The 121896-nt window shown below is 37.9% G+C and overlaps 1 protein-coding gene across 1 annotated transcript; it reads left to right on the top strand.

Annotated features, from left to right (window-relative positions):
- The first annotated feature begins 16270 nt into the window (after nucleotides 1-16270).
- Nucleotides 16271-114193, top strand: LOC150080759 (N-acetylglucosamine-6-sulfatase-like). Its single transcript, XM_090380811.1, has 12 exons — nucleotides 16271-16405; nucleotides 25456-25515; nucleotides 27159-27362; nucleotides 44378-44443; nucleotides 48609-48704; nucleotides 56109-56282; nucleotides 66315-66397; nucleotides 83019-83137; nucleotides 89910-90013; nucleotides 90404-90619; nucleotides 102669-102779; nucleotides 114044-114193. Exons 1-12 carry the CDS (start codon nucleotides 16271-16273, stop codon nucleotides 114191-114193), a joined length of 1518 nt encoding a protein of 505 aa, XP_090236937.1.
- Nucleotides 114194-121896: the final 7703 nt, after the last annotated feature.

The following is a 121896-nucleotide window of genomic DNA, read 5'->3' as shown; positions in this document are numbered from 1 at the left end:
CAGGCTACACAATAAACACATGCTCTCTGGCCTTTACAGATTTTGTATTGCGTCACGATGATTTTGTTTTTTTTTCTGGGGAGGACTCTCAGGTTCTTTCTTTCTTTCTTTTTTTTTTTACCTGGGTAGAGCTCTGTTTTTTCTCTCTCTCTCCTGGGGAAGTCTCCCAGATTTTTTGGTAGGGAAGGCTCCAAGTTTTTTTCTTTTTTTTTACCCCTCTGGAGCGGACCCCCAGAGAATCTGCTTCACGTTTTGGCAGCATTAGATGGGACGGAGTCTCGAATTGAGACCGTACGTGCTCTACTGGGACTGGCCCACCTTTCCGTGGTGTGTAAGGGTACCTGGAATCAACTCTCCAGGTGACTGATGCTTCTGGGTACCCAAGCAGACAGAACACGCATTCATTACACACACACACACACAAACCTACACTAATCACATATCTGGCCCATTTGCAGTGCTACTGTTCTTCACAGAGATACGAGGCGAATTTAAATTGGCATTCGCGGAGCAGCCCTTTGCAAAAACACGTCAACATGAATCATAATGTTTACAAACGCAGAGTTGGGGAAGACCCCCCCCCCAGAGCCGCTTGACAAGAAACACCATACATTATGTCCTGTCCGCCTATGGCAGCAGTGAAATGAATTGTGATTTATTTATTATTATTTTTTTTAATCCTTCGCAGCAAAAGTCTGGCTACCTAGCATTAAAACAATGCCAATAATTTAATTAATTAAAACAATATTAAATTGTAGCACTATTATAATATGAATTTTAATATTTTATAAAATCATTATCTGGTAATTAAATTAATTCATTTATTAAATAATTTAATAAAGTTAATGTAAATCAAAAGGGTATTTCTGATATTTAGTCAGAGGAGCCAAAATGCCTAGTTACGCCCCTGCATATTACCATAAAAGAAAAATACAGTATACGATTTTTTGCAATAAATTTTCCGAAGGCATTAGAACTCTATTAGATTTACTCATGTAGTGCAAGGAAGCTCAGACTTTTAATCCACCAGCCAAAAAATGATAAAGAATAATAATAAATAAAATAAATACATCAATAAGATAAAAAATAAAATAAAATACCAATGTATTTCTCTCCTCACGTAGGCACCTACCAGCTGAGCTTTGAATTTCCCCAAGCTGTTAGCCTGAACTACCCATGCAGATAACTTATTCTAGTAATTAACAACTTGTTGGCTAAAAGAAAACTCCCGCGCTCCAGGCTAACTCTCTTCTCCAGTAATTTCAATTTAACGCTCCATTTTCTAATAAACAACCCTCTATAATTTTAATATTGATAATTTCATACTGCTCAGCTCACACAGGCGCAATATGGCCTAAGGAACCCTTGCACCAGAAACTCCCACAACAATAACAACTCACACTGCTCAGCCTTTTCTCACCACGAAGGGTCTTTCGTTTGTAACGATCGATGCGGAGTACTTGTTCAAGTCATTAGCAACATCAGCTGGATTATCTAAGTATTTTCCACACCAATTACGCAAAGGTCCAATTTATTTTTTTTAATTCACATATATATATGAAAAACTCCTTGCTCTCGTAATTTGCTCTCTTAGTCAGTGATTTCTCCGACTGATCCTTTTACAGCCTAATCTTTTCTGTGGTACTAAAAGCTAAACTGCAGCCATTATCAACCCACTGCAGGATGGAAGTCTCCTCAACAATTTATGTTGAGGGAAATGGATCAAAATGGACCATAATCTGCCGCGCTGGTCCAGTGCGGGTTGACAGATCGACCGTATTTAGCAGTCAAGGAGACTGAACCCCGGTCTACTCAAAGAGTGTGTACTACTGCACTCCTGCTAATGACCACTCGGCTAGAGAGACCCTTTCTGGTACTAATGTACATCAACTTGCAGTTGTTATAGATTTCAGTCCTTTTCATCGCTTTATCACTTTAATCTGCTGCCTTTTTCTGCTCTATTAAAAGTACAGTATTGCAATATTTCAAGTCAGACACATATGGTGTAACATTTGAGGTATCGTCTATTTTAATTAGCAAAATACAATAAGAGGAGTAATAATAATCCTCTTAAAAATAAAGTGAAGGCGTTCCAATATGGTATTATTTTTAATGTTATTGAAATACATATATAAATAATTTCATTGCAAATGAAAACCTAGCAGAAATGTTGTGAGATCAGTTGAAGCAAAAGTACTGATTTGACCACACCTCTCTCACATTTTAAAAATTTAAGATGGATTAAAAATGAAATATACTACGTTAATGTTTGGCAGCTGTAATGTTCGGAAGAATTTTATTCCACACCTATATATGAAAGCCTCCTCAACACCTATTCCCCACCATAGAAATTTAATTGGAATTAAGAAAATTATCTGCGAGTTTGCGGCAGATTCGTGCACAATAGAAATTTTTATTTTCCCTTTACATAGTAATTGCTGTAAGGATATTCAAAATGATTTTCCACACGCACGCATAAACACGCGCGCGCGCACATATACACACATAGAGTGACAAAGGGGGTGAAAACAGTGCTTCGAAAGGTTTTTCTAGAGCTATAAAGTTCGATACGCCCTCCATTTGAGGCTCTACAGACATCATCAAGACGGTATTCAATTTCTTCTCTCGCATTTCGCATTCTCCACAGTTGGTGGCGGTGCTGGAACATAAACCTCCTTTTCTCATATCTACAAAATCAAGGAGAATGAAGTGAGAAGAGAGTTGAGTGAACGACCTGGACAAGGAATGGGCAGATACAGAGATCCGGGAATGTTGTAACCGCGTTTTGAAAATGTAGTAGCGCACATCTGGATGAAATAAACCACCTCCGACAGCTGGAGAATCAGCCACAGCCCTCGTAAAAGTAATTGATACTGGTAACTGTCCATTCAGAAAAGAAGAAATGGCTAGTACACGTTATTAGCTTAGCACTGATAGTACAAAAAAAAAAAGTTTAATTTTAGGGTGATCACATATGTATATGAATGATATACGAAAATTTCGCTTTTCAATATTCGAACATTTAAGTTTATTAATCTTTCCAGAAGATTATATGCTATTACATCACTGAAACATATTTTAGGTAGGTGTCATCTAGCGAGTCTGTTATCCATCACAAAATTGTTAATATTGTATTTTGTCGTCGGTTATGATGTTATTTTATTATTATTATTAGCCATGTGGTGCAAGGAAGCTTGAGGCTTATGCTGTACCAGCCAAAAAAAAAAATTCCCGAGTTACCCTGAGAGAGAGAGAGAGAGAGAGAGAGAGAGAGAGATTAGAATGGAATCATCAAGAAAGAGAAGAATGATGATATCCGCTCAGGACCCTGGGTGTGCCAAACCCATGCTCACCAGATGTGAGGCCCTGGGGTTAATGTATTAGAATGGTCGCAATTTCTAAGGAAGGAGGGCAATAAAGCGGCGTATCATCCTGTGATGTAAGTGGTGCGGCTGCATCAGGGTCCTGAGCTCATTCATTTAAGGAGACGTTACATTTTGAAGGCACCAACTGGGCTTTGGCCCATATGCGCGTTTATCTTATTATTAAAATGCAACATATATTATAAAGATATAAGATACAATATATAACACAAGACCGTTATGTGCCAAAACTGCAAACAAAATAAAAATCTATAACGATCGTGAACTATCATAGCTTGTATGGCGGTACAGACAACAGTGCGGGGGCCTCTTGGAAGGGCGGGGGGTGAAATCGCCTGGATGGACAGAGCAAAGACCTGTCTAATTCAAGGAGGGATGCCTTGCTTACGAATTTGCGACATTAAAAGTCAAGAAATTTTCTGAATGGGTATTTTTTTATATATGGTCTTATTTTATTATTATTAATTTTTTGTAGAGTGTTACGAAATAAAATACACGGTATGTAAAAATATAAACAATATTATTGTTATTTGGCCCATTACAAATCATTATTTTTATAATAAAATTTGGAGGCGGTATTTTTTGGCTTTCCTCGTACAAATATTTCTTGCTATGGCAATGACCTTGCATTACAATCTTCTATTATTTGTATTGCAGATTTATCATTATCTTTAAGAACTTGAGATACATTATACCAATTTAGAAAAGACTGAATCGTTTTAGACTATTTCGTCGACTGGGGGAAAAAAGTTTAACAAATTATTATTTAACAAGTTTCGTAACATATATATTTCTCCATTACTCGTAATAACATGCCATAGAAAACAGTACAGTTTAAAACATTTCTATAAATATACTGCCTGTTTTTAAACGTGATTTTATTCATACTGTATAAAATTTAATAAAAAGAACAAGTATTCTAAGATATCATTAAACTGTATAATCTCAATATCGAGGACAATAGCTCAAATTTGTGTAATTGCATCCTAAGAAGTCGAGATCAGCGAGTAGATAAAGCCGCTATGAACACTTGTGGTTTCTGTGATTTTCCCCACTTCCACTAATAACATTTCATAAGTTTTACTTTTTCAAAAGTAAAGCATATGCAAAACATTACTTTGCTTCTGCTGGAATAAATAAAAATTATAAACATTTGAAAACGCTTACTAAATTCCTATAACCAGGAAGTTGACCACAGAAAGAAAATTGATTACAGAGAACCAGGAAGTTTATTACAAAAACAGACTCACGTACTTTATTCGCCAGAAACTATGATGTTAGCCTTTTAATCTCATACAACACAATTGTTAGCGAACTGCCTCTGCAGCTTTCCCTCATTCATTTCTGAGCTCATTTGCAGTTTGGCTCGGTTTTAAGAGAAAAGGATATATGAATAACGATTCCAGTTCAAGAGGAAACCACCCCCACCACAGCAAACTTCCGTTATGATATTTATAAACACAGTATTTGAGGATCTTGTCCTGTGTCGTGTGAACTAAACGAATAAATGAATGTGGATATGTAGTCCATTTGTTATGCGTCTATGTTTGTCTTTGATACACGAAGCCGTATGCATGTAACCAAGACCCTGTCAAGACGTTTTAAGCGCGTAGATGCACACATGAAACTGTTCTCCCTCTTCTCCAAAAATTTAAAGACATTAGTGTTCATTTTTATTGCCCCTCACTCCCAAACGTCAGATCTGTGCTTCATTTTTCGACACCTGAGAGCTTGGATAAACCTGAATACGGCCGCTTCCAGATTTTCCATGGTAACACAGACTTTCATGCAACCAAGGAGAATGGGAAGCTAATACTGACCGTTCTCCTTGGGCAGATGGGCTCAGAAATGGTAACTGAAGTTTATCATTGGCAAATGCAAGACTGCAATGAATAGTTGTTGTTGTTGTTGTTGTTGCTTTGGGTTTTAGGAGCATCGGCAACTAAGGCTATGTTGCTCTTTGTCTGTGAATGCAACGGGTAGTAGTAATCTTAGATTAACGTACGAACTGTATGGTAGTACACTCAGTGGTGGTGGAAAATGAAAAGACTTGGAGGCATTTGTGCAGTCAGTTATGAAGTTCTCTGAATAGTACAGACATGTTGTCAGAACAGCTCGTGGGATTTTGTCAATAATATACAGCAATTTTGCTAAGGATAATGAGATGATTATCCCATTGTAAAAGGCAACAGTTAGGCCGCATCTTGAGTACTGCATACAGGTCTGGAGGCCTCATTTTAGGAAGGATATAGATCTACTGGAACGGGTGCAGAGAGGAGCAACATGATTGAGGGTAACAAAAAAGGTGCTCGTACCAAGAAAGGCTTGAGTTGTGCAAATTGCAACATCTGGAGACTAGGCATCTGCGAGGTGATCTGATTAAAGTGTTTAAGACTTTGAATCGATGAGTAAGCCCAATGTTGACGGCATTCTTCCTCTTGCTCAGGCTATACACATAAGAGGGCATAAATTCAAATTGAAGTTTGCTTTCAGCCAGGTGGTGGTTGATCGTTGGAGAAACTTCCAGCTGTTATTGTGAGTGTCGGTAGTTTGAAAAATTCAAGGAAGAACTAAACAAACTGTTGGAGGGAATGGACAGGTGATGTGGGAGGTATTTCGTTTTTTGCTGATACTGTATTTGTTGTTGTTGTTATTTGGTTCTTTAGGAGCATTAGCAACTAAGGCCATATTGCTCCAGGGATATGCGGTGGTCATTCCCTGACCTTTCCGCATCCTCCGTATTTGGTGGTTCACGGGCTCGAACCCCGGTCTAATCAAGAAGCGTGTGCTATGCACTGCTGCTCCTGCCCACCTGGCTACGGAGGCACCTTGATGCTGTATAAGTTTGCTTTCTTGCATTGTCTCGCTACTAATACTAATAATAATACTACTGTACTTAGTTTTATTATTATATTATACTGTATTAATGTGTTGGGAGAATGAAATTATTCAGGATGCTTAACACGAATAAATGATGAAGAAAATTTTACACTTCGTGGATTTAATAAAGTTTAGTTTATTGAAAGTAAGAGTAGTAGTAATTTGTAAAGTTAACATAATAATAATAATAATTATTATTATTATTATTGACTGCAATTACAAACCAGTTGGCTTAAAATCGCAATCTACAAATTGAAATCAATTTTGAAGGGATTTCATCTGTCTCCTAACCTAGCCACGGTACTAAAGTACTGTCGATACCTTACTATGGCTAGATTAAGTATAGTTCCAAAGTTCCAAATTCCCTCTCGTATTTGGAATTATCGACATAAATAAAAACAAAACTATGCAACTTTTAGTCTACATGGAACTATAATCAGTACTAAAGTTATCCGTAAACAGCAAAAAATTAATTCCTCGAAAAACTGAGAAGTTCGGATAATAGGTTAATGGTCGGTTTAAAACATTGCAATAATTGAAATTAAAAATGCAAGCTATGGCAAACATTTTATTAGTGTTGTCGTTTAAAAAAAAGAGGTGTAAACAAGATATTAAACAGTTGAATAAAGGTACCAAGGGTAAAATATTATGCGTGGGTAAGAAATGCTTAGAAATCTTTTATTTAATATGCCACTTACTTTAATTGAATTTCATACGGTGTTTGATGTATGAATTCCAATCATTTACTGCATAAGAAAAGGTACACGTTACTTCTTTTTTTTAAATGTACGTCAGTATGTAATGTATTTTACTGTAAGAAATTCAATTATTGCTGCACTAAGAACAGATAAACGTTACTTTTTTTAAAAAATGTATTCTTAAAAAAAAAAGATTTATAATGATTTTCTACCCTTACACATTATTTTTCTCAGGTATTTTTCTGGGTACAGGGAATTCTCGTTATCCGAGGATAATTGGTTCCAGAATATTCCACTTAAAGCGAATCCACTTAAAACGGGGACCAATTTTCGTAATGTTTATTATTTAAATAAAACTAAATGTAACTAGGCATAATAGTTTAAGATTCTATATCTATATAATACCGGTGTAGTTGGTTTTTCTATCGGTTTTTCTTTGAGACAGCTCTTAAAGAAAAACTATGATAGTAGTGTGAAAAGCATCATTTCATCTGTATCTCAAAAAAAAAAAAAAAAAAAAATTTCCCGAGTTACCCTGAGAAGAGAGAGAGAGAGAGAGAGAGAGAGAGAGAGAGAGAGAGAGAGAGAGAGGATTCACCAAGAAAGAGAAGATCAGGACCCTGGGTGTGCCAAGCCCATACTCACCAGATGTGAGCCCCTGGGGTTGTTTCCCATGTATTGCACTACCTCGAATGAGTAACGCTTCACTAATAGAGAAGACTATTGTTGCTTATTCTCGGTGGGCGCCAGACCCAGACAGCACCGTTTCACAGCTAGTTGGCTTTTCATCGGTGGGTGGGCAGGTACCCCGGTATCGCAAGTAAAGTGTTTCTTATTCGAGGTAGTGCAATACATGGGCAGCTCGTTGTGAAGGATAAGTAGATATGGTGTATCTACACCGATATTACAGTATATAGTAATGGTTATTAGGTACTTATACATAGTAAAAAATGGATGAAGGAACTGAAAAATGGGAAAATTATTTTATTAGGCATTTTTTATTATGAAAGAAGATCGTTCTCACAAAAAATATGGCGCCTCCGTAGCCAGGTGGGAAGGAGCAGCAGTACGTAGCACACGCTTCTTGATTAGACCGGGGTTCGAGCCCATCACCACCAAATACGGAGGATGAGGAAAGGTCAGGGAATGACCACCGCATATCCAGGAGCAATATGGCCTTAGTTGCTAATGCTCCTAAAAACCAAATAACAAACAAACAAAAAATATTCAAGTGCTTGGTCAATTTTCTCAAGGGAAAAAGCGCTAATTCTTTAATTTTCAAATCCTCGTAACTGCGGGGACTCGGATAATGAATACTCGGATACCGGGGATCTCCTGTATATACCTGTTGTTACTACACCACTATATAAAGCATTTGCCTTGCCTTGTACTTCTAATTACAATTATCGTAATTTTTGAAGTCATCTATTAACCTATTAACATCAGTTTCCATTATCCGAACTTCAGTTCCTTCGGAGAACCGATGCTTTGCTTCAGCACTAGTTTCGTTTTGAATAAAAGTTGCCACTGTTTTTTTATTTTTATTTATATGGATAATTCCAGTACGAAAGGACAATATAAACCTAACAGTACCTTTTACTAACAATACCCTTTGAAATTATCGTGTAACATTTTGAACTACAATGCTAAAACAAAACTGTTCATTCGGATAGTGCTACCTTCATTACAGCATAGTAGGAAACTGCCAATTTAAAAAAAAATGCCATTCTAAAAGTTACTTGGCAAAATGAAAATTGAAAACTCACCTGCTGTCAGTTACTTTATCGTTGTCAGCACAACAGCAATATTTAGCATCCAGATCTCGTTTTGTTTACTATTACGCCATGCCTTCATTATTTAAAAAGGGGGACAGCCGTTCAGCGTAACCTGGACAGCTGACAAAAAAAGAAAAAAAAAAAAAAATTAACTGAACCCAGGTCCTTCCTCAAGGAAAGACGTGAACTGGAAGAAAGGCAGCGAAAATGAGAGACGACAACTCGACACTGTTGAATAGAAACAGCGATAGTAACTAACGACTTCGTGAGATAACCGATAATAATGTGATGTATTTTGTTAACTATTGATAACGTTCGAACGAAGGTTGACTTGCGATTGATAACTGTCGATGAATCTCAAAAACATTTCTTGGAATAATGAAAATTCAGCTCTGACTCTTCAATAAGTAGAGTGAAACTGCAGTAGTTCAATGAGCTGCAACTCGTTACTGACCCTTACGAAATGGTTGCTTAATTGGCATCAAAATTGCAAGATATTATGTTTCGCACAACCTAGATATTATTTCTATTTTAAGTAGATATCGGTTTTATGCAGTAGAGAACTCAGTGTCCGAGATACCGTAGAATAAAATCAACAACTTCAACTAGGGAGAATTATGGAACTCATATTTCGTGACATTACTTTTACATTTTTAAAATCTAATTACATAATTGATTAACCTCCCTGGCCCTTAGTGTCCTAATACAAGTGTCGGTTTAATTTATAAATTTAAATCTGAATTATTAACGCTCTCCCTATTATTATTGTTTGTCCGTCGAGGGTTGCTACGTCTGTAGCTCTGAAATGAATGTTCGCATTCTACTATGAATATATAAAGATTTCTGATATGAGGTCATATTACATGTTTGCAGAGTTTGGCGTTGGTGACGCAATTCACATCCGAAGAATGTGGCTGCCATCTCCCGAGACATCGTCAACAAAATACTGTATTAACGTTACACACTTATTTAAAACATAAATAAATTAATTAAAAAAAAAATTTCCGCTAAAGGAAGTTCATCGAAATTCTTCTTCGAGTTGATTGAAATTCAAACATTGAGCATACATGAACCCCATAGAGCTGTTTGTTTGTTTGTTTGTTATTTGGTTTTTAGGACCATTAGCAACTAAGGCCATATTGCTCCGAGATATACGGTGGTCATTCCCTGACCTTTCCGCATCCTCCGTATTTGGTGGTGACGGGCTCGAACCCCTGTCTAATTAAGAAGCACCTGGCTACGGATTTTTTTTTTTTGTTAGTTGTTGGCGCATCAGCTTCTATGGCCATATTGCACCTCCCAAAGTTTTTGCATTTTACTGTGATCCAAGCCCGAGGCGAGAATCGAACCCGCGACCTTTGAATTGCCAGACAGGCACTTTACCTACCTGGCTAGCCCGGTCGGCCCTGGCTACGGAGGCGCCTCCCATAGAGCTTCTCCTTCTGAAAAAAAAAAAAAAAAAAAAGAAAAAGCATGTAATGATTTTGTATTTAAAAATAAGTACAGGCCCACTGATACCCTATCCTCTGAATATTATTCTGACACACCAGTACTCTTGAAGAAATTATATCGGTTTTAGATTTATTTTTTTATTTGTTTATAAAGCTTGAGGCATGGAGCCTCACCTCCAGCCAACAAAATGTGCTGGTGGAGTTATCATACAGCAACATCTACTTTAGTTTGAGCTAAAGGTAGACCAGACGTCCTGTTTTTGGGTGAGGTGCAACAAAGGACAAAATGGTACACTAGAGAGTCTTTTTTTTTTTTTTTTTTTTAAACAAATTTTCTAATAGATACGCATTTCGTAAGTGGTACTTTTTAAAAAAAAATTTTTAGTCAATTTTACTGCGCAACAGCATATAATGTTTGGGACTGAAACACTTATAATCTAGCCGAGTGGGTAAAGTACCTGCCCGGCAACACAAAAGGTCGCGGGTTCGATTCCCGCCTCGGGCTTGGATCAAAGTACTGCAAAAACCTTGGGAGGTGCAATATGGCCACAGAAGCCGATGCGCCAACAACTACCAAATCAAAAAAAAAAAACTTATAATCTCCTATATCTGTCAAAATTCGGTTTTATAAGTAAGATGTACCGGTATATCAGGTTAGAAGTATTCGTAGAAAACAATCACAATAAAATAATGTTAAGTGATTTCACATCTGTTCTCAAATGGACATGAGTTGGTAACGTACAACGCCAACATTAATCAAACCATCTGAGATAGACACCGCGGTACGTTTCTAAATTAAGTTACGTGTAGGCCATGCGCATTACGTATCTCACGTGAGGCGCTTTCGGTTCGGCAGGTGCAACCGATTTTTTAAATTAAATTTATTTATTTATTGGAATCTGTTCCCCTATGGTAAGGCAACAATATATTGTCTGTAAACTGCACGTATTTTACTGTCAGTTTGTCTGTTTTGCGGGATGAAAAATTTGAGGTTACGGAATTTATTCCAAATGGGAGGGGAAAACATGCTACAGCTGGGTAACTTAAACGGTGGCTTACTCAGATCCCAGTTTGCGCATGGATTTGGTAGATAGCACATTTTTAAGGGTATCAGCAACAAGCTCACCAAAGGAGATAAACAAATTTCACTAGATTAATGCGGTATTTTTTACTGTCTGCGGTTTAGCTTAATACTGAAACATCTAAAACTAAACTACTGACCAAATCCAAGCGCCGATTGGTATCTGCAAAAGGCATCATTTAAGCTATTGAGCTGTATTCTTGGTCGAGACTGGCTAACTTAGCCGCTGCCCATTGCTACATTCTGACGTCATTGCAAACTGATTCATCTCTTTCGCTCAACAGAAGAACTTTTAGCATTAGCATAGTAGAGGCATATGATGCAAGAAAGCAAGTTTATACACCATCAGCCAAAAAAACCCTTCCCATTTCACCCATCCATTCGTCCAAATGTTAGTTTAGTTCTGCCTTGAATTTATTTAAGTTATCAACTTCCACAACAACAGATGGAAGTTTGTTCCAGCAATCAACTACCCGCTGTCTAAAGGCAAATTTTCGCACATCTATTCGACAACTGTCTTTCTTCAATTTCAGTTTATGCCCCCTCAGGTTTGTAATCTGAGCAAGAGGAAGAATCCCATCAGTATTGAGCCTGCTCAATCCATTGAAGGCCTTGTACACCTCAATCAGATCGTCTCGTAGGTGCCTAGTCTCTAGACGCTGCAATTTGCAGAACTTAAGCCTTTATTTGTAAGGGCACCCCTTTGTTCTCCTCACCAGTCTCGTTGCCCTTATCTCTACTCGTTCTAGCAACTCTACATCCTTCCTAAAATGAGGCTTCCAGACCTGTACGCAGTACTCAAGGTGTGGCCTGACCATTACCTTATACAAGGGGATAATCACTTCCTTATCCCTGCTAGCAAAATTCTTGTATATCCCTGCTAGCAAAATTCTTGTATATCATTGACAAGACTCCATGACCTACTCTCGCAGCTTGTCTGCCTTGCTCAGAAAACTTCATATCTGAAGCATGTGAGTTGCTACACAACTACGTATACCAAATGTCCTGAGCTCCCTGCATGCTATGCTGGTGGAAATATATTCCTACTATGGTGTTGAAATGTTTAATAATTGCCTGTTGTGTTGTTTCCGATTTCTGAGTAAGTTGCAATCAACACATCTGTAGTCCTATTCGTGGAGTACTTTCATCGAGACAGATTTGTTCTTATTGTTATTCCTTTTGTCTCACAGTAACCACTGAAGAATAGGTGCTGTATGTGTTGATGCTTCGGTGAACTCTGCCACTGCTAGTAACAATGGTCCAGCTGCTTGAGTACAAAAGTGGACTGTCCAGGAGCACTGGACATTGAGGCGTCTAGGTGTGCATCAAAATTTTGGCTTAAAATGAACGAAAACATTGAATTTTTCAGCCAAAGGCCACAGCAGAATGACTTAATTCCAAAAAAATTATTTATTAAGTAATAACTTAAAACACCTTAAAAGTGGAAATTGTAAAAATCCGTATAGTTGATTTTATTACCTTAATCGTACTGGATAAAAAAAAAAAAAAAAACTTGCGAGCTTAATTAAAAATTGGTAATAAATTAACAACCAGTTCATTGGCTACATCATTTTCAATCGACAGAATAGCCATGCTGTTAACCTATTCTTGAGCATCGTTGACTACATGTAAGTTTTTATAGTTTTAGTAATTCTCCTCAACTTTCTCTTACTAGTTTTTGCTCATTTAGCGATTAAATTTCCGTCTGGCAAGTTGCATATGAAATGCTTTTTGTCGACCGGTGCGTAGGAAACACGACAACCGCCTCGTTCGCCTTGCCCTAAGCCTTTTTTTTTGCTGCAATCAGAGTTGCTGATGCGGGACTATATATTGAGGTTTGTGGAGTTTGGGGATTCGGCTTTTGTGCGTGTGTTTCCGCACTCCTTTCTTGAGGGTTTTTTTTTTTTTTTTTTTTTTGCTGCTGGCATCAGAGTTAGCTGATGCGAGATTAGTCCCTTTTTGTGAGGAGTGCGGGAATTTTTATTTTTATTTTATTTTCTATTTATTATTATTATTCTTTATTTAAAAATTTTTTTTTTTCTTCCTGGCGTGGGCAGCCAGGTGTTGGTGGTGGCTCCCAATGGTATCGTACTCCATCCATTGGGAGCGGAGTTGGTGCTTAATGCACAGTTAGTAAATTAGACAGACCCAGGTCCGGCTCCAATAACGTAGGGACGGAGAACCAGGTGGTAACCTCCCCCTGTGGATGTTTTCCCCCTGGTGGCAGAGTGGCCTGTTTTTTTTTAAACACATTATTTAATACTCACGCATACACATACATTACATTACAGGCCCATTTTGCAGACATTCCATTTAATACAGAATATATGGTGGAGATGGACTAGTCTAGGTGCCACCATAGACACTAAGGCAGTGGTTCCCAAAATACTGAGATCTGCGGACCCTTTCAAAAGGTTCATTACGTTGACCATTCCAGGGGTTCCGCGGAACGATGGTCGACGGAATGAATCAACTATACTGGAACCCCTGGAAGGGGTTCCGCGGAACGGTGGTCGACTATTTGTACACCAGTGTATATACAGGGTGTCTCAAAAATATTGGTACAAACGTTTAGGGGAGGTGGGTAACATCTAAAGGAATGTGAATCGCATAGGAACCCATAACCGGAAACGTCACGGGAAAGTAGTAGCAGAGGCACAAGAAGCAGAAATGACAAGACAGTAATTATTGGCAAACATTTATTTGACATAATATTAACAATGGAGTACGAGATGGATGAATTTCATGATGTTACAACAGTTGCTCCAAGGTTCCACCATGAGACGCGATGCATGCGTGACACTGACGCAGCATGGATTGGCGGACACGGTCGAACACACCTGGAGTTTCTTTGACAGTACCAGCAGTGCAGACGAGTCTCGCCACGAGATCCATTTCCGTCTCCACAGGCGATTCATACACGATAGATTTGAGGGCCCCCCCCCACAGAAAGAAATCAAGGCTCGATAAATCGGGTGAGCGTGGGCAACGGGTCCACCACGACCAATCCATAGACGCCCAAAACGCCTGTTAAAATGGTCAAGAACACACCTTCCATAATGGGCAGGCACCCCGTCATGTTGAAACCAAATGTTGCATCTCACATTTGCTGGAACATCGTCAAGTAACCCTGGTAGAACTTGTTCAAGAAAGATCCGATATTTAGCGGAGTTCATACGGGATGGCAACAGGTATGGGCCGACTAAGCAGTCACGATGTTGTGTCGCATGGGGGCGCACACCGTGTGGGCTCTCTGCTAATCCATACACTAGGTGCATGTCTGCCAGCTCACAGTTCATATATCGATGCATGCTCTTCGTGCTTCGACTACTGCTTGAATGAGTAAACCAGAAAATTTCCCTCTCGCGAACTGATGAACAGCGCCGTGTGCCAACTTACGGTGACGTTTCCGGTTATGGGTTCCTATGCGATTCACATTCCTTTAGATGTTACCTACCTTCCCTAAACGTTTGTACCAATATTTTTGAAACACCCTGTATAGTTATAGTCACATAATTACGGTAAACATGCAAGAAAAAGTACAGTATTTGAAATTTATAACTACATACTAAAATAAATACTGCAATTCGCTGCAGCACGCTGTTTTTTATGTGTGACGTTGTTATTGATTTCCTTCTCAAGGTACTACTTGTGCCCTCGTGGGTTGTAGCACAGTTGGTATAATTACGATGTTCCCCACACTATTTTGATAAGACTTGAGTTCGAATCCTCTCAATGAAGATAGGAATTCTTGTGGGTCTTTTTCACAACGTAGTTGAGTTAGGGGATCTCAAGCAAGGGTAGCATGGTATTTTCTCATGGAAACTCGGCTTTTTCGTCCAGCAAACACAAAATCGACCAGAGAACACACTCAATTTACCGACATATTGTATAAGACGCAATATGACCTAAGTTGCTGATGCGCATAAAACCCTGCGACAACAACGTACTACTGTTATATTCTTCTTCTGATTAGCAAGATCAAACAACATTTCAATCGCATAATTCTACCTCAATTAACTTAAATATTTAAAACTGTTCGCGATTCAGCCAAAATTGGGAAGTATCTAATGAAAAATATCAGGGAAAGTACCGATAAATTCTATTCGGGCGCAGTGAGGAGATGAGGGGGGGGATAATAATAATACTGATAATGGCAAATGATGCAAGAAAGTAAGCTTATATAGCATAAGCAAAAAACAAAAAAACCCTACACAATTAATTCAAGGAAGGACTAGACAAATTCCTGGAGGGTACATCCGAGCCTTCCAAGAATTAGTCTAGTCTTTCCTTGAATTTATTCAACTCATCCACTTCCACAACAGATGGAAGCCTGTTCCAACATCAACCACCTACTGGCTGAAGGCAAACTTCCGTACATCTATCCTTCCTCAACTTGAATTTATACCCTCTCATGTGTGTAGTATCAGCAAGTTGAAGAATGCCATTAACATCAAGCTTACTCAAACCATCAATGAGTAACATTAAAGATGTGTTTTTCTATATTAGGAGAAATGCTTTACATTCTCACCTGTATACTTAAAAAAAATAATAATAATAATAACCTCTGTACCATAGAGGTTACGGTGATGTATCCTGCTCCAAATGTTGTGGGTCAGAATTTACCTTTGCTTTGTGCAACCGACATAGCCGAGAGGTCAAGTAAAAGAGTGAAGTCACAGACTCGTAATACACTGTGAGTGAAGTAATGCATATGCGTTTGAATGGACCATGGTTCAAGATCGCGTAGCATGACTACTAAAATCGTTACGAGTTGACGATTGTATTTATTGTTGAGCGTAAACTCCTCTTAGTACAGTATATCCCTAGTGCCCCCTCCGAGCATAAGAAAGAATTTTTTTTTAAAATGAATTCTGTGGAGTTAAACATTATTGGTTTAAAAAAAAAGGGAGGTTATGGATTCGACTTATAATGACGTCACGTCAGCGTTACTTCAATCGCAATTCGACAAAAAAAACTTAAGTTTACTTTAGTGACCAGCATGGCATCAATATTTTGTAGTTCTTTTATATCTGCATTTATAATCTTTTTATGGATATACGGAGGATCAGGAAGATCCTCTCCAAATTTTGTTTTTATATTAACCGATGATCAAGATATTATGCTTCATGGAATGGTATTGCATTTGTACTATTTTATTTTACAAACGGCACTCATATGCACGAAACCGCGATGCTACGTGTGGTAGTGATTTCGGGTCAAGAGGCGAGCCTTGCCCCCCCCCCCCCCACTTCATCTTTTTATGAAAAATGCTTCTCCATTTTGGATATATCATTTCCCCGTGTATCGCCGCGATTCTCATTATTCACACAGTTGTGATTAATTAAAATATTTCGCAAAAGAAGTCTTTGTTATTGTACACATTACGTATTTTTTGCTTATTTGGTTTAACTTTGATAGTAAAATTTTAACATGAAACAAGTTGAAATTACATATTGGCACACAATATGTACATAATAATTACCACTAATGATTGCTGAACCTTTCAGCCGTCATCGTTAGTGGTAATTATTAGTAAAACATGGTGTTGTTCTTCCCCCCTCTCTAATGGGGTAGAGCAAAATCTTGATCATTCTCTTGCTTGTCGCCAACTACCATCTCTCATCTCCACCCTTTTTGGAAGTGTTATTAGTGGTAATTATTAGTAAAACATAATTTTGTCTTCTCCCTCCATAATTGGGGAACACAACCTACAAAGTAAATACAATTTCCATAATTCTCACTGGTACAGGTTGCATCATTCTGAACACAAAGCAGTACCAGCTTGCTTTATTATAAACTTATTAGAATCTTCAAATGCTTTAACCAATTTCTCTAATTCATCCTTGCATTTTTGATTTTGGTTTGGATAATTAGTATCTCTTCAGGATTTTTCTCTTGTCATTTCTATTCTTGCTTTAATTTTTCAGTGGATATTAAATCCATAATAAATTTGAAATAAATGCAATGAAAAATATAATAAACAATAATAATTTTTTAATTCCAAAAAATTATGCTATAATCTTTATTACAAGTGTTTTCCATAATGGATATAGGATTTCTATAATGTTTTTTATATGATGTCAATATTACAAATGTTTTGAAAATCTAGTTTTAAGTTTATAATCAGGTTGCAATTCTATTAATTAAGGCTGTAAAAATGAAATAAATTTTAAGTTGTAGGGAGTGTAGTATGATCTGTTTGCTCCAAGTCCACTTCTGCTAAGGGTGCAAAAATGAAAACCTCTTAAAAATCTGCCACTTTGCAATATGGAATTCTTTAAAATCTGGCCATTTTGCAAAAAAACTGAACATTTTAAAACTAGACCTATGAAACCAATCCAGCACTCGTATCAACTATCATACTTGCCTTTAAATTATTCTAGCTGAATGCTCTCAATTGTATTCCGTTGTTAATTATTTGTTTCCATTCTTTAATCATTTTATTGATATAAATATTAAATAAAATTTGGTGATATTCCACATCCTTGTTTGACTCTTTTATTGGTGTTAATTGGGTTAGATAGTTGGCCATTTGAATATTTTATGCAAACTTTTGGGTTTTTATATCGGCTTTCTATCACTTTACAGAGTTGGGTTGGGATATTTTCTTCACTTCATGTAAAATCTGCAAAAAAGTTTTCCTGGTTTACATTGTCATATGCTTTTTCATAATCAATAAATAGAAGGAATGTTGGTAGTTTAAATTCTCCTATTTTCTACAAAATTTGTTGTAATGAGAAAATGGCATATTTTTTATTTTATGAAAACCCCAAACACGAAAGGTATTAGAACCTATAGTACTTCGTACCATGCTTGGGTTTAAGGTTGAGAAGATGAAAGAAGATATTTGTTGACATTAATGAATAAATGAGGAAGATGAAAAGTTGAGTTCGGACTGTTTTGAAATAGAGAGCGTGAATTATAGAAGCCAATTCAGAAGAACAGTGCCCATGGAAGTATCTGAAAAAAGGCATGCAGCAGAAACAGTACGTTTATGAGACAGCGAGTGGAGAGACTCTGTTAGACAGAAGTCATTTGGGAGCACCGCCCCAGATATGGGAACAATATTCCATGGTTGAGCAGATTTGCGATATGTACAAAGTAAACAGCTGCTTGGAAGAAAAGTAACACCAAGAGCAAAAGAGAAAACCAAGTTTTTTAGATGCAGAGGAAGCAATATTTGTAATGTGCTTGTGCCAAGAGAGATTAGAAGTCAGGGTAATCCCTAAAAGAAATATATCATCTTGCCTAGAAATCAGAGTGTCACCAAAGATAAGCAAAGCATAGGAGCAAGAGAATCCTTTTTGCGCAATATAAGACAAGACTGAGTTTGCCACACTGGAGAATTACCTGGAGATCAGCATTTAAGGAATTGGTAGCGGATATTCGAGAAGTTGAAGCTGATTGAGCAGGGCAAGGTTTCTCAAACTGAAAAGTGGAATGCAATGTGCTGTCATCGGCAAAACTATGGATAGGGTTTCCAGTCAATGGGAGAAGGTCATTAATATACAAGAGGAAAAGAGTGGGGGAAAGTACTGAACCTTGGGGGACACCAGCATTAGTGGAGAAGTTAGAAGACAGTGAGCCATCTACTATCACCCTCAGTGAGCAATCAGAGAGACAATTGAATAACCAATTGCAAAAAACAGTTGGCAAACCATAAGATGGAAGCTTGTTTAGAAGGCCTTTATGCCAAACATGATCGAAAGCCTTTGAGGTGTCAAGAACAACTGCTTTTGTTTCACCGATCTTTTCCATTGAATTTGACCATAAATGGGTAACATAAGCCAGAATATGACCTGTCGATTGACACTGAAGGAATCCATACTGGTGATTGTTGATCAGATGGAAGGTTTCTAGGTAGTTTAAAAGTTGGTGGTTAATTGATTTCTCCATTAATTTAGAAGAGTAGAAGTAATTGCGATGGGACAATAATTGGATGGGAGGGATTTGTCACCCTTTTTAGGAACTGGCAGGATATGAGCAAATTTTCAAGCAGGAAAAAGAAAAACCACTTTGTAATAAGAGATTGAAAAAAGGCAGCAAAGAACAGGAGTAAGTTCAGGAGCACAGGGTTTGAGAACAAGTGGAGAAATACCATCAGGACCTGGAGCTTCCTGAGCATCAAGTTTCGTCAAAATTCTGACATCCTTTTGATGGAAGACTGGAGGAGGCATTGAATGGAACGTGTTGGGAATGATGGAAGGTGTTTTACCAAGATCATTAATACACGAGTTGGAAGAAAAATGGGATGTTAGCATGTCAGCTTTATCCTTGGCTGAAGTGACAACAGAACCATCTGGTTTTTACAGAGATGGGCAAAAGTTGCAGCCAATAGCTTTGGCAAGAGACCAGAATGCTCGGCTACCAATAGGGCAAGAAGCAAGTTTTCTACTCAGCCTGTTCAAAATCTAGTTTGGACTGATTAATAACTGCTTTACAATTGTTGCGAGCTTTGGTGTTGGCAGAAAATGAAACTGAAGAATTGGAAACAAGCCATTTATGACAGGCAACATTCTTCTCTTGAACAGTCTTAGCACATTTATTGGAAAACCAAGGTTTAGATGAAGAACGAGACTTTAAAGTGGAGTATGGAATTAAGGATTCCATTCCTACAAGAATAATTTCACTGACACGATCTGAGCAAACATTGACATCAGAAGTTTTGAAACAGTAATCCGACCAAGGAAAATAAGAAAAGAAATCTTACAGGTCATCCCATTTTGCATTCTTGTAATGCCAAATAATACGAGGTTGGGAATAGCCATGAGATAAATGCTCCATTGGAGAAGAGACAATCACCAAGTTGTGATCTGAGGTGCCTAAAGGACCACTCATTTTAACCGTGTACTTAGAAGGGTTGTTTATGAGAAAAGATCAAGCGTGTTCGCTGTATGGTTAGGATTGTCCGGTATTCTGGTAGGTAAATGAACAATCTGTGCAAGATCATTAGTAATTGCAAAAGCCTCAGCATCTTGACCAGCTGGGTTAGTGTGACTAGAAAACGGAAACCAGCTGGGTTAGTGTGACTAGAAAATGGAAACCAGCTGGAGTTGTGAACATTAAAATCACCAAGGAAAATTACCTCATGTTTAGCAAAGTTGGACTGGAGAAAGTCAAGTTGCAAAGAGAGGAAGTCAAAGAGCTCCAAGTGATTAGTGGAGTTGGGAGAATGGTAGAGACAACAGATGAATTTGACACAATGAGGTAGAGAGATTTTAAGCCAGAGAAGATCGAAGAGAGGAGATTCCAAATTACCAAACCTCTGACAGGGAATATCGGAATGGACATATGCACAAGTACCACTTTTGAGGCAAAAGGAATTATACAGCGAATAATTTGGGCAACTGAGATGAGTAGTAGTTGAATCAACCGATAACTAAGATTCTGTAAGAAAAAGTACATGGGGTTTGGCTGACTGCAAGTGGAAATGGACATCATTGAGATTAAAACTGAGACCATGTATATTTGTGAAATGAACTAGGAAGTGTTTGGAAGGCTTAGTTCTTTTCGCAGATAAGCTTACTCTATCAGTTTGACAATTCATGGTGTATTCAATAGTAAGAAAAAGTGAATGGGTGTGTGCCATATCCAAATGAAATTTTTGGATATGGCATACACATGGTAAGAATATACCCAGATCCTTGACATAACGTGTCCTCGACAATGTCCCCCGCATACACACTACTCAGACTCTCTCTCCAGTCACTATCAGGCAGAGTAGAGGTAGCAAGATTGTACACTAGCTGATCCGGAAGCTTCCTAAAGAGTTACCAATAGGTTTAGTCTGGTGTACTAACTAGTGGCCGGTCTGCGAACACCGTTTTAGAGCTGTACCCTCGAAATGTAAGGAAGATTGGATCTCGCCATGATGTCTATCATAATCTCTCAGAAGTCATCAGTCATACTGCATGGGGAAGTGTTGACAGGAACTTAGCTCTGGAGACTAAACATGGGTTCCACCCCTTTAAGCCTCCAATAAGCAAAGTGGTGGTATTGCACCGGTTGATGAGAGTCATCTACCATCTAGTATTGCCTGGTAACACAGAGGAGCGGCATTCCTCCGTGTGATGTGTGGGTGCCACTCCTCAACCCCTGCTTACGTTGGTTCACATCTGGGTGGACACCCCACAGTGTGCTTGCGCATGGGGGTTATACCCAGGATTACCAACAGTCCCACCATTGTGAAGGTGGAAGCAGAGGATTTTCCTGTTACAGACCATCCGGACTTCGTTGAAATTGGGTCCACTTGAATTGAGTGTCACCCGAATATCAGTTCCATCATTTTAGACTCCCAGGAAGCAAGTACAGCTTGTCTGGCATATCTGAGAGAATGTCTGCGACAACCTCAAGGACCGGATTGTACTCCTTTTATTGTACTCCTATTTAATATACCATATATTGTACTCCGAACCCACATTGTTCTTCTTCTAAAAATTATTCGCTATATTTATTGAGTTTATTCTTTAGTATATTAGAATATAGCTTTGAAGCAGTTGATAGCAGTGTTATCCCTTTGTAGTTAGGGTTATTTCTGGAGCTTTTTGTGTGTAAATTGATTACTGTTTCTCGATCTTTAGGTATCTGTTGCTTATGCCATATTAAATAATTTTAACAGTGCATATTTTAGTAAGGTGCCACCATATTTAAATAGTTCTACATTAAAATTGTCTATACCTGGGGTTTTTTGATTTTTGTAATATTAAATCTAGTTCTTCCATTGTTATATTTTCTTCATCTTTGGTTACCATAGATTCATCTTCTCTCTTCCCTAGTTCCAGGCTGTGCCATAGTTTCTTCCACTCTGCTTTGCTTGAGAAATGGAATTGGTTTTTATTCGAGCATTTGTGTCTAGTTGTAATTCTTAAAAATGTTGAAACTTCTTCTTTGTGGGCCCATTATGTCATGTTCTAAGGATTTAACAAATTTATCTCAGTCATCTCATCAGATTCTTCTGGTTAGTTTTCTAACTTCTGCTCCAAGTTTTTTATATTTTATGTATAAATGTAAGCCTTTAGTTTACAGGCCCTTTTTTTCTCTCATCAGTTATTTGTTTCAATTCTTTATTCCAAGTTCTTAACCAGTTTTTATTTTAGATTTATATCCAAGACTTTCTTCAGAAGCTCTCAGAATTGATTTTTTTATGTTTGACCCTTTAAAGTTTAATAAAGTTTTAAAATTTTAAAGTTTAATAAAACATGATGGAGACTTAATATGTTGTGGCATATGAAGTCTTCATCATGATTGTATTGGAACAGCTCAATTTTTCAGAGAAATGAAAGATGTGCTGAGTCTCTGGTATAGCAGGGACTTAGAAACATGTGTGTGAGAGAGAGAGCTTGGCATTAATTTTGTAATCTGTAAACATTTGTTTTTTCAGGTGTAATTAGATAGGTTCACTTATATAGCTTTATGTATGACTTGAATGGTTCTAATACCATGGTCTTCAGCATTTTACCTAAGCAGACCGAAAAAGCAAAATAAAATTGTGAAGTGAGATGAGATAAAAATGTGCAGCAATTGTGGTGAATATTTTGTCCAGCAAAATAAAACAGCGTTATGAAAACTGTTTACTGCTTTCTGTGGTGTCACATTCATATCATTCTTAGTTATTATTATTTCCTGAGTCAACAGATGTACTGATACAAAATGATTATTGCTGATTGCTGTTATTGTGACTGCATGTGTTTGTATTGGTGGAAATGATGTGTTTTTTTGGCACCAGTTGGTAGATTACTCTTTGGAAGCTGCTACTGCCGCAGTATACTTTAAGAATTATTATGATATTTGTATTAATATGATATAATATAGTATATAATATTATAGAAGTTAGTATGGCATTTTTTTTTTGGCACTAGTTTTAACCCATCAGCTCATGTGAGAAGGATTGTTCTTCCTCTAATCAAATGGGGTCACTTAGACCCCATATGCCAACGTTTGAAAAATAAGCAAAAAAATAATTCAAAATTGTTCACTTTTTTGATGCTGCCTTTATTTTCAATCTTTTTTGAACACAACTGTGAAAATTCCATTTTTTTATATTAAAAGAATATATTTTTAATTAATTTTTTAAATTAAACTCCCTTTAGACTTGGTGAGCAAAATGCATAATTTAAAAACCATGCATTTCAACAAACACCTGTGATTGTAAGCTAGCTTGTCAGCAGTAGGGGCACTCACTGCATGAAACACGACATCCAGGCATCAACAGTTTGATTCTATTTTCTAGTTTGACGCTCTCTGGCATTGATGATGCATCAATGCCAGAGAGCGTCAGTTGGAGGAAAGCACATGGCAATAAAGCGAGCATGCTATCTTGCTATAAGTGACAGATGCTATGATACCTGTGTATATTTAGGTTTAGCTTAATTCACATAATTTTCCTAATTGTGTAATAACAGAGATTTCAGGAATTTTCAATGGAGAAATCAAAGAAAACATTTTCAAAAACAGAAGTTTCAGTTGTGTGGACAGAGTAGATGAAGAGCATGAATTGCTGAAATATTAAATATTTTCTGAAGTCTGATCAACTCCAAACATCTGATTGGGGTTAAGGTTAGTACTCTTAGGTAATGTGTTTAATGGAAGGGGATGACCATAAAAAAATAAATTACCATGGCCTACGTTGCCATGCTCCATAAAAATTCAAATTGAACCAAGAACCATAAAATATTTTGTAAGTAGGAAATATGAAATTTAATAAAAAATGCTATGCATCTGCATACAGGAAAGCTCTTTCTGATATGTATCTACCAGCCTTGAATCAAATTATATTAATAAAGAACTGTATATGAGGAGGGATCAAAATGTTAGGGACTGAACTAATATTTGGAAAATAATGAAGCTTACTGGCTTTTTTAAGATATCCTTTGATGTAGTCTCCTTGACATATACACTGATTACAACACTTTTACAATTTCTGGAAGCATTTGTGATAGGCATTTTTTGGAATTGCTAATAATTCTTGTGCCATTTTCTCAATAATTTTCTCATTTATTGCAAATCTCTGACCTTTCAAGAAGGCTTTAAGCTTTGGAAACACAAATCACAATGAGCTAAATCCATTAAGTATGGCAGATAGGGGACTACAGTGATGATGTGCTTTTCAAGAAATCCTCAAATCAATCCTCACATTGAGTGTGCAGGGACATTGTCATAATGCAAGTGTCAAGCTCACGAAATCCATTTTTTTGGCTATTTTCTCCGAACGTTATCATGCAATTGCTACCAAACAGTTTTGTCTATTCTTGGTTCCCTAATAATTCATGAACCATGCTCTGATAGTCAAAAAATATGGTAAACATGATCTTCATATAGATCAAGATTGTTTTGGTTTTGTTGGGCCCTGGAGAACATGGAATCCTCCATGAGAGGACTGGACCTTTGTTTCTAGGTTATAGCCAAACACCCACAATTTGTCACCAGTAATGGAAGAAACAAAGTCTGAGTCAGCAGTAGTAGCAGCAGATTGACATTGATCCTTACAAGAAATTGCCATTCTCTGTGACCATTAGTGAGGATGCAGGCACAATTTGGCTGAAATGTGTCACATTCCCAAACCTTGTGTTAAAATTAATTGAGGTTGTTCCATAAGAAATATCAGTTTCACTAGCAGCATTGCAAATAGTGAAATGTTGTTCACTCCATGAATATAAGTAATAGAATCGTTGGTTTTGAAGTTATAGAGCAGCCAGAGCAAAGATGACTTTTAATGAGAAGAGACATTCTTTGAACTTTGTGAACCACTGAAAGTCTTCAAATAACCTACAGTATCTTCTTTAAAAACTGTTTTTAACATTTCATGGGTTTCTGTTACTTTTCTCTAATTTAAAGCAAAATTTGATGCAAATTTGCTGCTTAGTAAAGTCACCCATTTAAAATGCGATGAAATATAAAATTTCTGTTGAACACATAATAATACTGACTAAACTGCAGACAGGTGGTTCATGTGTAATTTTGTCAAGATGCCACCAGACATGTTGCAACAATTTGATTCTGGCTATCGAACTGTAGTTTCAAGATACAAGGTCAGTTCCCAAACATTTTGATCACACCATGTGTACCAGTATTGTTTTGATTTTCACATTTAAACTTATTTTGTAATTTGAGATAATGCAGTAAAGTTTTTAGATAACACCTCCATGGAAACAATCCTATTATATTTAACATATTTTCTCATTTCAGAAACCTATGCAAGGGACAAAAGGATGGGTTGAACAAAGAGGAGCAGAGTTCAAGAACATGGCAAGTATTGTTTTATTGAAACTATTTAAGGACAGTTTGAAAAATATTTATGTAATATACAGGGCAGTTATAATTAAATTGTAAAGCTTAGAAGTTTGTGATCCCAAAACAGTTAACCATTTGTTGGTTGTATGGAGATTTTGACTCCATGTTTTTTATTATTTTTTTTTTAATGTTCACTCAGGAGAGACTTACAGTACTCTCCAAGAGAATTTTTTCTACATTTACTTTATTAAAACTTTAAACTGTCTTTACTGATTTCTTAACAAGCTTTGAACATAGTGTTGAAATCCATAAATTTAATTTTTCATTAATTTACTTGAAAAATTAAATTCCATTAATTAATTATTATCAATTGAAAAATAAAATTTTAATATGTTTGGTTATCATTTATTTATGTTATTGGCTTTACCAGAGCAGTGCAAATGGGGGTGGATTGGATGTGCCAGGCCAGGGCCCAGATCTAGGGAGGCCCCAATAAGGGAGCCATCAAAGTCTCAACATAAATAAATGAGGCCCCTTAACCCCCTTTTGCATCTGGGTCCCCAAGTACCTTTGCATGGCCCTGGGCTTTACTGGTAAGAAAAGCTTAATTAAAGTTAACCTTCAAAGTTTTTTCTTTTTTTTAAATCTGTGCATAAAATTCTGATATATATACGCATGAGCTAAAACATTATAACCTATCTAATAGCACGTTGGGCTGCCTTTCACCATTATAACCACTTGCACCTGGCATTGCATAGATTCTACACGACTGCAGAAGGTGTCCTCAGATATTCTGGACCAGCTGGAGAGAAGGACATACTGGAGTTCGACAATAGAGTGAGGCACGAGCATGGACTGACGATTGCTGTATTCCACTGCATCCCACAAATGTTTGATATGATTAATATTGGGGGAAATTGGCAGCCAGGGGAGCACACAAAATGCTTGGACACGATCCTTAAACATGATCCTGCACAATCTTGTGACATGGGGCATTGTCTTGTTGAAAGAGTCCAGTACCATCTGGATGCAGGATCACCATGTAGGGCAGACTGTGGTCTGAAACAATGCTGAGGTAAAATTTGGTGGTGAGGGTGTGTTTAATGGGGATGAGTGATGTTTATAAAAACATCCCCCAAACTGCGATACCACTGCTTGTTTTTGTCCAACCATACAGTCTGGTTGTAGCTGTTCTGCTCACTATTGAATACATACCCATCCATTGGCATAGTGTGCCCTGGTTGTAGACTGCCATTAAATCAGGGATCATGAGCCATCTGTTGTCTTGGACAGCATGTGCCAACTGCTGGTGGTCTCCCCAACCTAACACATTGGATGGTTGTGTATCCCTGTTCAAACCAGTCCTGCTACACCTTCACTATGGCAGCCCTCGAACAGCCAACAATGCCTACTGTTGCCAAGATGCTGGTCCACAGCTTCCTATTGCCTCCATCAGGTTCTTTCCTTTCATCATTATATGGTCTTTGTACTGACAAACTGACAGGCACTACATATGCCACATGAGTCAGTGATGGTACTCCCAGGTGGTGTGGGATGCATCCACTCATGAATACAGGGATTGTCATAATGTTTTGGCTCATGAGTGTTTGTGTGTGCACGTGGCATGTATATATATATATATTTTTTTTATTCATAAGTTTGTGACTACTCCATTATGCTGTCCTAGTCGTGCAAGTATTCTGACAGGATGCTATGCCTTCAACCATGGAGTCATCAATAATTCTGTTTCGGGTAACTGCAATTCGAAACACTGGCAACAAACAGCAGAGAAGAATACTTTCATTACTCTTCTGAAACAGAAAAACTATACCACATTTTATGCAGGAAAGTATCTAAACCAAGTAAGTAATTTAAAAATAAACTAATTTTTATCAAAATAAAAAAAAAAAATTAAAAAAAGTGTCTATGAATAGACAAAGTATAATATGGCTTCAATATATGCAAACGCAATTTGTTTCAACTTATGTGGTTTTGTAAGCAAGCAATGATAAAATTAGCTGCTGGCAGATTATTTACACTTGCGTATACAACAACCAGTGAAATTATTCTTGCAGGAATGGAATCCTTTATCCCACACTCCACTTTAAAATCTCGCCCTTTATCTAAACCTTGGTTTTCTAATAAATGTGCTAAGGCTGTTCAAGAGAAGAATGTTGCATATCATAATTGGCTTGTTTCTAATTCTTCAGTTTCATTATCTGCCTATACCAAAGCTCGCAACAATTGTAAAGCAGTTATTAACCAGTCCAAACTAGAGTTTGAACAGGCTAACAGTAGAAAACTTGCTTCTTGCCCTAATGATAGCTGAGCATTCTGGTCTCTTGCCAAAGCTATTGGCCTCAACTTTTGCCCCTCTCTGCTCCCACCTCTGTCCAAACCAGATGGGGCCGACCGGGCTAGCCAGGTGGGTAAAGCACCTGCCTGGCAACCCAAAGGTCGCAGGTTCGAATCCTGCCTCGGGCTTGGATCAAAGTACTGCAAAAAACCTTGGGAGGTGCATTATGGCCACAGAAGCCGATGGGCCAACAACTACCAAAAAAAAAAAAAAAACCAGATGGTTCTGTTGTCACTTCAGCCAAGGATAAAGCTGACCTGCTAGCATCCCATTTTTCTTCCAACTCATGTATTAATGATCTTGTTAAAACACCTCCCACCATTCCCAACATGCTCCATTCAATGCCTCCTGTGGTCTTCCGTCAAAAGATGTCAGAAGGATTTTGATGAATCTTGATGCTAAGAAAGCTCCAGGTCCCGATGGTATTTCTCCACTTGTTCTCAAAACCTGTGCTCTTGAACTTACTCCTATTCTTTACCCCCCTTTTTTCACTTTCTTATTCCAAAGGTGTTTTTCCTTCTGCTTGGAAATTTGCTCATATCCATCCAGTTCCTAAAAAGGGTGACAAATCCCTCCCATCCAATTATCGTCCCATTGCAATTACTTCTACTCTTTCTAAAGTAATGGAGAAATCAATTAACCGCCAACTCTTAAACTACCTAGAAACCTTCCGTCTGATCAATGATTGCTAGTATGGATTCCGTCAGTGTCGATCCACTGGTGATATTCTGGCTTATGTTACCCATTTATGGACTAATTCAATGGAAAGGTTCGGTGAAACACAAGTAGTTGCTCTTGACACCTCAAAGGCTTTGGATCGTGTTTAGCATAAAGGTCTTCTAAACAAGCTTCCATCTTATGGTTTGCCAACTGTTTTTTGTAATTGGTTATCCAGTTTTCTCTCTGATCACTCACTGAGGGCGATGGTAGATGGCTGTCTGTCTTCTAACTTCTCCACCAATGCCTGTGCCCCCCAAGATTCAGTTCTTTCCCCCTACTCTTTTTCTCTTGTATATTAATGATCTTCTTCCATTGACTGGAAATCGTATCTATAGTTTTGCCGATGATAGCGCATTGCATTCCACTTTCCATTTTGAGAAACCTTGCCCTGCTTCAACGTCTCGAAAATCTGCTACTAATTCTTTAAATGCCGATCTTCAGGTAATTCTCCAGTGGGGCAAAGACAACTTAGTTGATTTCAACCCTTCTAAGACTCACTCTTGTCTTATATCTCGCAAAAAGGATTCTTCTGCTTCTATGCTTATCTTTGGTGACACTCCGATTTCTAGGCAAAATGATATATCTCTTTTGGGGATTACCCTGACTTCTAATCTCTCTTGGCACAAGCACATTACAAATATTGCTTCCTCTGCATCTAAAAAACTTGGTTTTCTCTTTCGCTTTCGGCGTTACTTTTCTTCCAAACAGCTGCTCACTCTGTATAAATCGCAAATCCTCCCTACCATGGAATATTGTTCCCACATCTTTAGTGGTGCCCCGAAAACCTCCCTCAGGCTTCTCGATTCCATTTAGAAGAGGGAAGTTAGGTTAATTATTGATTCATCTCTAACAGAATCTCTCCACTCGCTGTCTCATAGACATACTGTTTCTGCTGCATGCCTTTTCTACAGTTATTTCCATGGGCACTGTTCTTCTGAATTGGTTTCTATTATTCCCGCTCTCTCTTTCAAAACAGTCCGAACACGTGCAGCCACCAGCCAACATCCATTTACTGCCCAACTTCAAACTCATAGAACCAACTTTTCATCTTCCTCGTTTATTCATTCAACTGCCGTTTTCTGGAACAACTCTCCTTCATACGTAATTTCCTGAAAATTACAATCTACAGAAGTTCAAGTTCAATGTCAACAAATATTTTCTTTTGTCTTCTCAACCTTGAACCCAAGCACGGTACTAAGTACTATAGGTTCTAATACTTCTCGTGTTTGGGGTCTACATTAAAAAAAAAAAAAAAAAAAACATCCCAACAGAGCATAACATATTACTTTGCCATGTAACACATCACTTTGTTTTGACGCACCAATTTCTTTTTGCCTCCATATTATGCATTATTTGAACTTTTTTTAATGATTTCAAAGTTTCTAATCCATCTCAATTAGAGTGAGGAAAATATTGAGTAAATGTTGTGCATGCCTCTGAATGAAAACCGGAAAAGTGTTAATTTAGAGCAGCAGTTCCCAACCTTTTTTGACTTGCGGAACCCCTTACAATGTAATATTTTTTATTGCGAACCCCTTTCAAAATAACATTTTTAATGCGAACCACTAAGGCTATATATTCTCTGAAATCATATAATCTATTCTACTTTGTAAAGCAGTTATTAATCAGTCCAAATTAGATTTTGAACAGGATAAGAGTAAAAAACTTTACTTTAGTCCAAATGGTAGCTGAGCATTCTAGTCTCTTGCCAAAGCTATTGGCCACAATTTTTTCCCATCTCTGTTCCCACCTCTGACAAAACCAGATGGTTCTGTTGCCACATCAGTCAAAGATAAAGCTGACCTGCTAGCATTCTATTTTTTTTCCAACTCATGTATTGATGATCCTGGTAAATCACCTCAAACCATTCCCAGCACACTCCATTCAATGCCTCCTGTGGACTTCTGTCAAAGGGATGTCAGATGGATTTTGATGAATCTGATGCTAAGAAAACTCCAAGTCCTGATGGTATTTCTCCACTTGTTCTCTAAACCTGCACTCCTGAGCTTACTCCTGTTTTTTGTCGTCTTTTTTCACTTTCTTATTCCAAAGGTGTTTTTTCTTCTGCTTGGAAATTTGCTCATATCCAGCCAGTTCCTAAAAAGGGTCACAAATCACTTCCATCCAATTATCGTCCCATTGCGATTACTTCTACTCTTAGCATTAGCAAAGGCACATGATGCAAGAAAGCAAGCTGATATAGCATCAGCCACTCGCTCCATATGTTTGTCTAGTTCTGCCGTGAATCTATATAAGCAATCAATTTCTACAACGACAGATGGAAGTTTGTTCCATCAATCAACCACCCGCTGGCTAAAGGCAAACTTCTGCACATCTATCCTACAACTGTCTTTCCTCTATTTAAATGTATGCCCTCTCAGGCGATTATTCCATCCAATTATCTACATTTACACATGAGGAGTTATGCAATGAGGGGAGTTCCAGAAGTTTATCAAACGCTAACAGGGAGCTAAGTGATTTTGTAATAACTGAGTGCAAAGTGGAGGAGAAATTGTTGAAGTTAAACATAAGGAAGGCACCTGGGGTGGACGGGATCTATCCAGTTATATTAAAGGAGGCAGCAAAGGAAATAGGCAAACCCTTAGCCATAATTATGAGAGCTTCCTTGGACCCGGGGTAGATCCCCATGGACTGGAGGTGTGTAAATATATCACCAATTCACAAAGGAGGTTCAAAAGGTGACACAAGTAACTACAGACCTGTTAGTTTAACTTGTGTTCCGGGGAAAATAATGGAATCACTGGTTAAAGATGCATTGCAGGATCATCTAGACAAGACTGCAGTAATAGATAAGACACAGCACGGGTTTGTCAAAGGGAGGTATTGTCTGACCAATTTGATTGCTTACTATGATGTGGTCACTAAAGAACTGAATGCCAAAAATAATTTTGATATCATATACAGTCTGTCCTCGTATAGCACGATAGTTGTGTTCCTAGAAACCCTCGTGCAATGCAAAATCGTGCAATATAAACAACAGGCCCTATGGGAAAAGTGGGGTTAGGTGCCGACCACCCATGATTGAACACACATTTGGAACCAAAACATTACCAAACACGATAAATAATCGGGTAATTTTAATCGTTATAAAATACTTACGTATTTTATAACGATTAAAATATGTAATAAAAAATATAATATATAATAAAAAATAAATATTTTTATTATTTATTATATTATAATAAAGTATTTTTAATACTAAAAATATTTTTTACAAATAAAATACGTATTTTATTCGTAAAAAATTTATTATATTAAATAAAATAGTGGTAATAAAATACGTAAGTATTTTATTACCACTATTAGTCGTAATAAAATACTTACGTATTTTATTATGACTATTACGTAATAAAATATTGCTAATGCTTTTGCTTCTATTGTAAGCAAACTTGTTTTTTGTTTGATTTTCTATCCAAACAGATGACAGCCGTTCCATCTCTTCCAATTCTTGTGTCTTAATCTAATGGATTTTAATTACACTTTGAGTTGTTCCCGCTATGAAAGTTGTTTTTATTTTCTCCGCATTCTTTGTAATTCTCGGCGTTGCCTCATTTAGGTCTGTAGCACGTGCAATATCACATGGTCTTTCATTTCGCTCAAAGCGTTTCACAATTTCATATTTTTTTCTCTATCGACAGAGGTGGACTGGCCATAAGCCTTACCCGGGAAATCCCGCTGGGCCTGAGGCCAGTGTGATTTTGGCCACTATAAATTTTCCCGGGTAAGAATTTTTGACCCAGTCCGCCTCTGTTTATCGATATTGCTTTTTTTTTCTCTCTCTCTGAATCTGCAGTGTCTTCGCCAGGACGCTTCCTTTTCACACCTTTTAAGTATTTTACTAATTTTTAGGGAATAAAGCGCAATTACAAAATTGTAGCAACTGAATAAACAATACCGTAAAGCCGAGATACACTATTAACAACCCACATTTTACTAAAGCACATTTCTGGGGGTTACTACCATAAAACAATAAAAACAATTTCCAGTTTCACAGATATTTATTTAAAGTATACCCAGTAAAATAAAATAAAATAAAATATTTCCAGAAGCTTTCGGAACTCGTGTCCCTTTCTCAACTGACAGAATTTTTAAATACATTACAAGCAAACTGTGGCACGTTACTCATTCGTCATTGTTGTAGCACGGACGTGTGCTGCCTTGCGCCAGTGATCATCCATCAATAAAACGGTTGTCTCCAGGATTGGATGTATACGCATGCCTTTCTGGCGATTTAATGCCTTAGGGTTGTTCATTATGTTTAGTGACTCTAGCCATAGGCGGTGGCGAAAGTGTCGCGCGTGGTCCACTATCTCAAAGTCGCGCTTGGGGTCAAGATCGTGGTTGGTAGCCCAAAAATGTTCTGCAAGCGCGGACTGGTCAGTTTCGGCAAGCCGGATTGCTCTGTCGTGTTCCGTGAGGCGATCCTGGAGACGTCTCGATGTCTCACCTACGTAGCAACTGTTACAGGCCCTACAGGTGATACGGTACACTACATTGCTGCGTAAGACAGGTGTGACAGGGGTCTTCACACTGGAGACAAGTGAACGTAGGTTCCTACCTGGTAATTGTACACATTTTATGTTGTAACTTCTCAGGATCTTCGAGATACGTCCTGACACTCCTGGATAGTACGGAATGTAGGCGGATGATATGCCGACTTGCTTCGGAGGTCTTGGGTTGGAAGTAAGCTCTTGTGCCTGTAACAAGCATCTGTTTAGTACATGGGATGGATAACCGCATCTGGTTAAGTCCGCCTTCACACGGGAGATCTCGTTACGTCTAATTGTGTCGGTGCTGGAATGGCTCCAGGCCCTGGAGAACAGGGTGCGGGCAGTGCTATTGAGATGGCTTGGAGCGTGGCCGGACCCGTAGTTGGTGAATTGACCGCACCACATGGGTTTGCGGTATACTGAGGTCTCTAGATGTGGGCCTACGCGATGCACTAGCACGTCCAGAAACGGGAGCGAACCGTCCACCTCTGATTCTACGGTAAACTTGATGAAATTGGATAGAGAGTTGAGGTATTCTAGTAGTACCGTTTCAGAACCACGTGGTATTATGGTAAAAATATCGTCGACATATCTACACCACGTTGTAATAGGTGTAGGTGGGTTCTGGTGTATCTGCTTCTCCAGATCTTCCATGGCGATGTTAGCTACTACGGAACTGACAGGGGCACCCATAGCAGTGCCATGTACTTGTTTGTAGAGTGAGTCTTCAAAGGTGAAGATGCTGCTAGAGAGGCATAGGTTGAGGGCGGTACAGATGTCATCAGTGGATAGTGACGTCCTGGATTGGAGGCTTAAGTCGCTCTCAAGGAGCCTTCTGGCGCAGTGCACGGCCTGTTGGACGGGAATCGAGGTGAATAAAGAAACCACGTCAAATGATGCCATGACAGAGTTATCAGGGATTGAAATGTCCTTAATGGTGTTAATGAATTCACTGCTGTTTTTAACGGTGTGAGATGTATTACCTATAAGAGGCGAGAGGAGGCTCGCGATGTGTTTGGACAGTTCATACGTTGGGGCACTGCAGCAAGACACTATAGGTCTGAGAGGAATACCCGGTTTATGGATCTTTGGTAATCCGTAGAATTGTGGTAGTTGACAGCCAGTACCACGCAGAAGATGGTGAGTCGCGGTCGGGATCTTCTTATCTTTAAGCCATGCGTGGACAAGTTTATTAACATTTGCTTCCAGACGTTTCAAGACTTTAACGGGAGGATCAGGTAGAGGTTCATATACGTTAGGATCGAGTAATAGGGCCAAGGCTTTCTCTCGGTAGGCTGATCGGTCCAGCACAACAGTCCGGCGCCCTTTATCCGCAGGAAGTACAACGATGGAGTTGTCTTTTCTTATAGATGACAGGGCGGCACGTTGGCGGTGGTTGAGGTTTGAGCACGTTTTTCGAGTGTTGCGGAGGACTGCGGCAGTCTTGAATCGGATCTCGTTGGCAGTTTCTTCGGGAAGGTTGGTAATACTGGCTTCTATGCCCATAGCGAGCTGTGTGATGGGAGGTTTCGATGGTATAACGGCGAATTTCATACCGTTTGATAAAACACTCAGCTGCTCGTTGGACAGTTGTTTGTTACTTAGATTCAAGACGAAAGAAGTCGTGTCGTCTGAACGAGTGTTCGTCTTTAAGGAGTTAGTTTCTATGCTCAAGTTTATGAACTTGCGCTGTTGGCGTAAACGGTAGGTATCCGAGGTCTGACTAGCCCGATGGCAGATGGTATGTATAAGGTTTGTAAATACAATAGGCGAGACCTTACCTTGTATATGTTGTAACAGTCTGGACTTGTTGTAGTCAGCGTTCCTGATTTCATGGTGGAGATGGGATATCCATAAATTTAACGTGCGCAGGCTGAAGTTAAAGCAGGCACGATCCATATGAGAGTTGTGGAACGGGGCTTTGTATCGGAACCCTTTAGGTATAATTCGATTGCTTTTGCATCTGTGGGCGAAGCGTAAATGTTGCCTGTAGCGAGCTATTGAGAGGAAGCATTTTTGCAACTGTGCACAATCGTTGTAGGTATTATGGCCATAAAGTGATCGAATAGTGACAAATGGGCCTGGAGTACTGGGGTCCATAGTTTAACAGATATTTATTTAAAGTATACCCAGTAAAATAAAATAAAATAAAATATTTCCAGAAGCTTTCGGAACTCGTGTCCCTTTCTCAACTGACAGAATTTTTAAATACATTACAAGCAAACTGTGGCACGTTACTCATTCGTCATTGTTGTAGCACGGACGTGTGCTGCCTTGCGCCAGTGATCATCCATCAATAAAACGGTTGTCTCCAGGATTGGATGTATACGCATGCCTTTCTGGCGATTTAATGCCTTAGGGTTGTTCATTATGTTTAGTGACTCTAGCCATAGGCGGTGGCGAAAGTGTCGCGCGTGGTCCACTATCTCAAAGTCGCGCTTGGGGTCAAGATCGTGGTTGGTAGCCCAAAAATGTTCTGCAAGCGCGGACTGGTCAGTTTCGGCAAGCCGGATTGCTCTGTCGTGTTCCGTGAGGCGATCCTGGAGACGTCTCGATGTCTCACCTACGTAGCAACTGTTACAGGCCCTACAGGTGATACGGTACACTACATTGCTGCGTAAGACAGGTGTGACAGGGGTCTTCACACTGGAGACAAGTGAACGTAGGTTCCTACCTGGTAATTGTACACATTTTATGTTGTAACTTCTCAGGATCTTCGAGATACGTCCTGACACTCCTGGATAGTACGGAATGTAGGCGGATGATATGCCGACTTGCTTCGGAGGTCTTGGGTTGGAAGTAAGCTCTTGTGCCTGTAACAAGCATCTGTTTAGTACATGGGATGGATAACCGCATCTGGTTAAGTCCGCCTTCACACGGGAGATCTCGTTACGTCTAATTGTGTCGGTGCTGGAATGGCTCCAGGCCCTGGAGAACAGGGTGCGGGCAGTGCTATTGAGATGGCTTGGAGCGTGGCCGGACCCGTAGTTGGTGAATTGACCGCACCACATGGGTTTGCGGTATACTGAGGTCTCTAGATGTGGGCCTACGCGATGCACTAGCACGTCCAGAAACGGGAGCGAACCGTCCACCTCTGATTCTACGGTAAACTTGATGAAATTGGATAGAGAGTTGAGGTATTCTAGTAGTACCGTTTCAGAACCACGTGGTATTATGGTAAAAATATCGTCGACATATCTACACCACGTTGTAATAGGTGTAGGTGGGTTCTGGTGTATCTGCTTCTCCAGATCTTCCATGGCGATGTTAGCTACTACGGAACTGACAGGGGCACCCATAGCAGTGCCATGTACTTGTTTGTAGAGTGAGTCTTCAAAGGTGAAGATGCTGCTAGAGAGGCATAGGTTGAGGGCGGTACAGATGTCATCAGTGGATAGTGACGTCCTGGATTGGAGGCTTAAGTCGCTCTCAAGGAGCCTTCTGGCGCAGTGCACGGCCTGTTGGACGGGAATCGAGGTGAATAAAGAAACCACGTCAAATGATGCCATGACAGAGTTATCAGGGATTGAAATGTCCTTAATGGTGTTAATGAATTCACTGCTGTTTTTAACGGTGTGAGATGTATTACCTATAAGAGGCGAGAGGAGGCTCGCGATGTGTTTGGACAGTTCATACGTTGGGGCACTGCAGCAAGACACTATAGGTCTGAGAGGAATACCCGGTTTATGGATCTTTGGTAATCCGTAGAATTGTGGTAGTTGACAGCCAGTACCACGCAGAAGATGGTGAGTCGCGGTCGGGATCTTCTTATCTTTAAGCCATGCGTGGACAAGTTTATTAACATTTGCTTCCAGACGTTTCAAGACTTTAACGGGAGGATCAGGTAGAGGTTCATATACGTTAGGATCGAGTAATAGGGCCAAGGCTTTCTCTCGGTAGGCTGATCGGTCCAGCACAACAGTCCGGCGCCCTTTATCCGCAGGAAGTACAACGATGGAGTTGTCTTTTCTTATAGATGACAGGGCGGCACGTTGGCGGTGGTTGAGGTTTGAGCACGTTTTTCGAGTGTTGCGGAGGACTGCGGCAGTCTTGAATCGGATCTCGTTGGCAGTTTCTTCGGGAAGGTTGGTAATACTGGCTTCTATGCCCATAGCGAGCTGCGTGATGGGAGGTTTCGATGGTATAACGGCGAATTTCATACCGTTTGATAAAACACTCAGCTGCTCGTTGGACAGTTGTTTGTTACTTAGATTCAAGACGAAAGAAGTCGTGTCGTCTGAACGAGTGTTCGTCTTTAAGGAGTTAGTTTCTATGCTCAAGTTTATGAACTTGCGCTGTTGGCGCAAGTTCATAAACTTCTTGACCCCAAGCGCGACTTTGAGATAGTGGACCACGCGCGACACTTTCGCCACCGCCTATGGCTAGAGTCACTAAACATAATGAACAACCCTAAGGCATTAAATCGCCAGAAAGGCATGCGTATACATCCAATCCTGGAGACAACCGTTTTATTGATGGATGATCACTGGCGCAAGGCAGCACACGTCCGTGCTACAACAATGACGAATGAGTAACGTGCCACAGTTTGCTTGTAATGTATTTAAAAATTCTGTCAGTTGAGAAAGGGACACGAGTTCCGAAAGCTTCTGGAAATATTTTATTTTATTTTATTTTACTGGGTATACTTTAAATAAATATCTGTTAAACTATGGACCCCAGTACTCCAGGCCCATTTGTCACTATTCGATCACTTTATGGCCATAATACCTACAACGATTGTGCACAGTTGCAAAAATGCTTCCTCTCAATAGCTCGCTACAGGCAACATTTACGCTTCGCCCACAGATGCAAAAGCAATCGAATTATACCTAAAGGGTTCCGATACAAAGCCCCGTTCCACAACTCTCATATGGATCGTGCCTGCTTTAACTTCAGCCTGCGCACGTTAAATTTATGGATATCCCATCTCCACCATGAAATCAGGAACGCTGACTACAACAAGTCCAGACTGTTACAACATATACAAGGTAAGGTCTCGCCTATTGTATTTACAAACCTTATACATACCATCTGCCATCGGGCTAGTCAGACCTCGGATACCTACCGTTTACGCCAACAGCGCAAGTTCATAAACTTGAGCATAGAAACTAACTCCTTAAAGACGAACACTCGTTCAGACGACACGACTTCTTTCGTCTTGAATCTAAGTAACAAACAACTGTCCAACGAGCAGCTGAGTGTTTTATCAAACGGTATGAAATTCGCCGTTATACCATCGAAACCTCCCATCACACAGCTCGCTATGGGCATAGAAGCCAGTATTACCAACCTTCCCGAAGAAACTGCCAACGAGATCCGATTCAAGACTGCCGCAGTCCTCCGCAACACTCGAAAAACGTGCTCAAACCTCAACCACCGCCAACGTGCCGCCCTGTCATCTATAAGAAAAGACAACTCCATCGTTGTACTTCCTGCGGATAAAGGGCGCCGGACTGTTGTGCTGGACCGATCAGCCTACCGAGAGAAAGCCTTGGCCCTATTACTCGATCCTAACGTATATGAACCTCTACCTGATCCTCCCGTTAAAGTCTTGAAACGTCTGGAAGCAAATGTTAATAAACTTGTCCACGCATGGCTTAAAGATAAGAAGATCCCGACCGCGACTCACCATCTTCTGCGTGGTACTGGCTGTCAACTACCACAATTCTACGGATTACCAAAGATCCATAAACCGGGTATTCCTCTCAGACCTATAGTGTCTTGCTGCAGTGCCCCAACGTATGAACTGTCCAAACACATCGCGAGCCTCCTCTCGCCTCTTATAGGTAATACATCTCACACCGTTAAAAACAGCAGTGAATTCATTAACACCATTAAGGACATTTCAATCCCTGATAACTCTGTCATGGCATCATTTGACGTGGTTTCTTTATTCACCTCGATTCCCGTCCAACAGGCCGTGCACTGCGCCAGAAGGCTCCTTGAGAGCGACTTAAGCCTCCAATCCAGGACGTCACTATCCACTGATGACATCTGTACCGCCCTCAACCTATGCCTCTCTAGCAGCATCTTCACCTTTGAAGACTCACTCTACAAACAAGTACATGGCACTGCTATGGGTGCCCCTGTCAGTTCCGTAGTAGCTAACATCGCCATGGAAGATCTGGAGAAGCAGATACACCAGAACCCACCTACACCTATTACAACGTGGTGTAGATATGTCGACGATATTTTTACCATAATACCACGTGGTTCTGAAACGGTACTACTAGAATACCTCAACTCTCTATCCAATTTCATCAAGTTTACCGTAGAATCAGAGGTGGACGGTTCGCTCCCGTTTCTGGACGTGCTAGTGCATCGCGTAGGCCCACATCTAGAGACCTCAGTATACCGCAAACCCATGTGGTGCGGTCAATTCACCAACTACGGGTCCGGCCACGCTCCAAGCCATCTCAATAGCACTGCCCGCACCCTGTTCTCCAGGGCCTGGAGCCATTCCAGCACCGACACAATTAGACGTAACGAGATCTCCCGTGTGAAGGCGGACTTAACCAGATGCGGTTATCCATCCCATGTACTAAACAGATGCTTGTTACAGGCACAAGAGCTTACTTCCAACCCAAGACCTCCGAAGCAAGTCGGCATATCATCCGCCTACATTCCGTACTATCCAGGAGTGTCAGGACGTATCTCGAAGATCCTGAGAAGTTACAACATAAAATGTGTACAATTACCAGGTAGGAACCTACGTTCACTTGTCTCCAGTGTGAAGACCCCTGTCACACCTGTCTTACGCAGCAATGTAGTGTACCGTATCACCTGTAGGGCCTGTAACAGTTGCTACGTAGGTGAGACATCGAGACGTCTCCAGGATCGCCTCACGGAACACGACAGAGCAATCCGGCTTGCCGAAACTGACCAGTCCGCGCTTGCAGAACATTTTTGGGCTACCAACCACGATCTTGACCCCAAGCGCGACTTTGAGATAGTGGACCACGCGCGACACTTTCGCCACCGCCTATGGCTAGAGTCACTAAACATAATGAACAACCCTAAGGCATTAAATCGCCAGAAAGGCATGCGTATACATCCAATCCTGGAGACAACCGTTTTATTGATGGATGATCACTGGCGCAAGGCAGCACACGTCCGTGCTACAACAATGACGAATGAGTAACGTGCCACAGTTTGCTTGTAATGTATTTAAAAATTCTGTCAGTTGAGAAAGGGACACGAGTTCCGAAAGCTTCTGGAAATATTTTATTTTATTTTATTTTACTGGGTATACTTTAAATAAATATCTGTTAAACTATGGACCCCAGTACTCCAGGCCCATTTGTCACAATTTCCAGTTTCGTTTCTGCTAGTGGAATCTGTTATAAACTGGTAGTAAACTCCATCTAATTGCATTTGCAATTATATCGATAGCTGGAATTGTGTTGGTTTTTACGTTATTATGGTGAAATGTGTTTCCCCTTCACTGATATAGAACACATAAGTACATTTTCAGAATCTTCTTCATTCCTATCGTGTTTCGTTCGGTTGGGGTGATTCTGCGTTCGACTGCCATTTCTTGTAAACACAAAGGCGAATCGTGCATAAGCGAATTCGGTTCGTGTTATATAAGATATCGTTCCCCTATTTATAAATCGTGTATGATTGAATTCGTGTAATGTAAACACGTGTTATACGAGGACCGACTGTACTTGGATTTCAGGAAAGCTTTTGATACTGTTGCACATGGAAGACTGCTGTACAAATTGGAGAGGTATGGCATCAAGGGTAAGCTGCTACAATGGATAAAGGGATGGTTGAGTGGGAGACAACAGAGAGTGGTAATCAATGGACACTGCTCTTCGTGGACAAATGTTATTAGTGGAGTTTCCCAGGGTTCAGTGTTGGGCCCATTATTTTTTTGTATATTTATCAATGATATTGATGAAGGTATATCAGGTTTAATGTCCAAATTTGCAGATGATACAAAGGTTGGCAGGGTTGTTAACGACAGTAAGCTACTCCAACTGGATCTAGATAAGTTGGGAAAATGGGCTGAGAAGTGGCAACTGGAGTTTAACATTGACAAATGCAAAGTACTGCATATGGGTAGCAATAACCGAAGAGAAACATACCAACTGGATGTTACTACACTCAGGGAAGTGGAAAGTGAAAAAGCCTGGTGGTAATTGTGCAGCCAAATATGAAGTTTGCTGAGCAGTGCAGGTCATAAAGCCTTATCAATGATATATAGGAATTTTATTAGCAGGGACAGGGGGGGTGATAATTGTACTGTTGCACATGGAACATTAAACGTGGAATATTATACAAGGCAATGGTCAGGTCTCACTTAGAGTACTGTGTACAGGTCTGGAGGCCTCATTTTAGGAAGGATGTAGAGTTGCTAGAACGAGTACAAAGAAGGGCAACAAGATTGGTGAGGGGAACAAAGGGGTGCTCTTATCAAGAAAGGCTTGAGTTCTGTAAATTGCAGCACCTGGAGAGGAGGCACTTGCAAGTTGATTCTGATTGAGGTGTATAAGGCCTTGAATGGGTTGAGTAGGCTGAATGCTGATAGGATTCTTCATCTTGCTCAGACTAAGAACCTGAGGGGGCACAGTTTCAAATTGAGGAAAGATAGTTGTAGAATAGATGTGCGGAAATTTTCCTTTAGCCAGTGGGTAGTTGATTGGTGGAACAGACTTCCATCTTTTGTTGTGGAAGTTGATAGCCTAAATAAATTTAAGGCTGAGCTGGACAGGCATTTGGAATGAATGGAGGGATGAAATGGGAGGATTTTTTTTTGGCTGGTGCTGCATAAGCTTGCTTTCTTGGATCGTATGCCTCTACTAATGCTAATGCTATTCTGAGCAAGAGGAAGAATCCCATCAGCATTGAGCATGCTCAAACCATTCAAAGCTTTATACATCAAGTTTGTATATACATTAAGTAACTTGTTTAAATTAGCATGTTTAATGTTGTTATTTGGTTTTTAGGAACATTAGCAACTAAGGCCATATTGCTCTGGGGATATGCGGTGGTCATTCCCCCACCTCTCCGCATCGTTTGTTTGTTTGTTATTTGGTGTTTAGGAGCATTAGCAACTAAGGCCATATTGCTCTGGGAATATGCAGTGGTCATTCCCTGACCTTTCCACATCCTTCATATTTGGTCGTCACTAGCTCGAATCCCAGTCTAATCAAGGAGCGTGTGCTACGCACTGCTGCTCCTGCCCACGTGGCTATGGAGGTGCCTAGGCATGTTTAAACTAACTTGTTCAAGGCATGGGTGTTCAATACATGGCTCATGGCTGTGCAAACAGTTAAAAGTGTTACGCCTCCTAAGAAAAAAATAGAAAAAAAATTTGAAAGTAGTGTGTTGCAAATTATAGTTTCACTCTGATTTTTATGTTGCTTTTTTATTATGTTTTACCTATCTTCGATGTTTAACGATATTATTATAACTACATAAGAATTTTATTAGTGTCATGTAATAATTGATAAATTCTTGTATTTAATTATCGAATGTAAAAAAAAAATTAAATGTAAATATAAACATTGTTAATAAAAATTAAATTCTATTTTGAAAAATGCATAATTAAGGATAAGGAACTGTGCTGGTTCTCCACAAGAACCCATAACAGTATTTTATCTTTTTGGCTCCCAGCCAAAAAAAGGTTTTAGGCCTCTGGGCCAAGGCATACAGCCACTCCCCAACTTATGTAAGAGTTGCGTCCGCAGAACTCTACGTAAGTCGAATTTTATGTAATTGGGAATTTTCCTAAAGGCTTATGCAGCACTCACAACTAGGCACACTGAATTTGATTGAAGCAAAAAACAAATGTTCAATGGACATGTAAATAGAATTATTTATTCAATTTTTTTATCTCATGGACAGGAAAAATTTCAAAGGTGTAAAAAATTACAAAAGTGTGCAATTACAAAAATTTTACTTTAATGTTGTGGAAACCAGCACGATGCTTCAACCTATTAAACAACCTGTTGCTTGCCACGAACTTGGCTTGGGGTTAGCCATACTTATCCTTAATATCTTCCTAAATACTTCTCGCTTGTGCTTAAATGGCTGTTAGACTCAGGGGCACTCGCTTCTGAATCTGATTTTCCGTCCATGTTATTAATAGTTTTTCCATCTTCGACATAGCACCTGAACGCTGTTTTGTGATCACTGTTGATCTTAAATGCGTTGATCCTTTAATGTGTTGTTTTATACTTGCACTATCCTTTAAAATAGTATTTACTGTTGAAGCAGCAAGACCTAATTCCCATGTAGTAGATGACAAACTTTGTCCTGCTTCTTACTTCTTAATCATATTCATCTTCATTTCTAAATCAGTTTTGTTTCATTTTCTAGCACTGCCACGACTTGCACTTTCCATTGGTTGCCTTCCCTTCATCATTTTAATGAGTAAATTTCAAATAGGAATGAAAAGAAGATTCTGAAAGTTTATTTATGTTTTTCATGTGATTGAAGATTTCAGTGAAGGGGAAACACATTTCACCATAATAACATAAAAACCCACACAATTCCAGCTATTGTTATTATCGCAAATGCAATAAGATTGAGTTTACTACCTGTTTATAATAAAATTCACTAACAGAAAAGCCCAATAAACTGGAAAGTGCAAATTGTTTTTATTGTTTTATGGTCGTGACCTCCAGAAATGTGCTTTAGAAAAATATCACAAAGGTGTTCAAAATTGATTCTTATAACGGAACATTATGATAATGATGAAAATGTAGTGCATTTCGGCCAGACCGCATAGCCCTTCCTCTCAACCAATAGTAACATTTGTAAATGTGTTGGCTCCATGTTTTGTTTTTGCATCCTTTAGTTAAAATTGATTTTTGTGTTTTTCTTATTTTGACATAAATTTATATAAAACTGATACAGTTTCCCTTATAAAAATGACCTTTTAGAGAGTTAAATAGCTTTAGCTTTATAGCGAAATTTTCAACTTCTGAGGTCGTGTAACGAATTACCAAAAAAAAAACCAAAAAAAAAAAAAAAAAAACCCAATGTGTTATTGGGTTCACATTACGATATTTTCACAATACCTCCATTTATTCCTATAGGATGCATAATATATTTCCATATTTTTTCAGTTTGCACTGGCTGGCAAAACTTACGTAAAATTGAATTTACGTAAGTCGAGGATTATTCGGGGAGCACCCGTATTTTATATGGCTTATCAAAATTTATTATATGGGGAAATATCCATGTTGTCTTTACTACTTAGTAATCTTAAATATTTATACCTATTTCAATAGTTACTTTTATTTAGTGTTTTAGTTATCACTTTGCTATATTTCAGTATGGGTTTGCTGATGTAGGAGGTACAAAACATATTCCACCTGGATGGGATCATTGGAATGCTTTGGTATGTAATGATATATCATTTGTTTTGTTATAAGAAATTTTATTTTTATCTCTAATAAAAATATTATTAGGAAGGTACCTTCTTTTGAAATTTTCATTGTGTTGCTGCAGCATTAGGCTTTGTAATACAGGTCTTGAGTTAAGATTTAAAAACTGAATTATTGTTATATATTTTGTATATACAATACCATCCAGAAAGTATCTGGATATATTTTGGTTTCACATTGATGTCACTGTCACTCACTTCAAGAGCATGCCAGTTTTCCTTTGGCCACTATGACATGATGTCCTCCTGGGTATGCTTTCCAGCAGTGAATAGTTGACTGCAATGGATATACTCTTCTCTTCTTCCTGCAGAATAATGACTAGTTGAGCTAACAATATGGGATGTGTTGGTCCTCATCCGTTGTTCCAGTTCATCTCATAAGTGTTCCATAGTATTCAATTTGCAACTCTGTGCTGACCATTCAAACTTTTGTACACATTTGTGTTTATGAACCATTTCCAAACAGTACCAATGGTTTAGCATGGGGCACTATCCTGTTGAAACAAATATGGGTCTCTACTAAAGAACTGTCACATCATAGGGAGCACAGAATTGACCAAAATATTAAGGTTCCCATTGTTCTCATTCATGGTTCTCCACACAACCAATCTGATTGGAATAGGATATAGCAAGTTTCATCACTCCATAAAACCACTTTCCATTGCTTTATGGACCAATTATGGCATTTGTTGCACCATGCAAGGTGAGACTGCTGATTGCAGTTAGTGATTTTCTGATCTGAAATGATTATGTGCCAATGCACACCCATGAAAACTGAGACTGTGGAAGTCCATATGTAATGTGCTCATGCAGACATCAATTCCTGTTGATGCCTTAAACTGCTGGTTGATATTTGGTAGTGATGTCCAATGAGATTGTTGTACTATCCTTCCAAGTACCCTCTGGTCATATGAAGGGAGCTCTGCAGTATTGCTGTGGGTTGCTGGGTGTTGGTGGTATTATCATGCTTCTATTTCATGATAATAACATCACAAGCTGTTGATTTTGGCTGGTATAGGATCTTAGTAATTGAATGCATTGACAAGGCAGCAATTTGATATCCAACAATAATACCCCTCTCAAAATCAGTCAGCTCTGCTGTCATTCTCACTAGGGTATGGCTCATTATGCCTTCCTTGTATACTAGTCTGAGGCATTTGTTTATCTGGGAAGGTTCAGTATACTATGAAAACAGTGGTATCAGGATTTGTTTTGGAGGGTATTGAATTATCTATCATAATCCAAAATTAATGAGATTATGTATGTGAAAGTATTATTCATCATCAACATGGGATGATGATGATGAAATACAAGACTTTTTTTTAAGGAGCTATCATAGTTATAGTGAGGTGCTATTTTATCATTTTTTAATTTTTTCTTTAATTTTGTGCATTTTATGTTAACCAAGAATGGCCAAATTGGGGCTTAAATCACATGTAGTTCATTGATATGGTATGTGGCTTGCACTGAAGTGACTGCTTGAACAGTTTATTCCTCAAATTAATTTCAATTGGAAATTAAGAAATGGAAAATAGATATTGTTGCTGCTCATGAGTAGCAACTGAATGTCTAATCCTTCAATACTGTATTGAAATCTTTTCAACATACAAGTGTGTGCATGCATGCGTGCATGTGTGTGTGTGTTGTTTGTATCCTTTGCTTATATAGAATACAAGCTTATACCTTACCTTACCTTCTTAGAACAACATGGATATTTTATAGATATTTTACAAACTGAATTTCTCAGTTTTACACCTCTTTTTAATTGTTTAAAAACCAACTGTTTTTAATTGTTTACAAATGAGAAACTGAGAATGAAAACTGTTTAAAAATGACCTGAGAGTAAACAGTTATTGTTTGTGTGATATTGTGCCAGATAGGCATGGTATAATATCATACAAACTCTCCATTGCTAAAACAATTTAAATATGGTCATTTGGAATTCTGATGGGTTAATTTGTGTAGATGTTTTGAGGCACGATGTCACAAGAAATGCACAGTATTCTCCTGATACTTAATATCACATGATAATGAAATTGAAGGCAGCATTGTGAGAAAAGCATCTTATAAAAGTTCATGAAGGTAATCATCCTTCTTCAAGACAATGCTCAACTAATAAGACCATCACAACATAACACACTGTGTTGGGAGATCTTGGACCATACCCCTGCAGTTCAAACATCTTCAGATTTTACTTCTTTGGACTGTTAAAAGACCTTTTTTTTTGTAGTACAGAGTTGGATTGCAATGCAGTAGTGCAGGAATGTGGTTTTCAGTTTCTGCAGACCTATCCTAAAGAATTCTGTGATGCAGAGATACTACTACTCTCCTGTAAATAGAACAAATATGTGAGGGGGGGGTTGTCAGAATTACTGTGTAACATGAAACAGGTAAGGTGATTTATCGATAAAAATTCTAGTCAAATTTAACTCCCCCTTCATATTGTTCCTTAAAAATTTTTTGAAGAACCAAAGTGCATTGGAGCACGACCAGGCCAAAATTTGCAAGTTGCTGAATTTTATTAAAAATAGAAATAACAAAACATCTTTAGAATGTTTTATTATCTTGCAAATAAAAATCTTCTCATAAAAAAATTGTCTGTAACATTGTTGTTTTAGAAATGAGAATACCCTTCAGAAGTTCTTGTTTGTGATTTGGTTTGATTTGCATTTGTTTAAGCATTTCATATAGCAGTTTTACCAGTGTAAAGTACAAAAACTATAAAAGACTAACATGATGACTCTGGTTTATATTAACTTCTCTCAGCATAGAGTGAGAGGTGTAAAACTATAGTTAAACTATAGTCTGTTTTATGTCACATTACACTTCCTGCCAACTGGGCTAGCCGGGTGGGTAAAGTACCTGCCTGGCAACCCAAAGGTCGTGGGTTCGAATCCCGCCTCGGGCTTGGATCAAAGTACTGCAAAAACCTTGGGAGGTGCATTATGGCCACAGATGCCGATGCACCAACAACTAACAAAAAAAAAAAAAAAAAAAAATTACACTTCCTGTTAACAAATACTTGTGTGAACTTTTGGCTGTGATGACAATTATTCATTATTTATGAACTTAATCTTGAAACTTGATTCTTATACCATATATCGAGGGTGTAGTGTTAAATACAAAATTGCATTTTCTTTTTGTTTACTTTTTACTTTAGTTTTACTTTATACAAATAACAATACATATCGCGTCATAGAACTGTATCTTTCTAGTACATTGGTTTTCAACCGGGGTGCCACAACACCATTATAGGGGTGCCACGTCATTTGGGTTTAAGTTACTTAAATTTATTATTATTTTTTTTATTTATTTATTTTTTTTAAATTTATAGCGCCTCCGTAGCCAGGTGGGAAGGAGCAACAGTGCGTAGCACACGCTTCTTGATTAGACCGGGGTTCGAGCCCGTCACCACCAAATACGGAGAATGCGGAAAGGTCAGGGAATGACCACCGCACATCCCCGGAGCAATATGGCCTTAGTTGCTAATGCTCCTAAAAAAAAAAAAAAAAAAAAAAAAAAAACCCAAATAACAATAAATAAATAAAATTTTAAATTTATATATTTATTTCATTATATAAAGGTGTACGGTATCTTTTTAATTTTGTGGTGATCTATAATTGATGTTTATTTAGTACCTTTATACAGCATAAAGAATAAAATTATTATATATATAATTTGTATTATGAATTGTAATTTTGTTTATAGTTATATTATTGTAATAACTAGCATATAACATTTTTTAAAATTATTTGACAGAGAGAGAGAGAGAGAGAGAGAGAGAATCAGATCTAACAGGCAGAAAATTGAGTAGGGGTGCCGCAAAATAAAATAAATTACTTAGGGGTGCCGTTGTTAAAAAAAGGTCAAAAACCACTGCTCTAGTACTTTACAAGTTAGCTTAGGTTGTAAGTACATTTCTGGTAAACCAAGTAAATGTCAAATGACTTTTTTTTGGTTAATTACAGAAACATCAACTACAAAGTGATTTTGTAGTTAGCGTTGTTGGACACTAAACCCTCAATATATATATTGTGTACTCTTAAATATATGCGCCATGTTTTTAGTGTATTAGTGTGTATTTGTAATTAAGTGCTTATGGAAAAACTTTTATATTCAGGTTGGCAATTCGAAATATTACAATTACACACTCTCTGTAAATGGAAGTGCGGAACATCATGGTGATGATAGAGAGGATTATTTGACCGATGTTATTGTAAGAAAATTAATTTTTATTTTTTAAATATGTTTTTAATATTAGTTATGTAATTTTTATTTTAGCCTATTCATTTTATCTTTGTGTGGATAAATTCATAGAGAATTCCTTCTGCCTGGTATGCAGGTAGTCCTCATTTTGCGCTGGTCTGATTTGTGTTGATTCGCAATAGTGCCGATCACTGACCACAACGGCATTTTTATTTATTTACTTTTGCAATTTCTTTATAAATTGAAAGTTTAAAATTATCAGACAAAATTTATTGGCATCATACTGTTCTATGTATCATGCACTGTTCATGTGATTTAGGACAATCTGAGCTAATCAGCAATTAGCTCATCCATATCAGAGACGAGAAAGATTCCCGCCCTCAAAGTAGCCACTCATGGATGCGGGTGGTAAAGGTCAATGCGGTGAAGCATTCAGTTGGTTGTTGTTTACGCTATTTACATGTGTTGAAAATTTATTATGCTGAAATTTTTTTATAATTGTGCTATTAATAAATTAAATAATAATAGTGATAGTCGTGTGCAGTTTTTGCCATCGTGTTATAAAGTTTTTAATTTAATAGAATAAAGAGATGTCATGTCTGGTAAAAGTACAGTAGTTCATTAAATCTTAGTGCAATATTCGGAGGATGGAATCTGGTGAAAGCCTCCCTAATGTGTGTATGGCTATGAATATGCCTCCATTGACTATTACTACAACTATGAAGAATGCTAATAAAATAAAACAATCGATGCAAAGTGGTAGGTCCATTTGCGCCAATTCCATTTGTGCCACTCCCCCTAGGAACCTAACCCCGATGTAAATTGAGGGCTACTTGTATTTTTATATACCAAGCAGAAGGCATAACTCTTGCTAGTAGAGCTTTTTAATTTTTTTGTGTATGAATTATTAGAATTTTTGTGTAGATTATGTAGAAAATTTTCAATATAATTTTAAAACCACCAAAAAAAATTAAAAAGTGTATGGTATTTGTATTATTTTCTATACTCTAATTGCTCACATGCTATATATTGTAGTCACGGTGAATAATATATTAAATTGAATATTTGATGAAAATGAGTTATATGAACATTATAATACTTTTTGATTATGGTGAATAACTTTTCAAGTTAAATTACACAAGTGACCTTCGTATTGTAAAGTGAGTATCTTGGAGAACTCTGAGGCACAAGTAAATTTTTACTTCAAACCTCTATTCAGAACAGCAGTTTTTTTTTTTATCTTTGACTTAATCAGTTTCATGACGGCTCTCTATGCAGGGTATATATAATTAGTATATCACTTTGGCCACTTACTACAAATGAACAGGAAGTACATCACAGCCAGGCCAACTGTTGCTTGGAGCATTTCATGGGGAATCTTGCATTCACCTAATCCTGCATAAAAATAGTTATCCAAATGTCCCCCCCCCCTCTCTCTCTCTCTCTCGAATTCCTACAATGTCAGAGAGGATCAGAATAACATTTTCCTGTAATAGTACACATTCTAGTACCATACACTTGAATCCCCTTGAAGAAAAATGGTAGAATTATGAATTTGTCACGAATCTATGCCTCTTTGGTGTAGATTTATGATTATTTTTTATTTCATAAAAAAAAAAAAAAAGTCTTAACTTATTCTAAAAACTGTATTCCTCTGTGACCAATAGTTCTGTAATCAATTTATAATTTTTTGTCACACTTATGGAAATCCAATATAGCTCAGAATAAGCATACATCCACTAGAAGAATATAACCTGCTGTTAGAATGTTTCCTAGTAACAAATTGAATTCTGAGAAATCGGAGTTTTTTACCCTGTCAAGTCAGAATCTGTATTTCGTTAGGAATAATTATAGTTACTGCTCAGAAAACAGCAACTTGTACATATTGGAATAAAATTTTTTGTTCCTAACATTGTTTCCCAACAAGAAATTGCTATTGTGCATCATGCCACTAAAGGAACAACTTAGTCCGAAGTTATTTTAATTCTTTGATCCTTCTGCAGGTGTGTGTATGGGGGGATAAAAATTAGCCCAGTATTTTTTTCAAATCTTTCACATACAGAAACTGCCTTAGCCCACTGAGACTCAGAAATATTTCAGAAACATTCTGAAGTTTTCATTAGCAGTAAGAAAATATTTGTGCAGTAATGATGCTTAGAATTAGAGATGAAGGTCATGTAGCTTCTATTGATAGTTTCTTATGTCAGAGATTCATAATTCACTTTATCAGAGGACCAATCATGTAGAAATTGGAGAAGCATTCACTTGTTTACCCATATGCACATACTATCCTCAGTTATTCAATATGGTGTAATTTTCTATTATGCATCAGATGATGAAACATTGAATAAATGCTCACTTTCCAATAGGAATAATGTTATAAATTAAGGTTAGATTCTTGTCTAACCCAAAATATTTTTCCCTAAATTGTATTAAATATAGGCTCGATTTAAATCCCATTATATCTTAAACATAGTACTCTGTGTTTTTGGAATAGTACTCTTAAACATAGTACTCTATGTTGTATGTTTTGAAACTTATCAGTTCCAAACAAACAACTTAAATTCAAGTTGATTATGTATTTATAGTTATTATCCATAATAAACATCAATAATAACAGGTATCATTAGTCCAGTGGATTTAAAATCACATCAAATTAAACTAGTGTAGAGTCCAGTAAAAAATTAATTCAGAAATGCTGTACAATAATAGTACAGTAAAGTATTGTACCTCCATATGGTGCAAATAAAAATCAAAAATGATTATTAATTTTCCTATACCTTGCATTTATTTTTTTCTTTGTATTTTAAATAGACCTAAAATTATTGAGGTCAGGCAAAACGTGAATACACTTTAGGATGTAAGTGTGGGACTTCTATTAGTGATTCTTCTTTGGACAGCTTGAAGAAGCTACCCGAAGTATTTGGAAATTTTAGTTCTTCTTCCTGTAGATTTTTCTATAACAGATAATGAGGTTTTATGACTGAAGATCTATATTCAAAGTTAGATTCATGCTGCTGCAAAGTACTATTTCAGCTTCTAAATGTTGAAAAGCACCAATTCAGCTGACATCTTCATTACTTCAAGTTGAGATCCTTACCCATCTCAACAGGAACTGCAGTCACCTTTTTGCATGTCTTAGGAAAGCCTTGGGAATGAGCATGGAATACATAATGATGACATATATAATATAATGATGCCAAAATTCTTCTAATGGCTTAGGCAAAAGTTTCCCTGCGATAATATGCTTTAAATGATGCAATCATTTTTCTGCTCCATTAGATGAAGTATTTCAGCAGTATTCGTAGCATCCAATAACACAAGATACTCTGGAGCATTGTTCAGAATTAACAATGCCTTAAATGTCACATATTTCCTTTAGCAATATTTTTTCATACTAGCACAAAGTGATCCTTCTCAAATATTGTGCCTGCAACCCAAGCTTCTGAATCAGACTTCAATATTACTGGGCAGTTCTTGCAACTCCCTGGAATTTTGAGAATGATAATACATTTTTACCAGTCACATTAGCACCTAACAAAACAAAGGTGCTTTGAAGCCTAGGTGCCTCTGTAATCAGGTGGGCAGGACCAGCAGTGCGTACACACGCTTCTTGATTAGACCGAGGTTCAAGCCTGTGACCACCAAATACGGAGGATGTGGAAAGTATTAGTATTAGAATTAGTATTAGTAACGGCCGCATGGTGCAAGAAAGCCTATGGCTTATGCTGCACCAGCCAAAAAAAAAAAATCCGAACAAAACAATGATAAAAACAAAAAATAAATAAATAACTAAATAATAATAATTAATAAATAAAAAAAAATAAAATAAAAAATAAATAAAAAGGAAATTAAACCTATCATCCTATGCGCTTCCCTTACCCGAAAGTACTATCCAGATGACCTTTGAATTTCCCCAAACTGTCGGCCTCTACCACCCATGAAGGCAACTTATTCCAGTAATTTATAACTCGCTGGCTAAAATAGAACTTCCTGCAGTCCAATCTAAACATTTCCCCCCGTAACTTGAATTTATGTCCCCTAGTTCTAGCATCATTTATAATCTTGAAAATTTCGTCCTCATTCATTTTACTGATGCCTCTCAGAGCCTTAAACACCTCAATCAAATCTCCTCTAAGGTGTCTAGTTTCCAAACTCTGCAACCCACATATTCGAAGTCTTTCTTCATAAGGACGCCCTTTTGCCGATCTCACCAGGCGAGTTACCCTTCTTTGCACCCTTTCAAGAAGCTCGATGTCTTTCTTTAGGTGCGGTCTCCATACTTGAACACAGTATTCCAAGTGTGGTCTAACATAAGCCTTATATAATGGGATTATCACGTCCCTATCTCTACTTGCAAAAGTTCGATAGATCATCGATAGGACACCATGGGCCTTCCTTGCAACCTGTTTACAATGCTCAGAGAATTTCATGTCTGACCGTATCGTAACACCCAAGTCCCTTTCCTCCAGTACTGGGTTTAGTTGAACTCCACCAAGTAAATAAGCTTTTTTGGGATTACTGTTTCCCAGGTGTAATACCTTACACTTTGTTGGATTAAAGCACAGCTGCCATTTTTCTGACCATTCCTGAAGTCTATCTAGGTCTCTCTGAAGAAGCTCAGCTTGACAGTGATCATTAACTACTCTCCCAATTTTAACATCATCTGCAAATTTAGACATCACGCCCTCTATCCCTTCATCAATGTCGTTTATGAAAATTAAAAACAACAGTGGTCCTAATACTGATCCTTGGGGAACCCCACTTCTTACATCAACCCAATCTGAGGAATAGCCATTTAGGTCAGGGAATGACCACCGCATATTACCAGAGCAATATGGCCTTAGTTACTAATGCTTCTAAAAACCAAATAACAAACAAACAAACAGCTTCGAAACCAGTAATTTCTTTTGCCTGTCACTTTAATATTGTGCAGACACAATATTAAAGTGACAGGCAAAAGAAATTACTGGCTTCAAAGCACCTTTGTTTTGTTAGGTGCTATTGTCACTGATTATTATCATTCTCAAAATTCCAGGGAGTTGCAAGAACTGCCCAGTAATATAGAAGTCTGATTCAGAAGCTTGGGTTGCAGGCACAATATTTGAGAAGGATCACTTTGTGCTAGTATGAAAAAATATTGCTAAAGGAAATATGTGGCATTTAAAGCATTGTTAATTCTGAACAATGCTCCAGAGTATCTTGTGTTTCTGGATGCTATGAATACTGCTGAAATATTTCATCTAATGGAGCAGAAAATTTGTGCTTGCTTTAAAAGACAAATTAGTCTTTTCTAGCGCTTACTAGTTCATCCATAAAGCTCTGATGATGTTGTTTCTTAAGGTCCTCACAAAGACAGAGCTGATAAACTCATGTTGCTGGTACTGGTCTGCTCTCCAAATTATGAGAAGATTTTCTACCTCTGCATCACAGAATCTAACCGTTATTATTTGCATGACAGTTGAACTTTTAACCTTCTCCAAAATTTGAGCTTTATCTTTTAGAACTATCACCACCACTACTGTACAAGGTATATGTAATGCTCAGCCAATGGGTGCGTCCATAGCCAGGTGGGCAGGAGCAGCAGTGCGTAGCACACGCTTCTTGATTAGACCAGGGTTCGAGCCCGTGACCACCAAATACGGAGGATGCGGAAAGGTCAGGAAATGACCACCGCATATCCCTGGAACAATATGACCTTAGTTGCTAATGCTCCTAAAAACCAAATAACAACAACAGCTCAGCCAATGTCAGAGTTAAATATAATTTAATTTAATTTAACTAACTTAAATATTTAATTTAGTTTAAGAGCAGGATGTTTCTTTCTGTTTCTTACCACAGTCACTGCACTTTTTTTTCTCAGACACAGTTTGGGATGACACAGTTGGAAACACAAATATCCAAAAAAGTGGGATCACAGATGCCACACTTTATTGGTATTTAACTACATACTGGGAATGATTGACAAGCTAGATTAAGTTTCCTGAAGAAAATGTATGATCTTCCTCCACTTTTTATCAACTCTTTAACCGAGAAGAACTCTCAGTTACATCTGTACAAAGTTCATTTTCCATGAAAATGAACTTTGCAATCCATTCTATAAGCTGCAATGATACACATTCAGAACATCAAATAAACTGTTTCTTCTTCCCATGCTATAAATCACTATGTATACTTAAATACAGGTAGAATTGCAATTTATATTAATAATAAAATTTAATATATAACTGTTGTTTCTATACATGTGGCATGATCATATACATTAGAGGGAATTACAACTAATCATTTTATGAGAATATTATCATTCATCTTTTATGGTGATGTGGGTTCAAATCATAGTCAACTCAAACATGCTTATTGCTTTGTACTTTGCCTTTACTACTCAGCTACGCACTAACATACTGTTATCATATTAAATTGAAGACCACAAAAAAAAGAAAAAAGAAAAAAGTACAGTAAAATTTGTTGAACGTTGGCCAAATATATCCGAATTTTATTGTATTCTACAGTAGTTCACTGGTGTGGTGTGGTGTCATGTTGAAAAATCATCAGATAACTATTTGATTTCTTGATTCATTTCTTCTTGTTTTGCTCCATACCTGTATATGTTGGTGGTAACTCCTTTTCTGTGATGTGAACAATAATCAAAAGCAAAGTTTATTGGTGTGTCTGTGTAATTGCTATGAAGCAGCATTTGCCAAACCACATCATAATGTTCAACAACCAGTGTGACCATTCATAACACCATTGCAATTGAATATCTATGTTCAGACACAAGTGGCTCATAGAGTACAATAGACCTTTGTGGACTCACTGTCTTAGGCTCCCAGCTTATAACAGTGATTGACATGGGCATCTCTCAACTGGCATTGGGGTCCTCAATTTTATACAGTGGTCTGCTTTTTAATTATTTCTTTTCTGTGTAGTGAACAATAATTAATCCTAGTCATGGAAGATCTTATCCCAGTCTTTGTGTTTATAGCATGGAATTTTCCCATCACTAGCCATTGTTTACAAACCCTTGATCCAGTCTGCACAGGTACATATGTATTAATGTAGATTGTGTCATCACCTCTATCAACCCTTGGCTGCCCCTATTACATGGACACTACTAACAGTTATGCTCTTGTAAACTTGCTGATAGTGTACTGTCCTCCCTGCCCAACACTAGAATAGGATTGTAGCATATTCTGATAGCTTTTTCCTGCCATTCTAGCCTTAACATGATGTACACGCTAAGGGCTAGAATGCTGAATTCTCTGTGTCTGTGTAAATATCCCGAAATGCTAAAACTAAATGACATTGTATGAAATTTTCATATCCATATTTATATATTCTTTTTAACATAACTATGTTTTTTTTAAGGTTACATCAGTAAAAGTCTCTTATTTTTTATTTTTTTAAATATCTGTAGGCAAGGAAATCTTTGCAGTTTATTAGTTCCCAAAGTCAGATGCAAAATCCATTTTTTATTATGTTGGCCCCTCCTGCTCCACATGCACCATTTACTCCAGCACCACCATATATTCATAATTTTGCCAATGCTTCAGCTCCAAGAACTCCAAACTTTAACATTGCAGGTGGAAAGGTAAAGAAATAGTGGGAATATATATATTTCTGTGTGTGTGTGTGTGTGTGTGTGTGTGTGTGTGTGTGTGTGTGTGTGTGTGTGTGTGTGTGTGTGCTTGAATGCATGTTGATGCTTTGATATATAAACTACATAGGTGTATGCTCATATTTTTAAATTACTGCTTATTTTTGTTCTTTATATTTTTATTACTGAGAAAACATGTCCTTTGATAACCTCTTAGTATCTTTATAGTTATTTGACTTTTTTTTTTTTCTTAGTGGTTTTTTGAAATGCCCTTTAGTGAAATAAGTTTTTTTGTTTTTTTTATGCTTTTTGATTATGCACTTTGGTATGTTATGGGTACTGTACAGGTTTACCTCAGGAGACCCTGTACATTACTCATAATATACCAATTGCTTAGTGAGTATGAGTCTAGTAAACCTAGTGTGCCTAGCTGAGGCTCCTCCGTAGCCAGGTGGGCAGGAGCACCAGGGCATAGCACACGCTTCTTGATTAGACCGGGGTTCGAGCCCGTGTCCACCAAATACGGAGGATGTGGAAAGGTCAGGGAATGACCACCGCATATCCCCCAAGCAATATGGCCTTAGTTGCTAATGCTCCTAAAAAAAAAAAAAAAAACCAAACAAACAACAGCCTAGCTGAACTCTTTCTTCTCTTTTTAGATTGATTCCTTTGTCATTCTTTTTTGGTTTTAATTTGGTAGTGGCAGTATGCCTTCTCTTCCAGAGCATAGTAAGTAATGGAAAGTTACTACAGCAGACTCTCGATTTACCAGGATCGGATTAACCGGGACAATTCAAGATTCCAAATTTAAAAAAAAAAAAAAAAAATCAACCAGAAACCATAAAATTCAAGTAATAACTAGAATAGGTATAAACTGATGTTTTGCAAGTCGTAAATAAGTGACAAGAAGCGGTGTTATAAGTTGTCATTGGGAGATAATGTACCTATTATCTTGCAACCCCCACTGACTTCACACCCACCACTCAAAAAAAAAAAAAAAGAAAAATTGTTTAGTTTGTTTGAGTGTGTCTCATTGATTCTTATGTTCCGTTGCACTGCAAAAAGACAAATTTTGTTTCGTTATTTATGTCAGGGATGTCAAAATTTTTTTTAGTAAATATTTTTTTTGTCTAGAAATTGTGAAAATGATGGGTAAAAGCAAAGAGTTGCGCTTTCAGTTAAACAAAAACTTGAAATTATTCAAAAGTTTGAAAACAGTGCATCTGTTAAATCTTTGATGAACCATTATAATATTGGTGACCAAACCATATGCAACATTGTAAAAAATAAAGAGAAGCTATTCGATTTAAAATGGACATTGTAAAAAATAAAGGGAAGCATTGTATTGGACACACAAGTAGTACATGGTAAGTTTTTTAGTTTTTTATCTATCGCCATACTTTTTATGTAGGTTGCTGAACATTTTTCGATAGAGTAAGTCCCCGACTTACGCAACTTCAGACTTATGTAAATTTTTTTCGCCCAATTTTTTTTTTTTTTTTTAGTATTGTAAAATTTAAAACAAACAAAAAAAAATAATAATAAGCAATCAATAACGATGATCACAGCATGCACAATTTGCACAAGTGAGATACAAGTAACAACCAAAAATATAGGAAAGAAGAGAAGATTCTTAAAATTTATTTATGTTTTTTTTATATGACTGAAGATTTCAGTGAAGGGGACACACATTTCACCATAATAATGTAAAAACACACAGAATTCCAGCTATTGGTATTATCACAAATGCAATAAGATTGAGTTTACTACCTGTTTATAATTAGATTCACCAACAGAAATGCCCAATAACACGGAAAGTGCAACTTGCTTTATTGTTTTATGGTAGTGACCTCCAGAAATGTGCTTTAGTAAAATGTGAGCTTGCGTGGGGTGATAATAGTAAGTTTTCACATTAACCCTGTGAAGTTCTTTACAGAAAATTTCATTTTGACCGTTATCATGGTGTCGACTAAGAGAATAAGTGACAGCGGTACTAGTAAATCTACCAACAAAAGGAAAGCAATCGATTTGGATCAGAAAATTGAAATAATAAGGATGTATGAAAATGGTCAAACATTAACAAGTATCGTGCTGAATTCAGATTTGTCAATAATAATATAGTAGCAATATGTTATTAGTCATTCACGAGTTACACAAAACTCGACTTACGTAAGAAGTCCTGGAACGTATCTCTTACATATGTCGGGGATTTCTGTATTTTTGAATTAACCGGGAAATCGATTATCCGGGATTTTTTTTTTACCATGTATTACGGAAAATCGAGAGTCTACTGTATGACCTGTTTATAATTCCCTTGTATATGATAGCAGAGAACTTTCAAGTTAGTTTGCACAGAACTTGCAAAATGGCAGTAGTCATGTCTAGCAGATTATCAGTGGCTTCTTAGAACTTTTCTAAGAAGAGGAAGAGAGAGAGTAGGAAGTAGACTAAGGATAGCCAAATGGAATGGGAGGATGGTTGTGTAAGACTAGTTGGAAAGGGAGTGGGGGACCTTTAGAAATCAAGATTTAATACATTTATATTCAGTGGAGAAGAGAGAATAGTGTTGAATAAAGAAGGAAAAGACTAAAGAAGGACAGTTGAGTGCATTACTGATAGGATAATGTTGATAAAGAATCAGAACCCAGTGATTATGAACGTAAGAGTAAAGTTTGAGAGAATGAAGAAAGATAAAAAAATCGGATGTAAAAAGGTTAAGGGATATGGATAAATAATTTTTTTTTCAGAAGATTAAATCAAAATTAGAGGTAAGGTTAAAAGTGAAAATATGGAAAAGAACTGGATTATCCAGAAATAGGGTTATTGAGGCTAGTGAGAAAGTAATTGGATACAGGAAAGGAACTAAAGATAAAAAAACTATAGGTAATGATGGATATTATGAGGACAATGGATGGAATAATGGCAACAGTAGTAGTAGTAGTAGTGGCATGTGATGCAAGAAAGCAAATGTATGAGCTTATGGATGGAAGTTTGTTCCAGCAATTAACCACCCACTGGCTAAAGGAAAATTTCCGCACATCTATTCGACATCTGTCTTTTCTTAATTTGAATTTATGCCCCCTTAGATTTGTAATCTGAACAAGTGGAAGGATCCCATCAGAATTCAGCGTGCTCAACCCATTCAAGGCCTTATATACCTCAATCAGATCACCGCACAGGTGCCTAGTCTCCAGCCACTGCAATTTGCAGAACTTAAGCCTCTCTTGGTAAGAGGATCCCTTCATTCCCCTCACCAATCTTGTTGCCCTTCTCTGTACACGCTCAAGTAAATTTACATCCTTCCTAAAATGAGGCCTCCAGACCTGTACGCAGTACTCAAGCCATGGCCTGACCATTGTCTTATACAGAGGGATAATCACCTCCTTTTCCCTGCTAGCAAAATTCCTATATATCATTGACAAAACCCCATGACCTGCCCTGGCAGCCTATCTGCATTTCTCAGAAAACTTCATATCTGCCTGCACAATTACTCCCAGGTCTTTTTCATTTTCTACCACCTTAAGTGTAGTACCACACAGTTGGTACGTTTCTCTGGGGTTACTTCTACCCATATGTAGTACTTTGCATTTGTCAAGGTTAAACTTCAGTTGCCACTTCTTAGCCCATCTGCCCAAATTATCTAGATCCTGTTGCAGTAGCACACTGCCATTACTGTCATTAACAACCCTGCCAACCTTTGTATCATCTGCAAACTTTGACATTAAGCCTGGTATACCTTCATCAATATCATTGATAAATATACAAAACAACAGTGGACCTAACACCGAACCCTGTGGGACTCCACTAATAACATTAGTCCAAGAAGAGCAGCACCCATTGATTACCACCCTCTGTCTTCTAGCACTTAACCATCCTTTTATCCATTGTAGCAACTTACCCTTAATAGTCTTCCATGCGCAACAGTGTCAAAAGCTTTCCTGAAATCCAAATATATGATATCAAAATTATTTTTCGCATCCAGTTCCTTTGTAACCACATCATAATGTCCTATCAAATTTGTCAGACAAGACTTTCCCTTAACAAACCCATGCTGTGTCTGAATTATTGCTGCAGTCTTGTCTAGATGATCCTGCAATGCATCTTTAACCAGTGACTCCATTATTTTACCCGGAACAGAAGTTAAACTAACTGGTCTGTAATTACTCGTGTCACCCTTTGATCCCCCCTTTGTGAATTGGGGATACATTTGCACATCTCCAGTCCGTGGGAACCTCCCCTGAGTCCAAGGATGCTCTCATAATTATGGCTAAGGGTTTGCTTAGTTGCTTTGCCTCCTCCTTTAATATAACTGGATAGATCACATCCACCCCAGGTGCTTTTCTTACGTTTAACTTCAACAATTTCTCTTCCACTTTGCTCTCAGTTATTACAAAATCATTAAGTATCCTGCTACAATTCCTCACGTGTGAATGTAGATGCAAAATACTCATTCAGTTTGTTTGCTATCTGAGTAGGATCATCAACAGTCGAACCATCGATGTCAAGTGGACCAATCAGATTCATCCCCTTCCTTTTAGAGTTTATATAAGTAAAGAAATCCTTGCTGTTTTTCTTAGCATCTTTTGCCAAGGATTTCTCGTAATCTGCCTTCGCCTGCCAAACCTCCTTTGTGACCTGATTACAGATTAATTTATATCTGCCATAGGCTTCTGAGTCGCTTGATAATTCATATGCATCCCATGCATTTTTCTTCTCTGTTACGAGTCTCATTAGTTCGTTTGACAACCATTTAGGCCTAAACCGTGAACAATATTTCTTAATAGGTATGAACCTTTTAGTAGCTTCCACAATTAATTCCTTGAATGCTTCCCACTTAGAATTTACTGTTGGTAACATCGTCAGTTGATCCCACTGTACAGAATTTAAAAACTGTCGGAGACCACTGTACTCGCCTTTACGGAAGCAAAAACCCTTTCCTTTACCCCTGATGGTAATTAAATCTTTAAGTAAATCCCACGTCAGTACACTGTGATCACTGCCACCTAGTGGTTCTTTTATCTGCAAATTCCTAATACATGAATGATCACTACTGATAACCAGATCAAGAGTATTACTTTCTCTGGTTGCCTCTCATTACTTTCTCTGGTTGCCTCTCGAACATGCTGCTGCAGAAAACAATCATCCAATAAATCCACAAAAGTCTGACTAGTGTGTGAGTGCCCAACCCACAAGTTCCAGTCAATATCTGGGAAGTTAAAATCCCCCATTATAAGACATTCCGATATACCAGCCCACTCTATTTCTCTGTACAATTGTTCATTGTACTCATTCAAGTCATTAGGCCTATAACACACACCTACTCTTACAGTAGAGGTAAAAAAGAAATATAGGGAGTATAATAATAGGTTGAGAAGGAGAAAAAGACTAGATGAAGTGAGACACAAGGGATGGCTGAAGAAGCAACCATGGAAACTAGAAAATATGGAAAAGAAAGGAAGATATGATTCAATATTTGAAAGGATAAAGTTTTTAAATATGGCAAAATCTCAGTAATTTGGACTAATAGGGATAGTTGGAATTTGCAAAAACTGTAAACTATATAATATAATTATAGCTAAACATTTAAGTCAGATTTCATAAAACAAGTTAATTTATTCACAGCCCAGTAACATATGTTAATTTATATGTTATAAGGACACAAATATGATGAAAATGAAATGAAAATTTTATGAATCTTTATAACCAAAACAAAAAAGAATACAGAAAGAGCAAATCAAATAGAACATGAATAGTATGTCTTTTTTAAATAATAAACTTTAATTAGTGTGATAAATGTTAATAACTATGAATTTAATAAAAAAAAAAGAAATTCCTCCCCAGAATATGGTCTTTTTTGAAGAAATCAGAAATTTTTTCCCGATTAAGGGGCTTGTGTGTAGCCATTTCATAACATAATTCTTAATTTCTCTTAGAGCTTTGAAACAGTTTTGAATTCTTTATCAGAATTCTAAATATATAAAAGTGGCAGCTTCAGCCTTTATGTAATTCAACTTTTTCTTCTTTACTTTGTTCTTATTTTTCTTCCTGGTCTTTCCAAACTGATTTTTCCCTTGGAATGTTGCTGTTTTTTTGTCATATGATAACCAGCCTCATCTTCTAGCCACATTCTTAGATTAATATCCTTTTTGCCAGTAACAATGTTATTTAATACCATTTTCCATGAACTTACTATTTTACTCTTCTTTACTTCATTCCAAATTGCAGCCCAATTGTAAATAGCACTTTTTATGTGAAGGCGCCTCCGTAGCCAGGTGGGAAGGAGCAGTAGTGTGTATCACATGCTTCTTGATTAGACCGGGGTTCGAGCCCGTCACCACCAAATACGGAGGATGCGGAAAGGTCAGGAATGACCACTGCATATCCCGGAGCAATATGGCCTTAGTTGCTAATGCTCCTAAAAACCAAAACAACAACAACAACAACTTTTTATGTTATAATTTGTTTTTAATTTTAGCTCTTTTAACTTACCCTTTTGTGTTCTGTTCATTTTTAAAATGATCAAAGTCAAGTACTCTTTGTTTTCTTTGATAGAGATGTTTATAGCTGAGTATTCTTATAGTATTTAGTGTTCGTGTTTTTTATAGTATTTATCCCTGATCCTAGGTTGTATTAGGGGACTCCGGTATTGGCAGGTAAGAAAAGGCAACTTGATATTGCCATTGTTGCTTGATAAAATTTCGCTAGGAGGGTGTGAAGTTGCACTATGTAGCAACAATGACAATAAATTTTGATAAGATTAAAGTCATGATGATGAAAGGGATGAAAAGGAAATAACTAATAAAATGGATGATAAGATGATACTTGAATAAATACAGGTATCTTAACATTCTGCTAACAAGTGATGCAAAGAAGAGGTCAGAAATAAACTAAAATTGCAAGGACTAAGGCAGCATTTGAGAAGAGAAAGCAGTTATTTAAAAGAAGAATGAGAATGTATATTGAGTTAAGGAAGAGGTTACCTAAATGTTTTTTATTGAGTATTATGTTTTATGTACTAAGAGAATTAGAAGAATTCTCTAAAAGAAGAAAAATTTACAAATTAGAAGAATTGAAGCTTTTGAGATGAGGGTTTGGAGAATTGTTAAAGAGGTTGGAGAAATAGAAGTAATAAAGGCTATAATGAAAAGAATTTTATTGTATATGTATTGATGGGGAAATTTGTTAATGGAAAAGAAATGACAGGAAGGTGATCAGCAAGAGGGTGAAAGGAAACAGGAGAACTGGACTGTTGGATGATTTGATTAGTGTTATGGATGTTATGGGCTGAAGGAGAAGGAGTTATGGACAAGGATTGAGATTTGTTTCAGTTCTACCTGTTGTGGATATGCTGTGTTGCAGAGAACATATGATGATGAATCAAAAGGTGAATAAAAAGTCATTGTCCACTGTGGAGAATGACTTTTGATAAGTAAGACAGATGTAGGATAGACGTGAGGAAATTTGCCTTTAGCCAGCGGGTGGTTGGTTGGTGGAACAGACTTCCATCCCTTGTGGTGGAGGTTGATAGCCTAAATAAGTTTAAGGCTCAGCTAGACAGGTATTTGGAACGAACAGAGAGGTGAAGTGGAAGTGGGTTTTTTTTTTTTTTTTTTTTGGCTGATGCTGCATAAGCTTGCTTTCTTGCATCAAATGCCTCTACTAATGCTAATGCTAAAGTAACTAAGATTTTTATTGCAGCAAAGTTGTCAAAAATGGAGAGTATAGTATGTTATTCAAGCATAGGAGATAACATTAGATAACAATCGTAGTGTATTGATGTGGGATTTATTTAAATATATAACTACTATAAAAGGTAAAGAGAAGGGATTTGCTTTTCAAAAGGTGACTACAGTGGTCTTGAACAATTTTAAATTCTTTTCAGTGGGACCAACTGATATTGTTAACAAGTGCAAATTCTAAATTGGAACTATTAGTAATAGTAGTGGCAAATGATGCAAGGAAACAAGCTTATATAGTATCTGCCAAAAAAAAAAAAAAAAAAAAAAACTTCCTACATCACCTGGCCATCTACTGTAATAATTTATCTAATTCTTCCTTGAGTTTGTTCAAAGTAGCCTTCTACAACACCGAATGGAAGTTTGTTCCAACGATCAATATCTCTCAGGATGAAAGAAAATTTCTGCACTTTTATTCTGCAGCTGATGAGACTTGTGACAGATAATAAAAATGCATGGGAGGATTATAAATTATCAATGGATGCAGAAACTTACTGTATATATATAAATTAGTTTCCAATCAAGTTAAAGGGAGGGGGTAGGCAAGCTAAGGTAGATTATGAGAAGTCTTTGGTTAAGAATATGAAGCAAAGTAGCAAAGAATTCTTTGCTCACTTTAGAACAAAGTAGTGAACCCCACTGGATATGAATGGAATAACTATATACTATTGATGATCTTGTTCAGGTTTCTAACAAATTAAATAAACATTTTGTATCTACATTCATGCATGAAGATTTTAGGGATGGGAATACTGGAAGTATTCTAACTTATAACTGGGAGCTAAACAATTTTGTGATAGCTGAGAGGAAAGTGGAAGAGAAATTGTTTAAGCTAAAAATAAATAAGGCACTTGTGGCTGATGGGATCTATCCAATTATATTAAAAGAACAACAAAAAATATGAGCAAACCTTTGGCCATAATTATGCAGGCAACCTTGAATTCATAGGAAGTGCCTATTTATTTGGAGATGTGCAAATGTCTTTCCTATTCAAAAAGGGTAATCAAAGGGCAAATTTAGTAATTATAGACCTGGAAGCTTATCTTCTGTTCCAGGGAAATAATGGAGTCACTGCTTAAAAAAATCATGCAGATCCATTTATACAAGAATACATTTATAGGGCAGTCACAGCATAGATTTGTTAAGGGGTGATCTTGTCTGGCCAATCTGACTAAATACAGTGATGCAGTAACAAAGGAACTGGACACAAAAAATAATTTTAACATCATATACTTAGATTTCAGAAAAGCTTTTTATACCATTTCATATGAAAAAACAAAAAACTGTTGTACAAATTGGAGCAGTGTGGCATTAGAGGGCAAGTTTCTGCTATGGTTAAAGGGATGGATGAGTTGTGGGAGGCAGATAGTTATTATTAATGTCCACCACTCTTCATCGACTAATGTTATGAGTGGATTTCCTTAGGGTTCTGCATTTGGCTCTCCTTTACTGTTTTTAATATTTATTAATGATATTAATGAAGGTATATCAATTTAAGTTTGCTGATGATACACAGGTTAATGATAGGGATCAGTGTATCCTGACTTAGGGAAAATTGGCAGAATGGCTGAAAAGTGACAACTGAGGTTTAATATTGATAAATGTAAGGATATCACACTTGGGTATCAGCAATCTCAGAATAACATACCAACTGGGTAGTAATACACTTTGAGGTAGTGAAAAATTAGAAAGTTTTAGGGGTAATTTTACAGTCTGCCCTCCTTGGGCACTGTATACAGGTCTGGAAGCTTCATTTTAGGTAATATATGGATCTGTTATCGGAGGTGTAGAGAAGGACAACATGGTTAGTCAGGAGAATAAAAGGGTGCTGTAACCAAGAAAGACATGAGATGTAAATTGTAGCATCTGGAAATTAGGCACTTGCGAAGAGATCTGATTGAAGTGTTTAAGGCTGTAAATGGATTTAGCAAACTAAATACTGATGGCAGCCTTACTCTTTCTTGGATGACACACACACTCAAAGGGACATAAACTTAAATTGAAAAAAGAATGGCTGAAAGATAGATGTGCATAAATTTCTTTTGGTCATAGAGTAATTGATTGTTGGAACAAATTACCATCTGGTTTTGTGGAAGTGGGTAGTTAATAAATTTAAGGAAGGATTAGCCAAATTTTTAGAGGGGATTGACATGTAATATGTATAATTTTTGGCATTTGCTATATAAGCTTGCTTTCTTGCATTATTTGCTACTGCTAAGTTAGTCACTTGATATGAACAAAATTGTGTGTGCAAGTTAATGTTTTTTCCTTGGTTTGTTTTTATATTTAGAAAAAACATTGGCTTTTGAGACAACCACCAAGTCCTCTTCCTGAATCTGTGATTAGCGATATAGACTCAATATTTAGAAACAGGTTAGTAATGATCATATTTAAAATAAAGATACTTATAATTTAGAACTTCGATATATCTTTGTTTGGTTTTAACAAGTTAAAGAGAAAACTGCTTATTACCACCACCTTATACTTAGTGTGTGTGTGTATAGGTTACTGTGATATATTACTGTGTACGGGTTGTGTTATATGTTAATATGATATATGAATTTGTTCTTTTGAACTATCAACCTTCCATTCACTATTTTCTTGTATGTGCTCCAATTTTCTGTTATATCTTTAGCTGTAGCCAGAGTAAGCCCTTCTAATGCTTTCTTAACATCATTGACCTACCTTCTTCTGTGCCTGTTATCATACATTTTTGTTTTAGATATCTCTTTAGTTAATCTCACCTCTTTCATTCTTTCTACATGTCCATACCATCTTAAGTTTGTTTCACTTATCTTAAATTGGATATTGGTTACCCCAAGATTTTTTCTTATTTTCTCATTTTTAATATGGTCTTGCCATTGTTTCTATCTATTAGTTCCCTTTATTTTTCTTAAAAACCTAATTTCTGAAGATTTTAAATTTGGTCAGTTTTTCTTACCCAACTGTTAGCTCCACAGGTAGGGCTGCCACAAGTAAGTAGGTGAGGCAGGCATCACCTACAGGTGACAGTTTAGGAGGGCACACCAGAATTTTTTTTGACATTGTTTTCTTATTGTTTAACATTTATCAGTATTCAACATTTAAGGTGGCAAATTTTATTTTGTCTACTAGCAACACAGGGTTGCAGCACTACTGTCTACAGGTTAAAATAAGCTTAAAAAGTGTCACAAGAGTTAATTTTGTCTTTTGATTAATTTCTCTTTTGCTCCAAATTAATTTGTTTAATTTGAGTAAACTTCTTAAGTTTACTTTTACTCTGTTGTTTATTTCCATGTTCAATCATCCATCTTCATTAAAAACTGTTTACTAGATACAAAATTACTAACTTGTTCCTATTTTTGATTCAGTCTACACTCTAAACTTTGTTTTTCTTTCCCAATTTTCATAATTCTATTTTTATGTAACTAATTTGCATGACAAATTTTCTACAAGTATTATCTAATTCATTCAGAGATTCTTGAAAACCTTTTCACAGTTATTATTTAACAGAACAGTATCATTATTTTTACATTCACTGTCCATGCTAAACCCTTTTTTTCACCATATTTTAGCAGTCACACAGAATTTGAACTAGTTAGAAAAATGTTTCAAAATACAATAAACAAGTTAGGTAATGTAAGCAGTGCATTACATTTCAGGCATGTTTGATTTTTTTCTTAAATGAATCTTTCATTTTTTGTGATTAATACAATTGAAAAGTAAATATAGTTATCTCTTTATCAATTAATTACTAAGATTAATTAAAAAATATGTAAATATAATATAACATATGTTTACATATTTCATATGTAAATATATATTATACATGTATTATATTATATTATATATACAAGGTGCATCTGAAAGGTTTTAGGACTGCTTTTTTTTAAACGATACTACTAGCACCATACATTGGCCACTGTCAAAACTATTCACCATGAAGTCTGAACTGGTTCTACTGGAAAGTTGTTCTACTGAACTGATTCCATTCTACTGGAAAGTTGTGTTTAAGTTGGCACAGTAAAATCGCATCATCATCATGAATACAAGGATTGAGCAAAGAGAGGTGATAAAATTTTGTTTTAAAGCCAGAAAAAGTGTAACTGAAACAGTTATAATGGTGAGTGCAGCTTATGAACATGATTTTTTTTTTTTTTTGCTGGTGCAGCAAAAGCCTCAGGCTTCTTTGCATCATATTGATAATAATAATAATAAGCACCATCATGATCCAACATTTTTTGCTGGTATGAGCAGTTCTGTGAAGGGTGTAAAGTGGTCGCCCATTCCAGTCTCGTACAGACTTGACCATCAAAAAAGTTAAGCAGTTAATGGAAGATCATCACCTGCCCCTCCAAACGATAGCAGACCAGCTTCACATCAGCAAGGACTGTGCATTCAATTGTTATTGAAGATTGGATAAAAAGGAAAGTATGCTTGCACTTTGTACCACATGCATTGACAGTGGAACAGAATGAGGAATGAGTTACTGTGTGTTGAGATTTGATGGAGATGGCAGACAGTGATCCAGACTTTTTTAAAAAAATCAACTGGTGATGAGTCCTGGTGCATTGTGTATGAACCCAAAACAAAAAGACAATCAGCTGCATGGGTTGGAGAAAATTCACCAAGGCTGAAGAAACTCTCATTCCAAAAATCTCAGACCAAAATGATGTTGGTGATTTTTTTTTTTTTTATTGGCAGGGAGTTGTGCACAAAGAATTTGTACCAGAAGGGCAGACAGTCAACTCTGAATTTTACAGAGGAGTGATGGACTGACTCTTGAAATGAATTAGGTGTGTTGGTGTGTTTGGCTGATGCTATATAAGCTTGCTTTCTTGCATCATGTGCCCTTACTAATGCTAATGTGACCGAGTCAGGTGAGTAGTTCTTGCTTCAACACAATGCATCTTTCACAGAATGTAACCATCGTCAAGCAGTTGCTTGAACAGAAAGACATTACAGGGCTTCGTCATCACCCATTTTTTTGGATTTGGTACCTTCTGATTATTTTCTGTTTCCCAAAGTGAAATCCCTCCTGAAGGGGCACCATATTGACAGCATTCCAGAGATTCAAACCAACATGACAAGGGAGTTAAGCAAAGTTCCACAGAGCCATCCAGAAGCTGTATGACGGTGAAAAGACATGTATTGAGTTAAGATGGATGTACTTTGAAGATTAAATGGTAAACTTTTTCCATTGAGATTTTGAGTTTTTATGAATGTAGTCCTATAATGTTTCAGACACACCTTGTATGTCATATGTTATGTATGATATATGATATGTCACATGTACGATAATGCATATGTCGTATGTATATCATTGTTGTTATGTATTTTTGACAAAAAAGATCATTCATTTTGCAAGACAGTCAATACTAGTTCACAGTGTAGTATTTAATAGTACAGTAGTATGTGTTTAGTTTTTAACATTTCTTCTGTCTGAATGCAAAATTGCATCAAAATGTACTGCAGTTTTTGTGCCTTAATATACACATGCATCCATCCAATTGCAGTTGATAAATGAGCACTGCAAAAGGTAAGGCACATGAAATGAAGAACTGAATGATATTGGCACACTGATTGAACCATTGGCTATTGCATTATGGCTGGGGTTTTACTTAGTGTCAGTTGCACTGTAGAGAGCACTAGAAAAGCTGTATACTTTGTTCACAGTTTCATATGCTCTTTGCTCACGTTGAAGTTATTTTATCTAGTTTATTATTTTCCACAAGAAAAAAAAGGTAAAATGTTTTGAAGAATGTGCTTGCAGAATTTTAATTCTTTAGTTTGTGAAAAACAGAACATCATCCATAGTGTGCATGTCTACTAATAAAATTTTATTCTAAAGGGTTGTTATAATGGATTCACAGCCTGGGACATCGGGACTGAAAAGGAACAGGAATTGAACAGTACATTGAAACCGATGACATTGAATCAGCTCTTTATAATATGTCGTCTAATAGAATGAAATAAAATTCTATTTAAGTGATGTACATTCTGAATCTTATTCAAATGCATCTGTTAATGCTAGGATACTACAAACAACAGATGCCGGTATTACTTGGAATGACGATTCGTCACACATGAAATCCATTTACTAAAAAGCAGTGCCTACTTGTTCCAGTGCCCCAAGAGCACACATAAAGGATTCTAGCAAATATAAAAGGCAGTGAATGTGTTAAGGCAATTTTATTACTGAAATCATATTGCACTATTTATATCTTATATTTAAAAAAATTGGAAATTCACAATACCTGTACTAGAGGCAGCATTCCATCCTGTAACCTTTATTCCTTAAGCACTTAAGCAAGTACATTAATCACCGAACTAATCCAGCAGCGTGAGTTAATATTTTAGCTTAATGTTGGTGACTATCATTCTATGGAGATTATAGGGATCAGAGCTCTTGTATTATATGATTACTCCTCTGAATACTTATGCTACTGCATAACCTTTAAAAGAACCAGAATTTTCAAAATCCAGAATACTAATAAAGTCCCTGAGGATGCTCGATTTATGGCGCCTCCGTAGCCAGGTGGGAAGAAGCAGCAGGGCGTAGCACACGCTTCTTGATTAGACCGGGGTTCGAGCCCGTGACCACCAAATACGGAGGATGTGGAAAGGTCAGGGAATGACCACCACATATCCCGGAGCAATATGGCCTTAGTTGCTAATGCTCCTAAAAAAAAAAAAAAAAGATGCTCGATTTATGAGGTTCTACTGTGCTAATATGTTTTGTTTCTCTCCTCAGACCAGTTGAACTTTATGCTTTGTATTTCCATTCTTCCCAGAGATAGAATGGAAGAGATTTTTAATTCCACAGATTCACTTTTTCCCCACCACCAGCACTGCCACCACCTTTCCAGAGATTAAGTCTATAAACAGCTATACCTACTTGCAACTTCAGCTGAAGTGGTGAATGAATAATACATTGAGCCTTCCAATCTAAGTAATCTACAAGAAAAATAATGTTTCTTTTCAAATAAATTACAGATCACCACACTTTCAATTTACTCAGACTGGTAATACTCACTGTTGTGCACTATCACAAGAGGAGAATAAATAATGTTGAGGCTTCAAATCCAAAACAACACTTCACAAACAGTGGCTAATTTATGTATAAGCTACAGCTTATACAGTGGATTGGGAAATACCCAATCATTGGCCTATTGCTCGAGTACTCGTACTCGGATTGCCTTCTGCAAGACGTAGGACATTCTCCTCATTGTCTGGCGTCCTCGTCGTTCGCTCTCGATTCATGGTACCTCTTGTGAAACAACCAGTCTCACGTAACCTTCTGTACACACGTGCGAATTTGTATGATGAGGAGCACGCCTGTGCGGGAAACGTTCCTGGTACAAGTGCAGAGCAGTGTGCCCGTTACAGCCCCATACGCGAGGTGTATGTCGGCCAGTTCAACGTTTGAATACTCGTCCATCCTACTGCCTCGGGAACCAGTTTGCAAATGCTGACTTCCAGCGGGATCGCTGTTCACGCGCCCTCCCGTTCAACGTCCTGTGCCACGTGACGAAGGCATTTCGGACCCTGCAATGCTATGTGATTCCAATTCGTCTTTGTGCCCCCTACACCTCCTGCAAGTTTGTTGCACTGGTAGTGAATCACCCTGTATATACATATATATATATATACATACAGAGAGAGAGAATCGGATCTAACAAGCAGAAAATTGAGTAGGGGTGCGTATATAAAATAAATTACTTAGGGGTGCTGTTATTAAAAAAAGGTTGAAAACCACTGCTCTAAATACTAAAAATTTTTTCAAATACTTATATTTGGGGGGCAAAGTACATCCAAAGGGTATACCCATGTCAAAAATAGAATAAAGCTAATCATGGTTTAACTTTATAGTAACAAAAGTTGAATGCACTTTAAAAGCATCCTATAAGTCACCAAAAAAGGAAACTTCATATCCCTTCAAGTGAGCCTCAGGGTGCTAAAGTCCCCAAAGAACTTTTTTATATTATATAATTGTATACTGTTATTGCAGTGACACTTGAAAAGCTACTGACGTGGAATGTACAAGCTTCTGCCCAACAGAATTTCTGAGTGCATTGCACTGTGTCCTTAATCACCATCTTACCATGAAAAGATGTGATATTCTCGATCAGCATCAGTACAGAAATAGGCACATCTTTCCTCTCATCTCAGAGTGAATCAATTAAACAAAACTTTGTCCAGTTCAGCTAGTTTAGGTTTTTGGAGTGTATATAATTATTTTAATAGCCTTGTTTGTTTCAGATGAAACCAAAAATTCTTGTAACTTTGCCTTTTGAGTGTTCATGTGATAGATTGTCAATGATCAGATGCCAAGATCTTTATCAAGTTATGCTTCCTTTCTTCCTTCTTCAGTTACTTTATCATTTTCAACTTTTGCATAATCATAAGCATAACTGTGTTGTGTTTACACTGATGAGCCAAAACATATGACCAGTGAGTCGTTATGCAAATCGAAGCAACTGCAGGTGAAGTATGGCGCATGCACGGGTCAGGACACGGTATAAAAAACACCTGATACTGAACAGAATGAGCTCCGTTAATCGATGTTACTCTTGTTCTTCAGATGGGAAAGGCGGCGGACTTAAGCGAGTTTGACAAAGGCCAAATTGTAATGGCCAGACGACTAGGTCAGAGCATATCCAAAATGGCACGGCTGATAGGGTGCTCACGGTCAGCCGTGATTAGTACCTATTGAAAGTGTTCCGAGGAGGGAAAACCCACGAACTACCAGCGAGGTGTTGGACGACCATGGCTCATCGATGCTTGAGGTGAGTGAAGGCTCTCCCGGATGGTATGTGGCAACAGAAGGGCGACTGTGGCGTAACCCACCAGTAATTGGAATGCTGGCGACGGGAGTAATGTGGCACAAAACACAATACATTGAACTTTGCTTAAAATGGGGCTGCATAGCCGCAGGCTGCTCTGAGTACCCATGCTAACCACAGTTCACTGGTGACAATGCCTACAATGGGCACACGAGCATTGAAACTGGACCTTGAGTGATTGGAAGAAGGTCATCTGGTCCAATGAATCATGTTTCCTGTTGCACCATGTGCATGGCCGGGTACGTGTGTGTCATTTACCTGGGGAAGTGATAGCATCTGGATGCACTGTGGGATGAAAACAACCCATTGGCGTCGGTGTCATGCCTTGGGTGATGTTCAGCTGGGATACCCTGGGTCCAGTCATTCATGTGCTGGGCACTCCGGTGTCTACCAACCACCTACCTAAACATCACCCCTTCCAGACACTGACTAGGAACATTTACAGAGGCTGCCCGCAGGGCTCAGTCCTGGATCCCCTATTGCGGAACATTGTACTGGACGGCTTCCTTACCCAGAATCATGGCGAGGTCAAAACTCAGGCTTTCACTAATGACCTCATCATTACCGTTAACAAGCTCACAAGCAGAACTGGAAAGCATGGCCAACACCTCCCTGGATAAACTGCAGCAATGGGCTTGACACAATCAGCTGTACATCTCCACAGCAAAGACCAACTCAACATTGATCAAAGGCACCTTACAAATCAGACGGCCACCACAAATAAAGATAAACAATACAACCATTAAATTCTCTGCACAGATCAAATATTTGGGTGTGATCCTAGACACCAAACTAACCTTCACGGAGCATATAAAATACATCCGCAAAAAAAATCAGATCCTACTCAGCCGTGATCGCAAGAGTCACCCGAAAGGATTGGGGCCTTACTTGGCGCACGCTCCATCTTTTCTACAAGGCTGTGTACATCCCCATCATAATGTATGCTGCAGGAGTGTGGTTCCAAAAGGCCACACTTGCTTCCAACAAGTAACTAATAGACTCCACCCAAAGAACCATACTACTGCCCATCACCTGTGTGTGCAGTACTGTCAGTACCACGCTCTCCAAGTCATTGCAGGAGTAATCCCACTGGACCTGGAAATAGTCAGACAAAGACTTCTATACCACCATACCAAGGGCATCTCAAAAACCTGCCTGGACTTCACAACAGACCTGGACGCTAATCAGAAAACAGAGAAGAAGAGACTTAACGTGCACTTAATACAGGTGTGGCAGGAGAGATGGCAAAACTCTAGTACTGGGGACATCACAAGAAAATTCACACCTAATGTGACTTGGGTATACCCCATGTCACCCAACTAGTTCTCCCCTGGCTTACAATCAACCTATCTATTCACAGGCCATGGGGCCATTAATGCAAAGTTATCACTCCTTGGGATCCAAGACGACCCCACCTGTGTTTACGGAGGATTAGGGAGCTGGCAGCACCTCGCGTATGACTGCCAGCTCTATGATGACCTACGCAGCACCCTAATCACCAAGATCAGATACCTACCAAGAGGACTTGAACAACACCTTCTGGACACCAAAGATGAGTACCTAGCATTCACTGATTTTGCCCAGAAACTGTTTGCAAGACAAAGAGCCAACTATGCCATCACCCACAACTGACAACAATCCCAGGATAAATTCACTCCTGACTAAAGCAACTGGATCAGGATAAATCTAAGCCCCAAGGCACTGTTTAAAAATATATGGACAGTAACCAACGAGAAAAGCCTGGAACTAATCAGGTGAAATGAAAAGGAAACCCCAGTGTCCTATCACAGACGAGACCTTGACCGAGAACAAATGTCAATTCACAAAGCAGGCGAACAGCCTACTACTATAAATACAACAAAAGAACAGATAAACACTTGAGGATTGCGCACAGGGACGAGACCCCCGACTAAAAACAAACCGGACTGGACCATAGGTACATCGACTGTGACAATGAAGAAGGAAGAACAAGAAGTGAACTTAATAATGAACACCCACGAGGTGCTCGACTAGTCGCCTACAACCACAAGCAGAATCTGAGGACAACCACTTAGCTGGAACAAAGAGATCCTTGCTCTTGTTCCAAGACAAATACTGGACCGACAACTCGGATGGAGTTGACATATGTGACATGCAGCCCAACTGCTGACCCCACATGGCAATCTGAGCCGGGCAACCTAGCCTGACTCTCTTTAAATCCTGGAGTGGGAGGGCCCCCACCCCTCCTTTCCTTCTGGTAAGGCATGTGCATGCCTCACTGATCTACTGGGGTCGCCTACTCTATTGTCCCCATACGTCTGCCTTACTCCCCCCCCAGTCTACAGTCTCCTCCCCCTCTATCTTTACGCAAGCGTATACCCCCCACACCAAAACTTTAAACAACTCCAAATTAACTATGCCCGCTTTCGGCCTTCTTACATCTAAATGATATTTTCCCATGCAATTGAAGACATGCACATGTGTACATATTACACATAAACATATTTTTTATATGTGCGTGTGTATATGTATACAGGGAGTCTGAAAAATACACGGCAAAACTTCAGGAATGAGTTCCTCATACGTAGACAATAAAAATATTTTATATCAACATAGTTCCCGAGTTATTAACTGGAATGTCTTATCTCCCCTCAGGTGATTTCCTTCATCACCAGGTACTGATGAAGGAAATACAGGTGTGGTGGTTTTCCATTCCGACCATGTACTCAAATCAGGAGCAAGCGGATATGCACTTTATGTATGCAGGGTAATCTGCTGGTGACAGGGCCTGTACCCATTGCAGATGGTAAGGATACAGTTGGTGTTCTCACAACACTCTCCAAATAGTCGAACGTTGAATAGCCAGTTGCATTGATATTCTGCATGTGCTGATTCCAGGAGTGGCATGCACAACATCCAAAATCTCCTCCTCTACTTCAGGAGTCGTAGATCGTGGTCATCCTCTGTCGGCAGCACGAGGTGTAAAGGTCCCATGTTCACAAAGGCGGTGATGGATACCTTCAAACGTTTTCCTGTCTGGACATCTTCGTTCTGGGAACCTTTCGTGGTACAAATGACAAGCCTCCAGAGCATTGCTCCGCAAAACCGTACATAAAGTGATTTGAGTACATGGTTGGAATGGAAAACCACCAGATTCTGTCAGTACCTTGTGATGAAGGAAATCACCTGCGGGAGATAAGACATTCCGGTTAATAACTCGGGAACCAAGCATTTCCGGAACTATGTTGATATAAAATATTTTTATTGTCTACATACGAGGAACTCATTCCTGAAGTTATGCCATATATTTTTGAGACACCCTGTATATCCTTATATATAGTGTTTATTTAATATTTAAAGTTTATAATGATAGAATTGTATGGTGTGGTTTTTGTCATGTGTGCAGTGTTAGTGCTATTGCAAATAGGGCAATTAGACATTATACGTGCATGATTTAATATTGGTCGATTAATTCAATGAAGTGGTATTTTTATACGTGCATAATTTAATATTGGTTGAATAATTCAATTAAGTGGTATTTTTATACGTGCATAATTTAGACATTATAGGTATTAGTGTGTATATGAATCAGTTAATCAAGCTAGCATATATAGGCTATCTTAATTCTGGTTGGCCTATAAACGTTATTTTAATGTAAACATATTAATTACTATGAAGCAAAATATGAAAATATAACTAAATGATAATGAAAATGAAAAAATATCAATACTAAATGATAATGGGTGATGCAATTTTTGAAAATCATTCCCTCACATGAGCAGATCGATAGCCAATCTAAAGGAATGTCTCATACCTACCCATTTCGGAGCAGTGCAGACGAGCTGCAAGAGTAGCTCATGGTGTCTTGTCAATGATATACAGGAATTTTTCTAGCAGGGATAAGGAGGTGATTATTCCCTTGTATAAGGCAATGGTTAGGCCACATCTTGAGTACTGTATACAGGTCTGGAGGCCTCATTTCAAGAAGGATGTAGAGCTGCTGGAACGGGTACAGAGAAGGGCAACAAGATTAGTAAATGGAACAAAGGGTTGCTCTTACGAAGAAAGGCTTAAATTTTGCAAATTACAGAGTCTGGAGACTAGGCACCGGCGAGGTGATCTGATAGAGGTGTATAAGGCTTTGAATGGTTTGAGCATGCTCAATGCCAATGGGATTCTTCATCTTTCTCAGAATAATCACCTCAGAGGGCATAAATTCAAATTGAGGAAGGACGGATGTCGGATAGATGTGCGGAAATTTGCCTTTGGCCAGCGGGTGGTTGGTTGGTGGAACTGACTTCCATCACTTGTTGTTGAAGTTGATAGCCTAAACAAATTTAAAGCTCAACTGGACAGGTATTTCGAACGAACGGAGGGGTGAAATGGGAGAGGGGTTTTTTTTTTTTTTTTTTTGGCTGATGCTGAATAAGCTTGCTTTCTTGCATCATATGCCTCTACTAATGCTAATGCTAATTTCTGTTGTCTCCATACCAGTTTTGCCATTTATTACTTCACTAATATATATATGTGATATTTTTGGTTTTAGTAGGGTTTCTAATTTATAGGAATGGATTAATTATTTACTTAATTTTTTAAATTTAATTTTCTTTACATTTAGTATTTTAATTTTGGATTTAGATACGTTTTATAATTTTTAGCTTTGAATTTAAATTTTGTAAGCATCCGGTGCAGCAAACTGGGATAGGTGACACAAACCCCAATGGGTATGTATCTGAATAAATGAGAAGGTTCTTACTTACTGCTACTGTCCTGTGGTGGTCGATGGTCAGAAAGGGGTCAGTTCCTGCCTTCTTTTTGTTTTATATGTTGTTAAATTTATTCTGCGCAGCGCACTTATTGTGTATACTGGTGTGATAGTGAAATGGCTGCAGGGCCCGATATCCTATGCCACTGCATGTGGGGGGAGGATATATATATAATTTTTTTTTTTTTTTTTTAGGTCCTAGCCACTGAAATCTCAGGAAATTAGGTGGCAGGACCTGCCAGAGTAAAAATAGTCTACTAGGTTCCTGATCTGCCTCCATGGGGCGTAAGTGGGGCAACATTGGGCCTCAGCAGGGGTCTAGTGGCTAAACGACCAGATGAATAATGGTACACGACATAATACAAATTCAATACCCACACTCTTTTAAATCTCTGGCTTTCCCAGCGAACTGGCACACCCACAATGTAAGCAATGTGGAGATGGGGGAAACCACTGGTGCCGCTAGACATCAACACACTTTACACTTTACCTAATTATCATTGGTGTATCATTGTACACTTCTGGTTTATTGATCTGCATTTGGTGTTTTGTGCATTGGCTTACTTCATCCACCGTGGCATTCCCTGTTCTTTTCTGAATATAGAGGTGGACATCTTGGCAGATCCCAGGAAGGAAAGTGGATGCTTTGTTAAAAGTCTGGCAAGAGCTTTGGAGTGTTTGTGATAAAGGGCAGATTATACAAAAAATTTTCCCAGATTTAAGAAATGCAGCCTTGATAAAATTCAAATGGTGTGCACCAAACTTACAAGCTATGTTCTTATTGACTGGTCATGCTTCAATTAATGCAAAGTTGCATGATTTAGAAATTACTGAAAGATCATTTCTGTTTTCGGCAGTTCCTTGTGCTGGAATTTCTGGTCTCGGCAGCTCCTGGCACTGCTGGCTTTCCAACAGATGTAGCTCTTTCAAATGAAGTTTGGACTTTGTGCGAAATTATACAAAAAATTTTCCCAGATTTAAGAAATGCAGCCTTGATAAAATTCAAATGGTGTGCACCAAACTTACAAGCTATGTTCTTATTGACTGGTCATGCTTCAATTAATGCAAAGTTGCATGATTTAGAAATTACTGAAAGATCATTTCTGTTTTCAGCAGTTCCTTGTGCTGGAATTTCTGGTCTCGGCAGCCCCTGGCACTGCTGGCTTTCCAACAGATGTAGCTCTTTCAAATGAAGTTTGGACTTTGTGCGAAATTATACAAAAAATTTTCCCAGATTTAAGAAATGCAGCCTTGATAAAATTCAAATGGTGTGCACCAAACTTACAAGCTATGTTCTTATTGACTGGTCATGCTTCAATTAATGCAAAGTTGCATGATTTAGAAATTACTGAAAGATCATTTCTGTTTTCAGCAGTTCCTTGTGCTGGAATTTCTGGTCTCGGCAGCTCCTGGCACTGCTGGCTTTCCAACAGATGTAGCTCTTTCAAATGAAGTTTGGACTTTGTGCGAAATTTAATTGTATGTTTATTTATTTTTTATGTAGTTTGATTATTTTCAGTTTGTTCATATCAATCTTTTTTGGTCATGGCAGATATTTTCTCTCCCTGTACTTGGGCAAACAGGAGAGGGAGTATATAAGAGTACAGTCAGTCCTCGTATAACACGTGTTTATACTACACAAATTCGATTATACACGATTTATAAATAGGGGAACGATATCTCATATAGCACGAACCAAATTTGCTTATGCACGATTCACCTTTGTGTTTACAAGAAATGGCAGTCGAACGCGGAATCACCCCAATTGAACGCAACACGATAGGAATGAAGAGAAGATTCTAAAAATGTATTTATGTGTTTTATATCAGTGAAGGGGAAACACATTTCACCATAATAACGTAAAAACCAGTTAGTTTAACTTCTGTTCCGGGTAAAATAATGGAGTCGCTGGTTAAAGATGCATTGCAGGATCATCTAGACAAGACTGCAGCAATAATTCAAACACAGCATGTGTTTGTTAAGGGAAAGTCTTGTCTGACAAATTTGATTGGTTATTTATGATGTGGTCACAAAGGAACTGGATGCAAAAAATAATTTTGATATCATATACTTGGATTTCAGGAAAGCTTTTGACACTGTTGCGCATGGAAGACTACTGTACAAATTGGAGCAGAATGGTATTAAGGGTAAGTTGCTACAATGGATAAAAGGATGGTTAAGTGGGAGAAGACAGAGGGTGGTAATCAATGGGTGCTGCTCTTCGTGGACTAATGTTATTAGTGGAGTCCCACAGGGTTCGGTGTTGGGTCCACTGTTGTTTTGTGTATTTATCAATGATATTGATGAAGGTATATCAGGCTTAATGTCGAAGTTTGCAGATGACACAAAGGTTGGCAGGGTTGTTAATGACAGTAATGGCAGTGTGCTACTGCAACAGGATCTAGATAATTTGGGCAGATGGGCTAAGAAGTGGCAACTGAAGTTCAACCTTGACAAATGCAAAGTACTGCATATGGGTAGAAGTAACCCCAGAGAAACGTACCAACTGTGTGGTACTACACTTAAGGTGGTAGAAAATGAAAAAGACCTGGGAGTAATTGTGCAGTCAGATATGAAGTTTTCTGAGCAGTGCAGACAGGCTGCTAGGGCGGGTCATGGGGTTTTGTCAATGATATATAGGAATTTTGCTAGCAGGGAAAAGGAGGTGATTGTCCCTCTGTATAAGGCAATGGTCAGGCCACGCCTTGAGTACTGCGTACAGGTCTGGAGGCCTCATTTTAGGAAGGATGTAGATTTGCTTGAGCGTGTACAGAGAAGAGCAACACGATTGGTGAGGGGAATGAAGGGATCCTCTTACCAAGAGAGGCTTAAGTTCTGCAAATTGCAGTGGCTGGAGACTAGGCACCTGCGCGGTGATCTGATTGAGGTCTATAAGGCCTTGAATGGGTTGAGCATGCTGAATTCTGATGGGATCCTTCCACTTGTTCAGATTACCAACCTACGGGGACATAAGTTCAAATTAAGAAAGGACAGATGTAGAATTGATGTGCGGAAATTTTCCTTTAGCCAGCGGGTGGTTAATTGGTGGAACAAACTTCCATCTGTTGTTGTGGAAGTTGATAGGTTAAATAAATTTAAGGAGGAACTGGACAGGCATTTGGAGGGAATGGTGTGATTTTTTTTTTTTTTTTTTTTTTGGCTGATGCTGCATAAGCTCCTACACTTGCTTTCTTGCATCATGTGCCACCACCACTACTACTACTACTACTACTATTCCAGCTATCGGTATAATCGCAAATGCAATTAGATCGAGTTTACTACCAGTTTATAACAGATTCCACTAGCAGAAACGCAACTGGAAATTGTTTTTATTGTTTTATAGTAGTAACCCCTAGAAATGTGAGGTGTTAATAGTGTATCTCTGCCTTTACGGCGTTATTTATTCAGTTGCTACACTCACGCAGCTTTGTTTATGTGTATCAAGCATGCCTCTTCGTTTTGTAATTGTGCTTTATTCCCTAAAAATGAGTAAAATACTTAAAGGGTGTGAAAAGGAAGCGTCCTGGTGAAGACACTGCAGATTCAGAGAGAAAAAGAGAAGCAATATCGATAAACAGAGGTGGACTGGGTCAAAAATTCTTACCCGGAAAAATTTGTAGTGGCCTCATACTATGGTTTATGGCCCAAATCACGCCGGCCTCCGGCCCACCGGGGTTTCCCGGTAAGGCCAGTCTGCCTCTGTTGATAGAGAAAAAATATGAAATTGTGAAACGTTTTGAGCGAAATGCAAGATCATGTGATATTGCACGTGCCACAGACATAAATGAGGCAATGCCGAGAATTACAAAGAATGCAGAGAAAATAAAAACAACTTTCATAGCAGGAACAACTCAAAGTGTAATTAAAATCCGTTAGATTAAGACACAAAGAATTGGAAGAGATGGAACGGCTGTCATCTGTTTGGATAGAAAATCAAACAAAAAACAAGTTTGCTTACGATAGAAGCAAAAGCATTAGCAATATTTTATTACGTAATAGTCGTAATAAAATACGTAAGTATTTTATTACGATTATTTATTGTGTTTGGTAATGTTTTGGTTACAAATGTGTGTTTAATCTTGGTTGGTTGGCACCTAACCCTATTTTTCCCATAGGGCCTGTTGTTTATATTGCACAAGGGTTTCTAGGAACACAACTATCGTGCTATATGAGGACTGACTGTACTGCTAAATTATGTATAACTGACAGCGAGGTTGCCATTGGTTGGCTGGGACCGCTTTAACTAATAAATATCAATATCAAAATACCTAAACATCCTTGCTGACCAGGTACACCCCTTCATAGCAACGGTCTTCCCCTCTGGCAGTGCTGTCTTTCAGCAGGATAATGCGCCATGCAACACTGCCTGGATTGTTTGAGACTGGTTCACGAAACTTGAGGAAGACTTCCAGGTATTGCCCTGGCCTCCAAATTCTGCAAACATCAATCCCATCGAGCATCTGTGGTTTGTGTTCAAGCAGCAACTCTGATCTGCGGCGTCTGAACCACGGACCTTACAGGAGTTAAAGGATCTGCTGGTTATGTGTTGGTGCCAGATACCACAAGACACATTTAGAAATTTTGTAGTGTCCGTGCCTCACCGGGTACAAGCTGTTTTGGCTGCACATGGAGGACCAACATCATATTAGGTAGGTGGTCATAATGTTTTGGGCCGACCGGGCTAGCCGAGTGGGTAAAGTACCTGCCCGGCAACCCAAAGGTCGCGAGTTCGAGTCCCGCCTCGGGCTTGGATCAAAGTACTGCAAAAACCTTGGGAGGTGCAATATGGCTACAGAAGTCGATGCGCCAACAACTGCCAAATCAAAAAAAAAAAATAAATAAATAAATAATGTTTTGGCCCATCGGTATATGATTATGGAAAAGTTGGACTGTCCACCTCCTCCTGATACAACCATTATGAGGGCAGGGGGGAGATGATATAGATATTTTGAAATAAAATTTGTATAATATTTACTATATTGAAATTATGGCAGGTGATTATTAAGGAACTGGAGGCAAAAAATAATTTTGTGTGTGCACTCTGCCAGACGCATCCAAAAGTGCTGAAAGACAGCAGTGATAGTGGATGCCTACTCAAAACCTACAGAACATTGAATTTTGAAGAAAAATTCAATTTTCTGTATACTGGCTTTTTTTCCAAAAACCAGTATACAGAAAAATCTCCATTATAATTCTGCAAGTTATGTGTAGGCATTCAATATCACAAAAGGTGAGGATGATATTAACACTCCCATCATATGATGAAGGTTTATGAGTAGTTGATTTCTTTTAATTCTGTGTACATAAGGTAATGTAATCATTAAACCTTATCTTCATTATTATAGATTTATATTACTCATTGTTTGAATACTTATATGTAGTCATGTTCTGATTGATAATTAATTACTCCTTTATAATTACATAGGTGGCGAACCTTGATTTCAGTGGACAAAATGATAGTAAAAATATGTACCCTACTCAGAAAGATGAATATTCTTCAAAATACTTACATAATAATTTCTTCTGATAATGGTTTCCATTTGGGTAATTATTTATATATATATTTTTTAAATATGTAAATTTTGGCATTTTTCGTTCCTTATGCATTTTTATAATAATATTCCCTTTTGAAATGTAACAATTGGGTTACGTAATCTTACTCATCAATAAGTTGTAGCAAACTTATTGTTTTTTTTTTTTTTTATGTATACACCCTTAAAGTATGCTTGCTATACGTTTACTGACAACTTAGGTCATAAGGCATCAGTATGTTGATCTGTGTTCTTAGGAAGAGAAATTCAAAAGTAATACTGCACTCGAAAATTTCCTTTTTTTAGTGATTTATAAGTATTATTAGTTTTTATAGGAAAAACACAGGCAGAATTTTTTTTGTAAAAAAACAGATTTACAAAGAGTTTCAATAATCCAAAAAATTACTATAATTCATATATATAAGTATACATATTAGTATATACATATATGTATATAACACACATACATATATATATATATATATAAGTATATAAAATAAATTAAAATAATTAATTCAATGCCAGTAGCTGTTGTTGTTGTTGTTTTGGTTTTTAGGAGCATTAGCAACTAAGGCCATATTGCTCCAGGATATGCGGTGGTCATTCCCTGACCTTTCCGCATCCTCCGTATTTGGTGGCTCACGGGCTCGGACGCCGGTCTAATCAAGAAGCATGTGCTACGCACTGTTGCTCCTGCCCACCTGGCTACGGAGGCGCCAATGCCAGTAGCGTGGCGAAGTATAATATAAGTATATATATATATATATATATATGTATATGTGTGTGTGTGTGTGTGTGTGTGTGTTTATATACACTGAGTGATCACTGAATTATGACCACCCCTATGAAAACTGAATGCGACCCATTGACCACGTGAGGTACGAGAGTGCACAGTTAGTCGACCTACGTAGCATAGATAAGGTGTCAGTAGTTCAGTATGTAGTAAAATTCTGAGTGTGATGGGTAAAAGGAAGGATTTATTGGACTTTGGTAAAGGACATTGTGGGAGCTCGACGAGCTAGTTCCTCGTTTTCCCAAACGGATGAACTGGTAGGGTGTTCTAGTCGCCATTGTTAAAGTGTACCAAGACTGGTGTCAAAATGGTCAAACAATGACCAGATGGCAAAACTGCAAACATCATCGAAAGGTTGATATTAGAGGTGAGCGCTGGGTCCGACGACTTGTACAGGCAAACAGGAGCAGCACTGTTGAAGAGTTGACTACCCGATACAACATGGGCCAACCTGGAATAATATCTGACATGACCATGCATCGCACACTCACACGTATGGGCTATACCAGCAGACGACCCCTATGGCATCCTGTCCTAACCAAGGTTCATTGGCATAAAAGACTCACCTGATGCAAAGAGTATGCAAGTTGGATGTCAGAAGACTGGAAGAAGGTGTGCTGGTCGGATGAGTCACATTATTTACTTCACACCATGGATGGTCGTGTACAGATTTGGCGTCAACAACATGAGGCTCTTCATCCATCTTGCATGGTATCAAAAGTGCAGGCCAGTGGAGGTGGTTGTATGGTGTGGGGCATGTTTCACTGGCAGGAACTTGGACCCCTGGTGCATGTGAAACAACATATCATTGGTCTCCACTATTATGAACTGCTTGCTGACTGTGTACACCCCGCCATGTTACACTTTTTCCCGAATGGTGATGGTGGCTTCCAAGATGACAATGCGTTGAACCATCAGGCACTTGATGTGCAGGAATGGTTTGAGAAATACAGTTTTGACTTCCAGCATATCAATTGGCCTCCGAGTTCGGATGCAAAAAATATGGAAAGGCATATCAGGCACCTGGATACACCAATCACCTCCATACCTGCACTGCTAACTGCATTACGCGCAGCTTGGTTGGCCATACCTCCCGAACGCTTCCGATATCTTGTTGAATCAATGCCATGTTGGATAGCTGCTGTACTGAGGGCAAAAGGAGGACCTACGAAGTATTAGGTAGGTGGTCATAATTCAGTGATCACTCAGCGTATATATAAGTTTCCCAATAATATATTTATAAAATAAACATTATCTAAAGCAGGGCTCTGACAAATAAGGTTGCGACTAAAGAAAAAATGGCCTGACAGCTAGCATTTTGCAGATCTTCATTTTGCAGTTCTTCATTTTCTGATTGCTGTGGTCTATATGACTTTCAGCTGAGGTGTAATATGATGAAAGTATGAAAGCTAAGTTATCAGCAGTATTCTATAACAGAATGAATCATATTGGTTGAAGGAATGTGATGAAAAATAATAGCCTAGCCAATCATATGCTAGTTTGATTAGGATAGCATGAAAACTAAAGTTACTTATAGAGCATTTTGTAATTAGTTTTTTTCTGTGGAAACTTTATTTTTCTGATATTTTCTTATTAAATTGGTTTAAATTTGTAAAAACAAATTTTCAAACTAGAATACTTACACTATGAATGAATCATGCAATAGATGGCTGAAACACTTGCTGATCATTTAGAATGCTAAGGGCTGCTATAAATACAGCCGTTACGTCAGATGAGTTTAAGAAGAGGAGGAAATTGTGAGGAAGGGGAAATAAGTTGTTTATACTCTGTGACAGCCACCCAGAAAAATTGCAAGAGTTTAAAAGGGTAAGTGGTACCTAAAGCGGGGAGAGAGGGATGCAAGCTATTTAGATGAAGTTATATGGGGAAAAAATGGTGTTAGCATGTATAAATTATCATCATTTCTTCAGTGGAAGTTCACTCATGGTATAGTTGCCATCTGTTTTTTTTTTTTTTTTTTAATGAAAATCCTAAACATGAGAGGTGTTAGACACATATAGTACTTAGTACCATGCATCATGAGACATGAATTTCTATAGATTTTAATTTTCAGGACATGTATATGAAAAAAGGTTGTTCCAGAGAGAGAGAGAGAGAGAGAGAGAGAGAGAGAGAGAGAGATTAGAAGCCAGGGTAAACCCTAACAGAGATGTGTGATCTTGTTTAGAAACTCAAATCTCATTGAAGATGAGCATAGTAGCAGTACACTCCGTATAAGCAAAAAGGCCTATGTGCTCTGGATTCATATTCAATAAAGTATTGTGCCACAGAGCTAAATGGAAAGAAAAGAAAATAACAGGTTGCAATTAAAAATACGTTTAATGTTTACTATTAGCAAAAACCCGGGTAAAAATAATACAGGAAAGTAATACATAGCTTTTGGACAGGGGGACGTCCTTCATAAGTTGTGACCGTTAATACAAAAAATATAGAACAGCATGTGTGTGTGCTATGGCAGTCATGTATGGTGAACTGTGTGCTTACAGGTGCAGGTAATAATTAGCTGTTAGAAGGAAATGCTTGCAGTTGTAGCTGTAATGCCTGGGAACATTGTAAATGCCATTGTTTGTCAGCCAAGAGGATGGTCATCTCAGTAATGGGATGTACGCGACATAATCTATTTCAATTAAAGGAACCGCTAGAGCACGAGATGTGCAGTGATTCCAACCAGATGCGGCGATGGTAATGGCGGGACTGATTAATAATCATGACATCGCAGCATGGATCAATGTTGTGCTTGGTTGACCAGAAGTGCTCAGCAATGGCTGAGTGCTCCATGTCTGCTAAATGGATAGCTTTCTTATGTTCAGAGACATGACTACTGAGTCTCCTATCGGTTTCCCCAACGTAGTAGCCAGTGCAGTCACGGCAGGAAATAGGGTAGACTAATTCATTCTGCAGCAAGGAGGAACTGATGTCTTAACCCTTGAGATGAGGGATCACAACTTCCTGCATGGGAGTTGTAAGCACTTTATCCCATGATCCTTAGGACCTGAGAAATTTGTTGCGATAGGTTCAAGTAGAATGGGATAAAGGTGGTCGAGGCAGAGTCATTACTGCACGTGGTCCTGTGGGCTGCTACGTGGTCACGGGCCTGTAGGTCACACCTATCTAAGGCACTGGTGGGATACCTGCATGTCGCCAGATCTGTCTTAACCCTAGTAATCTCAGTGTGCCTCTCATCCGCAGAACTACAGTGGGTTCAGGCACAGGTTAGCAAGGCTTGCACTGTGCCGAGAAGATGGCTGCATGCGTGTTCTGATCGGTAGTTGGTCAACTGGCTAGCACACATCGGCTTGCGATAGACTGATGTCTTCAAACATGTGCCCTTGTGCTGGACAAGAGTATCCAAGAAAGGAAGAGTATTATCTGACTCCAGTTCGATGGTGAATTGAATGAATGGCAACAGAGAGTTAAGGTGGTGCAAAAGAAATGGAGGAACTTGAGAGTTTCGCATTTGTGGGTTTGCCAGATCTCATTGCCTTTTGGTGTTGCTATGTGGATAATGTGTTTGTGGTCATTCCTCGGAGGGTCAGGCAACCAACTTTTGCACCTCCTTAACTCTCTGTCACATTCATTCAATTCACCATCGAACTGGAGTCACATAATACTCTTCTTTTCTGGGATACCCTTGTCTGGCGCGAGGGCACGCATTTAAAGACATCAGTCTATTGCAAGCCAATGTGTGCTGACCAGTTCACCAACTACCGATCAGCACGACGCAAGCCCTGCTAACCCGTGCCTGGACCCACTCCAGTTCTACGGATGAGAGGTGCACTGAGATTACTAGGGTTAAGACAGATCTGGCAACATGCAGGTATCCCACCAGTGCCTTAGATAGGTGTGACCTACAGGCCCATGACCATGTAGCAGCCCACAGGACCATGTGCAGTAATGATTCTGCCTCGACTGCCTTTATCCCGTTCTACCTGAACCTATCACAACAAATTTCTCAGGTCTTAAGGATCATGGGATAAAGTGCTTACAACTCCCATGCAGGAAGTTGTGATCCCTTATCTCAAGGGTTAAGACATCAGTTCCTCCTTGCTGCAGAGTGGATTAGTCTACCTTATTTCCTGCCGTGACTGCACTGGCTGCTACGTTGGTGAAACCGGCAGGAGACTCAGTAGTCATGTCTCTGAACACAAGAAAGCTATCCGTTTAGCAGACGTGGAGCACTCAGCCATTGCTGAGCACTTCTGGTCAACCCAGCACAACATTGATCCATGCTGTGACATCATGATTATTAATCAGTCCCGCCATTACCGTCACCGCATCTGGTTGGAATCACTGCACATCTCGTGCTCTAGTGGTTCCTTTAACTGGAACAGAGGATGTCATGCCCATCCCATTACTGAGACGACCATCCTCTTGGCTGACAAACATTGGCATTTGCAGTGTTCCCAGGCATTGCAGCTACAACTGCAAGCATTTCCTTCTAACAGCTAATTGTTACCTGCACCTGTAAGCACACAGTTCACCATACATGACTGCCATGGCACACACATGCTGTTCTGTATTTTTTGCATTAACGGTCACAACTGATGAAGGAAGTCCCCTGTCTGAAAGCTATGTATTACTTTCCTGTATTATTTTTACCTGCAACCTGTTATTTTCTTTTCTTTCTGTTTTGCTCTGTGGCACAAAGTCTTCAAATTACTTTATTGAACAGGAGACTCCTTTTTTGTGAGATATAAGATAGGACTGAGTTTTAGGAGGACTGAAATTAAGTAAGTTATCTTTGCCCCACTGAAGAATTACCTGGAGAATGACATTTAAGTAATTAGTGGTAGATATTTAAGAAGTTGAAGCTGTTTGTGACGAGCAAGGTTTCTCAAACTAGAAGATGGAATGTAGGTTGCTGTCTCAGAAAAAGAATGGATAACATTTCCAGTCACTGGAAGAAGGTCATTTACAAGAGGAAAGACTGGAAGAAAGAGCCAAACCTTTGGGAGTACTTAGTTGAAACTTCCAACTTCAAGAAGCTAGACAACAGAGAACCATTAACCTTTACCCATAGTGAACAATCAGAGAGAAAACTGGATATTCAATTGCAGAAAAAAAAATTTGGCAGTCCATCAAATGGGAATTGATTAATTACTGTGTGAGCAGGGAAAAAAATGAAGCTACAGATTTGGAACCCTGCTGAGATTGAAAATGCAGGTACTATTGGTAGTTCAAGAGTTCAGTTATCAAGACCACTGAACTATCAATTGAGATTCATCTATGAGTATGCCTCATCCAGTTTTTGAAAATGCTGTATTTCAACTCTACCGTTTATGCTAGAGTGAAAATGAAAGAAATAGAGGTGGAGGAACACATTGCTTGCATAAACTGAGGTGGCATGTGACAGAGAAGAGAGGAGAGGTAAACTTGCCTTTAACTGCATGCCAAGAGGCATATTGTTTATTGCCATTGAAAAAAAAAGCCCACACAGGAAGTTTTTAATAGTGTTTTAAAGTCTTTGTTTATTGTTTTACTGCACTTATCATATTTTTATTTTGTATTAGTTTTGCTATACCTTCATTTTTATTTTATTTTAAATTTGTATAGTGAGTTTCATAAAGATTTTAGAAATTTATTTTTATTCTTATTATTTTTAAATAACTACAGACTAAGTTAGAAGTTAATCTGTAATTCAGAGATGAGTGCAAATTATCAACCTAATTCCACAAGTTAATAATCTGCAGTCACCTATTTAATTATATTAGAAGTTAATCTGTTTAAAGAGCACCAGATAATGGGAAATAAAATGAAAGGTTTACATTTGCTGAAATAATTTGTATTCTAAGACTAAGTTGTAACCTTAAGACATCATGCATATAGTTTTGCTGTTATTAACAGGTTGGTTTGTATCCAAGTTTCCAGTCTTATTTGAGTACATACATTCACATCTAGAGATTAATGCAAAATCAAAATGCTAAACTAGTTTAGCATTTTGATTTTGCATTAAAAAAAATTTCTTTTATAGGCCAGTTCTCTCTTCCTATGGACAAGCGACAACTATATGAATTCGACATAAAAGTCCCTCTTCTTATTAGTGGTCCTGGAATAAGACCAGGCCTTAAAGTTAAGGTAAATAATCAAAATGCTTAATTTCCTTGTCTGTTTTTTATTATGTTGCAAATTAATTTTCTTTTATACATGTCATTATTTTTTTTCTGAATTTAATTTAAATTCCATGTTCAGAAAGAAAGTTTAGTATCTTTGATAGCTGATGTATGCCTTTAATCTCTTTAATCAAAATATCTATATCTTTAATCAAAATTGAATTATGGCATTTTATCTCTGTAGTTTCAATTCCCCCCCCTCTTTGCTACGTTAATAATGATCTAATGGCTAATTGTGTTACGTACAATTTCCTGATATGAATCTCTTAATGTTGATACAGTTAAAAGATGGTATTTTTTCATAAATCATATTCTAATAATACTTAGAGATGTTTTATATGGTTTTATTCTTTAGCAACCTGTGCTTAATATAGACCTTGCTCCGACTATCCTTGAACTGGCAGGAATTCATCCTCCTGATACAATGGACGGTGTGTCACTCATACCATTATTTCATCAGCACCAAGATTTTATTCCTTTCTGGAGAGAGGAGTTCTTTATTGAACATCAAGGAGAAAAAACTAATGGTCCAATAGCAGAATGTCCTCAGTATGTTGATGGGGGTGTTTATGTAAGTTTATTAAGATATATACTCCTAATTTATTCTTCAACCACAGTTTAAAATTTTTCTTTTGTAATGTAACCTTTTTTAATAGATAGAATTGCAAAATTTATTAAAAACAATATCGTATCACTATACTGACTGCCAACTGTCAGTATAGTGATACCTTTTCTAATAAATAATGGATTTAGATAAAGGCTGTTTAATAAAAAGTGCTTCACTGCATTATATTTTTCAGTCTTACTGTCTGGGGAAGTTGTCTTTCTCCATTGACAGTGACAAGCTTGGGCTTTTCTTTGCTATATAAATTACACCATTATCCACAAATCAACCAAAAATTACTAATATAATTTTTAATCAAATAACATCACCAAGAAAGCAAATCTGTTATTTATTAAAAACTTGAGGCACTGCTATTAAGCTGTTTCGGGTCTTCCTTGACTGTCATGAGATATTGGTGGCCTTATTAGAAGCTTTGTGCAAAAATGGTGAATAAATGTTTTGAGAATCTAAATGAGCAACCAAGCAGTATGCTAAAGAAAAGCTTTTGATTGAAAACAAAAGTTACCTGAATATTAAATGCCTAATGAGCTGCATGGGACCATTGCACTAATTAAGTAAAACAATGGGATTACACATCAATTTAGCTGTTGAAATAGTTTAATAAAAAAAAGTTTTTTGAATATTTAATGAATAACAGATTCACCTTCTTGGTGATGCTATTCAATTGAAAATTATATTACTAGGGTGTCTCAAAAGTTCTTTCCCACAAATGTAAGGTTTATTTTTTGATAATATTGCTATACTAAAGTTGATTTTTTATACATTTTGATATCATTGTGAAGCATGTTTCCAGGCACTTACGATCAGCTGTGTTATTTATTATTTTGTTTTCATTTAGGCTAACTGCAGTAAGGAGAATTTGTGGTGACAAAATTGCAATTTGAGTACTTCTGCATTTCTTCTGGGAAAAAAAGGCATGAGTGTAAAGACAGCTGCTGAACAAATCTGTGAAGTTGAAGGCAAAGGTGTGGTTAATAGATGAATAGCATCCAAGTAGTTTGAGCACTTCAGTGATGGAGATACAAGCCTCGTGTATCTCCATCTTGCTAGGACAACCATCTGTGGTGGACAGTGAGGCTCTATGCGCCATGCTGGAGGAGCAGCTACATTCCAGTACCTGTGAATTGCACATGGCCCTTCCAAAGGCATGATCATTTGCTGCTTACACAAACTTGGCTTTGTCAGCCTCTATAAAATCTGCATGAATTGACTGAGAACAGGCCCCACGACAACTTGACATCTGCAAACTATTGGACAATAATACCCTCGATGGAAACGGATCATAACCTGTGATGAGAAATGGGTGTTTCTGCATAATCCTGGCAAGAGAGGGTAGTGGGTACCTTGCGATAAAGAGCCTCAGCTGGTGGTTCAACAAGATCACCTGGAGCACAAGGTGATTTTGCATGTGTAGTGGAACTTCAAGAGTATTCTACACTTTGAATTTCTTCCAGGTGGTCATGCTGTGGTGAGCAGAAATTCAATTCTGTCATTTTCGTTAATTGTAATTTTACTCACTGCATTAATAACTCCATTTTCAGTAAATAGAACGTGGCTTTTCCAGATTCACCGTCTTGGTAATCCTATTAAATTAAAAACTATTTTACCAGAATGGCTCAAAAGTTTTTCCCCACAAATGTAAGGTTAATTTGTTGATAACAGTTTGCGAGTTACAGTTAAATTTGAAGGTGTCTGCAATTCTGCCCAGACTTGATAGAAGGGAGTATATAATAAGAGACTTGTCAATCAATTCGTCCCTGGAGAGATTGTGCAAGGCTTATAGGGCAGAATTTTTCTCATTGTGGTCTGTGCTTGTTAACAGGAGAGACTGCTTCTACGGGGATGGGATACACTTGAATAGAAAGGATGCAAGAATATATGCTGATGCCATCGAGGCAGTGTTATGCGGGTTAGAAAACTGCTGGCATGGGGGGGAGGGAATACACAGACTGATAGATTAACAGTAGCTGCAGGCAGAGGTGAAAGTGATTCTTTCATTCCATGCAAGACTCACTTCTACTGAATGTGCTTCTGTTGGAATGTACAGCAGCCTGGAAAGCAAGATTCCAGGGATTTCAAGGCCTGCTGTGAGTCATCTTAGAATAAGTAAATACATGGGCTGTATTAGAGTAACTAAGAGTAAGACCAGGTGCATATATACCAATGCTATGAACATAGTAAATAAATTTGATGAATTTGGAGGCCTGGTCAAAGGAATATCAGAGACATAGTGTCACTCAGATAGGGAAATGGAATGTGGCGAGTACAATGTGTACAGAAATGATGGAAAGGATAGGAGGAGGAGGGGTTATGCTCTTAGTTAAGAATCACATAAAATCTAAGGCAGTTCATCCAGTTGACATGGGTGGCCAGTGCAATGTTGAGTCAGTTTGGTGTGACATAAGCACCGGGAAAGCAAAAACGAGAGTAGGAGTGTGTTATAGATCTGGATGAGAACAACAAGCAGCTGTATAGAGAGATAGTGTGCCAGTAAATGAGAATGTCTTATAATGGGGGATTTTAACTTTCCAGATATTGACTGGAACTTGTGGCTTGATCAGTCACAGACTAGCAAAACCTGGGAATTTACTGGATGACTGTTTTCTACAGCAGCGTGTTAGAGAGGCAACAAGACAGAGCAATACTCTGATCTGATTATCAGCAGTGATTCTTCATGTATTAAGAATCTGCAGATAAATGAACTACTGGATGGCAGTGATCACAGTGTATTGATGTGGGATTTGCTTAAAGAAATAACTACTACAAATTTTCTGTTTATACTCCAGCACGACAACCAAGTCAGTAGAGTTTACAATAAATCGTCAATACAAATATTTATCGTATTTAGTAGTCATGAGCTTGAACCTCGGTCCACTCAAGGAATGCGTGCTATGCACTCTCGCTCCTGACCACTGGGCTACGTCAGGCCTAAGAGTAAAGGGAAGGATTTTGCTTTTGTAAAAGGGATTACGGTGGTCTCAGATAGTGTTTAAATTCTGTACAGTGGGACCAGCTAATGATGTTACCAGCAACAACTTTTAAATGGGAAGCATTCGGAGAAATAATTATAGAAGCTACTAGGCTTTTGATATCAACTAAGAAATATATTCAAGGTTTAATGGATGTCAGATGAACTAATGAGACCTGTGGCAGAGAAGAAAAATGCATGGAATACATATAAATTATCAGGTGATAGAGAAGCCTATGGTAGATATATGTAAACGCTAGAATGTTCTAGTGTTTACATAACTTCTTATGTAAACACTAGAAGGAAGGGGATGAATCATATAGGTCCACTTTATATTGACACTTAAAGTGTTGACGATCCTGTTGATGTTGCCAACAAGCTGAATATTTACTTTGCATCTAAATTTGCACATGAGGAATTCTTTAAGGGAGAAGACAGCAGAAGTTTATTAAACTCTAACAGGGAGCTAAATGATTTTGCAATAACTTAGAAGAAAGTAGAAAAGAAATTTTTGAAATTAAACATAAGAAAAGCACCCAGGGTAGATGGGATCTAATCCAATTATATTATGGGAGGCAGCAAAGGAGGTAAGCAAACCCTTAGCCATAATTATGAGAGCACCTTTGGATTCAGGGTAAGTCCCAACAAACTGGAGATGTTCGAATGTATCCTCAATTCACAAATGGGGATCAAATGATGACATGAGTAATTACAGACCTGTTAGCTTAACTTCTGTTCTAGTGAAAATAATGGAGTCACTGGTTAAAGAAGTAATGCCGGACCACATAGATATACTTCAGATGCATGGGTTTGTTAAGGGGAAATCGTCTGACCAGTTTGTTTGGACATTACGATTTCAGTCACAAAGGAATTAGATGCAAAAAAATAATTTTGATATCATATATTTGGATTTCAGGAATCCTTTTGATACTATTGCACATAAAACACTGCTGTACAAATTGGAGCAGTGTGGCATTAGGGCAAGTTTCTGCTATGGATAAAAGGATGGTTGAGTGGGAGAAGACAAAGTGGTTTTCGGTGGACCAGAGGCATTACTAGGGTTGATGGTGCCCAGGGCAAATAAAAAAATGGCACCCCTTGAAAACTGTTCTTTAAAATTCTAGCTGAATTCTTATATTGGTACTCAAACTGGTTACTCGTTATAATACCAGTTACAAAATAATGGCAAAAACGTTACTCGTTATAATACCAGTTACAAAATAATGGCAAAAACGTTACTCGTTATAATACCAGTTACAAAATAATGGCAAAAACGTTACTCGTTATAATACCAGTTACAAAATAATGGCAAAAACGTTACTCGTTATAATACCAGTTACAAAATAATGGCAAAAACGTTACTCGTTATAATACCAGTTACAAAATAATGGCAAAAACGTTACTTGTTATAATACCAGTTACAAAATAATGGCTTTTATTGTTAAAAAATGAAACTTATATTATGTGCCCATTGCACGTGCCTCACCCTAGTTATGCCACTGCAGTGGACACTGCTCTTTGTGGACTAATGTTATTAGTGGAGTCCCCAAAGGTTTGGTGCTGGACCCATTGTCGTTTTATATATTTATTAATGATATTGATGAAAGCATATCAGGTTTAATGTCCAAATTTGCAGATGATACAAAGGTTGGCAGGGTGGTTAATGACAGTATGGCATTGCCATTTCTCAGCCCATCAGCCCATAGGCAAATGGGCTGAGAAATGGCAATTGAAGTTTAACCTTCACAAATGCAAAATACTGTATATGAGTAGTAATAACCCCAGAGTAACATACTGACTGTGGGGGTACTACACTCAGTATATTGGAAAATGAAAAAGACCTGGGGATAATTGTGCAGTCAGATGAAGTTCTCTGAGCAGTGCAAACAAGCTACCAGGACAGCTCATGAGGTTTTGTCAATGATATACAGGAATTTTTCTAGCAGGGATGAGGATGTGATTATCCCATTGTATAAGGCATATGTCAGGCCACATGTTGAGTACTGCATGCAGGTCTGGCGGCTTCATTTTAGGAAGGATGTAGAGCTCCTGGAATGAGTGCAGAGAAGGGCAACAAGATTGGTGAGGGAAACAAAGGGGTACTTCTAAGTAGTCCCCATTTGATGAAATGCACTTACTGCAATGTTTTTGCCATCTTCAAAACATGGTGGAAGCCATATTTTGACATGTTTTTGAGTATCACCTCCGATGTTGTTACAGTGAAGCTGCAAGGAAAATGTTTCCAGTCTGATGACTGGAAATGTTTTCCTTGCAGCTCCTTCTTTGACTTTGGGGTGAGAAAAAAATTGCAGGGTGCAAAGTCAGGGCTGTAGGACAAATGAGGAACACATTTGACATTAATGCTGGCTAAGTGTTCCATGACAGTATGAGCAGTGAGGTTTTGCATTGTTGTGATGTAGCATCCACCAACCTGCCTGCAGTTTTGGTCATTTGCAACGAATGTGATCCCACAAAGTGTGAAGTACATTTCTGTAGTAAGGTCCTGTAATGGTCATATGACATGGCACTACATGCTGGTAAACCATTCCTTGAATGTCAAAAGAAGAGGTGACCATGATCTTTCCTGCAGAAGCCATAACTTTTGCTATATTTGGCATGGTCACGATACAGACTTTCAAACAGAGCTTTGTTGCTTACTATCTAGGTTTAAATGAAGCCATGTCTCATCCACTGTTATCACCCTGTGCAGAACCTCACCATCTTCAGTAATCATCTATTGAAGCTCCTGACAAACCTCCATGCAAACTTGCTGTTGCTCAGGTTTGAGTAGTCTTGAAACCCAGCATGCAAAAACATGTCATATGCAAATGGCATGGAAAATACCATCTGTGCTTCCTACTGATATTCTCAACATCTCTGCCAGATGCCTTACTGTTCATATGATGATCTTCTCTCATGATTACAGAAACAGTGTTTATGGTTTTTGTGGTGACAGCAGCGGTTGGAGCTCCAGGACTGCTTAATTTTGTGATTGAATCACATCCACCTTTGAACATTTTAATCCACCTGTGAGCAGAACTATATGGAAGCACAGATTCACCTCAGCCTCTTTTAACGTTTCATATGCTTCAGCTGATGTTTTCTTGAGACAGAAATAAAATTTGGCAGCAGCATACTATTCCTTGCTGAATTCTGATGGGATTCTTCCACTTGCTCAGATTACTAACCTAAGGGGGCATAAATTCAAATTGAGGAAAGATAGTTGTAGAATATACGTGTGGAAATTTGTCTTTAGCTAGCAGGGTTAATTGCTGGAAAAAACTTCCATCTGTTGTGAAAGTTGATAGCTTAAATAAATTCAAGGAGGAACTGGACAAACTTTTAGAGGGAATGGTTGCGTGCTTATTTTATTTTTTTTGGCTGATGCAACATAAGCTCATACGCTTGCTTTTTACATCACCATGCCTCTATTACTATTACAACTCTGTGCAACTGCGTAGTTGCCACGTGATATAACTTGGTTTGGTCTTAAATTCCACAGTTCAGCTAGAAATAGCAAGCGGTACATTTGTTCATGAAAAATTATGATCCTTCTTTAGTGAACAGCCCTCATATATAATTTTTGTTGTTTTCAATTGGAAGTTTTTCTTCTGCATGATACTTGGCTGCTCATTTAGATTTGACACATTTATTTACTGTTTCTACACAAAGTTGCTAATGAGGCTATCCATTATCTGATGACAGTCCAGTAAGACCTGAAACTGCTGCAATGGTGGCGCCTCAAGTTTTTAATTAATAACACTAGATTGGTAAAGCCACATTTAAACTAAATGGAACTATTAATCACATTAATTGTTTATTGATCTCTTACCCTCCCCCCCTCTCCCATTTGTCCTTTAACAAGGATTTAAATGTCCCTAGCTTGACAATCTGGGCTAGACTTCGGACATTAATTGTGTTTTTAAACAATTAATGAGAAAAAAGGTTCAAGACCCTCTTGGGCCTTGAACCTTTTTTCTTTGAGGGAACCATGACAGGAGAAAGCTACCTGAGACTGCTAAAAGGCAAACCCATTTCAGTCATGCAGTCAAAATCAATTTTCAGCATTGCTTTTTTATGCAGGATGGAGCCCCACTCACTATGTAACAATTGTCTGCAAATTGATTGAAAGTTCCCACATCAGTGAATTGGACAGTAGTGTTCCATTGAATGCCTCCCATGCCTATGCTCCCTAGATTTAACACTCTATGATTACTTTTTATGGGGATTTTAAAAGATAAAGTATTTAGTAATAGGAAAAGGTCTCTGCTGGAGCTTCAGCAGTCAGTAATTAGAGAACATTTCTGAGGAAGAATTTTATCTTTCTGTGTGTCACCCTGTGACCAAAAGATTACAATTTTGTAAAGATAAAATTGGTAGCCATATTGAACAGATGTAAAAGTTTTTTGTGTTTTTTTTAAGTTTATGTATGCCCTTTCTATTGTGCTAGCATTAATTAAAATATATATATTTAAAATAGTGTTATTACAGTCAAACATGTTTAACTACTTACAGACCACCCAGTACTTAAAAAAGCTGCATGTGAATGTATCACACCATTGAGAATGTCAATGAGAGTGTGTTGTTAGACTCAGGAACAATCTCCTTGGCTTGGACTGGAGAAGTGCTAATGCCTCCTCCATAAAGGTGGTTCTGAAAAGGAGTTAGGTAACTATAGGCCAGTGAGTTTGACTCTTGTGGTAGGGAATATCATGGAGTTTGTGGTTAAGAATGTGATTAAGACCATCTCATCAAGAATGGCATCTTGAATAGTTCCCAGCATGGGTTTGGCAAGGAGCAGTTCAATAAGGGTTGATTGAGGTCACTCAGTTGCATATGTGCCTGACCAATCTGGTAAATTACTGTGATGTAGTAATTGAACATTTGAATGCAGGTAACAGTTTTGACATTGACTTGTATAGCACTAGCAAAGTGAACTCAGAATGGGAATATCATAAAGCATTCAAAGAACTTATCTTGGAAGCTACTAGGCTTTACATACCAACTAAGAAATATTGTTCAAGGTTTAGGCCAAAATTGATGTCAGATGAACTAATGAGGCATATGGCAGAGAAGAAAAATGCATGGGATACTTACAAATTAACACATGACATAGAAGCCTATGATAGATACAAGTTGATATGCAACCAAGTTACAAAGGAGGTTAGGCAGGCGAAGGCAGATTACGACTTGATTAGACCGGGGTTCGAGCCCATCACCACCAAATACGGAGGATGCGGAAAGGTCAGGGAATGACCACCGCATATCCCTGAGCAATATGGCCTTAGTTGCTAATGCTCCTAAAAAAACAAAACAAACAAACAAACAAGCAGATTATGAGAAATCCTTGGCAAGGGATGCAAAGAAAAACAGCAAAGAGTTCTTTACTTATGTAAACTCTAGAAGGAAGGGAATGAATCAGATTGGTCCACTTGATATTGATGGGTCAACTGTTGATGATCCTGCTCAGGTAGCTAACAAACTAAATGAATATTTTGCATCGACATTCACACATGAGGAGTTATTCAGCAAGGGGAATGCCAGAGGTGTATTCAACTCTAGCAGTAAGCTACAGAATCTTGAAATAACTGGGAGTAAAATGGAGGAGAAACTGTTGAAGATAAACAAGAAAGGCACCCGGGGTGGATGGGATCTATCCAGTTATATTAAAGGAGGCAGCAAAGGAAGTAAGCAAACCCTTAGCCATAATTATGAGAGCTTCCTTGCACTCAGGGGAGGTACCCATAGACTGGAAATGTGCAAATGTGACTCCAATTCACAAAGGAGGATCAAAGGCTGACACAAGTAATTATAGACCTGTGAGCTTAACTTCTGTTCCAGGAAAATTAATGGAGGCACTGGTTAAAGAAGCACTGCAGGATCATTTAGACAAGACTTCAGTTATAGCTCAGACACAGCATGGTTTTGTTAAGGGGAAGTCTTGCCTGACCAACTTGATTGGATACTATGATGCAGTCACAAAAGAACTAGATGCAGGGAATAACTTTGATATTATATACTTGGATTTTAGAAAGGCTTTTGATACTGTTGCACATGGAAGACTGCTACACAAATTGGAGCAGTGTGACATTGGAGGCAAATTGCTGCTATGGATAAAGGGGTGGTTGAGGGGGAGAAGACAGAGAGTGGTAATCAATGGACACTGCTCATCGTGGACTAATGTTATTAGTGGAGTCCCTCAGGGCTCAGTGTTGGGTCCATTATTGTTTTCTGTATTTATAAATGATATTGATGATGGTATATCAAGCTTAATGTCCAAGTTTGCAGATGATACAAAGGTTGGCAGGGTTGTCAAGGACACTACTGACACTATGCTGCTGCAACAGGATCTGGAAAGGTTGAGCAGATGGGCTGAGAGGTGGCAAATGAAGTTTAACATTGACAAATATAAAGTATTACACATGGGAAACAGCAACCCCAGAGCAACGTATCAACTCTGTGGTACTACACTGACAGTGGTAGAGAATGAAAGGGACTTGGGGGTGGTTGTGCAGGCAGATATGAAGTTCTCTGAGCATTGCAGACGGGCTGCAAGAGTAGCTCATGGAGTATTGTCAATGATATATAGGAATTTTTCCAGCAGGGATAAGGAGGTGATTATTCCATTGTATAAGGCAATGGTCAGGCCACACCTAGAGTACTGTATACAGGTCTGGAGGCCTCATTTCAAGAAGGATGTAGAGCTGCTGGAACGAGTACAGAGAAGGGCAACAAGATTAGTGAATGGAACAAAGGGGTGCTCTTACGAAGAAAGGCTTAAGTTTTGCAAATTACAGTGTCTGGAGACTAGGCACCAGCGAGGTGATCTGATAGAGGTGTATAAAGCCTTGAATGGTTTAAGCATGCTCAATGCTGATGGGATTCTTCCTCTAGCTCAGAAAAATCACCTGAGAGGGCATAAATTCAATTTGAGGAAAGACAGATGTAGGATAGACGTGCGGAAAAACCTGCACTTTAGCTGCAAATTTGCCTTTAGCCAGCGGGTGGTTGTTTGGTTGGTGGAACAGGCTTCCATCCCTTGTAGTGGAGGTTGATAGCCTAAATAAGTTTAAGGCTCAGCTGGACAGGTATTTTGAACGAACAGAGGGGTGAAGTGGAAGTGGTTTTTTTTTTTTTTTTTTTGGCTGATGCTGCATAAGCTTGCTTTCTTGCATCAAATGCCTCTGCTAATGCTAATGCTAATAAAAGAAGAAGAAAGTACACCAAACAAGTCCTTAACTGGTTGGAATAGAAAGTCCATAGAAAGCCCAGCAGAAATCGCAGGTGAGTTGAACAGATACTTCTCAGTGATATTTACAGTTGAAAGCAAGCTTTCAACTGTAAATATCGCTGAGAAATATCACTGCTAAAATTGTCTAGTTAGCAGTAATCTTTTTCTGATATCAGTGAAGTTGGTAAAACATTATGCTGTTAGTGTAATATTCTTTTTCTATTATTGTAATATTACTGGTAAAATCTTATGCTGGATTTGCTAAAAGATGGGGGCCAGAAGATTGTCATAAATGGTAATTCTTCAGGGTGGACCAATATAACAGGTGGAGTCCCTCAGGGCTTGGCAGTTGATCTTCTCTTATTTCTAATTTTCATATATGATATTGGCAGAGTATCCACCAGAAGCTGTCCAAGTTTTCTGATGATTTTAAGGTGGGAAGGGCGATTACCAATTTGAGCCAGATGATGATACTTCAAAAAGACTTGGATCAGTTACATATGTGGTTCAAAAAATGGCAACTAAAGTTTAATGCTTCTAAATATAAGGTTATGCATTTGACAAACAAAAATCCTGGAGTCAATTATAAGCTAGCGAGAGAAATGCTAAAAGTGATTCAGCACAAAAAAGATTTAGGTGTAATGATTAAGTGGAGTTTTCTGACATGGAATTTTCCATGCAGTGTAAGCAGGCAGCTAGAAAGGCAAAGGGTGATTGATATAATAGGACTTTTGCTAATCATTATCTCTCTCTCTCTCTATGCTAGATAATGGTTAGATTGTATTTGGAATATTGTATTCATGTCTGGAGACCGCACTTGAAAAGAACATAGAACTCTGGAGGGGGTTTAAAGAAGGGATACCAAATTAGTGATGCAGGCATATCAACATAACATGAAAAGTGGCTTAAAAGATGTGGTCTGCAAAGATTGACAATAGATTGACACACACACACACACACACACACACACACACACATATATATGTGTGTGTGTGTGTGTGTGTGTGTGTGTGTGTGTGTGTGTGTGTGTGTGTGTGTGTGTGTGTGTGTGTGTGTGTATGTGTGTGTGTGTGTGTGTGTGTGTGTGTGTGTGTGTGTGTGTAAATAAACTTGAAATAAGTAATAAAGAAGATTACAAAGGAAAGAAAAAAAAGAAAAACAGTATAGCAAACATTGGCAGCTGCAACACATTATATTCAAACATAATTTGAATATAAAATAAGAGTATGTCAATTGCATATAAAGCCAAAAATAAACAAGTATGTAATTATGGCAAGAAATAAATAAAGTGAGAGAAGAAATAAATCAAGATAAAGAGTGTTTCAGAAAGAATTCACTCCTACACTAATTAAGAAAGGATGCCAATTAATTGGTGTTTTTGTAAATAACCTAAATAACTTGACACCCAGAAATTTTATTTGGAATGAAGGCTTGTAATTCCACATTGGTAGCTTTTACATGCATCAAACAGTGTAGTTATATAATATAAAACAAAATGTTCTTGGGGGAACTTACCCCCCACCCCATAGAGATATGCCTGTAGACTGGAACATAAAGTATGAAAAATGTGTGATAAAACAACTGATACAAACTTAGTCTGTATTATAATGATTTCAATAGAAACACCTTAATTTATAATAAGTGGTTTTTTAAGTTTTTTTTTATAACAATACCTTTACTCAGAATGAATAATTTAATGTACCTATTTAATACAGTATGCAAATATTATGATGTACTATATAACATCTTTATTTAAAAATATTGCCAATAACTAAAAAACCAGATATTTATTTCAGATGTGTGAACCAGATTGTATATGTGAAGACTCCTGGAATAATACATATATATGTATAAGAATTTTTTCTCAAATTGAAAACTCTGTCTCTTGTTTATTTTATGACAATGAAGTAAGTATATCACATTTGATCAGGGTGTAAAAAGCATAACATTTATTTTAAAATTGTCTAGTTAGCAGTAATCTTTTTCTGATATCAGTGAAGTTGGTAAAACATTATACTGTTAGTGTAATATTCTTTTTCATGAATACAGCTTTGTTTCCTGTTTTGTGCTAGAATCTTTAATACTGTACTATGCTTGATGTTTAATTATCTTTAATACCTGCTTGATGTTTTGCCATGTGTGTATTTTCTTTTAAAATTCTTTTTGCTTCTCTTAATTTAAGTGTAGTGCAAAAATTGTAAGCACTGGAGTCTTAAAAATAAAGTTCTTTGCACATTCTGAAGATGACATAAAATATACCTGTTTAAGTTCTGTTGCATTCCCACTTGCATAACAGCTTCCAGATTGCATTATGCATATATTTGTTTTGTTCTGTTTTGCAGTCTTCCATTCAAATAAAAGTTCTCCATGCAGTATGTACACAGGAAAAACTGCAAGTAGAACTGAACAGATATATACATAATGCATTCTGGATGCTGTTATGTGAGGAACGCAACAGAACTTAAGCTGATATATTCAATGTCACTTTCAGAGTGTTTCTTTTAGCATCCTGTCACATTCTAAATAGCCGGGTGGGTAAAGTGCCTGCCTGGCAACCCAAAGGTCTCTGGTTCGAATCCCGCCTCGGGCTTGGATCAAAGTACTGCAAAAACCTTGGGAGGTGCATTATGGCCACAGAAGCCGATGCGCTAACAACTACCAAAAAAAAAAAAACATTCTAAATGTTACAGGGATGCTAACAGAACTTGAAATGCGAATTTCAACATGTGAATTTCATTAACATGCCCACTTCTCATGCCAGATTTGAATCCTTAGAGCAGAGGTTCTCAAACATGTTATGACCCCCTCCAGGGAGAGATTTGACAGATAGCCTGAAAGTTACAATGTGCCATACTAAATATTATGCAGACTCTGAAAAGTCCACATAAAATGCAAGTAATCCATTTTCCCAAGATTGAAATATTCAGGAAAAATTTTAGATTTGTACAATTTGAATATATATATGTAAATTTGTTGCATTATAAACTTATTACATGACTGCCTTGCTGTACCATTTCAAATAATCAAATACAGAGTTCAGTTTAATAAATGTGGTATTGTATATTAAATCTTTGAAACTCAGATATGGTGTCTTGAAAGCGCTGTTGTGGTTTAAGTTATCAGATACAATACTATTGGTATGTAATACCTGTTGGGATGCTGGAATGTTAGGAATCAATTACATTGTCTGCATAGATTTTGATGTTTCCAAAATTCGAGGTGCTTCTGAGTGTACTTAAAATGCTAATTCTAAAAATCCAAATTGTTTTTACCTATCATCTTTTTATAAAAACTAAGAATTGCTTTTGTAGATACACATTCCATATATATGGAATGTGTATCTACTATACATGCTACTTCCTTTGTGGCCAACAGGTATAGATGTCTACAGATATGTCAAGACCTATAAGTCAAGTAGATAAATAAACCCAAAATATTTTTTCTGTATTCATTTGTTTTCTGGTGCAGTCATGCTAATACAGGTAGTATCTGCTTCTAATTGATTTTCATATGCTGTGTCTCTGACAGTAGCAACTTGTAGTTGTGTGAACTATCCAAATATATTTTGTTATTAATAGGTTTTGTCCCCCATAAAGGGTGCTGTACATGTGTGGAGGGCATGTGATTGTGAATATATGGTAAAAAAGGAAGCCATGACATTTTATATTTCCTTGGGATCGTATTAAAGATTGCTACCTTTTGTTTCATAAATGTAGAACAGTGGTTTTCAACCGGGGTGCCACGGCACCTTAGGGTGTCGCAACAACATTCCAGGGGTGCCACGTAATTTGGGTTTAAGTTACTTAAACTTATTATTATTTTTTAATTTATATGTTTATTTCATTATAAAAAGGTGTACAGTATCTTTTTAATTTTGTGGTGATCTATAATTGATCACCATAGTACCTCTATATAAAGAATAAAATTATATACTGTATATATATAAGTTGTATTATGAAATGTAATTTTTATAATTATATTATTGTAATAAATATCATATAACATATATATATTTTTAATATTATATATATATACGGATATATACAGAGAGAGAGAGAGAGAATTGGATCTAACAGGCAGAAAATTGAGTAGGGGTGCTGCAAAATAAAATAAATTACTTAGGGGTGCTGTTAATAAAAAAGGTTGAAAACCACTAATGTAGAAGGTTATAATGTGAAGAAAAGAAGAGTGTGTCTGAGCTGCTGGTACCACCTTCATCAGTTTATCTTGAACATGTGACATCAGATACCCAATATGATATTTGTGATCTGCAGGATGATACAGACAGAGGTGTATTGCTAAAAAAATAGTGCTGTAATGCTCGTTCTCCAGAAGACTATATGATAATGCCACATTGACTGTACAGTAACTGAATCAGACTTCAGACTCACGGTTCATAGAACAACCAGTTCTAGCATTCAGCTCATGGCGAATCAAAATGCAGCGTTCACACATCACAGTATATCTCATTCGTTGGATCTCTTTATCTAACACATTGTACTTTAGTAAGAAATGTTCAAGTTTCATTGCGAAATTTATATTTTTGTTTTTAAATAAATTTTTAAAGAAATCTATTAATTTTAAAGATTACTATTAATATATATTTTTAGTAGCAATGGGTAAAATAGATATTTCTCCTTCCCCTTTGATTATGCCATTTTTTCATAATATTAGGTGTATAAATTTAATGATTTTCTATTATGACATTTATAAAAAAGTACCGGAACGTCATTCCCGTGTGTTCCAGCCCGAATACACCACTGGATACAGACTACAGGCAGTTCTTGCTTTACGAGTTCCCGGGTTTACGAGTTTGTTTTTTGTTTTTTTTTCAAGTATCAACAAAATCGAAAATATGAACATTAATTGCAAAAAAAAAAAAAAAAAAGTTAAACATTCATAAATACAGCATTTCAAACCACGTTTGTAGCTATACAATACAGTGTACCCCACTTTACGATATTAATCCATTCCAGAGACACCATCGTATCATGAAAATATTGTAATGTGAACCCAATAACACATTATTTTTTGGTAATTCGTTCCGCAACCTCAGAAGTTGAAATTTTTGCTATATAACTCTCTAAAAGGTCGTTTTCATAGTGTAAATTGTATTAGTTACCAATTCAAATCATTAAAATGCACTACACTTTCATCGTTATCATATGTTCTATGATAAGAACCAATTTTGAATGGCTTTGTGATATTTTTCTAAAGGAGGTCACTATCAGAAAACAATTTGCACTTTCCGGTTTATTGGGCTTTTCTGTTAGTGCATCTAATTATAAACAGGTAGTAAACTCAATGTTATTACATTTGCGAAAATACCTATAGCTGGAGTTGTGTGGTTTTTTGGTGAACTGTGTTTCCTCTTTACTGAAATCTTCAATCGTAGAAAAAACATAATAAAATTTCAGAATCTTCTCTTCGTTCCTTTTTTTTTTAAGCTTCGTAAACTTGTTACTCTGCAAAAGTCGTGTTAGTTGCAATTTGTGCATTCCGTTAAAAAATGCTTATGCATGCTATTGAAATTTATAAAGAAAAGAGAAGATTATCTTGGAAACAAACGCCTCTTGAAGGATTTCTGAAGAAGACGACTCCAACAAACCAACGAGTGCTGAGCCAATAATGAGTGATCAATGAGTGTGCATTTAATCGATGATGATGATATGACTTACAAATGTTAAAGAATGTTTATTTTAACATTTGTAAGTCATAAATAATTTCTTTATTATTATAAGTTGCTTGATTTTACAGGCTACATTTTCATTTCTTTGCATAAATCAATCATTGTTTAAACATAAACTAATTAGTTAATTGATTTCATTGTTGAGAAACGTAACCCCTGTTTTTAACATTATGTCTATGGGAAAAAAATTCCCGCTTTACGAGCGCACACAAGGAATGAATTAACTCGTAAAGTCGAGAACTATCTGTATTGTGACAAAATTCTCAACTCTGAACCACAGCTGTTTACCCAATGTGAACTCAACAACTTTGTGAGAGATTTAATTCTACCCAAAAGGTCTATAGAGCTTTTGGGGTCAAGACTGAAATCCAAGAATTCTGCTGGCCCCAACAACAGTCTTTATGTGGTATAAACATTGCAGCATTTTTTACAAAAAAGGGCTTAATGCTATATTGCAACAACATTCCTGCAGTTATGAACTTTTTTGGAATTTTCTACCAACAGCGTGGAGGCTGCGTAATTGAAGCAAACTCCCAAAGGAGTTTTCCTTCATAATGGAAATAAGTATGCACCCGTTTCTGTAACCCATTCAGCACACTTAAAAGAAAACTATGAAAAGAAAACTCAGAAAAAATTCAGTACAAGAATCATGGATGGTTTGTGCAGATTTTAAGTTATTGTGGAGAGTTTAAAGTCTTTTGGGAAAGGTGGCCATGAAGACAGCCTCTAACACCAGGTTCAAAGAACATTAAAGATAAGTCACTAATAGAGTTTGTTTTCAACTTTTAGATACTGCAGTAATTTCACTCCAGACTAGTTTTAAACTGTTGACAAATGTAGCATCTAATTTAACTGATTAAAATTTTCATATTTAGATAATGATGGCCTTAAATCACATTGCAAAAATTTGCATACAAAATTAACAGATATAATATTAGTAATGGCTGTATGGTACAAGGAAGCCTAAGGCTTATGCTGCACCAGCCAAAAAAAAAAAGAAAAAAGTAAAATAATAATAATAATAAAATTAAATAAAATAAATACTTAATAAATAATAAAAGAAATGGAAAAATATAACCTATGCATTTCCCTCCTCCGGTAGGTAACTATCCAGCTGACCTTTGAATTTCTCCAAACTGTCAGCCTCAACCACGCATGTAGGTAACTTATTCCAGTAATTTATAACTCATTGGCTAAAATAAAACTTCCTGCAATCCAATCTAAACATCTCCTCCCATAGCTTGAATTTATGATCACTAGTTCTAGAATCATTTATAACGGTGAAAAGTTCTTTCTCATTCATTTCACTTTTGCCTCTCAGAGCCTTAAACATCTCAATCAAGTCTCCTCTAAGGTGCATAGTTTCCAAGCTGTGCAACCCACATATTCGAAGTCTTTCCTTATATGGATACCCTTTTGCCGATCTCACCAGGTGATTTATCATCTTTGGACCATTTCAAGAAGCTCGATGTCATTTTTTAGTTGCAGTCTCCACACTTGAACACAGTATTCCAAGTGTGATCTAACAATAGTCTTATATAGGAATTATAACTTCCTTATCTATACTAGGAAATGTTCGATAAATCATCAATAGGACACAATGGGCCTTCCTTGCAACCTGTCTACAATGCTCAGAGAACTTCATATCTGACCATATCGTAAAGAAAACCACCTTTCTTCCACTACCGACTTTAGTTCAACTCCACCAATTGTATAAGTTATTTTGGGGTTACTGTTCCACAGGTGTAGGGTGCAATATATATATGGCAACAGACTTTTTTTGAACAATTGAATCATTAAAAACATTAGCATTTAGCCATTCTGATCTAAATAGTTGTTAAAATTAACATGGGAACATAATTAAATATGTTCCCATGTTAACTCGTAAAGTAGAGAACTACCTGTATTGTGACAAAATTCTCAACTCTGGACCACAGCTGTTTACCCAATGTGAACTCAACAACTTTGTGAGAGATTTAATTCTACCCAAATGCCATACCAAATGTTGTAAATTTGGAAGAGTCAAATATTTTGACTCTTCCCATTTCTGTTGCAAACAGAGAAAGGTTTTTTTCAAAATTAAAAGTAATTTAGAATTACAGTTGAACTTGGTTATAATGAGCATGGAAATAAAGAGATCACGGCTGTAATGAGCAAAAAGCTATAATGATATTAATTTATGTGTATTCCCATACAATCACTCATTGTTATAATGAGCATACTACACAGATATATCAAACAAATTTTGGTAGCTATGCAAACATTCTTAATTTCTCGGGTTGTCGGAAAAACCCAATTCTTGGAATACACAAAAATGAAAAGGGTGGCTTAGCTTAATGACCACCTGCATCGGATTAGCGGCTGGTTTATGACCTTGTTCTCCAGGGACAGGGGCAATAGAATAATGCACTGGCGTTCTTCTTGTCACATTACCCTATTTACAGATTGTCTTGTATTCAGCTGCAATCATGAGGATCTCTAAGAGCAACTGGGGGCTCTCCAACAAAACACTTTCTTTGCATTATACAGCCGTTTTCATCCCCATTGTGACCTACGCAGCAGGAGCGTGGTTCCACCGGGTTTAGCGAGTAAATATGAAAGGCAAGTTCAACTCCATTCAATGTGCTATGCTCCTGGCCACAAACAGATTATACTGAACTGTGTCTACAGCTGCCATCCAGGTGATAGCTGGAACTTTGCCGCTTGATCTATTTGTAATCTTCAGAGGGCTAAATTTCAGAATTAAAAAGAAAATATCAACAAAGATACATGGCATAGAACTAAATCTCAATGCTGGCCCCAAAGCAGAAAGAGCTTGTTGTTATAACGAACTGGTCAATATTTGGCAATCGAGATGGAATACCTCACACACAGGCTCCATTACCAGAAAATTCCTCCATGATGTTACTTTCGCAACTTAAAAAACAGTAAAGACCTGGCTTTCCCTCACCTTGTAATCCTCCTATTTGGTTACCAGACATGGGTCCCACAATGAAAAGTTACATCTACTGGGGTTGCTACCAACAGATCACTGTTTCTGCGGCAGGCCAGAAAACTGGAAACATCTTTTCGAATGCAGGTTGTACAACGACTTAAGAAGGACCCTGCTGCAGACTGTGCCAGGTATCTCATAACAGCAACCAGAGCCTCTACTCCAAACACCTGACAATCTAAAGGCATTCCAATCCTATGCATTCCAAGTCTTTGAATGCAGGAAGAAGCAGAGCTACGTTGTTGTTACTGCACCTAACAATACCTCTTCAGTGACTTAAGGGATCCATATTCGTGGGCCACCACCTTCTTTTTTTTTTTTTTCCATGTGCTCTGCCTGGAGTTCCCACTCTAGTGCAGCTAGTTTATTTATTTATTTATTTTCATTTTATTTTATTTTTACTCTTTTAATTTCATTTTATTTATTTTATTTTTACTCTTTTAATTTCATTTTATTTATTTTATTTTTTCTTTATTTTATTTCTTATTTTTACTAAATTATTATTATTTTTTTTATTTATTTAATTTGTTCTTCATGCATTCTGCCTTGAGTTTCCACTCTAGTGCAGCCGAATTTAAACTTATTATTTTTTCCTAACTGCACCACGGGTGGTTTTTTCTCCCTCTTTCTTTTTTCCTCTATTTTCTTCCCTCTTCTTTCTTTTTCCTCCCTCTCAGGAATGGCCCCCCCAGAGGAATCTGGCCCACCTTCTGGCAACACTAGGTGGGTCAGAGTCTCTCTTGAGACAGTACTTGTTTTGCTGGGACTGGCCCACCTTCCCGTGGTGTGGACAAGTACCCAGAATCATCTGTCCAGGTGACTGATGATTCTGTGTAGCCAAGTGGCCAGAACATAACAACAGAACACACACACAATACGCACAAACCTATACCAACACATTTCTGGCTCTTTCCAATTGATTCTATTATTCACAGAGATATGAGGCGGAGCTGAACTGACGTTCTAGGTGCCGCCCTTACATATACACATGTCCACATGTTTTGTACTCACTGAACCATAAATTTATTTCGGGACTTCTAAGAACTTTGTATGCATTTTGGGACTTCTAGGAACGTATGCATTTTGGGACTTCTAGGAATGTTGTTTGCATTTCAGGCTTCTAAGAATTTTGTATGCAGGGAAAAGGAGGTGTTATCCCTTTGTATAAGGTAATGGTCATGGTCAGGCCATTGCCTTGAGTACAGGTCTGGAGGCCTCATTTTAGGAAGGATGTAGAGTTGCTTGAGCGTGTACAGAGAAGAACAACAAGATTGGTGACAGGAACGAAGGCGTTCTCTTACCAAGAAAGGCTTAAGTTCTGCAAATTGCGGCGGCTGGAGACTTTGCACCTGTGAGGTGATTTGATCGAGGCGTATAAGGGTTGAGCACAAATGAGCCCTTTGAATGGGTTGAGCACACTGAATTCTGATGGGATTCTTCTGCTTGCTCAGATTACGAATCTGAGGGGCCATAAATTCAAAATGAGGAAAGACAATTCTAGAATAGATGTGCGGAAATTTGCCTTTAGCCAGTGGGTGGTTAATTACTGGAACAAACTTCCATCTGTCATTGTGTAAGTTGATAGCTTAAATAAATTCAAGTAGGAACTAGACAAACTTTTAGAGTGAATGGTTGTGTGAAATTGTTTTTTTTGAAAACAAAAAAGAAGAAAAATATTTTATTGTTAGTTGATAACTGTCTTGTGCATCCTCAGATTCAAAATTTGTCCAATGTTAATTGATACCACTGATAATTGGTACCAAAACTTGGTACCACTTATCAGTGTTATTGGTATCGTGTTATGTGAAACCATGCTGATTGAGGTATAATTATAATGGGCTTTAATTGAATGTGTACCAGAGAAACAGTCTATAAACAAATTATAATAAATTTATAAACAGTTTGTGCTTGATAGCGCGCGTGCGTGGCGCATCCGTAGCCAGGTGGGAAGGAGCAACAGGCGTAGCATACGCTTCTTGATTAGACCGGGGTTCGAGCCCGTCACCACCAAATATGGAGGATGCGGAAAGGTCAGAGAATGACCACCGCATATTCCCGGAGCAATATGGCCTTAGTTGCTAATGCTCCTAAAAATCAAACAACAAACAAACAACAAGCTTGATAGCGCAATTAAAAGGATTTGAAATAAAAAATAATGCAAACATTTTTATTAATGAAAAGTTAACATCATGAGAGATGAGAAAAAAGCTTTATTGTTTATTTAGGTATTTCAATAATAAAGTCTGGTGGAGTCATCTCTTCTTTTTCTTGGCGTACAAGTCTTTGTGGCATCGAATCCCATATTGTAAAATTTTCCGTATCTTCATGCTACGTTCAACATCCGGATCTCCATTCATAATCACCTCGCAGGCCATGTCAACTCCCTGAACTTTCTTTCTCCAATTCTTCTGTTGAAAATTCTTTTGGTGCCATTCCAGTGTTAGCCACTTCAGAATTGTTTTCCTCTTCTTCATATGCAGTTTGCTCATCAAGTTCAAGGAGAAAGTTGCATCATCTAAGTCATTTGCATGTGAGTCAGCAGTGCAGTCACGTACATTGGCAGTGTCCAAAGTTTCAAATCCCAACTCTTTTCCGATTTTCACAGTGCCTTCAGCAATTGTCTGAATTTGCGATTCAAAACTGGTGAAATCATCGAAATGGACAAAACATGCTGCTAAACAGAATGCATGTTGTTGGCAGTGATTTCTAGCCAAGATGCAAATATATTTTCGATCATATTTAAAAGGGTAAAAAATAAGTTGTAAAATGAAAAGCTATCATGTTGTCTCATCAGGATGGAATTAAGAATACCGAACACCGTTGCACGTTGTTGCTGACTGCCCGAGGGGAGCTATTGGCGCATGTGAGACAGTAGTTGGCACTGCAGCATATATGTATGCATACCTAGACTACGACAATGCAGCATATATGTAGAGTACGTGTCTAGGCTATTGAATGAGTTTTAATATGTATAGTAAATTTTTGACTTGAACCGAATTGAAAACCGTGTTATAGTGAAACCCCTGTTGTTTATAGTGAAACCCCTGTTGTTTGAAGCTGTGCTAAGCGAGGTATTGCTGTACTTATATTATTTTTTTCTCTCTAATATTTCTTTTGTTTTTATCAAGTTATTGAGAATTTTAAAAAATAGGAGGTAGATTTAACTTGTCACCGATATGAAATGTTCATTGTTTAATGGTCCCAGGGATTTCCCCATCTCCACTATCACTGATATAGCGAGTAACGGTTATAACTAGGAAATTTTGTCGGTCCCTTGATGCTCGTTATAACAAAGTTCAACTGTATTTAAGATCTACATTGCTTTGGAAAAGACTCAGTGACCTTGTAATATTAGCAGCAAAAAAAGATATTTCAGAAGGCTATTTTCAGAAGGCTATTGATATTTTCATATCAATGAAATATCTTTTCATTGATATGGATAGCATAATTAACAAATTTGCAATAACTGATGTATGAAAAATTAACAAGTAAAACTATACATAAAAGTAATGATTATATTTTGTATTTTTTAATATTTTTATGTAAAATTACATGCTTTTTATATGATGTATTTTTAGTATTTTATTGTAGGTTAAGTTATTTTGAAATTTAAAAACATATGTTTTGTTTTTCATTTGTTATTTGAAAGTGCACATTTTTACATTTATATGCAAGCACATAGGAATGGGCTTGCATATAAATAGGGATGGGCCTGCCATCATGAGAATGTCTCTGCACACTTGGCACTTTCCATTCAAGAATTTATTGCAAAGGAATCTGTTACTGTGGTTCCCCATTTGCCATTACTCACTGTATTTAGCTCCCTCTGATTTTTTTTTTTTTTTTGTTTTTGTTTCTCAAGCTTAACACATTTACTGCTTCTTTATGCAAATAGGTGGCATTGGGTTTTTAATCCACTTGGAGGGAACCACCCTCCTTTTAGAAATTTTTCTTTCAATTTGACAGAAGATAAACTGGATATTTTTTTCAAGCAACTTTTGCTTGGGGTCTGGCTAATTCAGTCATAGTGAGTGAGTGAGAAGAAAGTCCAAAAATGTATCTGCCCTCTAATCTAGATGACTCAATCCCATGGTTTTCAATCCTGGATCAAAAAGGTCACCAGAAAAACCAGTAGTGAAAGTGTTAATGTCCTCTGAAAGGTTACAGATTTCCAACAATTGATGATATTATTCAGAACATGACACAAGAACTGTTAGCAATTCCAAAAGAAAAAAAAAGCCTATCAGAAATGCTTACAGACATTGCAGAAGCATTGCATTGGTGTGTGCAGTGTTAAGGAGACTACTTCCAAGGAGATTTTCTGAATAGCTGGTAAACTAAATTTCCCATATATTAGTTCAATACCTGAACTTTCTGACCATGCTGCATAGTATTTATCCAAGGTATGTCTTTTTCATTCATCTCATTTTTTTTCCTTGTATATTTGAATATCTTGTAAATTATGGTATTTTTTTTTTTTACATTTTCAGAATTTTATGGAAGTATACAACATAGCAGCTGACCCTTATCAGCTTCATAATATTGCTCCTTTTGTGGGTGGATATACCAATTTTACCTTTTCATTACAGGATATGAAAGAAAAAGCAAGTATTAGAAAACTTTTAAAATATATTATGTAAATTATTGTTTCCTCACTGCATGACAGTTTATTGGTTATGGCTAAAACAAAAGCAATGTTTATTTTCTAACTTGCTTGCTTCTATATAGATTCGATATAGAACACGAAAAATCAATAAAGAATGTAAAAAAACAGTAAAGAAAGTAATGAAAAATTGATAAAAAATTAGTTTCACGACTCTTGACCTCTAGTATGTCACTAAAATAATGTATTATGAGAATGGCAAATATACCCTAACACATTCCTTTTCAGCCTGAAAATTTTTTCAGCCTGGTCTGTACTTGTTAACAAGAGAGACTGCTTCTACAGGTATGGGATACACTTAAATAGAAAGGGTGCAATAATATTTGCTAATGCTATCGAGGCAGTGTTAGGCGGCTCGGAAAACTGCTAGCTTGGGGGGATACAAGGACTAATAGTTTAACAGTAGCCGCAGGCAGAGGTGAAGGTGATTCTTGCACAACTTCTATTAGAATAAGTAGCGACCAGGAGGAAGGGGTGTTGGGGGTTTCAGGGACGGATGGCAGTCATCATGAAATAGGTGGGTATATGGGATGTGTTAGGGTAACTAGGAATAGTAATAGGAGCATGTATGCTTGCATGTATACCAATGCTAGAAGTATAGTAAATACATTTGATGAATTTGAAGTGTTGGTCAAGACATCAAAGGCGGATATCGTTGGGATAGCAGAGACGTGGTGTCACACAGATATAAGGAATGCAGAATTGGAATTTAGGGAGTATAATGTGTACAGAAAGGATAGACAGGATAGAAAGGGAGGAGGTGTTATGCTGTTAATTAAGAAAAAAATAAAATCAAAAGAAGTGCACCCAATTGATATAGATGAACAGTGCACTGTTGAGTCAGTTTGGTGTGACATAAGCACGGCGAAAACAAAAATAAGAGTAGGAGTGTGTTATAGGCCTAATGACTCGAATGAGTACAATGAACAATTGTACAGAGAAATAGAGTGGGCTAGTAAATCAGAATGTCTTATAATGGGGGATTTTAACTTCCCAGATATCGACTGGAACTTGTGGATTGGTCACTCACACACTAGTCAGACTTTTGTGGATTTATCGGATGATTGTTTTCTGCAGCAGCATGTTCGAGAGGCAACCAGAGAGAGTAATACTCTTGATCTGGTTATCAGCAGTGATCATTCGTGTATTAAGAAATTGCAGATAAAGTAACCACTAGGTGGCAGTGATCACAGTGTACTGATGTGGATTTACTTAAAGATTTAATTACCATCAGGGGTAAAGGAAAGGGTTTTTGCTTCCGTAAAGGTGAGCACAGTGGTCTCAGAAAGTTTTTAAGTTCTGTGCAGTGGGATCAACTGACGATGTTACCAACAGTAAATTCGAAGTGGGAAGCATTCAAGGAATTAATCGTGGATGCTACTAAAAGTTTCAAACCTATTAAGAAATATTGTTCAAGGTTTAGGCCTAAATGGTTATCAAATGAACTAATGAGACTCGTAACAGAGAAGAAAAATGCATGGGATGCATATAAATTATCAAGCGACTCAGAAGCCTATGGCAGATATAAGCTAGTCTGTAATCAGGTCACAAAGGAGGTTAGGCAGGCGAAGGCAGATTACGAGAAATCCTTGGAAAAAGATGCTAAGAAAAACAGCAAGAACTTCTTTACTTATATAAACTGTAAGGAAGGGGATGCATCTGATTGGTCTACTTGACATTGATGGTTCGACTGTTGATGATCCTGCTCAGATAGCAAACAAACTGAATGAGTATTTTGCATCTACGTTAACACATGAGGAATTATTAAGGTTTGAAAATGGCACAAGGTTATCAAATTGTTGCAGGATACTTAATGATTTTGTAATAACTGAGAGCAAAGTAAAGTGGAGGAGAAATTGTTGAAGTTAAACATAAGAAAAGCACCTGGGGTGGATGGGATCTATCCAGTTATATTAAAGGAGGTGGCAAAGCAACTAAGCAAACCCTTAGCCATAATTATGAGAGTATCCTTGGACTCAGGAGAGGTTCCCACAGACTGGAGATGTGCAAATGTATCCCCAATTCACAAAGGGAGATTGAAGGGTGACATGAGTAATTACAGACCGGTTAGTTTAACTTCTGTTCCGGGTAAAATAATGGAGTTACTGGTTAAAGATGCATTGCAGGATCATCTAGACAAGACTGCAGCAATAATTCAGACACAGCATGGGTTTGTTAAGGGAAAGTCTTGTCTGACAAATTTGATAGGATATTATGATGTGGTTACAAAGGAACTGGATGCAAAAAATAATTTTGATATCATATATTTGGATTTCAGGAAAGCTTTTCACACTGTTGCACTTGGAAGACTATTGTACAAATTGGAGCAAATGGTATTAAGGGTAAGTTGCTACAATGGATAACAGGGTGGTTAAGTGGGAGAAGACAGAGGGTGGTAATCAATGGATGCTGCTCTTTGTAGACTAATGTTATTAGTGGTGTCCCACAGGGTTCGGTGTTGGGTCCACTGTTCTTTTGTATATTTATCAATGATATTGATGAAGGTATATCAGGCTTCATGTCGAAGTTTGCAGATGATACAAAGGTTGGCAGGGTTGTTAATGACAGTAATGGTAGTGTGCTACTGCAACAGGATCTAGATGGGCTGAGAAGTGGCAACTGAAGTTTAACCTTGACAAATGCAAAGTACTGCATATGGGTAGAAGTAACCCCAGAGAAATGTACCAACTGTGTGGCACTACACTTAAGGTGGTAGAAAATGAAAAAGACCTGGGAGTAATTGTACAATCAGATATGAAATTTTCTGAGCAATGCAGACAGGCTGCCAGGGCAGGTCATGGGGTTTTGTCAATGGTGTATAGCAATTTTGCTAGCAGGGTAAAGGAGGTGATTGTCCCTCTGTATAAGGCAATGGTCAGGCCACGCCTTGAGTACTGCGTACAGGTCTGGAAGCCTCATTTTAGGAAGGATGTAGATTTGCTTGAGTGTGTACAGAGAAGGGCAACAAGATTGGTGAGGGGGATGAAGGGATATTTTTACCAAGAGAGGCTTAAGTTCTGCAAATTGCAGTGGCTGGAGAGTAGGCACCTGCACAGTGATCTGATTGAGGTGTATAAGGCCTTGAATGAGTTGAGCACGCTGAATTCTGATGGGATCCTTCCACTTGTTCAGATTATGAACCTAAGGAGGCATAAATTCAAATTAAGAAAGGACAGATGTAGAATAGATGTGCAGAAATTTGCCTTTAGCCTGTGGGTGGTTAATTGCTGGAACAAACTTCCATCTGTTGTTGTGGAAGTTGATAGGTTGAATAAATTTAAGGAGGAACTGGACAGGCATTTGGACGGAATGGAGTGTTTTTTCTCTCTCTCTTTTTTTTTTTTTTTTGGCTGATGCTGCATAAGCTCATACACTTGCTTTCTTGCATCACATGCCACTACTACTACTACTATACACTGAAAGGACAGAATTCGTGGTATACCTGGTTCCTGGGTAATGTGACTGTCACTCCTCTCACTAGTGGACGAACCCAACATTTGGCAAGTATATAGGTACACTTCACTGCATTCATGTAGATGGCAATTCGATGTCAGTATGGAAAAATGTCGTGAGTTAACTAGCTTTGAAAGAGGGATGATAGTGGGTGCCTGACACATGGGTCGCTCTTTTGCAGAGGTGGTACAGAAATTGCACTATCCCTGTTCGACAGTATCAAGAGTGTATCAGGAATACGCCATTTCCGGAATAACATCTCATCATGAACAGTGCTACGGGCGGAGAAAGGTGGTGGATGAACGTGGCGGTGAACGTCTGTCTTACATTATTTCAGCCAACTGGAGAGTAACAGTGGTGCAAATCACTGCTGACTTCAATGAGGGAGGTGCCAGAAACGTCTCCACCAAGACCATCAGGCGCTTATTAGCCACACTAGGTTATGGGAGCCGCCGACTCACCAGAGTCCCATTGCTAACACCACAACACAGGACTCTACACCTCAACTGGGCTAAAAAACATCGACACTCGACCTTTGATGATTGGAGACGGGTCTCCTGGTCCAGTGAGTCCTGTTTACAGTTATTTCAAACAGATGGAAGGGTGTGTATTTGGTGTAAACCGCACAAAGCTATGCACCCGTCATGTCAACAAGGAACTGTTCAGCAGGTGGAAGATTGGTAATGGTCTGGACCCTGTTCAACTGGCACATGTTGGGACCTCTGGTACGTCTAGATGCATCTCTGAACAGTCCAGGTTATGTGTTTATCCTTGCAGACCATCTGCATCCCTTCATGGTCATCATATACCCACAGGGCAGTGGACTCATCCAGCAGGACAGTGCGCCTCCCCAGAGCCATGGTGACTAGAACATGGTTCGAAGAGCATTCTGCAGATTTTACCACCATGGAATGGCCTCCCCCGTTCACCAGACACGAACCATGTGGAGCATCTTTTGGATGCTGTGGAAAGGTCCGTTCAAGCTTTGGATCCTCCACCGAGGAATGCGATGGAATTATGGACAGCAGTGCAGCAAGCATGGATGGAAATACCTGTGGAATGCTTTCATGAACTAGTGGACTCAATGCCTCGCCATGTGACTACCCTCATCTGGGTGAAAGGTGGATGTACATGTTACTTAGGTATCCCATGATTTCGGTCCACTCAGTGTATACTTGTTGACATTCCCATATATAAGAGAGCTCCTTAATGTTCTCATCAATGTCTCCTCACAGTGCAAGTTTTATGTAACAGAGAAATCAAATAAAATCACAACAATCATTAAAACAGAGAAAGAACACAGGCTAAAAACTCATGGTTAGTGTAGTCACTGCCATGTTAAGTTTGGTGCAAGATATATTGGATTGGAAGTACAGTCGAAGCTCTTTATAGCAACCATCTTTTTAACATACCACACATAGTGCCCTATGTGGTTGGTCCCAGCCAGTTTCTCATTAACCTAATGCTATTTTATGAGCGAGTGATATAATGTCCTTCTGACATAACAACTGTTTTTCTCATTCTCCTGGGGGTCATTATATAGAGCTTTGACTGTATAGTCTCTACATGCAGCTTTCCATGGTATAGTGGGCTTGCCATTTCCCACTTATTTAGAGAAGTCAGGATTCACATTATGTTGAAATCTTAAAAGGCCGCTTCAATCAGTGCTAGGGTTAGCTGATCTCAGATGAAGAGAAGGTCCTCTACCCCTGAATTATTAAGGATTTTTTGGCTAAAGTAAAGAAAGCCAACACGAGACCCATGGAAAACTTACCGGACAAACTGGTTTGCTGCTATTGCAGTTTCTCTCTGCATTCTCAGTAAACAGACAATGCGTGTAATCTGTAGTGGCAGTAGAAGTCGAGAATGATACATTGATTGACCTGTAGGTGTGACAATGTAATGATTAGTTTTTTGTCATAATTGAAGCAGATTATTGGGGTTCATGAGAGTTTTTGCTTTAAAAAAAACCATATTACTGATTTCTTTGTACTATTTTAAGGTTAGGTTTCCTAACCTTAAAATAGTTTAGGTTAGGAAAAAAGAAAAAGGTTTCTTTATTTTTTGTTATATTTCATAAAACTAAAAAAAAAAGGTAAACTTCATGCAGCCATTATTAACCCACTGCAGGATGAAAGCCTCAACAATTCATGCTGAGGGAAATGGACCACAATCTTCCACGCTGGTCCAGTGCGGGTTGGCAGATTGACCGTATTTAGCAGTCGGGGGCTTGAATCCCAGTCTACTCAAAGAGCACGTGCTACTGCACTCCCGCTCCTGACCACTCGGCTACGGAGGCCGCCAACCTGACCATAAATGTTAGGTTAGGAAATAACAGGAAAAGGTTTCATTACATTTCCTAACCTAAGGTTAAGTTAGGAAATCATAGGAAAAGAAAAAGATTCTTTACATATATATGTATCACAACATCAATGAACCACTTAATGCTATGATGTTATCGCCTGTCACACCTACGTGTCACTCAATATATCATTCTTGACTTCTACTGCCGACACTGATAATAAGCACCATCTGTTTACTAAGAATGAAGTGAGAAACTGTGGTAGTGGAAAACCAATTTGTCCGGTAAGTTCCCCGTTGTTTGCTGTGGGTCTCCTGTTGGCTTTCTTTACCTTTGCCAATTTTTTTCAGTCTCAAAATGAGCAAATTTGCCTAAGAATGAACATACACGCACATGTACAGACAAGATACATGATAAAGAACTATGAATTGGCATACTCCAACCGGCCCCGGGTGCCAAGCGATTGTGACTAAGCGATTTCTCTGTGCTTTCACTGCGATTCTCAAAAGGTGAATTCTAGTTCTCTTTTACGTTCTTCTCCTTAATAAATTCTTTTATTTAATAGCAGCTCTTTTTTCAAAAGTACTGATCGAGAGCAAGAAAGGAAAGTAACCTTTCTCTTTTCATATTTAATAGACTAATCACTACTAACTTCGCTTGGTCACACCAGGCACTGCTCCTGCCTCCCCGTGGCGGGGCCGGTAACCTTGGCAGAAAAGTCCATCTGCCAGGGGCTAAGAGGAGCCAACATGGAAAAAATTATGTTTCCAACTATAGAGTCGACAAGCTGTCGACCAGATACCGAAAATAAACATGACTCGTCACAAGCAAAGAGGTTGAAAACAAATCCCTCGGTGACAGACTTACCAGCATTTTTAATAATGCACTCACTATCAGAACAGCCTCTCAGTAAGCTATCCCCTTTTCTAATCCAAAAACATCTGGAAAGTATTGCAGGGTCTCCCAAGACGGTTAAGAGACTGCAATCAGGGGACTTACTTGTTGAAACTCTAAACCACAGGCATTCTGAAAAACTACTAAAAATGACAACTTTTGCTGGTATTCCAGTTAACGTAACTCCACATGCAACCCTAAATACATCAAAGGGTGTAATATCTAGTTGGGACCTGATGAATGTGACGGAGGAAGAAATTAAAGAAGAACTTAAGGAACAAAATGTCATCGCTGTAAAAAGAATTATGGTCAAAAGAGACAATATACTGATACCTACCAGAAATATAATTCTCACCTTTAACAGTCCAAATCTGCCCTCATCAATAAAAGCAGGATATCTTCTTTGCCGCACTCGTCCTTTTATACCAAATCCGTTGAGATGTTATAAATGCCAAAAGTATGGCCACTCTCAAACGACATGCAGAAGCAACCCAGTTTGTCCCAACTGTGGATCCTCTGATCACATTCAAAGTGATTGTTCAGTGAAAGAAATGATCTGTCCCAACTGCAAAGGCAACCATCCGGCCTACTCTAAGACATGTGAGAGATGGAAAACAGAGAAAAAAATTATGCAATATAAAGTTGAAAATAAAGTTAGTTATCAGGAAGCAAGAAAATTAGTTGCACCCATTATACATAACCGTACCTATGCCAGTATCGCAAAAAAATATCAGACAATAGCCACGCAAACTGATGTTACCATTCCACATAACATATCAATCTCCGACTGGGCTCGAGCTGTCCTCTCTCAGCAAGAGTCCAATACCCTGAAGCACTCAGACCAAGCCAGTAATACACCTCTTAAAATTCCAGCAAAATCTCCTCCTCCACCAGTGATTGCTACTACTTCAAATAATCTTAATTCATCTACAAAAAAGATTATTCAGGACACATCGATGCCTTCAGAGTATTCTCCCAAACAGGAAGATCCGGTTCTGCAAATATTTGTAGAAGAAGAAGATATGGACACA

Source organism: Mastigoproctus giganteus, chromosome 9 (assembly GCF_048544385.1).
Source record: "Mastigoproctus giganteus isolate SK-2022 chromosome 9, ASM4854438v1, whole genome shotgun sequence".
NCBI classification, from domain to species: Eukaryota; Metazoa; Arthropoda; class Arachnida; order Uropygi; family Thelyphonidae; genus Mastigoproctus; species Mastigoproctus giganteus.
This window is presented reverse-complemented; position numbering and strand designations above follow the sequence as displayed.

Coding starts and splice junctions, on each gene's coding strand:
- LOC150080759 (XM_090380811.1), top strand. CDS start 16,271: ATGGCATCAATATTTTGTAGTTCTTTTATATCTGCATTTATAATCTTT. Junction 25,516..27,158: donor GAGCAGAGTTCAAGAACATG/GCAAGTATTGTT, acceptor TTTATTCATAAG/TTTGTGACTACTCCATTATG. Junction 44,444..48,608: donor GGGATCATTGGAATGCTTTG/GTATGTAATGAT, acceptor TTTTATATTCAG/GTTGGCAATTCGAAATATTA.